The 121,896-nt window shown below is 36.6% G+C and overlaps 11 protein-coding genes across 18 annotated transcripts; 8 read left to right on the forward strand and 3 right to left on the reverse strand.

Annotated features, from left to right (window-relative positions):
- Positions 1-18,085: 18,085 nt before the first annotated feature.
- LOC132862568 (neuropeptides B/W receptor type 2) lies at positions 18,086-19,072 on the forward strand. Its single transcript, XM_060894637.1, has one exon. The coding sequence runs from the start codon at positions 18,086-18,088 to the stop codon at positions 19,070-19,072; it is 987 nt and encodes a 328-aa protein (XP_060750620.1).
- A 7,240-nt stretch (positions 19,073-26,312) lies between these two features.
- LOC132862494 (delta-type opioid receptor) lies at positions 26,313-30,453 on the forward strand. Its single transcript, XM_060894536.1, has 3 exons — positions 26,313-26,521; positions 29,172-29,527; positions 29,906-30,453. The coding sequence occupies exons 1-3, from the start codon at positions 26,313-26,315 to the stop codon at positions 30,451-30,453; spliced, it is 1,113 nt and encodes a 370-aa protein (XP_060750519.1).
- Positions 30,454-37,698: 7,245 nt separating this feature from the next.
- xkr7a (XK related 7a) lies at positions 37,699-54,826 on the forward strand. The gene is made up of 3 exons (XM_060894060.1): positions 37,699-38,156; positions 48,133-48,332; positions 51,380-54,826. The coding sequence occupies exons 1-3, from the start codon at positions 37,699-37,701 to the stop codon at positions 52,342-52,344; spliced, it is 1,623 nt and encodes a 540-aa protein (XP_060750043.1). The 3' UTR covers positions 52,345-54,826.
- A 1,382-nt stretch (positions 54,827-56,208) lies between these two features.
- cables2a (Cdk5 and Abl enzyme substrate 2a) lies at positions 56,209-67,412 on the forward strand. Of its 3 annotated transcripts, none has more exons than XM_060893481.1 (9): positions 56,210-56,738; positions 58,413-58,505; positions 61,716-61,793; positions 62,382-62,472; positions 63,308-63,476; positions 63,578-63,675; positions 63,995-64,101; positions 64,719-64,923; positions 65,644-67,412. In XM_060893481.1, the coding sequence occupies exons 1-9, from the start codon at positions 56,248-56,250 to the stop codon at positions 65,782-65,784; spliced, it is 1,473 nt and encodes a 490-aa protein (XP_060749464.1). In that variant the 5' UTR covers positions 56,210-56,247; the 3' UTR covers positions 65,785-67,412. The 3 variants fall into 3 exon arrangements, with proteins under 3 accessions (XP_060749465.1, XP_060749464.1, XP_060749462.1); XM_060893479.1 differs by having other exon boundaries at positions 56,212-56,738; positions 63,575-63,675; XM_060893482.1 differs by lacking the exon at positions 61,716-61,793 and having other exon boundaries at positions 56,209-56,738; positions 63,575-63,675.
- A 60-nt stretch (positions 67,413-67,472) lies between these two features.
- Positions 67,473-72,454, reverse strand: LOC132861864 (proteasomal ubiquitin receptor ADRM1-like). 2 transcript variants are annotated; one of them, XM_060893484.1, is made up of 10 exons: positions 72,334-72,454; positions 70,888-71,097; positions 70,481-70,597; positions 70,268-70,388; positions 69,933-70,019; positions 69,702-69,780; positions 68,605-68,852; positions 68,168-68,325; positions 67,846-67,948; positions 67,473-67,741 (listed from the first exon to the last, which is right to left on the reverse strand). In XM_060893484.1, exons 2-10 carry the CDS (start codon positions 71,095-71,097, stop codon positions 67,638-67,640), a joined length of 1,227 nt encoding a protein of 408 aa, XP_060749467.1. In that variant the 5' UTR covers positions 72,334-72,454; the 3' UTR covers positions 67,473-67,637. The 2 variants fall into 2 exon arrangements, with proteins under 2 accessions (XP_060749467.1, XP_060749466.1); XM_060893483.1 differs by having other exon boundaries at positions 69,702-69,783.
- Positions 72,455-72,953: 499 nt separating this feature from the next.
- osbpl2a (oxysterol binding protein-like 2a) lies at positions 72,954-81,836 on the reverse strand. Of its 4 annotated transcripts, none has more exons than XM_060893860.1 (14): positions 81,749-81,836; positions 79,648-79,754; positions 79,444-79,555; positions 79,285-79,360; positions 79,025-79,159; positions 78,847-78,944; positions 78,565-78,747; positions 78,343-78,450; positions 78,077-78,166; positions 77,295-77,418; positions 75,938-76,063; positions 75,497-75,620; positions 75,303-75,393; positions 72,954-75,214 (listed from the first exon to the last, which is right to left on the reverse strand). In XM_060893860.1, the coding sequence occupies exons 2-14, from the start codon at positions 79,682-79,684 to the stop codon at positions 75,112-75,114; spliced, it is 1,407 nt and encodes a 468-aa protein (XP_060749843.1). In that variant the 5' UTR covers positions 79,685-79,754; positions 81,749-81,836; the 3' UTR covers positions 72,954-75,111. The 4 variants fall into 4 exon arrangements, with proteins under 4 accessions (XP_060749843.1, XP_060749844.1, XP_060749846.1 ...); XM_060893861.1 differs by having other exon boundaries at positions 81,737-81,834; XM_060893863.1 differs by having other exon boundaries at positions 81,742-81,822.
- A 1,082-nt stretch (positions 81,837-82,918) lies between these two features.
- si:ch211-197l9.2 (protein SOGA1) lies at positions 82,919-93,039 on the forward strand. The gene is made up of 10 exons (XM_060894974.1): positions 82,919-83,586; positions 84,509-84,733; positions 86,265-86,423; positions 88,440-88,517; positions 88,619-89,710; positions 89,954-90,064; positions 90,205-90,357; positions 90,570-90,797; positions 91,111-92,466; positions 92,701-93,039. The coding sequence occupies exons 1-10, from the start codon at positions 83,044-83,046 to the stop codon at positions 92,851-92,853; spliced, it is 4,098 nt and encodes a 1,365-aa protein (XP_060750957.1). The 5' UTR covers positions 82,919-83,043; the 3' UTR covers positions 92,854-93,039.
- A 1,179-nt stretch (positions 93,040-94,218) lies between these two features.
- On the forward strand, positions 94,219-97,455 carry sike1 (suppressor of IKBKE 1). The gene is made up of 5 exons (XM_060894595.1): positions 94,219-94,673; positions 95,087-95,192; positions 95,323-95,465; positions 95,750-95,863; positions 96,155-97,455. The coding sequence occupies exons 1-5, from the start codon at positions 94,515-94,517 to the stop codon at positions 96,272-96,274; spliced, it is 642 nt and encodes a 213-aa protein (XP_060750578.1). The 5' UTR covers positions 94,219-94,514; the 3' UTR covers positions 96,275-97,455.
- Positions 97,456-99,333: 1,878 nt separating this feature from the next.
- On the forward strand, positions 99,334-102,648 carry micos10 (mitochondrial contact site and cristae organizing system subunit 10). The gene is made up of 4 exons (XM_060894941.1): positions 99,334-99,490; positions 99,794-99,841; positions 99,921-100,030; positions 102,425-102,648. Exons 1-4 carry the CDS (start codon positions 99,427-99,429, stop codon positions 102,431-102,433), a joined length of 231 nt encoding a protein of 76 aa, XP_060750924.1. The 5' UTR covers positions 99,334-99,426; the 3' UTR covers positions 102,434-102,648.
- A 1,228-nt stretch (positions 102,649-103,876) lies between these two features.
- Positions 103,877-106,242, forward strand: htr6 (5-hydroxytryptamine (serotonin) receptor 6). The gene is made up of 3 exons (XM_060894537.1): positions 103,877-104,785; positions 105,205-105,339; positions 105,886-106,242. The coding sequence occupies exons 1-3, from the start codon at positions 103,877-103,879 to the stop codon at positions 106,240-106,242; spliced, it is 1,401 nt and encodes a 466-aa protein (XP_060750520.1).
- Positions 106,243-106,583: 341 nt separating this feature from the next.
- tmco4 (transmembrane and coiled-coil domains 4) lies at positions 106,584-116,354 on the reverse strand. 2 transcript variants are annotated; one of them, XM_060894101.1, is made up of 15 exons: positions 116,048-116,354; positions 114,938-115,082; positions 114,660-114,834; positions 114,529-114,556; positions 114,324-114,453; positions 113,368-113,465; positions 112,338-112,481; positions 112,073-112,192; positions 111,734-111,898; positions 110,626-110,762; positions 110,402-110,486; positions 110,164-110,281; positions 109,964-110,081; positions 107,622-107,762; positions 106,584-107,588 (listed from the first exon to the last, which is right to left on the reverse strand). In XM_060894101.1, exons 1-15 carry the CDS (start codon positions 116,085-116,087, stop codon positions 107,124-107,126), a joined length of 2,109 nt encoding a protein of 702 aa, XP_060750084.1. In that variant the 5' UTR covers positions 116,088-116,354; the 3' UTR covers positions 106,584-107,123. The 2 variants fall into 2 exon arrangements, with proteins under 2 accessions (XP_060750084.1, XP_060750083.1); XM_060894100.1 differs by having other exon boundaries at positions 106,584-107,762.
- Positions 116,355-121,896: the final 5,542 nt, after the last annotated feature.

Raw genomic sequence — 121,896 nt, forward strand, 5'->3', positions numbered from 1 at the left:
ACATATTATATACAGACACAGTATAAACTGGGGTCATAAAAATGATTTTATAAAAGTATAAAATTATGCAAATATTTTCAGATTATACACTTAATTTAATAGTATACATATTTATTCATATTACTTTTTTATTGTCATTCTGACAAAAGTGGTGTCCTTTTGCAGGTCTAGAAGTTGAGGTCCAAACCAGTAACACCACTTCACTCTTTTTTTGCTGCCTCTCTCTCTCTCTCTCTCTCTCTCTCTCTCTCTCTCTCACACACACACACACACACACACACACACACACACACACACACACACACACACACACACACACACAGGGCACAGAGTTTAGAAATTTGGTCTATCACTACTCTGGACAATCTTTTTAAAGAGACTATGTATACTCACTTGATATCACACACACGCACACATGCACGCACACACACACACACACACACACACACACACACACACACACACACACACACACACACACACACACACACACACACACACACAGAGAGCCACCATTAAAATAACAAAGGATGTCCACACTTTTGGGTGGGGCTAAGAGGCCGATTTTCAGGCTGCTGAGCTAGAGGCTCCTTTAATAAGCTTTGAGTGTGTGTGTGTGTGTATGTGTGTGTGTGTGGGTGTGTGTGTTTGTGTGTGAAAAAGCACTACTTGGCACAGCTGTGACCCTGGAGGGTGATATCAAGTAAGTACACCTAGTCTCTTTAAAAAGATAACTGTGAAAAATAGTGGAGGAGGAAGTCTCTAAGTTTAACTTATTGAAAATTAAACTTCTTGCATATTGTTGATCGATATTAAATGCAAAAGAAAAAATATAAACAACATGAAAAACATCATTTTAATTTATGCAGGGCATAGCACTTTTTTATTAAAAACATTTGCAATAAATAAAGATTTAAAGTTGCAATGTTTTATTAAAAATACACAATAGTAGCTTGTGGATGTACAATAAAATTTTACCATGAGCAAAAATAACAGATGTCTTATTTATTATTCAACTTACCAACTTGACACTAATGAGGACAGGGACAATTTCCATTGCCTCCAAAACCTCCATGTAAAACTTACAGAGTTTGAAAAAAAAGTTCTCAACTACAGCCATGCCAAGATGATGATTTTGTGCTAAGCCCTTTGAGCTGCTAAGCTCTGGGAAAATCAGCCTAGCAGATGTCGTAAAGTATAGGTTTTCTTGTCCCAGGGAGAGAATAAGACAAAAGTGTCTGAAGAAGCAGGGGACAAGCTCCTTTCAGGCTTCTCAGCCCCTCCTGCTTGCTCTCTTTGCACAAGACAATCTCCCTTCATCTTCTGCCTCTCCTCCACCTGCTCCTGCACCCCCAGTCCTCTCCACTAATTAAACACACTCACTTTCTGGACACAAGTCAAAGCTTGATTAGTCAATTTACCCCCCCAGAATGATGAATAACTTCACCCCCACAACATGCATGCTTTTCAACACTTGCCCCATCTGCAGTAAGTCTCAGCTATGCAATTACATAATCCTGCATCGCCAGCCCCGTTAAATTTAATGATCCCAAAAGTGCTAATAGCATTTTGAGAGGGAGAGGGCAATCAATGAAACACTCAAATGCTCCCCCAACATATCTCTCTCTCTCTCTACCTCTCTCTCTCTCTCTTGCTCTCTCTCTGAAATATCCATGGTAATCAAGGTGGCACCTGTGCCTTTCTGATGATGAGAAGGTCATCATGACTCTAAGAACCAATAGCTACAAATGATGGGCTAGTCAGCAAGTCTCTTGCATTGGCCCATGGGTAGGTCTGTGCTGCCCTTCCCCCACCTCTTTCAGCTCTATAGTAAAATTGTCTGGGCATCTGTATGCAAATAGTCCTAGTGGTATAGAAACTATACATTGAACTGTGTAAGGTTTCAACTCACATCTGCCACAAAAAGTAAATATGTTGCAACCATCAGAAGCTGACTTGTCGCTGTGAAAATTCCCATTCACACTTAATACCATCTGCAAGTTTTGCATGAGTGGTTATTCCTAAGGAAAAAAAAAACAATTAATAGCACTCACACCCTTTCATGGCTCATGAGAGACACACGACATTAAAAAGCATTCATAAGAATGAAAATTACAATTCTTACATTTCTTTCATTTCTACATTCATTAATTACATTTTAATGGAACAAGTCTGTCATTTCAAATACCAGCCTTTGCTGGAATCTAACTGTATACTTATTAATGCTGAGTAATTATATTTCACATTGACAAAGACATCAGAGTGACAACAAGGGTCACACTGGGGCTTGATACTCCCTGTCAGCATGTGATCTTTTTTTCCAGGTCCTGTTATAACAGAGCACAGGAAGGCAGCATCACTCTGGGACAGCCCAAATCCACTGGTCACTGCTTGACCTCTGACTTCAGAAGGTGTATGGTACACACAGGACATGACCCCATGACCTCCTTCTTCTTCTTCTATAGGAGCAGGTGCTGGCAAGGAGATGACCGCTGAGGGAAATAAGAACATTTGGTGTCAGTCAGAAGCATTTGGATTCAGCACACGTGCCATTTCCCCCCGAGACTAAAGTTTCAGTCAGTTGACATTAAAAATATGATGTCATTGGTTTAATTTAAAGATGGACATCTTAAATAAAATTATACATGAGGGCTTTAAGCTTTAGACCTATTAGAACTTGTCTTATGGAGATGCATATTGTCCATACTTATTAACCCAGGCTTTAATGGTCATTGAATGGTATGATATCCAGAGAGATATCTAGCTCAAAACTGCTGTCTATTTAGTTTACATGTAGTACAACATATTTCATTTTTATTTAGTACTACATGTTTCATCTTTATTAGTGGACCTGTGAGTGTCTATGCACAAATTTGCATTCACTCACAAATGTTCGTTTAGTCACGTTTACTGGACGCCAGAGATAAGACCGCGGCAGCTGAAATCTGTCTCTGCACAGTACTGCTGGGCCTGAGAGTCAGAGGTGGCAATCTGTAGGAGAGACCACCCGAGGTTAACTCATTAAGAACCCAATAAAAACCTTCTGTTACGATGACAGGACTCTTAGAGATACTCTACGGAAAAAGCACACAACAACGTGAGCGGCCAAAGGAGATACCGACAAACAAAAGAGCCCTCTAATTAGTAGAGCACACCCCTGTCACATATGCTCTTGAAACAGAGAATGAGGGACAGGGAAGAAAGAGAAAGATGAGGAAGAGAAGTGAAACAGCCCTGGGCATATAGACAGCAGGGCCACTGAATGACTCCGGTACCATAAAGTCAAAACAATAGGACCTGGAAGCATATCAGTTTGACCAAAGGACTTATATAAGGTTGTATGCTGTGTCAGGCCATTCAACTATTTTCTCCTTAGTGTAACAAACTATGGTAACATTACAAAACTAACATTCAGTCTCCATTTATTTATTTTTTATTTATTCATTCAGCTCACCAGTGTACATGTGAGCAGTAAATACAACTGTTCATGACAACACTGTCATTTCAGTACTTGATTGCATGGGTCACTGTAATGCTAGTTTTTTTGAGTAGATTCTTACTTGAGTTTTTTTTTAATTAAACTGCTACAATAAATGAACTAGATTAGTCAGAAATTGAATAAAAATATAGTATGAAAGCTCTGTATAAAATTTAAGATTTTATATTTAAGATCAGTTTGATGTTACTCAGTGTTGTCTATGGTTTTAAATATATCTGTCTTTCTATATCCTAATAAGTAACACTCAGCGTAATGTGTAAGGATATACATACTTGCTAAATATCTAACAATGTATCTAGAAACATATATGAATTAGCATGTGCTTGCTAGCTAATAAAAATGGCAAAATACCGAAACTCCTACAGCCTTTATCTAAGATAGCTATCCAGCTGAAATTAACCTTAGTTAATACAATGCAGCATACCTGACCTGCTGTGTTATGGTAAAGCAAGAATAGACAATTGTTGGATATATTGTGTCAGTAGACATAAAATATATATGTAAAGTGATTACTCAAGTAGCTTTTCATCAGATAATCTGTTTATTCTTCTATCTAAGTCTTTCTATATCCTAATAAGTAACACTCAGCTTAATGTGTAAGGACATACTTGCTAGATAGCTAACAATGTACTGTATCTAGAAACATGTATGAATTAGCATGTGTTTGCTAGCTAATGAAAATTGCAAACAACTGAAACTCCAACAGCCTTTATCTAAGATAGCTATCCAGCCAAAATTAACTTTAGTTAATACAATGCAGCATACCTGACCTGCTGTGTTATGGTGAAGCTAGAATAGACAATTTTTGCATATATTGTGTCAATAAACATAAAATATATATGTAAAGTGACTATTCAAGTAGCTTTTCATCAGATTATAGTTTACTCTTCTTTGAGTAATTTCCTTGATTGCTACTTTGTCTTAAGTAAATTATTAATTTAGTTAATAATTTGTCCCTTAATTTAAATATTTATAATATATATAGGCATTTATAACAATATGTTTTTATAATTTGAGAAATGTTGTAAACTTAATTCTCTGCTAGACTTTTATTTTGTTATGTTTATTTTACAGTGAGTATCTTGTTCAGTAATTCAAGTTAAAAGTTTGGAGATTAGATTTAATATTCTTTTTGAAAATATTTCGATAGCTTTGTGGTTTAACCCGTTTCTAAAAACAAATGTAAATAGTGAAGTTAATGCCTATGTATGTATATGCATTTATTTATTTAATCAAAATGTATTTTAATAAATGTTATGTACACAAACAATTTGTGAAGCAGTGGTGAATTTGGTTGATTCAGGCATCCTGAGAGAACCTCCATTATGAAGCTGATATATATATATATATATATATATATATATATATATATATATATATATATATATATATATATATATATATATATATATATAGGAGTAAATAACACTAGTACTCCAGGGCTAAATAGCATTGCTCATGGTGTTCAGCATTGGCATGTATGTAAACCATAAATAAAAGTTTTATGACAAGCTAGAGTATCATGAATGGGGAAAATATTCCGGGGATTTTATTTAACATTACATAACATGCAATATAATGCATGCTGTCAAATATAAGTGAAATTCCACCTTGCCAGTCACTGTTCACCTGTAAAGTACAGCTTAATGTCTCACACTTATAAAATAATAAACAATTGGAAGAAACAGAGATGATGAACTGTTATCATACCATATTTTATAAAGTATATCCTGTATACCATCAAATGCCAAGGATAAAAAGAAAACAGTTTCTTTCCCTTATATCAGTTCTACATGCTGTAACCTATAAAGAGAACCAATCATTACATCCATCTGGCTGGATGACATCCTTGCACATTTTTCAAAAAGATATAATCAAAATGATGTGTTCCACACAGGTTCCTCAGTTTATTTGATATTTTTTCTGTTGAAATTTAAACTCAGCCTTGTCAGCCTTCCTCAAACCTCCCCTTACATATCTTCAGCTGTATATGACACTTTGTATTATTGTACTATAATATTAAGCCACTTTTCACACACTATTGATAACATCTGTATTTTCCCTGACCGATTTAGAACCCAAATTTCAGCATACACTGATTGAAAGCCTATTTAGTTGTAGATGTGCAGTCTTATCTGCAAAAAAACAGTGTAGCTGCAGGTTGTCATTTTAACCAAACACTGATTCATCTTCTTTAATCAGTTGGTTTTGGTCTTTAAATGACTAATGAGTTGTATGCAATCAGCTTGGTTGGAATGTAAAGCTAAATCCATTCTGGCTCTTTGTAGATAAGACTGGACATCGTTCCTTTCAACCAACACTAAGTCCCCAGCAACCACATTATGCTTTAGCCACACCCATTGAACAAAACCATCAGGCTGAGCGTTCTGACTTTTTATGGTTTTTCTCTAACAGAAAAATCCCAGCGAACACATCAGATGAGTTATTAACACCCGTGCGTCCCCAATCTGAGTTTGTAGTTTATTAGTTACTGTACATGTGTGCACTTTTAATTGTTTGTGTATTAGACATTGCCTTTTAGTAATGAATATGGTGTATGTGTGTCTCAGCAGTACTTTGTCTGACAGAATATAAGCTTTATTTCAGCTTGTTTCTCAGTCTTTATTTGTGAGAGACCCTGCAGTTTAATAATAAAGTTTATTCATTCTCTCTGCTCTAGTCCAGCTTAGTTTTTGCCTTTAACCCCTTAATCATCCATCAGAAAGTCCAAATGTATATTCCTCTCTTTTTAATTACTTATTAATTACTTTTTTTTATTATTATTTTACAGTTACTGTACCATTCATAGTATTTACAGAATTGTATGCATTAGTTAAAATAATAATTTAATAATAATACAGGAGATTAACTGTAAATATTTTAGGATTGAGCAATAAATACACTAAAGTTTGAGATCCATAATCGTGAAGTTTAGAAGAATAAGAATATATTTAATGTTACTCTCTATATATAATGTTACTAGATTACTCTCTCATCCAATAATAATACACTTTGTTCCACAAATATTTAAAAATATACCTCTAATTGGATTTTGTATAAATATTCGAAGTATTTTATACACAATTTTTCCTGGGTAATCTAAATCTATTCCTTTTATAAAAACAAAAAACAAAAACGCAATATAAGATGAAGGGTCAAAGTTCATAAAGACAAATAAATTTAAAGCAATTGATCTGAAGACTAACACCCTAGACTTTTTATGGCTATTGGAAATCTATAGCCTGCATTGGAGTGTGCAAGACACACACACACACACACTCTCACCCACACATACACAAAAACATATGCACACGCACACACTCACACACACATGCACACACACACACACACGCACACACACACACTCTCACCCACACATACACAAAAACATATGCACACGCACACACACACGCACACACATATGCACACGCACACACTCACACACACACACACACACACACACACATATCCACACACACGCACTCACACAAAGACACACACACTCACAAACGCACACACATGCATACAAAGACACACACACGCACACACACATACACATGCACACACTCACACACACACACACAAAAACATATGCACACGCACACACACACACAAAAACATATGCACATGCACACACTCACACATGCACAAACACAAACACACACGTACACAAAGACACACACGCACACACACAAACACACACAAACACACACGCACACATGCACATGCACAAACACACACACACGCACGCTTGCATTTCCAAATTTACATACCAGCCAAGGATAATAATGCAGCTTAACACATTCATTCATTCATTCATTTTCTACCGCTTATCCAAACTACCTCGGGTCACGGGTAGCCTGTACCTATCTCAGGCGTCATCGGGCGCGAGCAACCAGTGCAAGACAGGAGACAGTGCAAGACAAAGGGTGCAATGCACTACAATACAGTAGCATAGTATTTCCATTAGCAAGGACTACCAAGAAATTACTTGTAAGTTCACCAAAACATTCAACTGTTTGAAATATATAATATTAAATTAAATATTAATTATGAAATATATATATATATATATATATATATATATATATATATATATATATATATATATATATATATATATATATCATTATGATGATATATAAGGATGTGAAGAACATTGGGGTGTATCTATAAAATAAAAGTCATAAATATAACAAATAAACATTCCAAAAAGTTTCCAAATTGCTATTTCTATATTCTATATTCACTTGTTCTGAGACAATAGATTAAACTATAATTTAAAAATATCAACAACATTTTTTACATAATGTGCCACAATTTGTACAGGTATGAAATGTAATATTATTTTACCTGGCATTAGCATTTATTCATATACAACATGAGTGCAACTTACAAGTGCGGCAAACTGCAATCTGAGTGTTCAGCCTTGCTCCAAATCAATTTTCTGTCAGCTTTCAATCAAAGCTGCTTTCTGTCAGCAAATCAATCAGATGTCAAGCTTTGTTATGCATTGTGCCTTTCACATTTCTAAATATTGGAGCATGAGAGCAGTTTCGAAAGCAATTAATATTATCCCTGACCTGGTGTTTATGATTATACAAACCTGCCATCAAAAAGCTGGTTAGAGATCCAGGCTAAAATTTGTTTGTGTGTGAGTGTGTGTGTGTGTGTGTGTGTGTGTGTGTGTGTGTGTGTGTGTGTGTGTGTGTGTGTGTGTGTGTGTGTGTGTGCACCCTTGTGAGATGAAAATGACAACAGGGAAATGCCTGCAGCTCTACTTATTTTGAGAAAAATTAGAACATAAAAATACAATTCACTTCCTTTTTATTACTGTAACAATTCCACAATGATTGTTTTATGATAAAACTCTATGTGGGGTCTCTGTTGGGCATGAATCATTGTGACATATGTACATGTAAATCACTGTATTGTGCAAAGAGTCTTATTTCATTTAGTGTGTGTGTGTGTGTGTGTGTGTGTGTGTGTGTGTGTGTGTGTGTGTGTGTGTGTGTAAATTAGTTATGCGGTGGTGTTCATTGCTACAACAAAGCAAATCTGAATGAACAAGACAAAAATTAACATATCCACATAGGTTTTCTTTAAAAGCCCTGCAAGACTATTTACGCACCTGTGGATGCTTCTAACGTTTTTCTCCATATAAAACAAACCTAATTGAAAGGAACCTTCCTATTGGTAGAACACTCAATGAATGATCAAGACAATGAATAAGACCTCTAGCCTGGGGATGTTTCCTTCAGCTCCACCTGTTGGAGAGAAAGGACTTTCAAACTTTCAGTGTGTGGAGAGAGAGAGAGAGAGAGAGAGAGAGAGAGAGAGAGAGAGAGAGAGAGAGAGAGAGAGAGAGAGAGAGATTTAGTAAGTGGATGTCACAGCAGTACACTTTTGGAGATATTCATGTAAGAGTTCTAATAATAAAGTCTATTCTATCTTGACATTGCACTTTTCATGTAGCTGGAAATTATTCTTTCAGAGAACACAGCACACAAATTACACAGAGGAGCAGCAGGGGGCAGCAGCAGTCTGAACACTGAGAAGGAAAATGCATGTTGCCATCAGTCCTGAAAAGACTAATTACACTAATAATGTTGATGCCAAGCCTGAAGGCCAAAGTGGTCAGAGATTGAACATACTGTCAGTATTTCTATTATCCTTATTTCTGTTTCCCGTGGCAACAAGCCAAATGTTTGTTCATCACTTCTAGATGGGAGCATTTACTAAAGCTGAGGGAGAGCAATTTTGCTCCTAAAGACCCTTCGTTTCAGATATACACTGCAACAGTTTCTTTTATTCTGACAGTTTATTATTAGACAAATTGGTGTAATTTGAAACAGTTGAAAAAGGAGAGAGAAGAATGCTTCAAAATCAGATCCATGCTCTATTGGCCAAGTTCACTGGTGTATACTAAGGATTTAATTGAGTTCCTGGTCCCTTGGTGTACTTTTGGTGTTACACTGCAGTGAGATTACAGAGAAAAACACGCTGATATTCATGTTAACACAATACTTTTTTGCTTTGAACAGAACTGGAGTAAAAATGAAGAATATTGCATGGTTGAAGAGCTGGATGCAGCATCTATTGTGATGCTAGATTAATACTATTGAACAATCATCAAAACTAGCAAACACAAGCTGATTCCAGCTGAAGTCAGGAGTTTGCAGTAGTTGTTTCTATTTAGCCCAGTTTTTATCATTTAAAATGAAAATTTAAATGCACTTTTTGAACATGAAGAAATGAGGCAGAACGTTATCAGAGTTATCATTTATATACCAAATTTATTTTCAATTAACATTTCTATTCTTTTCTGCTTTAGCTCAATTTGTGTTTAAAGTTGTTAAAAATCATATAACCGAAGGTTTCCCTATTGAGTTGTGGAAGTACAACTTAATTTCTCAGTCAATAAGCACAACGCCAAAATTATTGTAGATGCACTATGCAAATTAACTCATATTTCCAGACTGTTTGAACAACACCAGAGATAATCTGTAGAATTGGAGCAAAAAATAAATTTCTGTTTGCCGACAGCATTTTGAGCAAATGTTTATTATCTTTTGTGAGATTTGACTAATTGCAATTTCAGCTTGATAGTCCTGGTAGTTCACCAAATTTACTTACTACAAATAAGGACCAGAGTATGAACCTGAAAAAAAGCTAATCACACCGTTCTTTTAAACATTCATAAATCTTTATTAAACCACATACTATACATAATAAACCAAGTTAATTTAGCTGTAGAATTTGTTGGTATTTATGTCAAATATTTTACACATAATATGTATGACATTTATATTAAAGTCAAAGAACTTGATTTAACATTGCATTGAAAAAGAAAATCATCAGTTCAATTTAACTCTTCAAAGCAGGATCTGTATTTTATCTGTATTAAAAAAAGACCTCAGTGTGCTTTTTCCTCTCACTGGCTATCTGAGAGGCTGCAGTGAATAAAGGCACACTAAATTCTTAAATCTTATAAACAAACAAATAATATATTCATTTTAAAGAACAGCTTGTTTTTTGCAATGTTGTTGAGCAGCATAACCACACTGTTCACTGTTCTATTACAGTACTTTTTACCCACAGAAGTACTGTACGTCTCTCACAGACCATCACCTCTACATTACATAAAGCATGTTTACACTTTTATGCATCAACTTTCATGGAGTGAAATAATCGAGAGCTCTTTGGAAAGCATTTTTTGAAACCTGGAAAAGGAAAAGTGTTTCAAAGAGAGGTATTTAAGATAATTGTTGTTGCTTGATGGATGTGGCAGTAATTTGCTGTTAGCTGCTGTGACACTTTAACAGTGTCAAGGCACATTAATGTACAAAGAACGGAGTTTTAAAATCCTGCAACTGGTTTGTTTAAGATTTAGCTGGAACTGGGTTAAATAAATATCTGGTAGGTGCTTTGCTTCTATAGTATATTTATGTTATTGATGATGATGATGATGATGATAAAGTCTTCATGGGAAATGTGTGTGTCTATTGTCACAAGGAAGGATTAGATTGCTCACAAATTCTTTTTTCAGTCAATCAATATGAAACAAACATAAACTCTGCTCTTAAACATAATAAGGTTTGTAACTTCTTACAAACTTTGCTAGAATTTGTTAGTGTGAAATAATTCTGATCTTTATTAATGAAGCATAGCATGTGTCAATGCAATTTATTTGATTTTCTTTTATTATATTTTGTTTTTATTTATATTTGTAATAGGATGGAAAATAAAAGAAGTGAAGAAACTAGGGAATAATGACACACTAAATGACATTTAAACAAATTTCATGGAAAATTTCAACAACAAAAAAGAAGCATGTGTTTCTTCCTTGAATTACACAACAAATTTCTTTCAACCTGTTTTGCATCAAAAGGTAATTCCTTACTTTTTGCACATTTTAAGACAGCCAAGTTCACAGCTTCCACTAGAATGTGATTTCCTTTCTGACTGAGCAGAACTGTGACAGAGCTGAATCATTAGTCCATTAATACAGTATACCGCACACACACACACACGCACACACAAACACTAAATGAAATAAGACTCTTTGAACAATACAGTGATTTACATATACATATGCCACAATGATTCCCAACAGAGACCCCACATAGAGTTTTACCATAAAACAAATCACACAGCGAAGCCATGCAACCATTATGGAATTGTTACAATAATAAAAAGGAATGTATTTTTACATTCTAATTGTTCTCAAAAGAAGCAGAGCTGCAGGCATTTCCCTGTTGTCATTTTCATCTCACAAGGGTGCAAACACGCACATGGTTTCATTAACCTGGGAACATTTTTCAGGCAATGTTAAAACTCATAACAACATAAAATTGCTTCCTGCAATAACAGCTTAGCGTGGGTGCAATAATTGAAATGAAAGAACTTAGTTTGCACCTACAGTGAACTAAACAAAAATGTTAACATGATTTTAGCCCAGTTTAATCTCTACAAGGTACAAGTGGCAGATATGTGTGTGCTGAAGTGGCAACAGTTTCGAGCCTCTCTGCACAGTGAGTGTTCGTGAGTGTTTAAAATAGTACATGCCTCTAGCAGGGACCTGTTTGTTTTTCTTGAATTTCAAACAGCACTGCTGCCACAGGTAAAGCTGCAAGAGCTTTAGTATAATGTACCGTATACATGTGCATGCGCATGAATACATGTGCACACATACTGTGACATACTAGTAATATTTCCCAAACATACTTGTAGTATGTTTGGGAAAATACAGGCATGCATACACATTACACAAGTCTCTGTGTAAAATTGTAGGATGATTGAACCTTTATAAATGTAAATACCTTCTTTCTGGTATGTCAAGTGCATTTAACAATAGCATAAAATTTGACTGGCAAGATATTGCCAGTCAAGTATAGAATGGCAAGATATTGTTCAACACTTATATTGCTTTAATACCTACTCATGAATTATTTCATGAAAATAATGAATGAATAATGAAATATTTCCAGAAAAAGTATTTTTATGATTGACAACAGTGGCCATGAAGAACCAGGACCCAAACCCAGAGGGCTCAGTGCACAAGACAGGGTACACCAGAGGGCACATTGCACAGCAAATAACCATTCACTCATTACAGGCAATTTAAAGATACCAATCAGGCTACAACATATTTCTTTAGACTGGGCAGGAACCCATGGTACCTAGAGGAGATGCACGGAAGAACCTGCCGAAGCATGAATATGCAAACACTGGGCACACAGGCCAAGTGGCTAGAATCTTACCCCAACTCTGAAATGAGTTCAGTTGTAAGTCTCAGCTGAATGTTGGTCTTTAAGGAATGAATGAATGCATTCATTCATCTTCAGTAACTGCTTATATTGGACAGGGTAACAGTGGAGCAGGTGGGATGTGGTAGCTCAGTGGTTAAGGTGTTGGGCTACTGATCGGACCCCAGGTCCACCAAGTTGCCACTGCTGGGCCCCTGAGCAAGGCCCTTAACCCTCAGTTGCTCAATTGTAAGTCACTCTGGATAAGGGTGTCTGCTAAATGCTGTAAATGTAAATGTGTCTATTCCAGAAACTTGAGGCAGGAATACATGCTTGATCTAAATGATAAATTAGACTTAAATTTCACTAACATTAACTCTGGGAATTTATTGCATGGATATTTTCACTTTCCTAAAGAGAATCTAGTGTCCTGTATAAAGGTTGTGAGTTTAAATCCCAGCAATGCGACAGACAGTAGCTTGAAGGAGCCAGTGGAGTAAAATGGTTTGTGTTCTGATTTTTACAGTCTCTTTCGTGTCAATCACAGTTGCAATAATTTCCTGACTTCGTGTGACTCAGAGAAAACATGTGTTAGCCTTCACCCTCAGTGGTTGGTAGCTGTCATGTGATAAGAGAGAGCTGGCTTGTGGGTGTGTTTTTTGAGTGTGGCTTCTATGCTGATGAACACAGGTAATTATTGCAGACACTGTAAAGTGAGATGAATGTGATGCTAACCTGGACAATTCTGATCTTTATTCTCATAGTCATATCCTGGCAGATCATTATCAGTGCAATATTGCACCACATGCACATGTGGTCCAGACTTGACAGGAAATTAGGACGTAATAAAGATAATATACCAATCTTATGGATTCCATCAAGTAAGGAACAAAAGCAAATTGGATATGAACCTTGCACATTTTCAGCTTTGAATATACTCAGTTTGCAGAGTAGCCAAGTGAAAAATCGTGAATGTTTATTTCCCTTGAGTTTCTGAGAATAACACTAATGATACTATTTCACTGGGCTCATACTTCAGCACTTAACACTGGATAAAAGCTATAAAGTTCTCCTGCTATCACATAAAGAATGATACTTGGCAATATTACCTTTTTCATTTTCTAATATTAATCCTTTAATCACAGATTTTCATTTGCAATCTGTGCAACATAAAATGCACATCCAGAGCGCAAGAATGCATCCATAGCTCAGACTAAGTAGTATATCACAGCAGCAGTTCTATGGAAAATGAGCCTTAAAATGCCTTCTTTGTCTTGCACTTGGTATTAAATATTGATTAAAAAGAACCCACATGAAAGAAGTTTACATTTTATGGCTAAAAAGTCATAGGTTAAATGATTCATTTTCACATAGATACATTCTCTCCTCTCCTCATGCTCCAGATCTATACTCCGTAATTTACCTAGTTTAAAATATGCTTGGATATTCACTATGAAGATGTGTCTGTTTGAATTATGTATGGAGGTGTTTGTCTCATTGCTTCCTCCACTATGCTTCCTTTGAATGATAAATTGTTGTTATGCATCTCTCTCTGAAGGTTTTCTTGATTAATTATCACACTGCTGTGCATTAAAAGCAACAACCATTGTTCAGGAAGTGAGTTTTAGTAGGCTTACACAGGAGTAATACAAATAAATAACTAAATTAATTTAAATAAAAGTTTTTTGACATTTCATTAGAATTCTCTGCTTACAATTCATGGATTCCTGAGTTATAATAGGGACTTGCCACTTAATCCTTCAGGGAAAATCAGTTATTAAGACTTAAAACAGGATGCCATAGAACTTATTTCAGGTTTCTATAATCACCAGTGATCAATTAAAGTCAATATAATTTGTCAGATTATATACATTAATCTACTCTTTCTCACATATGTAAAGGGAATATTAATTATTACCATTTTCATGGGTTTCACAGTATAGGATTTTGAGAGGAAGGATAGTGAATGCACTGAGTTATTAATCTAAGCTACTTTCTTGTCAATTGACAGGTTAATAAAGAAGGTCACCACACTCAGTTTGTGTCCTATACTTCAGGAGACTGAAGAGAAAATAATGCAAGCCACTCTTTTAAAACGTATGGGATATGAGAAGAAAGTGTATTTTTTATAATTTGTAAGCCAAAAGAGACTCTAAAAAACAAACATACATTAAATAAACCCTAAAATAGTACATTTCTAAAAGATAAAAATGTATTGTTTCATAACAGTAATAAAATGTTCATCATAGGCTTTCATTTGAAATTTTAAACTGGGAAAATACAAGAAATTTTCCATAAATTTTCATGGAAATAATCAAGACCTCAGATGTTGCCCAATGCATTGGTGGTCCTGTGTTTGATTTCTTCAGCACATTATTTTTCAGTGCTATTTTTCTGTTCCAAAAGTCTTAGTGTAGAATAGGACTCATCACTCACAGCAGGAAAGTAATATCCATTCCTGCTACTGCCTTGCAGACCTGTATATATCACACTCACACTCTACAATTGTGTGAAAGATACGTCTTCCTCATATAGAGCATGTCATCCGGTAGCAAGCAAGAAGCAAAGGTGACTTTCTGACCTTGCCTGGTACTGCGTTATTAACACCCACATTGGCTTTCAGTTCCACCCATTCCTTACTGAATCTCCAGTCTCCTGTCTTTCCACTTTTCTTCCCTTTTCTTTTTTTTATACTTGCTATTATTTAACAATTTCAGTACATCTGTTCTGGTGAGTTAAACTAAACCAATTTCCATTCTTGAGCTTCTACTCAATATTTAAATCAGTATGAAATGTAATGTTCAAGTACTTCATGTATAATAAAAGGACTGAGCTAATTTCCTGTTATTAATCGCATCTTTTTTGTGACATATTATGAAATAAACCTCTGACACAAATGTCATAATGATGAAGGCTGTAGAAAATCTGATACTAATATTTAAACAATAAAGTGTCCCCTAAATGTCCAGCCCACTTGTAATGTGAAAACCAATCCTTTTTCCAAATGCTGAAATATGGCCATGAACAAAGTGGCACTTTTGTTCCACTATCAATCACTCCTTTTGTTACCTTTGCCATCAAGTGCATTTCCACTGAAAGAGCTCTTTGTGCTTACACCCAATTTTAATCTTCATATTTCTCATCTGCACAGCCATGACACACCCCTTAAGTGCCTGTCAGTCAAAAACTGCTCATCACACATCAGCTCAGTGGGTCATGTTTCACTGTATGTGATAATTCATAAGCACACTTCTTTGACCTTACAGTATATAAAGGGGCTGCATGTTTTGAGAAATTTACATTAAAACACAAAACTTAATGAAGTATCACATCACAAACATCCTTAAATCTCTGGATCAACCATTGCACTACTAGAAACTACTATTAAATAACTAAATTTCTAAATGAGATGAATTAATCTGATCGTTTTAGACAAAACGTCAGATTATTGTTTAGTAAATGGTAACTGACACATAATTTATGCCATCAGTTTCAGTGTGATGCAAAAGCAACATGAGCGCTGATATTTTACATCATAGGGTTGCAGTTTACTCCACTTTTTAGCTCTATTATAGGAAATTCCAGCAAGCAGTAATTTAATAAAAGTAACTTGTGCATATACTTTTTTCATGAATGTCCTCTGATGTAGGGTGTATTTGAGATTAAAACAACATAGCAACCCAGAATAAAAAATATTAAGAATAAATATAACCACAGTCTCTGTTTCTATAAATGTATTTTATGTCTGTTGTACTTGTGTATGTTTAGATTAATGGAGATTAGGAATTCAAGAGTCATAAGATCACATATGAAGCGATGGATGAATATATATAAAATACTGAATATGAAGGTTTTATTATTAGTAGTAGTAGTAATAATAATAATAATAATAATAATAATAATAATAATAATGGGGGCACGGTGGCTTAGTGGTTAGCACGTTTGACTCACACCTCCAGGGTCGGGGTTCGATTCCCGCCTCCACCTTGTGTGTGTGGAGTTTGCATGTTCTCCCCGTGCCTCGGGGGTTTCCTCCGGGTACTCCGGTTTCCTCCCCCGGTCCAAAGACATGCATGGTAGGTTGATTGGCATCTCTGGAAAATTGTCCCTAGTGTGTGATTGAGTGAATGAGTGTGTGTGTGCCCTGCGATGGGTTGGCACTCCGTCCAGGGTGTATCCTGCCTTGATGCCCGATGACGCCTGAGATAGGCACAGGCTCCCCGTGACCCGAGGTAGTTCGGATAAGCGGTAGAAGATGAATGAATGAATGAATGAATAATAATAATAATGTGTAGCCTTTGATATTAACCATTTCCAGCACCTTTTATACTTTTATGTTCTTTATTATGTTGTATTTTTTATAAACATAATAAACATATTTTATTTACTTAAATGATGGATTCTATGGTTTATGAGTTTCTAGGATATCAAGTTTATTATTTATGCGCGCAAAATGACAGTAAAAAATTGTACATTAAGATGATTTTTGAGATGCTCAGATATACTACAAATGAGCAATGCAAAAAATATCAGAAGATAAAGCGGAAATTAGGAAACAGGGGACAAACTGTAGACTTCTCAAGAGGTTTGACATTTTCGTTCGCTGAAATAGCACAAAAACATGTGGATTGCTGAAATCGATTATTTCCACTGAGCCTGGAGGATATTGCGTTCAACGGTGCTGCTCGACTTTAATAGAAGCACAGCAGCGCTATCGCGTAGACTAATCTTTTATAATGCGGCGGTATGAACACGCATCGCTCCTGCAGCTTACATCACGCTCTTTCCCTCCCACCATGATTAAAACTGCTTTTCATACTTAACACCTCTTCCACACTGTTAATCCACCAAAGCTGCTGTGACTTGCATGTATGAACATCTACAGGTAAGCTTATTTTCCGACTATACTACTGAGTCAAGTGCGCAAAAAAGGAGAGTCTTAATTACCCATTGTGCGTAATTTGAGTATTTTGTTCGAGTTTCATTTTTCTTGATACACCATATAGAGTAAGCAGATTTGAATGTTACGTGAATCTTTCTTTCTTTCTTTCTTTCTTTCTTTCTTTCTTTCTTTCTTTCTTTCTTTCTTTCTTTCTTTCTTACAGTGCAGTTGAAGTTTCCTTTGCATTTACAGCATTTACATTCCTTTGAATAGTTGAGGAATATTCATTACCACAGTTTCAGTTATGGGGTTTTTTGGCTCATTTGTGACTTTTTCTAAAATTGGGATGATCCAAAAGACGTTTTTGAAATCAAACTAATTCGTTTGGGGGAAAAGAAAAAACTCTAAAAAGCTGGATATCTGTTGTGGGTTTTACTCTTCCCTGAAGAAAAGAAAATGGATAACGTATCAATTTCTGGGAGTAATCAATCTCCATGTAACTCAAGTAACTATTCACAACCTAACTGCGGCATGTCTCCACCGTGGATATTATACCCAGATTTCTACATCTGGCTGCCAGTGGTTTACTCAGTCATCTGTGCTGTAGGACTCACTGGCAACACTGCTGTCATCTATGTCATTCTGAAAGCCCCGAAAATGAAGACCGTCACCAACTTTTTTATCCTGAACTTGGCTATTGCTGATGACCTTTTCACACTGGTATTACCTATCAATATTGCAGAGCACCTGCTGAATTATTGGCCCTTTGGTGAGCTTCTTTGCAAAGTGATCCTCTCAATAGACCACTACAACATCTTCTCCAGCATCTTTTTTCTTACAGTGATGAGCGCCGACCGCTACCTGGTAGTGATTTCCACACTGCAGTCCAAGCGGATGCCCCATCGCACATACAGGTTTGCAAAAATTGTCAGTGTGTGTGTGTGGGCACTTGTTGTCCTCATTGTGGCACCATTTACCTACTTTGCTGGCATTTACGTGAGTCCAGATGATGCTGAGAGCAGGAAGAGCTGTGTGTTAAGCTTCCCTAGCCCTGAGAGCGTCTGGTTCAAAGCCAGCCGGATCTACACCCTGGTCTTCAGCTTTATCTTTCCTGTGTCAACAATTTGTGTCTTATATAGTCTAATGCTCTACAAGTTGAGGCATACACATCTAATTTCCAATGGCAAGGCATTGGATAAAGCCAAGAAGAAGGTGACAGTTATGGTCTTTGTGGTGCTTGCGGTGTGTCTGTTCTGTTGGACACCATTTCACTTAAGCACGGTGGTGGCCCTGACCACAGACCTGCCAACAACTCCACTGGTTATTGGAATCTCCTACTTCATCACAGGCTTAAGCTATGCTAACTCCTGCCTTAACCCATTTCTTTATGCCTTCCTGGATGACAGTTTCAGAAAAGCCTTTAAGAAAATGCTGGAGTGTTGATCTGTGCAAAGGACCAAGAATCTAAGCGCATAAGGTCAATTTCAAGAGCAAAGCTGGATCAAAATAAAGGTAGCCCTATCATAAGGAACAACATTTTGAGATAGCAATAGGCCAGGTCAAGTGGGGTTTTATTCCATCCTCCGTCATTTTTTTTCAGGACTATGGTGTGACACATAACAATACAGCAGAACGGCACACAGGACTACCTGAAGTGCAAATACACAACAATGTGTCTGTAAAAGTGTCCCAAAGCAACAGCTATACACACTATGTCCTTTAAAAGTACATTGAAAATGTTTAGTAACTGTTCTGATGAGTGTATGCTTGTAATATATGTTGCATAGCCAATTTTCCGGAAATGTTAAAATAAGTGACTAATTATGCTAAAACTCAGAGACGATTCAAAGGATGTTTCCATCTGTTGTTATGAGATAACTCTCAATCTTACAATCTGTTTGTATAGTATTGAGATTGCAGCTGCTGTGGGTCTTTATTACAAAAATACTTTACGTATTTCAGTAAGTCTATACTGTCTGAATAACACTGTTCTTACAGATGTATTATAACCTATAGAGTATAGGTACTGTAGATATTGCCAAACATGAATCTTTGTTCCTTTTTCTTAATAATAGCATTTAATATAGCACATGTACTGTTGCTTATTCTGCTGAAATGAACTGTATTCTACTGTATTTCTTCTTCCCTACTCATTTAGTAATGAATGTAGGTTTATGTTATAATGTTTTTTGTTCTTTGGCCAAAGACCTCAGCAGAAATTATACAATTTAATATAATATAAACACATATTTTAGAAATCCAACCTCAACTGACTTACCAAAAATATATCCACAGACCTAAACATAATAGAATTGACAGTATAAATACAACTTATACAATTAGATGCTTAGAATGTTAGATTGAAAACTAACTATAATGCTATAATATCACAGATTAACTTTCTGCACTTGGCTAGGTTTCAGCTAGATAATTTTAGTAAACATAAAGACACAATAGTAGCCTAGCTAGAACAAAAATTATGAGTGACCATGCTAAAAGTAGCAAGCATTGTGGTTCGCTAGTAAAAAGATAATTTATCCAAATGCCACAGGTAAGAACCCTTACAGAAACATGTAATGCATGTGAACTCAAATGTGAACTCAATAGAATGTGTGACATGTTAAAATCATAAAGGATGAAATTATTTGTCTATGAAAACCACATAAGAAAAGTGAAATCACATGCCAGAAAGTAAATGAATTGTTAAAAATATCAGATCTGAAATGAATTTGAAAACAGAATCATATTTGGATATAAAAACTCACATAGCATGTGAAAATGTGTGAATCTAAAAAAATACATGTATAAATTTGTCATGTAAACCATGTAATTATTCACACAAGAATTGTGTGATTATTTTTCGTAAGGTTAGCATAATATGTTTAATGGTAGTTTACTCAGTCCATAATTTACCTCAGGGTCCTTGGGTTTGTCTGCTTGGAAGAATTTTCTATGTAGAACCCTAAAACAGAGGAATTCCTTTAAAAAAATTTATTATAATGTGTTTAGTAAAAGAAAACCTCATCCATCCATCCAAAAAAAAAAAAAAAAATGAAACACTTAGTCAAACCTGAAGCAACAGTGAGAACTGATATAACCCATTGTAGGGGTGTTTAATAGTGTATTTCTGGGACTATGTAGAAAAGTTTTTATGCTTTGATAACAAACTTGTTATCCTTCCCCCCAAACGTTTTTGTACTTCTTTGTTAAGGGTTAAAGTCTTTATTATAATTTTTTATCAGACTTCACCAACTAAGCTAAATTATTCTGATGCTTCCTGTAATGTATTTACATTGAATACTACAACTGAGAGTTCCTATTTCAGAAATGATGAATTTCAGTTCATTTAAATCATATTTATGTACCTGTTCACCTGCTACGTGATTGGCTGACTGGATAATTGATTGAGTGGGTGTACAGTGTACAGGTGGGCTTTATTCCTAATAAAGTGGACACTCAGTGTACTGCAACGTAAAACAAAGGGAACATAATGTATAATAATGTCTGTGATTATATATGTTTATATTAATTAAAACCGTCATTCCTAAATATTATTGTTTCATTGTTTTCATTGTTTCATAATTCATTTTTAATTTTAAACCAAAATTATAATGACTTTCTCCGAGACACAACTTAGTTTGGACAGAATTAAAAATACTGATTGCTCATATGGATTTTTCCGAACATTAATTGATCGTAAATTTGTGTTACCTGTAATTATCAAATGTGATATTTTAATTGCTTTAATAATCGTAGTGTAATGTGTTACATCGCCAGCAGATGGCAGTAGTGCACCGTACTCTGTATTCCTTTCTCCCACCCCTTCTTTTTCTTTCACTATCAATTTTAAGAGCATTGTTCCAGTTGGATATTACCTTCATTAAGACATAATTTTCTTGTCTGATGGTGTTGCTAATTATTGCTTGAAGCCTAGAAAAGGCAATTTCTCCCAAAAAATATAACCATTTGCATGTTCTTGAATTATTGACAGTTATTAAGACTCAAATTGTACCCCTGGGACACAGTACATAATTTATATTTTTAATTCACTCATTTTGTATGCAAAATTTACTCATCAGTTCTTGTGCAGTATAAGTGAATTGTGTAATTACACACAAATGTATAATTGAAATAAAATAGTTACACTAAAATAACAATACCACTGTATATATTTAATTTCAGACTATTAGACTGAAGATAAAGCTTACACTCATATTGCACCAATAAATGTTTTGTTGTTGATTTTGTAGTTTTTAATCTTTTTTCCTGGTGTATGTAAAGAAAAGTCCTATCAACTCAAACACTGCAGGACTACAGGAAATTGGTTTCTTGCACACGATGCCTGCATTTTTTGCCCAGCCACTCAGCAAGGATGGGTGAAACCTGTGCTGAAATAGTGCCCTACTCCCTATCCCTTTTCCTTACACCTTACAAATTATTATATTATTGTACCTCTATCTATTACAGGGCATAGTGGGATTTATTGAATGCCCTGGATATTTCATTTTATTACTACAAAATAGCAAATTTCTCCACATAAGGAAAAAGCATGAGTGCATAATGCATTTTAACTATTGAATAAGTGTTATTGTGGACTCGTGACTGTTCCTGTCTATAATCTTCTAAACATTGACTCTCTTGCAGTAATTGGCTTTTATATGTGAATAATGCATATCTTTAGTGAATTTATAATATGTTTATTCATACCCTAACAGAAGTATATACACTTAAAAATGTATATGTTTCTCCTCTATAGTCTTTTAAATGAGTGTCTTCCTATTTGAAATCAGTGCTCCTTTGTTACTCCTTCTCCCTTGTTTGCTGCCATAGGCTCCATTTTCAGGTTCCAATCTCATTTCCAGTCCCCCACTTCAGCACATTGGCTCATTTTTTCTCTGGCTTTGACCCAAGTGCTTGCAGGAGGAGATTGATTGCTTCACATTTTACTGAGTGTTCCTTACCAGGACACAAAATCTTACCCATTTATCTCCTCTCTGAGCCACAGCATCTCAGATGTGTGTGCTGCTTTATAAACACCCAAACGCCTGTGCTGCATAGCACAGCTATAAATATTCCCATCTTGTTCCTTTTCCCTGTCTCCCTTTATTGCCGGGCAGCAACCAGTAAGTGAATAAAGTCATTCAAAGATGCATGACATAGGCAAAGGTAACAACCATTTTCTGTCAAGGATAAATTTAACCTCCCTCTGGACTAAATGTGCTTTCAGTGACAAAGAAGAATGAAAGGACAAATGGTATGCGTGGATGATGGATGTTCTGCCTTTCTCAGCGCTCACTTATTTTTTTTTTTTTTTACTGTTGGCACAATTATATTCTTTCAGAGTGTTCTGTTTTTTTGATCTAACAGTAAAAATGACTCTATGTACTCAGCATAATTACCATCACATGTATCCCTTGTGTCCTTGTTTACTTTTAGTTCTTTTCTATTTCAGGCTTCCTCATCAGTTAGATTACTACTGCTCTTTTTAAAACTATTCATAAATAATTTATTTACAAGAAAATGTTGAAATTACATTTTTTAATAAGAACATACATAATAGACTACAGTACAGTGAATGGTTGAAGTCAACAAAATTTCCACTAGCTCTTTATGACATAGCTGCTAATAAGATTTTATTAACTCTCTATTCATTCATTTTAACTAGATTGAAATGTATTTTAAGAAGCACCCAAATCTTATATCGCAACATACTGTACATTCTAAAATATACAAATTTCTGCTTCTTTGCAGCTGGACTGGGATAATATGCATCCATGGTATCAGCTTGTACTTCACTGTCCCAATTAGGATGATCAGAATTCGTTGAAAGTTAAAAACTCCAACATTCTATGATCAACGGCAAAATTATGATTATTGATAATTTGCCAGTAGGTCTCAAAATCAGCTGCCTTAATTTCCACAAGAAAGAAAAAAATTAACCTTGAATATCTTGAATATCTATTTTATTTTTAGGGCAAAAATACAATATTAAAAAGAAATGGGAAACATTTAGTACACTACATACATAACATTTTAATTCCTTTCTCATTTTTTATGCACAAAAATGTTGCTGCATTATTTTCTTGATAAAGTGATAAAAGTGACAAAAACTGCATTACATTTTTGAAATTAGTAAGAAATAAAAAACATGGGGGGGGCACGGTGGCTTAGTGGTTAGCACGTTCGCCTCACACCTCCAGGGTCGGGGTTCGATTCCCGCCTCCACCTTGTGTGTGTGGAGTTTGCATGTTCTCCCCGTGCCTCGGGGGTTTCCTCCGGGTACTCCGGTTTCCTCCCCCAGTCCAAAGACATGCATGGTAGGTTGATTGGCATCTCTGGAAAATTGTCCCTAGTATGTGATTGCGTGAGTGAATGACAGTGTGTGTGTGCCCTGCGATGGGTTGGCACTCCGTCCAGGGTGTATCCTGCCTTGATGCCCAATGACGCCTGAGATAGGCACAGGCTCCCCGTGACCCGAGGTAGTTCGGATAAGCGGTAGAAAATGAATGAATAAAAAACATGGTGCATAAAAAAACACAAAGTACAATGTCTGGAGTTTCAATTTGACGTCTGACAGATCGTCAAAGCTCTGACACTGGAGATTCCTTCCAAAAATTTTAAAATAAATGTCTATTTATTCCATTAATGGTTCATGTGACATCAATGACATCAATGTACATGTGATTTACCTATTACATATTAGAATGAACACACAAACACAACATAAGCCCATGAGCACATGAACATAATACATGAACATAAGCTGCTCACAGAGCTACTGTTATAGAAGATTATGGAAGACAAATTAATTGAACAGGGCTGTGGTTTGCTGTTTATTTAAAGCTTCACTTCTATGCCTGTAATCATATATTGTTTTGCATGTCATGTCATTACCAGGTAGTGCATTTTGCCAGTTTCTTCATTTGAGGTTTCTGCTGACATTAGATCTGTCTCCAGCTGAAATGGAAGTGCTCAGCGACACCTCCTTTTCTATAAAAGGAATCTAATGAGTTTCAACAGTGGATGTGTGGTCGCCTCTTGAGAAGTGGAAAGCACATGAGTGTTTTCATTGCAATTAAAATTCACCTTGCAGACAGCAGAGGGCTCTAAAACTATAGACCATTCCTTTAATTGCTACTTGTCTCTTTTTCTTTTCTTTTTTTTTTTTTGATGTCATGAACTAAAGTTCATTACACTGATCTTTATGGGAAAGAGATAAAGATGGTAAAAATATAAAGATTCCAATTGCCAAAATCCAAAATACCTTTAAACTCAACCAAATCCAGTGTTAAAAAGATAAAAATGTTAAAAGATTTCTTCTGAATTTTTATATTCTGGAAAGTTGATTTGTGACAATGTCTCTATTAAAATTTAAAAATCTGTCTATCTATCTAGCTATCTATCAATCTTTCGCAAGGCAGTCCAAGCACAATTATATGGAGCAATATTAAATAGACAGACAGACAGACAGACAGACAGACAGACAGATAGATAGATAGATAGATAGATAGATAGATAGATAGATAGATAGATAGATAGATAGATAGATAGATAGATAGATAGATAGGGTTAATTATTTATTCTTTTTTAAAATAAATTATTTATATTTAATAACAATTACTTCTACCCATCAAGTGCATGATTATTTCTTGTGCAGTACTATAACAATCATCAGTGATTGGATTGCCAAGGCAAGTTGACCATGAAACCACTTTAAAAAAAAGTGCTACAAGCTGTTTTTTTAACACCAACACAAAAATTACACTCACTATAGGATCTGTTTGTGACTCATCACACCTGATGCTTCACTGCAGGAGTTGTTCAACAGACCAATCAACTGAACATTGGGTTAAGCAAAACAACAATTTGACTAATCATTTGTCAAGCACGTTTAAACTATTATAACCTTAATGACATCTTTGTTAGCACTGCTAGTTGTCAGCGATCATTGCTATGGCAACAATGACCTGTTGCCATAGCAGTTCATCACTTTCAGAACTTTAAAACACTGGAGAATAAATTAGCTTTTAGACACTAATATGTACTGGTCTGGAGAAGAATGTTAAAATGTTGGGGCTGCCATAAACAACAGTGAAATCCATAATTTAGACCATAGGACATGAAAGAAACGACCAATGCATGACCAAAAAAATAAAAAATAGAAAAAAATGCCAGGGAGATACATATTACTATCTGATTTAATTTTTACTATCTGTATTACTGTAGCAATGACTGTATTAATAAATATGTCAGTAGAAGGGTCCTTACAAAGATATTAAGACAAATGTGTGTGTGTGTGTGTGTGTGTGTGTGTGTGTGTGTGTGTGTGTGTGTGTGTGTGTGTGTGGGAAAGAGAGACAGAGAGAGAGAGAGAGAGAGAGAGAGAGAGAGAGAGAGAGAGAGAGAGAGAGAGAGAGAGAGATTGTATATGCATCTCTCTCTCTCTCTCTCTCTCTCTCTCTTAGAGAGGTCTCTTTCTGTTGCGGCGATTAAAAGGTTTGAGCAGACCTACCTCCCGCTTGGACACAGAATGCACTATATAAGAGGTAGAGGAGGTGGAAGACATGGTTCAATAAGCGGTGCGCATGGCGTGCGTAAGACGCAACTTGGGATTTGTTTGCGCGTCTTGAGTTAGTGCTTAATGACTTGTTAATTGGTAGTTTAAGTGCTGTAGCTTTTCATCATGGAGTTATCCGACAGCTTGGAGAGTGTTGGAGATAAGATAGCGCTTCATCTGCTCAATGACTCCATTTTGAGTGGAAATATGAGCGCTTTGGACGAAGAGGATGGCCTTCTGCCGACCGGAGTTAAGGTCACAGTGGTCGCGCTGTACTGCATCGTGTGTGTAGTGGGACTTGTGGGGAATTGCCTGGTCATGTATGTCATCATCAGGTAAGCATGTCCTGGTGTTCTGAAGTTTAACCATCTAAGTGGGATGAATGTGCAAGTGAGTGTGAATTCTGGATGTGTAATCTGATGTGTGTGGATTTTTTAAAGCATTAAATGTTATTTTTTAAAGAAGAAAATAAAGATCATATGATTATTATGTGCTGCACAGTGGGTCAAGAGCATGTGTATCATAATGATTCATATCAGTGTAAAGTTGTCCTAAAGGTAATAGATTTGGCTGCGGAGATGGAAAGACCACAAGGTCCTAGGAAATCAATACTTTGAAATTATCCTGCTGTCCATCACTGGATACAGTAGGGTATAGGGGCCGATGTACAAGAAGATAAAAAAAGTCATACATTTTACCATTGTATGAGTGAGTTAATGATGGGGAAGCGAATGCTAATGTAAAATAATTTAAAAAAAAAAAGATAAACACTTGTCCTCTATGTCCACCAGCCATACTCTAAAGGTTAAACACCGGTTCTCACAGGATGCCATCTTGCATGCTGATGTTTGTAGAGTAAGCGCATGATGATTTAATGGCAAGGGTTTCCCTGCAGATCACAGATCAGTGGGTGTGTCTCTATGATTTTACTCAATTGGTTCTGAAAGACTTAAGACTCATGTCCAAGCAGAAGTCCTAACAATCTAGCTAGTTTTACAAACAAATATTATTGTATATTACAATATTTTAATTACAGAGCTAGTAATAAACTCTACCTTTCTTTGCGGTGCCCTTTTCTTTTACCTTCAATATGTATCTTTCACCTATAAATGTGGATATAGTTTACATTTACATTTACGGCATTTGGCAGATGCCCTTATTCAGAGCGACGTACAAAAATGAACAATAATTTATGGTACATAACTGGACCGCAATTAGTTTAAGAGCCCTTTTTAGTTAAAAGATACAATGGAATAGAAGATGTACTTGAGGGCTAGTACACTAAGTGTGGAAAAGATTAAGAACATTTATGAATATTACCATAGCTCACAATAGTAATTTCTGTTTTTGTAAGAATTATGAACATTCACAAAAATGATTTAAAAATACTTTAAATCCTATATGAATCTCTGTGAATATGCCTGAATCCTGTTTGTGATTCCTGTTGCTGGTTAGCTAACCAGATCTCGAAAAAACATGTGTCTTCCCACTTGAATGCTTTAAAATAAGGATGTACATTTTGTATATATGGTCGTAAGGACAGATCCATTTACAGTGTTCTCATTTTTTACATACAGATTAAACAATTTATTTGTTAAATTACTTGTTATACTATATGACTTACATTCATCTTTCTTTTATCTGTTATATACCATAATGTGGCCTGAGAGTCCTTTAGTACTGTCTTACATTTCTACTCAACTTATTTTCATTAAACATGTAATTAAGAATGAATCCCATGCCTGACAAATGCCCCCACATAATTGCTTCATAATTACAAATCAGAAAATAGAAATAACACAAGCTGTAGTGTAGTCTAGCATAAAAAGAGACTGTACTGATTGTCACTATATATATTCACAAAGTTATACAGGAGGTTGTTGTTGCTGAAAGCCCTGAAAGAGAAATAGTCACTGAAGTGAGCATATTTTAATGTTCCTTTTGCTATGCTTGTTACTAAGCATATTTGATTCAGTGTTGCCTGTTGACCCTTCCATGAAATTAAATATTTCAAGGAATATTTAATAAAATATAATTTTAATTATTTAATAAAAATAAGATCTAATTTTTAAACATGTTTAGAACTTATTTAAGTACAAAGAAAATAATGTGGCTTTTTGCTGTCACAAGATATGACGTGTTGTGATTTCCAAGATGCTTTTGTACCATAAAGAAAGTACTTACAGTATTAGTGTTTCTGTAGACTTCCTCTAAGCTCACCTTTTGTTTTATTGTTGTTGTTTTTTTGGCACCATGCTGTGTAATCTCTGAAGACTGGGTGAAAATCCCAGAAAATCTTTATTTTCTGAAATACTCAAACCAACAAGTCTGGTAAAAACAACCGTACCAAATAGGACACATTTTCACTATTTTTTGTCTTTTGTTTGTAGCTACTGCACTGACATCTTCCTGACTGTTTTAAACAGCGCATATGAGATAACATTTATATCCCTATCATGAAGTGTCCTGTGAATAATAACTAAAGCTCTTGATGTCATTTCATGTACTGCACTTCTGCTTTATGATTTGATATGCGTAAATGAGCAGTACAGGTATTCCTATTAAATTGTATGCTGAGTGTATGTATGTATGTATGTATGTATGTATGTATGTATGTATGTATGTATGTATGTGTGTGTGTATGTATGTGTGTATGTATGTATGTATGTATGTATGTATGTATGTGTGTATGTATGTATGTATGTATGTATGTATGTATGTGTGTGTGTATGTATGTGTGTATGTATGTATGTATGTATGTATGTATGTATGTATGTATGTATGTATGTATGTATGCATGTATAGATAAATAAATTATTAAATCAATAATCATTTATTAAAAATGTGCCAGTTAATTTTGTTCCAATATTTAATAGATTCTTTCTATGATATAACATTTTAATACACATATGTAGAACGTGATCATAATCAAAGGTAGATATCAGTTGAATTGTAAGTTTTGTTGTCTTTTAATTATACGTCTAGGTATACAAAGATGAAGACGGCCACCAACATCTATATCTTTAACCTGGCGTTGGCTGATGCCCTTGTTCTGGCTACTCTACCTTTCCAAGGCACAGATGTGCTACTAGGCTTCTGGCCTTTTGGCTTGACTCTCTGCAAGATGGTGGTGGCCATTGACTATTACAACATGTTTACCAGCATCTTCACTTTGACCGTTATGAGTGTGAATCGTTACATTGCTGTGTGCCACCCAGTGTGCTCACTGGCAGTGCGTACACCCAACAGAGCCAAGCTGGTCAATGTTGCAGTGTGGGTACTGGCTTCTGCTATAGGAGTACCTGTTATGATCATGGGACAAGTGGAAGCGGAATCCAATGGTAGTCATCACCAAACAATATCTTTCTCCTTCATTCAGCCTCATCTTTCCATGGTGAAGTCCACCAAGCATTCAATCATTGTGTTCATCCATCTCATATAACCTTTAGAATTGTACTGGACATTTTAATTAATTTTATTAATGTTTTGAATCTTAGGTTTTGGACTTATTATTTGTCTATATTTGGGGTAATTTCGGGGAAGGAAAATTTCTTTTAGGATAAAATACAACTTTTTACTCATTCTTTGTACAGGTTCATGTTTCTCAACAGTTCCAGTCTTTAAAGTAATGGTGACTGTAATGCAATGTGCTTTGATGCTTCATTCAGGTTATTCAAGGCTAATTTTCAGTAATGTTTTAAATTGTTGCTTTTTTCCAGGTATTGAATGCATGGTGGTGCTTCCTGATCCTCAAAGCTACTCTGAGCCTGTATTTGGCATCTGTGTGTTCCTTTTCTCTTTTTTGATTCCAGTGGCTATCATTAGCATTTGTTACGGCTTGATGGTGCGACGCCTGCGTAGTGTTCGTCTCCTCTCTGGCTCCCGCAGCAAGGACCGGAACTTGCGAAGAATCTCACAGCTGGTGTTGGCTGTGGTGGCTGCATTTGTACTCTGCTGGATGCCTGTTCAGGTCCTCGCTCTGGTTCAGGCTTTGGGGAAGGTAGACCTTGGAGGCAGCCAGACCTCTGTAGCAGCAATGCACTTCTGCATTGCACTGGGTTATGCTAATAGCAGTCTCAACCCTGTGCTCTATGCCTTCCTGGATGAAAATTTTAAACGCTGCTTCCGTGTGTTCTGTGTACAAACCAACACAGATGTGGAACTGGAGCCACAGCAGAGGAAATCAGTGAGGAAGGTGGAACAAGAGTTCATACAAGGAAACGGAGTGGTTAATGAAGCTGTTGCCATTCCCAGGTGTGAAGTTTAGAACTGCAATCTGGACAATAAATGTGCTCACATCCATAAACCATTGTATGTGCTGTAAATTTTGCTTATCTGTAAATTACGTTGCAATTTGACTATCTTTTTTAATGTGTTGTTTAGCTGTGGGACTAAATACAAGTAAATTGCCTCTTGGCTTGGGACAAAGGGCTTATTCTTTATCTTTTTATACCGCAATCACTTAAAACTACCTTGTACCTAGACCCACTGAAGAGTAGGTAGGTATACAATTACTCATCTTTTGCTATGCACAATTTGTCAATCCCCATAAAGGGGATAATTGATGCAATTTAAGTGTGTACAAGACATCTATAGTTAAATAAAATCTAGACAGAAGGGTGCTACAAAAGCTGGTATTTGTACATTTACAACATACATATACGGTATATGTAACTGAATAAATGGCAGATTAACACAGACACATTGAATATGTACCTAATATACAGGTAACTATTGTAATATGAACCTCTTTACCGTGTTTTTTTAACCAGCATGGATTTTCATTGGAATATTGATTCTGAATATGTAAACAATCAACAATAAATAATGAATTTAACATATAACTACTAACACATCTTATATGTGTCCAGAAACATAGCATATTACTGTATATGTTTGTCATTATTAAATGTCTGCATATAACACAGGACATGCTGCGTATTTTTTTATGATCTGCAAAAAAAAAGAGAAAAAAGGTCACTTTTACATTTTTTCTGGAGCAGCGAAAATGAACGAGAGAGAGAAATTATGGAATAATGGTTCTAATTTTATCTGCCTGAGCTCCAGGAGAAACATTTGTTCCTTGATCACCTACAGTATACCAGCCATTTGGGTGGATATGTTGGCAAATCCAAATGCAAATAATCATTATATTAGTTGATTTTCTCCTCCAGTTATTTTGGAACACTTATATGGTTTTTCAGATATGAACAAAAAAATCTTATTTTTTTAGATTTAGATAGACTTTCTAGTTTATATAACAACCCTATTTATCTCCTATACTCACCTATATATTTAAATACCCTATTTAAGTTGAATGGAAATGAGTGCAGATTTGAGCTTATGAAACGAATGAACAGACATGTGACACATACTAAAATGCATATAGGACAAAAGTGAGTGCAGATCAGCTTCGGCTGTTTAAATGTAAGCCCCCTTCCATAAATTCCTTATTTCTATATGCATTCAAAATTCTGTTTAAAACAAACAGGTGAAGATGCCAGTGCAGAAGCTACAAACAAAAGACTACTGTGGAAATGTGTCCTGTTTTGTATAAAGTCACAACTGAGTAGAAGACTGAATCATGTCTTTTCATGATTTTGTATTAAAGAGTTATTAAAATGGTTAGATAAGTAATCAGAGATTTCTTAATATTTTATGTCTCAGCTATTTAACACATGTACCTGCAGTAAATTATGTAATTCATCACATGATGAATTAAACACTCATTCATGTTTATACCCAAGCCCGCTCTCTTCTGTGCCATTTCCTATAAGTTAGAATAACACCAGTGTCCATGATAACATTAAAAAACAGCAGGTGGACCTGTAGAAATATTTACTGCCATCTACCCACCTGAAAAAATCTATGGAAACTAGAGACACAGACTGAAGTGAAAGTGCTCTACTCTATTCCTAGCCTGCTTTGTAGCAGCTCAGACACAATGTATGCTTGGGGTTTGGCTGACTCCCAGTTGTGAGTCAAAAAATAGTCCTAGCTGTTATATTCACAATCTTTTGGCAAGTTAAAGCCAAGAATCCATTTCAGAATCCATATGGTCCATATATATATATATATATGTATATATATATATATATATATATATATATATATATATATATATATATATATATATATATATATATAAAATGTCAAGCTCAACTATATTAAAAAAACACTGTTTTTCCATTTGATGATGGTGGTATAGTGTATTGTATAACATATCACTCCAAAAGTGGTCAGCTGGATTGAAATGTGATCACAGTAAAGGCCAATGCATATGATTCACATCATTTACATCCATGTTAAACTATTTAGTGGCCCCTCCTACACTGTGGATGAGGAGGAAACCACTGCCATCAGGATAGCACAGGATAATTGTGATCAGTCAGAAGACATTTGTATTGATTTGCTGTAATAAATACTTGTTAGGGGAAAAGTGCACTCAAATCATACCAGTAAAATGCATAAATATTCTCACAGAACATAAGAGTTATTTTCTTTAATTTGACACTTGACTGTAAAGACTAGTAAAATTGTCAGTGTATGAACAGAGACATCTAGTGGCTACTTATAAAACAAGAACGGGATGTGTTGGCTATTGTTATTTTAAATAATAATTAATAATAATAATATGAATTAAAAAAACTCTAACTTGCTGGGCCATTGTGCACCAAAATTGTACTCCAGCTACTAACAAACCAAAATACGGGGTATAAAATAAAAATAAAAACAGCAATCAGATATCACACAGCCTTTATTAAATAACATACTGCTTGGGCTTCCATCAAAGGCAGTAATAGGCCTACTCAAAAAAAACTTTTTGCAGGTAGTGAAATACATTCCATGGGGCCATTTACTAAAGGGTTATTTTAAAATATAATCCAACTATTCAAAAAAGACAGCCCTATTTATGCTATTTATCGGAGTTTATAGTTCAAGTAGATTTTTAGTTATTGAGTTTCAGATTAAATGTAAGTTTTATATTAAATTAGCTAACAACTATAAAAACTCAATAATAAATCGACTCCTAGAGATATAGTTAGCATTCACTCTTATAACCACTGAACTATCTATCTATCTATCTATCTATCTATCTATCTATCTATCTATCTATCTATCCTTTTCATCCTCTACCACTAATACAATTTGCCACCGTACAGTCTTAAATGAATGTATTCTCTTCCTGTATGTCACCAGCAGGTGTCAGCTTTGTTCCACTGATTTTGACATTCATCTTCATATTCAGTCTGTGCTTCCAAAACTTTCATATTAAAAACAAGACCTTAGCAAATGCTTTAACTTTAGTTACATAAAGGCACATACAACAATTTGCAAATTTAACTTTGTCAGTGTATGAACAGAGACATCTAGTGGCTTCTTATGAAACAAGAACGGAATGTGTTAGCTATTTTAATTAAAAATAATAATTAATAATAATATTTATTAAAAAAAAAAATCTTACTAAGGGTTACAATGCACAATGACAACATATGAGTCTCTCTGAATGAGACACCATAATGCCTTCCCATCGAAAGGCTTTTTGGAATATTGACAGAAAAGCCACAGCTGTTACAACTTGCTGACAGTGGGGACTCCTTCCACAGATAATAAATACATGCCTCTGCACAGAAGCTTTACAATATCACACATTTTTAATTATCTTGTTTAATTGAAGCAGCTGCCACATATGTCCATTTATAAGATTTATAACGGTAGAACAATAATGTAAACTTGCAGGAGGAAATTTACCCATTCCACATATTAAAGAAATAAAATGAGATGATGCAGGGAGAGAACAAACTTTTTTTTTTGTCAAATTAAACTTTAACTACATGTTCACAGTCACACCCAGTCAAGCTCTGATTCCTCTGCAACAAAAGGCTTGCTGGCAAACTTAAGCGCCTCATTAACCCCAATGTCCCTGCTGGCAGTAAACAGCATGAATTGTTCATCATTCACATGATGGAGTCTAGGCTTAATGTTCGCTTTCTTTCTCAAAAGGTTTAGGTGCCTTACGAAAAGCTTTGGGTGGCAAACACACTGATTTTCATGTGCATCAATGCAAATTGTCCTGTACAAAAATAAAACCTGTCTGTCTTTCTTTAGTTGGTGAATAAATAAGGACACCTTTATTGTCTGTTCTAAGATGGCAATCATTAGTAATCGCTTTTCATTACTTCTTCATGCCTTTAGTTTCAATTGTGGTGACAACTATTCTGTAAGTTGAGCACAGTGCTCTGTAAAATTGTATTTCTTTAACTAGATTTGTAAAGTTCGTTGTGACAAACTTTGATGTTGGATTTGACAAAGCAAGTATTCGCAAAGGCCGGTGTTTTTTGGAGGCGAGTGGACATAAGGATCAGTGTTACATTTGGAGGCAAGTGGACAGAAAGCTAGGGTGCCAAAATATTTGAAGGCAACTGGAGACAAGCATGTGAGGTTATCCAAATACTTTTGAAGAAGTTCCCCACATTGGGCTGAGTGTTTTGATATATGACATGTCAATTCTTTTGATTTTGCATATTTTGGGGGCGGGGCTGCAGGACAACCGAAAGGCCAGTCGGTACACCAATTTAAAAATGTATTCAGAGTGTCACCCTGAAGGAGCTGGCCGAGTTGGGTGTAGATAGTTCGAAAGCTTGCCTAGTTATAAACATCCAAAGTTTATAATGGGAGTCTATGGGAAAAAAGGCCACTTTGAGACCCAGTACCGGACGTACCAGAACTCGGAACTCGGAAAATTAATAGCAACAAACTTCAGACAAGGATCTACAACATATCCAAATTTGGTGCATGTAGCTCGAAAGCCCTAGGAGGAGTTACTCTTGATATATTTTTGTCTAAGCTTAAATAGGAAAACAGAATGTTGGCTTCTACAAAGCCAACATAATTATCCTTCCAAAGTGTATATATTGCAGTGGCATTCTCTTATCTTACCTAAACCCTGTTGGACATTAAGCTGTTGTTGTTCAACCCAGCACTGGTTGTAGCAGTATTACTCAGTACCACCTTATTCCTGCTCTCAGTGTTTGGGCTTTCACCATACAGAGTTTCTGGAAATGACTTGACAAGCAAGCCATAGGCTGCCTTTTTATCTGTTTTGGCACATGACTGTTCAGATGGGCAGCCTGCCCATAAACCTTCTCTGCTAGTGAAAATAACAAAGATCATTTGACAAGTGTATGGGGACACACACATTGTAGAATCTGCAGTGAGAGAGGAAATTAAAAAACTGACATGGGGATACAAACTCACATCTTATTGTGTACTTGCTCAGAATAACCATAAAAGCTTTTGCAGCAGCTTGCAGCACATTTTCCACCACATTTCTATATCAGGAGGGCTCTTGTACTAGTATTCTTCTGCTGTGCACAGGGTAGACTAGGACCAAAGTCTTTTCAGCAACTGTTTGTTGTCTTGTTGTCAAAATGTTGTCTTTACAGCTTTTGTATCAGATGGCTGGATGGAAGATTATGATTACAGTTAGCACTGTGCATAGCTTTTGTTTTCATTTTTATTTATTTTTTTATTGTCTTGCCTAGCATCACCCTTTGTTATGCTAGTTTTTTGGTTCCATCCCAGTCTTTGTGTTTTTTTTTTGTTATTCTTCGTAAAAGATTATCTGCATTTTCATCTGTCTCTGCCCTCACTTCATTACAGAATGCTCCATCAAATAATGGATGCAGCAGAACAGGTAGCGCTAGAGCAAGAGATGGCAGAGCAGGACCTTGTCCTCAAGCAAAATCAACTCCTACTTGTGTAGATGCTCAGTAACTGGGCCAAGTGTTAAAGATGGGCTATAAGTATCTGGGTATTCACACTGATCACAAATGGTCATTTAAAACTCACTTGTTCCCTTAGATCTTTATTCGATTCTGTTAAAATCTCTACTAGATCCTTTCTTTCTTTACTAGTGTCTACTGAAATAGGTTTCAGTTTGCTGTTCTCAATGTCAGGCCAAACTGCGCAAAACAAGGATTTAAGTATACTGTCGTTTCAGCTTTGAACACTGTACAATAGGATCTTAATCAAGCTGAACCGTTTAACTGAGAGAACTGAAATGTGTTTTAAAGGACACGGAAGCTGTCTTGATGTTAACATGTTTGCCTTGCACCTATATGCTAACTATATTGAATCGTTGCTTTATCTACTTGCATGCTGAATTTTTATGTTGCCCTCCTGCTCAGGTCTCTATTAAAAAGACATTTTTAACCTCAACAAGATTTTTTAACATAAAATAAAGGTTAACAGCACACAAACAAATAAAAAAGTGAAAAAACAACAACAGCAACAGCAACAACAAAACCGACAAAATAAATAAATAAACAAATAAATAAACAAATAAATAACTAAATAATAATAATAATAATAATAATAATAATAATACATTTAGATTTTCACATTCATTTGTTTTCACATGATTTTCACAGGATATATTTGTTTTCCACACGTGACTAGATTTATGTTTCATGTGATTTTTAACACATATTTAACACATAAAAACAAATATTGTTCACGTGATATCACGTGTTTATACACGAATTCATATGTGCAATTTCAGTTTCAATTTCGGCTGAAATGCAACTTTTCGTTTGTGTCCTAGAATGTGTTCATTTTCCCAGCCTGTAGAATCGGGTCAAATGTTCATAATCAGCTATTAAAGTGTTAATGCGTTTATGAACACAATGCACAACCTTCATGTGTGCGACTTTTTAATTCTTGATTGCTTACATGGAGGAACTGACCTTGACACAACTGTAACAGAGGAGGAGAGAAGTGTAAGAGAAAATGGGTGGCCGATCGATGGTCTGTGGACCGCTGCACAAGGAACATTAGGTTATAATACGAGTCAGCTTTAACAATAACTAGGGGGCGCCTTAAAAAACAATGGGGCAGAAACATTTATACTTGCGCCATTTGGTTGGGGACCTTATCCAAAGCACTAAATCAACAAAAGTATAGTTTTGTATAGCTGCTTTTGCCTCCTACGTGCAGGTTCATTTAACTAACATGGGTTGGTTTATAATCAAAGGAAAATAAGTACATAATAATAATAATTTTGTCTAAGTCCATCATGTATCGGAAGTAGTTCACAACTGTATAACTCCCAGTGTTAAATTACTGTTGTTTTCGTCTAAACGCAGCTGGGAACAACCGGACGATTTAATTAAACACTGTGAATATTGCTGTCTATAGACCTCTACCAATACCTTAAATTCTATGGTTTATTTTCATGTTACAGTATCCAGACCATATTTAACTTGGAGACAGATCGATCCCATAAGAAAACTGACGAAAGTCAGATACTCGGAAAGAAATAAAACAATCCCCACAGAGTCACAACCCTTTTACTCCCTCCCAAGTCCCTCCCACGCATGCACACACTGACATACGACCCCCCACCCCCAACCTCTCTACTCCTCCCTCCATTACTACATTCCTGCCTCTCTCCCTCCCTCTCTCAATCGCTCCCACCTCACTCCTTTCTACTCTCTTTTCTACAACAAACATGGCCGCGAAGTCGGACGGCACGGCTGTGCCGTTACAGAATGACATCCAGCCTTTGTGTGCGCACACTCCCGTGCTGAGCTCGCCACGCGGCCGTTACACTCTGCTGGACTGCTGCTGGACGCTCGGTGCTCTCCTCGTGTTTTTCTCGGACGGGGCCTCCGACCTGTGGCTGGCCGCCGACTACTACCTGCGACGGGACTACCGCTGGTTCGTTCTCACCCTTGTCTTCGTGGTCGTGCCGTCTGTGGTGGTCCAGGTGCTGAGCTTCCGCTGGTTCGCTTATGACTACTCGGAGTCGAGCAGCGCCGGTTCCGCTGCGGCAGCCGTGGTGGCGGCATCCGGAGCTCAGAGGCGCTTCAGCACCACGGAGAGCGGCGCCCGGACCCAATGCTGCAGAGCCTGCGCCTGGCTCTTCCATAGCATCGTGCACATCCTTCAGCTAGCTCAGGTCTGGAGGTAAGAAACAAATAAGTACATAACCAATACATAACATATCTTTTTCTTAAATTATGCATGCTCGTGTGATTAAAAGCGCTCGTGGCATGATAGCACGCTGAGTAGAAACTAGTTCATCATGTGTAGTAGGCGAAGTGTGAGCTCACTCTGTCGGATAATCCATCAAATGTGAAAGGCAATTGAATCTTCAGTGTATTGCATTTCCTTTTTTTTCATTTTCTCTTCAGACAGCTTTTGCTCTCATCAAAAGCAACACACACCCACTTGAAAGCACGGACCGCTACACATTACTCAGTGAACGTTAATGGCTTTAAGGGATGACTGGTAGTGCTGACAGTGGGCTGTTTTAAATTAAATCTAGCATGCTTTGTTTAACATTTCAGCTCACACAGCAAACTCCCTAATCTTTAAATGAACTCGTAAAGGATTCATTGCATTTACCCTAACAATATATTTTGGGGATTTATCTACAATGAAATATAATGTATGACATACAAATTTGGATGCATCCCTGTAGTAGCCAACAATCAAGGGGTTATCCCAAGCTGAGATTGAGTTATGGAGATTGTTGTGATGAAACATCCTCTCCATTATCGCTGTCCAGCATTTCCTGTTGTCTCGTGCCAGTTCATCATCTCCTAGCCATGGAGGTTCCGGGCCCCTCCTCCTTCTTCTCTTCCTCTCCTGAGCTTCTGGGTCAATAATCTCCCAGAGAGAATCGTCTACTCATCTGCTTATTCAGGCTGTCAGGCAGAAATCGCCTTAAGCACACTAAAATCCCTTTGTCTTTTAAACATCACAGAAGACAGACTCAGAGTGATAGGGAAGTTTTTTCTTACCTGAAACAATTGTTCAACAATTGTAGAATACTGCTGAAGACTACAAATCTGTATTTCTTATATGTATGTTTTTTCAAGGAATAAAAAAATGAAACAGTTAACATAGCTTCAATGACACACCCATTTATGTACTCATAAGCGTATTATATCTGTTACAGCCAAGGCAGTGGTTAAACATTCGTCATTCTCTTAATTTTGTTTTGAATGAAGAAATTGCATATAACTGATCATACAGGTGCACTTTTGTAGGTATACAATTACTGAGCATGTCTGTTGCTATGCACAGTTTGTCAGTTGTCCTGTAACCTGATATGGTAGTCTGTGGAACAGATATGGGTGGAATAAGTACAGTAGCAAGGTTGGTGTAACAACTCACTTTGTTAACTCAAACCTTGTTGGTCACATTGTAGTGGTGCAGTTATAGACAATATTCTTTCATCTCTTGTCAGTTTTGTGCCACTGATACTATATTTACTTGCTGCATAGAGATCAAGTCAGTAGCATTCACACAAGTGTGCTTAAGAATCCAACCAACACTAACATGTCATTGTTAATGTAATACTAATGATAATCCATTCAATTAATCTGTCAGTGGTCAGTGTTTTTTCTGAGGCCCCTTTCCATTAAGTGATATGATAGACATGTGGCATATAAATATTTGCATACAAAGTGCACCTGTATGGTTAGTACAGCAAAAAAAATGGCCTATAAATATAGATGCAAGGCAGGAATATCTAATTAACTGGCAAATGGCAGTGTGTATATCACAATATTATTTATTATTTAAAAAACGTAAGTATATTTCACTACAATTATGTGGAAATACTTTTATTGAATTTTTAATCTTGCTTTTGCTATCTTCCTGCTTTTTGCATGTTGTGTAATGAGCAAATCTAAGAAAAGTTGTGGTAAAAAAAAACTCAGCCTGCCTAAAGCTATTGCTAGAATACAATGGGTTCCTCACACAGAGAATGTCACCATTTGATCAAGTTGTTTATAACAAGCGCCATAGCAAAAATCTATTCAGTTAAGTCAGTTCAGAGTTTTAGGGGTTTTTTTCCATGCTGGTATTCTTGATAGGATGATATAGTAACACATATTATGATAAATTCTACTTTTGGCCCATAATGTTGTTTGATCTTAAAAACAGAACTGTTCTTTCTTTCCTAACATGTCAGAAATATTTCAGGTTTTGTCACTTTTTTAATATAAATGTTGTTTTCCTCTGTTTTACCATATGACAAATCCCAGTGAAAACACATCTGTATTTATTGCTGGATGAACTACTCTACTATGTGTACAGCTGTGATGTGTGCAGCCAACATAAATTTTACATCGTATAGATCATAAACCTAACGTTTCTTGTCACAGTAATAAATAGTTTCTGAAAGGGCATAACTGAGACACAGTGTAGTTTGTATTCTAATTGCTGTAGGTAAGAGAGACATAAAGTAACAGTGAATGTGATCTTAAGTTGGATTTAAACTAATGTAAACCAGTGGCACAATCTTTACAATGTCAGCCTCTCCATGCACTGACTGATTGACATAGAGCTGAGCTGTTATGTGACCAGACACTAATGCTGGCTGACCTGCAGTGTGGAGAATGTTTAATTATGCTCACTAGTGGTGGCACTGTAGGCCTGCCAGCCAAGTCAGCCAAATTCAGTTGCCCTTTTGTCCTATCACTCATACCATTTCCTAAACGGCTGTCTCTGTTTTACAGTTTGTCTTTAATTCACAATGCTATTCAACAAATCTATTTTGTTTTATTCTACTGATATTCATTCAGTAGTATTTCTCAGCTTTCAACCGTTATGCTCTCTTTGGGTCTCATTCTTTTAATATGTTTCTAAAACATTGTGTATCAAGAACAAAAGGGAAAAATTATTTAATTAAAAAATCACACACTTATACGGAAAATTTAAGGGCAGAAGTTTAAGCTTGGCAGTAAACGTTTAAATATGTGACTAAATGACATGAGCGAAAAAATAAGGTTGCACTCTAAGTATTAAAATGTTAAGATGAGGTAGCTATGAGGAGAATGTATTGTATGTATAAAACTGTTCTTATGGAAATGTACTGTATATAACAAACACAAAAATAAAAAACAGGAGGTATGGGTATGTTTTTGTTCTTTGAGAAAATAGTCCAACCTCTGAAAGGCTAAATCATACAGATTTAGAAGCTTAATTTACAAATACATTTGATCAATGAAATTATGAACATATAGCCATGCTACACAAAAATACATGAATGACACAAACATTACACACCTTTTATAAGTGAGCTTTGAGTACACAAAAATCTCTGTAATTTTCTCAGACCTGAGATTTTAGTGTCTGTCACGTTTCTTTCATCTCTTATTTAAACATTCATCTGTGCACACACCAGACCTTTGCCAAGCAAATGCAGCGGGTTTGTATGTCTACTCTGATAAATAATTAGATTTTTTTTTCTACATAATCTAAAGAAACATGTAAGTTTTGAAATGTTGTGTGTACAATTTTCTTTGCTCACACAATGCCAAGGAGTGATTATGAATTAAAAGCAAAGACACTTCAAGTTTATTACTAAGTTCTAAAATGTTTCTCTTTCTCTCTCACACATTCACAGATGGCTTAAAGTTTACACCTCAGTTGTGTGGTTAGAAACTCAGTCTCACTTTCTTTTGTATCACGTGATAAAGCTGAATGATCAGAAATCCTGCTGCTGCCGCTCTCCTCAGTGGTTCTCAGAATGAGACTTTGCTATAAAACTAGCACACAGACTGGAATTACTCCTAATGCTATTAAAGCTCACACTGGGACTGGGCTCCTCACAGGCCTGTGTTAAAGAGATTACTGATGTAGGTTTTATCTGTAGCACAAAAGTGTGAGTGCTATACAAATGCTACATATTTGAAAAGGTACTGTATTTCTTTAGGAAATGGAACTGGCTATAACATGATATTGATGGAAGCTCTACACTGTCAGTCCTTTAAGATGGAAAGGAAAGTGATTAAAAACACTAAGCTTGCTTCCAGAGAGAGAAAAAAAATACATTTTTAAAAAAGTATGTCATTTATTAATAAACAAAGATTTGAATGGTTGCAAAGGGAATAAAGCATTTAAGGTGGATATAGCCATTTGCTTCATGCTTTACAGAATATGACATTATCTGACACCAATATATATATATATATATATATATATATATACGTATATATATATATATATATATATATATATATATATATATATATATATATACGTATATATATATATATATATATATATATATATATATATATATATATATATATTGGTGTCAGATAATGTCATATTCTGTAAAGCATGAATATATATATATATATATATATATATATATATATATATATATATATATATATATATATATATATATATATATATATATATATATATATTAACTTTAGTTTAAGTGTAGCTGCTCTGAAAATCACATTAATAGAATCAGAATCAGAGTCCAAATCAGAAAGATCTTTAATGGCATGACAACACATGAGTACATACATAATATAGACAGTTGTATGTACAGTGGAAAAAATGTGCAAATTGAAATATAAATGTGCAAATTTAAATATAGTTGAAGTAGTATACTGCAGTGTCAGTGTCATACAATTGAATTAGTCAATGAAGAGAAGGCGACTAGAGGGACTGCAACTGGTGTTAAATCAAGATGAATATTTTGAACTTTGCCTAGTCATTTTAAATGAAGACCCTTGTACACAAATTTTATAGTTTGCCCCAAACCAGTGTGGAGTGTATACCCAGATTTCTCTTTAAAATAGGACTATAAATAGATACATCTCTCAGAATGTGTTCCTTTTAAACTGGGCTGTGATTCAAATGGACACCGAGTAGTGCGTGTGTGCACGTGTGTGTGTATGTGTGAGGAGTATTAGTGTGAGTGTATAAGCACAAGGACAACACACCCTCACACCTCTCATCTGCTATGGTGCGATAATTTTAAATCAGTAAAAGTTCCAAGCTAACCTCCCCGATGGGTGAAGTGTGGAAGTGATGTTCATCATGTCTGCATCAGCTGGGAGCTTAAATCCTGCTTAAGACACATTTCAGGATTTAAGAATAAAACCATTAAATCACAAGCCCAAACATTAGCTGTGACAGGAAAATGAATTTAATGGGTGTGAATTAGGCAGGGGTGGGCTACAGGCTATGTGTGAGGTGCTGAGTTTTTGTTTAGACTGTGCATGTGTGTGTAGATAAATGAGGTTATGCTTAAATGGTCATTAGTGACTGTTGAAACAATATGACTCAAAGCAAGTGCTTCACATGCTGTCTTTTTTTTTTTTAAGCTAAACATAGTGTTCTCCTCAAGTATTAAAATATCATTTGTGAAACATTTGAGAAGCTTAATGGTTTTGTCTAAAATATCATGATTTGTGAGACTTAGTACCATATTAGTACCAAACACTTAGTACCAAATACCCAAGTTATTTTATACCACAACAAGGGTGAATTCTAATCAGAAGGTGTAGATTATTTTTTAACAGCAAAGCTCTGATACAAGTTCTGTCAACAATGATATTTTTGTATAAAATTCTATTATAAAAATCATTCAAAATAATAGGTAATTGTTCCTAACAGCTTATTCACAGGGACTTGTTTGGTGGATTTTCCACAACCGTTAAAACGTTAAAATAAACTGTGTTGTTCAACAAGGAAGGTTTTTTACATCAATAGGGTATTATCTGCACTTGCAGCTTTCCATTTATTTCCCTTTTTAAAATGACCATATTACAACACTGTCCAATCTCCTTCATTATTATTCCTTCATAAAATTATTCATTCATTAATTTATTTGGTCTTTCTTTTTAGATGAAATTTTGATCAGTGATTGATATAAAATACCAATATTAAATCTGAACCCTTCCACACCCTCCACTATACTGCTCAAATGTTCTTTTCCCCAGTTCATGAACTGCTCACTACTGGTCACTAAGCACTTTAGCAAAAGCTTGATTGCTGTTTTAAATTCAGTAATCCCCCAAATACAGATGATTACCAAGCAGCACAACAGTAAATGTGGAAAACAACAGTGCAAGAAAATTACCAATTCACATTTTATTAGCATTTCTGTTTAATGAGTGTTACATTTCATCCTTGGCTGGGTTTGTTCAGGAAAGAAGCTGCCAACTGCTGTCAAAGAAACATTGCATGCTGTATTTAATGAGTTGACACAAAGATGTTAATCAGTAAAGAAAATCACAGTGTAAGACTGCAGTAAATAGATTTAGATACAATGCCAGCAGTTTTAATTTAATCAGTCTAGCATAGTAAAGCATACGTGGATGAAAACATGAGAAAAAAAGAAGCTGTTAGGTTTTGGTCTATGAAAATTAATCGACAGATGAACAACACTTTAGTGGTGGTTGCTTCATTATTGAGCAAACAGAGTCAGAGAGAGTTAAAAAGTTACTCTGAGTGTGTAGCTGTACCATTACCATGTATTTATTTCCACCTGATCTTGATTTAATCAGATGTTCAGAGAGCGCAGTGGGCTGGGCATCAGCTGTCATCTGTTGACTGGGTGCTAAATCCATCAGCAGATTGTTTGACCATCACCAGCCTGATTGCTGACATTTTGGTCTTAGTGTGCTTGTTCTTCACAAATCAGAACTTAGCAAACAGCAAACAGAATGAGCTGGCAAGTTAACCTCTTCTGAAAAAATCACCAGAAACCATTATAAGGTGTTGATGTGTTCCTGGTAGTCAATAACAGTAGTTTAATGGAATACATTGTTTCTAATGGCTCCTGGTGGATTAAATATTATTCTTATGGTAATCATCTACCCAAGGAAAAGGCACTATTAGGCTTTGATGGTATTTAATAGTACAGAACAGAAAACTTGGTATAAGAGGCAGAGTACAGCAAACAGAAATAATCCATTCCCAGAAATGAAAACACAGTCAAGAAAAATAAACAGAACAAAAAGGAAACAGGAAAACATGCTACAGAATTTAAGTGATATGAATACAAGCGAAAGGTTTGCAATGAGATATTAGAAGAGAAGGGAAGAAGGCAAACTAATCAAGGGCTGAAATGCACACAGTAGGGAACAGACCAATGACAGGTCATGGATGGAGAGAGGACAAATGTACTCGTCAAATTAAAATACATGACATGAAAACCAACCAAACCAAGCAAGACCTGTGCTTGTCATGCAGGGAAATGTGCTGCGAAGACCATAGAGAGGTGGATTTCAGGAAAAGAGATCCCTACAGGTATCTGATGGGAACTACCAAGCCAGTTCCCACTACAGGTCCAATTACAAGATGGTTTCAATCTCCTTTTATAAGAAAAAGATTACAATCGCTAAGCATGCCTTGTGTGCAGAGTTGCTGTTTTTCTTCCTATGTGGATTCATAGATCCCTATTTAAAAAAAAAACACTAGTTAAGTAGTAATTTAAGAGGCAAAAGAGACTGATGATTATATATTGACCAGACATTTTATGCTGAAGAAATTGAGCCAGTTGATATTGAATGCCAATTGACCAGCCGTGTTCTCTCAGTAATGGAGTAGGTTAATTGGTCTCTCTGATGATTGGGGAGAAGCGATGATGTCCAGTGCCTCCTGCTACCCAAAGATGAACTGCAAAGCAATTGGGTTAGTGAACCTGCTTCGACTGCTCAACAACACGAGGAACAGAAATCAATAATCCCTGACAAACAGTGGAGTTGCCCTTGTTTAGAGAGGCTGAGCGGAAAAAAAGCCTCTGCATAGAAGCCATGTGCAATCTCTATAAGAAATTGAGTGCTGTCACAAGATTTTCTCAGAATGTTTTTTGTTAAGTAAAGTAATAACAGCCTAAGCACGCCAGCCAGAATGGCTGGCAGGTGTTACAAAATCAAAAATGGAAAAAACTCAACCATCCTTAAATGAAATCTATATTTCATTGTGGCCTTGGCTGAAACTGTGGTATGTCTGTGTGCCATGTGGTAGCTTATATTAAGTCTTACCATATAAGTGTTTGCATCATTAAATTTACATTTGAATTTATGCCATTTGGCAGACACATGGCTTAAGTGCAGAGAAAAAAATTAACAAACTTTAATTTAACTATAAAGATATTTATATTATCATTTGCATTAGACAGATGACCAAACAAAAACCGTTTAGCTAGATATCCAAGAATAGCGATGGGTGTTTAGCCAACCATAGCTATTTGTTCGAGCACAGGTTGCAAAATTCCTTACAATATGTGTATTGACACAACCCAATAGCTGCATTTTTAATAAGTATAAATACAGCCTGTGTAAAATGAACAGAAAATTCCTACATTTCTGATCCCTGATTTTTACCAGAGATTTTTTTTTTGGTGGTTTGTGTCTAAATATTTGTTAATAAGAAGCTGTCCTTCTCTTTATTGGTTTTCATGCCCCAGCTAGATATTTTTTCATTAATAAGAGAATGGCATGTGCTTGATTTTGTCTGATAACAACCTCACTCCCAGAGAGTCTGAAAAAAATGCTCTCAAAGGAAAGAGGTTTTAGGCAATCTACTAGTTCACCAAGAACATTCTTGAGCTTCAAACAAAAGGTGAAATTAGCGTCACTTGTCAAATGTGAGCCATTCATGCTGTCAGCACTGGCACAGTGGATGTGTGGTGCTTGATTGTCTTTTGAATAGCTGTCTTTTCACTCACGTTCATCATGGAGGGAGCCAAGAGGAGGTTGTAAAGCAATTTTATGTAAATCATCATCCGGAGGTGAATCATCACGCCAATCTCCTGGCTTCCTGCCAGCACTCTTATTACATTTATTTTCTTTGTGAGAAAATTACACATTTTGTCTCTTTCCTGTCAAGAAATGCAAATCTATCACAAATGAATGAATGTTGAAAATGTTTAGAACAGTTAGGTCAATTTATGAACTGTTTATCCTAGTTTGTAGACAGTATAATAACTCTTCCAAAATTTGTCCACATTTGTTTGCTTTACTTGTTTAAAATGACTACATGTCTGTTTTTCAGAAAGCTCAATAAGCCTAGCATTAAGCAGTTATATAAGGAAAAGGGATAAATGATCATTAGAAGTGTTGAAATTGGTTTGTCTATTCCTCCATTGCCTTGTATTGATGCATTAACACCGACTAGACATCAATGCATGCACTTGAAGCTTTGGAGATGAACTCACTTAAAAATTCATGGGCATTCTGCACATACAAGGGCTAGGGAGGTTTTCATGTGATTGCAGTTATTCAAAGCTCTTGCCAGATGATCTAATGAAAAACTATACAGCATCTAGAAGTAGGTACTTGAAAAGTAAAAATCAATGTTGATTTGGAATTTCCACTCCACTGCCATTTATAATCAGAAAATAAGATGACATAAGCCAAAAAACTGAGCTATGTTTTTATAAATTACATTGAAAGAGAAGAAATGGCTGTTTTTACATATGAAAATTGCCAAAATGGAATTCTTATGCTTTAGGGTGCATAATTTTCATATACATAAAGTTGCACTTTCCCTCACTGTAATAATTAACTAAAATAAAGTTGCAGTTTTGCTGAGTTCTGCCTGACTTTGTTAATGCCAGCAAAATTGCATGTTCCTCTTTGCTTATTAGGGCACCCGTTTCTGCATCCTAAGCCTGTCTGAGAAGTGTTTTATTTTTGCAAACATAATCGGTTATGAATTTGTCAGTGTTTTGTTTTTCTAAATACTGATGCATTTTTTGTCTTATTACTGAGCGGTTTTGGAGCTCTCTTATAAACAGTCTTGGATTAATAGATATTAGGCTATTTTTGCATGCTATGAATGTGTATTCTCTGTAGACATACTGTAACATACCCAACCCCTACTAAAACGTTTGTGCATAATGTTGGTACTCATGGGAGTGGTGTTGATTCAAGGCTTGCAGGGTCCACAGAATCTCAAAACTCTGTTGTGCATTCTGTAGGTCAGCAATTGAGAGAATGTTTCCAGATTTTAAAATATATTTAAAAAATGTAATCAATGACAATATGAATGTTAAATATATAATGATAAAAGCCTGACTCATCTTCTCTTCCACCCAATCATTCAAACCTTTTTCTTTCCCTTCTATCCACATCTCTGTATTTGTTTTCCTGTATCTTGGGGTTTTCCTTAGGTACATCCATGCCCTGTATCTGGGAGTGCAGAGCCGATGGCGTGGGGACAGCGGACATAGACACTTTTACTGGCGCATGATGTTCGAGAATGCGGACATCAGCATGCTACGGCTGCTGGAGACCTTCCTAAAGAGCGCTCCTCAACTCGTCCTGCAGCTCAGCATCATGGTTCAGGCCATGCAGGTCCTCCCTTTACAAGGTGACTTTACATTACATTACATGGGTCTGTGAAAAAGTGAAACTCTATACTCAGGTGAATTGCTTTACAAGCTACTTTTAGGTTTGGACTGCAAACCACCTAAAGTGATGCACATGATCAGAAGATATATATTTTCAATGATTCTATATCTTCCATTTTATTACCCTTGAGCCTTTGAAAGTTTAGTCAGTAGTTATTAACCAAATCTCTGTGTGCTAATCAGTATTGCAAGCTGCAGTGACTGATTTTCATCATTAGATTGTATCTGCTTAGTATTCATTGCCACGTTGGGACTAATTTAGAAACTTAGACTCGTTTAACATTCATTAATGAATATATCCACCAGATTTGTGTTACACTGCATGGCACTACACTGCAGTTTGTTTTCAGTCAATCTCCATATTAGCTGGAGAAAGGTTTCTGCTGCTTATAGAGCATAACATAATTGTGTTGTTTTAATTGGTGTAATAAGCATGAAAGGCATACATAACACTAACCCTGTTGATGTATATGGAAATGTCTTGACTAATGCTTTTATCAAGTGTTTAATTATCTGGAACAGCTCCCTTATAATTGCTATAATAGAATATTAAAGATAAATTTGCTTCTTAGGATAGATTCTGTATGATTGTACTCTATATTACTGTGCTATATGACAGGAATACATAAGAAATATGGGAATGCACAATAGTACCAAACCTCAGAATACATGAATTTCGGCACAGGCAAGAACATACTAACCAATTAAACAAATTAAACAAATTACATAAATCATGATGTACTCTATGTGCAAGCAGCAGAAGAGATAAGTAACTCACCTAGAAAAAAGGTCTCTGAACCATGAACTGTATATGAAATGGAGATATATATATATATGAATTAAATATAGATTAATCCACTTAAAAGACTTTCATATTTTAAGCTGATTCTGATATTTAACATAATATCTAGGTTCATTACCAATTCATGGTAATGACATGACCCAAGCCAACTAGAAGGTGAGTTTTTATTCTAAGGATAAAGAAGTTTGCTGTATTTGTATTGCTCCGTGAAAATAAGCTTTTGCATGACAGTTTAAAATATACACACTTGGAGGTATTTTACACGAATGTTAAACGAGAATTTCTGACACGTGAATAACCTGAGGAGCAATCTCTTTCAACAGACTATTGTTACATCTGATGGCTTTCTGTCTTTATGTGCAAAGCATTATGTTTACCAGTGTTGTAATGTAACGGAGTAAAAATGCTTCGTTACTGTACTTAAGTAGAAATGTCACGTATCTGTACTTTATTTACTTCGCTATTTAAATTTATGTCAACTTAGTGGTTAGCACGTTCGCCTCACACCTCCAGGGTCGGGGTTCGATTCCTGCCTCCGCCTTGTGTGTGTGGAGTTTGCATGTTCTCCCCGTGCCTCGGGGGTTTCCTCCGGGTACTCCGGTTTCCTCCCCCGGTCCAAAGACATGCATGGTAGGTTGATTGGCATCTCTGGAAAAATTGTCCGTAGTGTGAGTGAATGAGAGTGTGTGTGTGTGCCCTTTGATGGGTTGGCACTCCGTCCAGGGTGTATCCTGCCTTGATGCCCAATGACGCCTGAGATAGGCACAGGCTCCCCGTGACCCGAGGTAGTTCGGATAAGCGGTAGAAGATGAATGAATGAATGAATGCTCCTAGATTGCATTACGCAGCTCCGCACGCTTTACGGAGAAGCACAGGCACGCGCAGCGTGCACGCGCAGTCAGAGCTGGAGGCGTTTATCTATAACGTTAATCGGCGGAAAGCCGCAAAGACGGTGTAATTTCACTATTCTTATGACCAGAGTTGATAGCACAAACAAAATATTAATGCAAACAATCCATTCAATACTAAATAAAAATAACATTTATTGATTTGATCTTTGTCTTGTGAATATTTTTTTATTAATGACTGCATTCATTGGACACACTGTTTGTAAAGAATGCACACATACATGAACTGATCTGATTCAAGACTGGCATCATTACCATTTAATAATACCATAACTTTTGGCTTACTATGTAGTCATATAATATATAATATAAAACTCTTCTTGTTTTAAATTCTCACTGATGGCTAAAACCCCCTAAAGATGAAACCCTAGAACCGCCCCTGCTCTTATGCCTACCGAAAATCACTGAAATTTTACTTTTTACTTTTACTTTAAATACTTAAGTACATTAAATATCAGAAAATGACTTTTGATACTTAAGTACAGTAAATATCAGATACTTTAAGACTTTTACTTGAGTAATATTCTAAAAGGTAACGTTCACTTCTACCAAAGTCTTTTTCTAGTACGATACTTGTACTTTTACTCAAGTATTGCTTTCTAGTACTTTATACAACACTGGTGTTTACATGGCATGAATCAGCATCCATTTACCTAGTTCATACAGACATGTGTCTGTAGCTAGCTTTATAGAAATGTAATATATAATTTTAGCCATCACACAGTTTTAAACTTTTTGTCAGCAGTACAGTTCTGACATTTCTTGTTCTGTGATGATTACTTTGTGCCATGTGTTTCCACTTCAGAACATACAAGAACAAGAGTCATTTGATCTTCTGGCTAATTAAAGAATTTCAAAGAGCGGTGGAATTGCCTGGGCTTGTGTCTATGACATTCATTAGCAAAACTCTCCCAGTTCTGTTTTTCTCATGGCCAAATGAAGAACTGCCAGTGTTCTTCATTTGCCAGTGTTCAAATATTTATGAAATCACTTCACAGCACTCAAACACAGCCACTTGTATTTTTCTACGGTGCATGTGTTTTATGTTTGATATTGATTTTTTTCCTTTCCTAAGTGCAGGTCATTATTGACACTAAGCAGTAGTGACAAAAAACACATCTATATTGCACTACCCCATACATTAATTTTCATTCCTGACATTGCCTTGTATTTCTCTGATATAAAACCTATTACTGATGTTACCTCAATATCAGTTATCACTAATGGTGCTACATCATATTAAATTATTATAAAGCATCATAAAAATTTTGCTTACTTCCTCACCTCTCTCTTTTAGGCCTGTCTGCTTCTGCTTCTCTGGTGTCTCTTGCCTGGATGATGGCATTCTACCAAAAGGCTCTGCGGGACTCCCGTGATGACAAGCTGCCCATGTCTTACAAAGCAGCAGTTGTGCAGATGCTTTGGCATTTGTTCATGGTTGGAGCACGTGCTATGGCATTTGCACTGTTCGCCTCAATATTCCAACTCTACTTTGGGATCTTCATCGTGGCCCACTGGTGTGCCATGACCTTTTGGATCATCCAAGGTGAGACTGACTTCTGCATGTCCAAGTGGGAGGAAATCATTTACAACATGATGGTGGGCATTGTGTACGTGTTTTGCTGGTTCAGTGTGCGAGAGGGACCTACACGTTGCCGCCTGCTTCTCTACAGCCTTATAGTATTAGCCGAAAATGTGGCTCTCACTGCTGCATGGTACTTGTACCGTGGCCCACACATCTCTGACTTCTATGCTGTGGTGGTGGTGTGTGTGGTGGCCTGTAGCTATGCCCTGGGTACCTTCTTCATGTTTGTGTATTACTGCCTGCTACACCCAGATGGTCCAGTGACTGTTGCCCATCTAGGATGTGGCACAGTGGATGTGGGTGCTGTGTCAGAGGCTTGTCTCTCAACAGCCACCTCTGCTCCTCCTCCAGATGTGGTGAGTAGCCCACCCAGGACGTTGCAAAGGACTAAAGGAGGAGAGCAGGAAAATTCAGTTGAAGGGGCAGATGTCTTTCAGGTGCGCCCCCCTGCTGGTTTAAGGACTCCTGCACCTCGCTCCACCCCAAAGACAGAAGGGCCGGTTATTCGAATTGACCTGCCCAGGAAGCAGTACCCTGCCTGGGATGCTCACTTCATTGACCGCAGGCTGCGCAAGACCATCTTGGTCCTAGAGGGTGCAGCACCAGGCACACCCAGGATCCAGTACCGCTGTTTGGGCACACCAAAGGAGGTCATGGAGTATGAAACAACAGTGTGAATGCCATACATTCTTCTAAGAGAGCACTCCAGCTCTTGACGTATAAGCCTGCAGTCAGATTACCCTGGTGAAAATGTCATTACAACAGGCAGAAGAAAAAGAGATAGAGAAAGAGGAGTGTACAGACAGTACCTGCCAGGTCTCCACATTATATGAATTCTTTTTTGTCTTTGACATCTGTAGAAAAATGCATTATAAGCAGTGGGATCTGAGTGGTTAAGGCTTCTTGCTAGTAACAAGATGTTGGGTTCAGATTCTAGGGTTGTCAGAGAGCCATTCTTGGCCTTTTTAAACAAAATCCCTGATTGCTGTGCTAAATGCACAGGTTGTTTTCTAGTATCTTTGGGTAAAAGCATCCATAAAAATACATAATACTCCAGCTTATTTCAAACTAATCTTTATCTAACCTTTTATTAACCAGGGCATCTGTTCTGAAGCTTTAATTTCTAAGTTAAATTAAACATCACAGTTATAATAGAGACTTTTTTCAGACCCAAAGAAGAACAAATAAACATCTCAATGTCCCAAAGACCAAACAAATAATAACGTGTAAAAACCGGACTAGCATTAATGTATTTTATACATTTCATATGGGACTGAAATAGTCATCTTGTTTAAACCTGAAGTGCCAAACAATAGATGTCTTTTTGCTTGATTCTTCACGGTACAAGTTCTGCTTCACTTCAGTTATCTCTGTTTTTGTTTTTCCCCAAACTAAGGCTAACAGCAATCATCTATTGAGTTTAATAGCTAATAATAGCATTTTTGGATGCCTACATGAATAATGGGTTCTTTACTCTGTGGTCTTACTCTAATGATGTCACCTTGCAGTTACTGCCTGTAGCTTATTTGTTTGTGAATTTAAATAGACAGCCATAGGACTCCCAATCAGGAATTATTTTACTGCTGAACCATTCCAGCACTAGTAGAACTTGTATGAGTAAACCATTTTGAGCAATGGTCCTGGGGTTTTGAACACTGTCTATGTTTACACTAGAGATTAGGCATAATAGGCACAAATGTTAATCCTTCTCTAGTCCTTTGTTGTTGTCAGTTTCTGATCATATCACTGCATTTGCCTGGATAATTTTGATTGATGGGTATTTTTAAAACCCTCAAGTAAAACTAAGGTTACATTTAAAAAGAATAGTGTGAATGCGCCCACTGACAAGAACTGTATTTCTAGAAAGTGAACATTTATAATCGACCTGATAAAATGTGTCATTTTCAGTGTAGTTTATGTACATCATATTCACATATTTTACATTTTACCTGCTACAGAAGAAGTGGATAGATACAGAATAGATTGAAAAGGCTGGAGTATTACTTTAATGAACATAAATGTGTTAAAGTATGCTATTTTTGGTGGTCCAATTTTATAGCATGTGTGCTACAGAAACCCAGAGAGAGAGGATAGGATGCAAAGATACCAGAGACTACAAAGTATACATCAGGTTGTGTTCAAGTAGAGTGATGATATTCTTCATATATTCTTAAAATATCTTCATAAAAATGGTCTGGTTTCAAACCACAACTAAAAGATTTGCCTGATTGTTAACTTTTATTCGTTATTTATTTATAGAGACTGAGGTATTGTAGCTTTTAGGTGAGGTAAAATTTATGAACAAATATATTTATTCATCAGTGTTCAGCCCATGTCAAAAACTATAATATAGCAGATTAAAAAACAACAGAACAAAAACAATCCAAATTTAGAATTTGAGGATCCTTTCAGACAAAAAATACAAGACATTCCCCATAAATACGTTTTTTAATACTTCTGCAGTATTTGACAGATGATGTCTAAAAGCTAACAGGGCTCAGCTCTTTCAGGTTCAACTAGACTATAAGATGTTTGCAATGAATCAAACTGTAGTGTATGTTTACATGTTTAAAGTCATACTCTTTTTTAGAATTAATTAAGATTAGCATTGTGGTTACATGGCCATGAAGATTGGATCAACATGAGCAATAAATTCAGACGTTCCTGCATTATAAAAATTGTAATTAGAAGGATTTTCCACCAATATATCTGTAAATTGTTGGTGAATCATTAACTTCATTTTGATCAAAGCATCTATTCATCATATGTGATACATAGCATGATGTTTACATACATTAGTTTCTAAATAGGTTGTCTCCCATCAAAACTATGTGTGTGACATAAACACACATAAGCTACTATTTGGACCAGAACTTGTATGTCTCGACTTGTTTTCTATTTTTAGAATGTAAATGTATGGTATTTAAGCTTTCTGTGATAAAGAAACAGACTCAATGAATATTCTACCAAAATAATTAAAAGAGGTACATAATTCAAAAGACAGAATTCCATTTGAACTTAGCAAGGATGATTAGCTATCTGTTAGAAAGGCTTAATAAGAAGAAATTATTGTTTCAGTGTAGTATATTGTAATAGCATGGAATTGTGGTGCTGGTAAGCAAGACGGTGCATCCAAAAATACAGAAACATAACGTTTCATACAGCATTATCTTTACCTGCACTGTCTCAATACTGTTACCATGTTGGTGCTATCGGTAACACCTCAGCACAGCCTTCTGTATGCCATATTAAATCTATAAAGACCATATTACATACACTGGTTTATGCTGGATTGAACTTGAGACACATTAGCTAGATGTAAAGCCTTACACTGCTCATGTCAATCTGTGATTGCTGTACAAAAAACATGATGGACTTAAGCCATGTGTTTGTGTGTGTGTGTGTGTGTGTGTGCGCGTGCGTGTGTGTGTGCGTGTGTGTGTGTGTGTGTGTGTGTGTGTGTGTGTGTGAGAGAGAGGGAGAGAGAGAAAGAGAGTGAGAGAGAGAGAGAGAGAGAGAGAGAGAGAGAGAGAGTGAGTATATTATTTAAATGATAATTAAAAAAACAATGTGTTTACTGACTTGGCCAACGCTTTATTACAGAGAGTGTCTTCTGTTTGCTGGTAATGGAAATTTATTCCTTAATAATGAATTGAAAATGCACATGCAACATAGCTGTACAAATTTAAAAATGTAAACCAGGTGATTTTGTTCTCAGTTTATATCTCTATTTGCTCTGCGAATTCAGCAGGTGCTAACACTGCACTCATGTGGAAATATACTGAATAGCGTCTAAAACAGTAGACCATTCAAGATTCAAGATTCTTTTATTGTCACTATCCAGAGCTAAATTAAAGCAGTCTTTACAGTGCAATTCACATATAATTCAGGATAGATTATGAGTTGTCAACATTGTAATGTGCTTTTGTTAAGGTGCTTTTTGATAGATAGATAGATAGATAGATAGATAGATAGATAGATAGATAGATAGATAGATAGATAGACAGACAGACAGACAGACAGACAGACAGACAGACAGATAGATAGATAGATAGATAGATAGATAGATAGATAGATAGATAGATAGATAGATAGACCTCTTGTGCTTTCTGTCTATTTAAATATATATTTTTAAAGCAATATAAGAAGCAGTAATAAATAGTTCATAATAAATAAATATTCATTTGAACAATAAATAATAGATAAACAATAATAATAGTGAAGCACTAGAAATGACATCAGTTTAGACCAAACCCTGTACCACATTCTAAAGTGCAGCCATGTGACTGTAGTGAAATGTTCCAGACACAATAAATATAGGTGTACTGTGGAACCTATTTTACAGTTGAAGGAACCCATTGCTAGGGAGTTACTTTGGTTCTTATAAATAATCATAGTACTGCTGCAAATTCAAGAACAAGCATCTCGCAGCCGATTGGTTAGTAGTCGGTAATTTAACGCGCATGTAGCGAGATAGACCAATTAGATGTCAGTAGGCGGAGCTTAAGGGTCTTCCTGAGTTAAAAAAAAAAAGGCTTGTGTATGGATGTGCGCATGCGCCACAGCCAGCGTTCTGTAGAATGGCGGCGGCTGCTGGCGGTGCTCACGGTGGTACCACGGCAAAGCCACACAAAGAACATCAGCGAAAAAGTAAAGATTCCCGCCGCAGACAAGCGGCCCTGTTGTTTCTGAATAACATCTCTCTAGACGGACGGCCTGTCTTCACTCTCGATAATGGCGTCAGAGAAACTTGGAGCCAAACCGCTGAAGTCGGAACACCGGCGGTTTCTGTCACCGTGTCGACGGCGAACAGCTGCGGGAATTTCAGCCAGCTGTCACCGTTCAGTGGCACCGCTTTAGGGCGGAATAACACCTGTCCCCAGGGTCCTCTCTCCATGACCGCGGTAACAGGGTTCAGTCTGGGGGGAAACAGCAGTGAGGTGTCTTTGGAGAGCGGAAGAATGGACCCGTCTGTAGCGTTCTCCGGAGCTCAAAACACGCATCCGATCATCGCTAAATCTCCGGCCGGGGTGTCAGGCGCTAACTCCGGACCGCCGGATCTCCGGCAGCGGTGAGTGTTTACCTTCATCACGGCGGGCAGGTCTATAAGTGTAACGGCGGCATGTTTCTAACGTCACACGTTACAACACACACAGGTGTTTTACATAAACATTGTGTTTATGCCTGAAAATCGTCCACATCAGAGTCACCAAACACAACCTATAAAGCATGAAAAATTAAGGCTATATTAGATTAGCTACCTAAATAGATGAGAGTATATTATTTAATAGTATGTAACATATTTAAAGCAAACAAAACTTACTTCCTATGATTTAGAAAAATGTGTCTAACGCTGAAAAAATATCAACTTCCGGGATTCATAATAGTTTCATTTTCAATTTGGAAAATCAAAATTATTATTATTATTATTATTATTATTATTATTATTATTATTAAAGCAACAGATAAGTAGCTCAGGCATTAATTAATTAAGTTTTAACTTCTATGGAATAAGACTGTTATGATAAAATACTGGCAACACATAAAATTTCCCTTAACTTGTTTTATCCGTTAATTAGAAATTTACAGGTAAAATTTTTACTTTATGTATCATACCAATACTTCCCTGAAACACTGGACTGGTATTCAATTTATTTCATCCAACCAACTTATGGGAAACAAAATCAAAATTCCAGCTCCAAGGGTTTTAGCTTGACTTCATTCTTTGATTTTGACCTAATTGTACTAACAGGAAGTCTTGTGTATCTTGCTCAGGATTAGGGCATCTTTCTAATACCATGAATGAAAAATGTAAATATGCACCAATTATGCCATGAATGTGAAGTTAAGTGTCAACACACATTTCAGACATTCGCGACTTAAAGCACACCCCATCATACCACTGGTGTTTTGCATAACTTAGCAGGAAATGAACTCTGTGTAAACTCGCACTTACTATGAGGCTTTAAGCATTAGAGCTTTATCAGATATTGATTTATGCTCAGAGTAACAATATGCATGTCTAAACATAGAAATGTGGGATTGGGATCCAGTGATATTTAGTTAGAAGATAGGATAATGCAGTAAAGCTGTTCGATTTATGCCCCAGAGTCACCTTATCAGCTCTGAAACTATAGCACATGAATCATATTGTGGTTTAAAGAGATGCAATAAATCAATCTTCTCTAAATTTTAGCCTGAGGTCCTGATTTCTGCTGAGAGTTCAGCCAAATTGTTCTGTTGCTTTGAGGCAGTCACTTTTTATGTAACATTTAGTATAATACCTCACGAGCATATCAGTGTAAGATCAGTGCTCTCGGTTCACGGGGTCCATGCTCACATTATGGTGATGCAAGTTCACATATTTTTGAATACAAGCTGTGTTCTTTAACCTTTAAAGGTTTCTCATGCCCCGTGAGAGCAAACATTCAGTGGTGTTTGTCCCGCAGGTATCTTCTGACAGTTTGTATTAACAATACGTACGACAGTGTTTTAATTTAACATATTTCTCATGATCATATAGGTGGTAGAACTTTATAGAATGATTTAGTAAATTTACTAAAATTTTAGTTATTTGTTTAATAATAGTAACTGTTAAGAACCCAGATGACGACAAGTAAAAGTTATTTGTATGCTTGCTTACATTTACCAAATTAAAATTGCTAGCAGTGAACTTTTCTTATGATAGTAATTGGAATTCATTAGTGTGTTTATAAATCGAGTTATCTTTGATGCTTCGTTGCAGAACACGTAATCAGTCGGGGTCTCCTGGGCCTGTGGTGTATAAGAAAGTGCACTTCATCAAAAACATGCGGCAGTATGACACTCGAGGCAGCAGGTGAGTCACATGGTGTGAGAAAGCACAGAAGAGTGAACTATATTAAGAATAAGCAAGTCTGCAGTCAAATTGGATCTTTTTAAAGATAATCTAATAAAGGGGATTCAACTAGAATCAAGATATTTGCACTTGATTAGATAAGGTGTTTTGCAGTATATGAACCAAGCCTCATTTGCTGTTTAACACACTTGTGCTTTGTATACTTGAGAAACTCTATAAGAGTAGTTTTCATTGCTGCCCACAACATGTAAATATGATGAACAGTTCTTAGATCACTACAAACCCTGTATTTATCTGTCTAATCCTATCTCATACTAATTCATAGTCAGCATTTCTCATTTTCCAAAACTGGAAATTTCCAAATCTTTACTATCTCTCTGCTGGTGTTTCTCAAATTCTTCTCTATCAAACCTTTTTCACCGATTCCCATAAATGTTTTTATTACTAATATTTTCCAATCAGGTCTGATACTGATATAGTTTTAGTTCTTTCGTTCTGATATAGTTTGTGCAAAAGTGACATGCAGATTGCACAATATAGTCTCACAGCTTTGTCATTGTCATTCATCTCTTTAGCCAAACATTGCCTGAGTCTAATGTGTCCTTCATCTTCACCCAGCTCACTCTGTCACAAACTGCTGACATGCTGCTTTGCTATTGTTCAAGCCACTTAGCAACAAACAAGACCTTTTGCTAACTACATAGTCTGTGCCGGGAATTTGTGAGATATCTTGCAAGATTTTTGCCATTGTGAAGTTTTATAGAACTACTGTAGTTTTCATTTCTTTTAAACCACAGTAATTTGATAACAATTTTGATTTTTAATTTAATAATAAATGACATGATATATTTTATCATTTTACACTGACATTCATTGTTGTGGAACATCTACAAATCTAGTTAGAAACAGTCTGCTTTTCACCAGGTTGCCTCTTGTTGTATACCGAAGTCAATGAGACAAAAAAACACAAAAAAAAACCCAACTTGTCCTGTTCTGGAGAAACCAGAAAGTCCTGAGTACTTTTTACTTACTGATTTTACAAAGCATTGACACTCGAGACTCCTTACATACATGTTAAATAAGTCTCTCTTTAGATTCACTATCAATTATTACACATTTTTATTTGTTAAATAGCAACACATTTTAAAAATCTGTGTTTTATGTACGTTATAGTGTCCGTTCTCATACAAGTCCCGGTGAATAAGCTTATAGTATAGATACAAAATAAAAAGATCACCTTCTGATCAGCCAAATTTAAGAATTCAGTGCTGTGGGATTTACAATTTTAGATGTATAATTATGATATCAAAACTGTGGTTTGTGATATTGCCATGTAATGTATTTAAGAATTAGCAGTATTATCAAACTTATTTTCAAGGTTTGTTTAAATAAAATTTGAAATTAGATTTTTTTTTTAAACATTTAATTAGCAGCTTTTACAGAAATTCAGATATAGAGTTCAATATACCCCTAATGAGCATGTTAGTGCTGATTGTGGCAAGGATAAATTCCCTGAGGTATCATGAGGAAGAAACTTGGAGAGGAAGCAGACTCAAAAAGGGAACCTATCCTCTTTCAGGTAACAACGAATAGTGCTAATATGAGTCTGTACTTTTCCAGCTGTATACTATAGAGTCAATGATGGCACTTGTATAGAAATGTCTTCAAAAATTATATACTTATGTCCATCCTTTCTCACTTGCAAGGGTTTTTGAAATCTTAGACGTTTGGTTGAGATGACAGGTTGAGCCTGGTTTTTTAAAATGACATTGCTCCATGGACTTATTGATATACAGTGACTGGCTTCCCACATAAGGCAGCAGGTGAGTCAGCAAATGTTAGCGAGTGGGCCGTAGGGCAGAATTGACCAAACAAGGACTGCATGAGTCCCTATTGTACTGCAAATTAGTTTTGTTTTGTTTTTTTAATTTATTCTCACAACAAGTAGGCACACACATACAATGCTAATGATAAGTACTACACAGTTGTGGATGAATCATACATTTATTTACAAGCCTAACATGCAGGCAGGTGTCCAAGTCCCGTGTTCTTGTTGCCTGGAAATTAAATTTGCTTGGTCTTAAATTTAATAAATGAGAGAAAACTACCAGTTAAATCCATTAATAAAGTCTGGACTGTGTTTTAACATGATTTACCTTACTAATGAAAAGTTCGTACCTGTGCATAGAAAATGGGGCATTCCACCAGGACGAAACTGAAGCACATTGTGTTCAAATGTTGATATCCAATTAACAACGTTATTTAGCAGTAGTTAAAACCTAAAATATCGCATTGGCTCTGAATTCTTTATTCTGATTGGTCAAATCAGTACATTTTTGACAGTAGTGCTGGCATCAAGGCAGACAGGTTTATACTGATGGACTTATTCTAATATATTAAAATTAATTTGAAAGAACAATTTTTTTATATTGCTCTGTATAGAATATAATTTCCATGATTTAAGATATCTGTTTACAGTTTTCTATACAATGTTTTTGTTTGAATGTTTAGTCATTTGTGAATTCATTTGTTTATTTATTCATTTCATTTCATTTTATTCATATAATTTATTTATTTAGAACCTGGCTCCTGCATTTAAAATGAAACACTGTGTTTCTGTTAGCTAATACCGGGACATACTGTATATAGTGGATGCGTTATGTACAAAGTATACAAATAATCCACATAAATAGACTAAAAAGGTCTGCAGGAGCTGATATGTTGAAGTTTTTGGAAGGAGTCTCCAGAATGAGCGCTAATAGTTTAGGCATAATAATTTTAATTTAATTTTAATTTAGTTTATATGTAAAGTTTACAATAAAAGTAAATCTAAATGATTAAGGTAATATATAAGAATAAGAAGAATTTACTTTAATAACTAAAAATGTGTTGGAAAATGGTCTTAAAATGGGCTAATAATTTGCCCATTCCTGGAACAAGTAGTGTAGTGTATTGTTAAATGTAATTTTAATTAGCCAAAATTTTTTCTAGTCCTCTTTTCCCCTTTGTCCATGTTTGGGTTGTCACTGTGTATTTGAGTGACATTTTCAATGATCATGTAAAGCCTGCCTCAATAAACAGACACAGAAACACATCATAAACAAGATCTTAAGATCAGTTTAAGTCTATATTAAACCGTAGAGATTTTGGGCAGCTGATGCTGCATTAAAAACACTAGCACTGATTGTGTGTTCTGTGTGTATCTTACAGGATTGTTGTGATCTGTGCCAAAAGATCTCTGTGTGCTGCTTTCTCTGTACTGCCCTATGGGGAGAGCTTTCACATCAGGTACTGAACTGCACACAGAACACTTTTTTAATTATAGGCTCTGACAAATCAGTTGTCCCACAGGCTAGGTTTATCTCCCATAAATAAATAAACTATTTTAAGCTTTTTAATGGAACATATCACATAATCAGTTGTTTCATAAAGCAATCTCCAGCTGGGAATAGCAGATATTGATCCTGACAACTAGGATTTTTCTGGATTCTGTTACAACCCCAGTGGGATTATCAGTGCGGGTATAAAATGATCCCTGGAAGTATTTGGTTATATTTAGCACTGTTATTTTTCTTTTTCTTTCTGTGTGAACTTACTTCCCCACAGTTTTATTTATTTTTTTTAACTTTACAATTAATTTTATGTATCATTTCATACGTTATCCATTCTCATCATGTACATATATATGGATGCCTTCGGAGCAGGTTGTCTGCATGGTACAAGCCCCAGCAGTGAATTGTATTTCAGACGAAAAGCAAAGTTCCTTATTTAGTAACTCTCACAGTGTCTGCTCTGTACTGAACACCATGCAATATGGTGGTGATTTTGAGTATAGATGACAAACATAAATAAAAAATAAATATCTGTCTAATGCAGTGAAGAGGCCCAGAGACAGAGGAACCCATCAGGTGGAGCAGCTGATACAGTTCCTGCGTTGGAGGGTGTGGAACTGGGGGCTTTGGGGAAGGTAAGAAGATATTTTATTTATGATCCCAGTATTTTATTCAAAACAAACCATGATTATATTTAAATAGGTCATCTTGCATGCATGTTTTGGCAGCTGTTTATTTATTTTTTATTTTTATACAATTTGCTTTGTATGTGGTTTAGTTATGAGAATTGTACACTTCATAAATCATTTTGTGACAATTACCATACTTTCAAAACATTCTGATAGTTGACCTGCATTAACCATAAAAGACTTTAATTTGAAATATTATTTACATTATTTCTTCACAAAATATTTCTTCAATATTTCTAATCTATAAACTAATAGATTAGTTTATTTAATAAGACCGTCATTAATATAATTATGACTTGGATCAATATCAGCAATCAGTTGCACCAGTGGAACAGGTTCGATCATAGCCCAGTGCAAATGCAAAGCGGTTTTAGGTTTCAGTCTGCAAATTATATTAAAGATGTCACTATTTAAGAAAAGTGTCAATATACCTTTGATGGATATAGTTTAGTGCTAATAGTTTACTGCGAGTTTGCTGTTAAATTTATTGCACCAGAACCTCAGATGGCAGATTAAACAATCACAAATCAAGTAAAAATTCTTTTAGTAACTCAGTCTACTGTAAAGTGTGATCAATTAGGATTACAATTGTTACAGATGAAGCAGACTGCATTACAAAACAAACAAAATTCACACTTTCAATGAGAGTCTAACATGACCTAGGATGTACAGGTGCAGATGACTGCAGGTCATTTTAGAAGTCCAAGTGCTGACGTTCAATAGTTCTGAAGTGTTTACAGATGGTTTCTTGTGTGTTTGTGTCTGTTTGTCTGTGTTGCAGACAGTATCTTATGCTCAGTTTCTACTTCCTACCAATGCTCTGGTCAGGCAGAAAAGCAACCTGCCTCTGGATACCACCACTGTGCAGACACCGATGTCCCGAAACTGGGTAAACAGCCAGAAAAACTTCTGTCATCAGCGTATCTGCAGCAACATTGTACAAGAAACTGGTGTGTTACTAAGACACTGAAAAATATAACAACCCTCCCACTAGTGATATGCAAATACCTGTCAAATAAAACTCTGCTTTTCATGTCTGTCACTTCAGCAGTTGTGGATGAGTTGTCAGATTATGACCCCAATCTGCTAAGCGATCCTCAGTGGCCATGTGGGAAGCACAAGAGGGTCTTAATCTTTGGCTCTTATGTGGTGAGCTTTTTTTATTTTGGGGCACCAGCATATCATTAATGTCTTAAAAGCATTGTACCTGATTATAAGCATGTATAATTGAGTACAGAGGGCACAGTTCATTTCTTAGATGCCCATGTAACTTTATCAGCGTGTCATGTGATGAGGAAAGTGCTACAAGGCTTAGCTAGAATCAGTGCACTGACTTACACTCATGATCAATGTAAACACCATAAACCAAGTTATCTATTGACAATAAACTGCTTGTATTTTAGTCAATCATTGATCATGACATCTATATGATTCAAATCTTAAACAAACATGCGTTTGTCTCTTTCAGACAACTATTATTGAATATGTAAAACCATCTGATCTGAAGAAGGACATGAACGAAACATTCAAGGAAAAGTTTCCCCATATTAAACTGACATTGAGCAAGATTAGAAGGTAAGCTGCAGAGAGTATGTTGTATAACAGTGACATAAATGTAGCCATTATTAAATCTATAAAGAATAATATTCAACTTCAGAATTATTGGCACTCTCTAAGATAACGTGCAGAAAAATGAATGTACCAATGAGTACATCTACTTACTTAGCTTTTCATTCATTCATCTTCAGTATGCACGTTATCCTGGTCATGGTTGTGTAAATCTATCCCAGGAACATTGGGTGTCCATCACATTTTTACACTAGGATCAATTTTAAGTTATCAGTCCAGCTACTAGCAAGTGTTTTGGGAGGTGGGAGGAAACCAGCCAGTAGCCCTGTGAGGAAGGCCATTGTGCTGCTTTTACTTTATTTATTTTATCTATAATAATATTAATAATAAAAATAATTATTATAAGCGTCTCCTTTTTAAGTAGAAGAAAATTATAATAAAGTGGACAAAATACTAAAATACAGTGAGTGATAGCATGCAGATTGTGCTGGTTATTGATCAACTTATTCTAGTACTAGTAAAATCAATCTGGATACAAAAAGTCTTACCTGAAGTAAGAGGTTTGTTTTGAAGCTATTTGTGTAACTCTTCTAATACCTCTGTGACTGTTTCCTGACACTCAGCTTGAAAAGAGACATGCGTGCAGTGAGCGAAGAGTGTGGGCTACAGCCGGTAACCATAGCGATGGCTTATGTGTACTTTGAGAAGTTGGTTCTTCAGGGTCGGCTGAACAAGCCCAACAGAAAACTCGTATCTGCTGTCTGTGTGCTGCTGGCAGCCAAGATCAGCAGTGACCTCAAGAAACTGGAGGTCAAACAGCTGATAGATGTAAGTGCCATTTGGTCCAGATCCAAATCTTATGACGGTTGGATACTGGCTCTTTCTCTTAAATATTAATGCTTGTTATTTTGATTTACTCGTATTTCGTTGTAAACAAGTTACACCTGCATGTTCACCTTCCTCTGTTTATTTCCATGACCCCTATTTACATGTTCCTGCAACAGGATCACTTAAGTATGTTCACAGGCACAACTGTATCACAGACTGATAAGCCAATTAAGTAGACCGTAATTTAAGCAATAATTATGACCGTGAACATACAGATAGAATGACAGCAGGCTGTAAAAGATTTGTTTTTTTTGGAAAGATTTACTTGAGTTGTAACAGATAGTCAAAGATAGAAAGTTGAATTAAATATTTAAACCTTTGTGAGTTTGCCTTTCCAACCCTAGATGTTAGAAATGTAAACTTTAGAAAAGTATTCCTTCCTTAATTAATATTAATAATATAATTAATGATTACATTTTTTTTCTGTGAACACCTGTTATCTAGGTTTTATCTAAAAATAATAATACTAATAATAAATCTGCCATCAGATGCAATATTAGTGAATTATGAATTTCAATACTGTTTATTAACTGTATAGAAAAGGGACTGTATATTAAAATAATTTATAGAATATATTTGTAGTTTATAGAAATATTATATAGTGTATTTTTAGTAATCAGCTATTTTGTTTGCTTTTTCTTCATCTCTAATGGCGAGCAGAAGTTGGAAGAACGTTTTCGGATAAGTCGTCGGGAGCTCATTCCCTTGGAGTTCCCTGTCCTGGTTGCACTGGAAATGGCTCTCTACCTCCCGGACAGTAAGGTCATGCCACACTATCGCAGGCTGGTACAGCAGGTGTAGAATCGGAGAAACACTCTTCAGCTTCTGAGCCCTAAACAAATTCAGTTAAACACAGGACCCTACTGACCTTTGTTTATTTACTCATGTGATGGTGTTGAATTTCAGTCTTCCATGTAGTACAACCCTCATGGTTGGTGTGCTGGTTAGTTTTGGAGCTGGACATTTATCAACTTTATATATTTTTTTTTCCCCCAAAATGTTTTTACTTATGACTCTTTTTATGTGACACTTTTTTTTCAATATTTATCAATACAATTAATACAACTGTATATTTATAGATTTTGTCATTAGGAGACGTTTGGAGACTGACTGTATTTTTCCTAACTTAAGGTAGTTAATATATGTGCCGTGTATTTTGTGTGTATCCTGTGTGCGTTACTCAAACATATCCGGAAAATCACTCTATGTTAGAGACGACGTTTTCTAGGCACTTTTTTTGTGCCGTCCTTATCAAATGTTTTTTGCTTTTTATATGATGTCTCTTTCTCCTTATGTAGATTGAGTGTACAGTGAAATGTCATCAGCAGTGTACAGTATGTGAGTTTTAAGGTTGAAATGTTCTGTAGCTTTAGATACATGAGTGCCAATTTAATCAGACCATCCTGTAATTGTTTGGACAAGATTAAATATTGTTTCATATTATTCTATTGCACAAAGGAGCCTAAAATGAAAAATATTAAATGTGTAGTTTTTGGAACGGTACAAAACGCATGAAGAAAAGCTTCAGTGTGGACGTGTCTGTACTCTGCGTGTATATAATCATCACTGACTAATAGGGGTTTGGTGTTTAGTCCAAACACTATATGGAAATCTGTGGTCTGTTGAGTAACATGTAAAATCATCAGCAAGCCTGTGATCTCTTTGTGTTGTACTGTGATGTACTGCATTTGGTGCAATGTGCGAGTGTATTTTATGCTGTACATACTGTAGTCTTATTTTATTTGAAGGTTGTAGCCTAACAGTCCACAGTAGATGAGGCTGCAGCACTGTGAATATTATGCTATAATTTATTTTCCTTTGAACTTACAAGTTTATTTGTATTTCGTGGTACGCTATTGTCAAGAATTGACTGTGATGGCTGTTGTCTTACACAATTTCTCTCAGGGAGGGTTTCTGATATTGTGAACACTCTTTGCGAACTGTATGTCTTATGAATTTTGCATCTTGTGCATGTGAGATTTTTTTAACAAGAGAATTTTAAACTCTTGTTATGAATCATTTAGAAACAGCTATTTATTTTTAACAGATTTTATTGCAGTTTGAAGTGCCTTGTTTTACACTGATCACTTTGCTGCCATGCTCATAAGTGTTCTGCGCATAAACATTTGTGACTCCACAATATTTTTTTCACCAGCTTTGAAAACAGTAAAACACCTCAGACAGTCTTAACATTCTAGGAGTGTTGGATGTCACATGGTCTGATACTGTATAATACACTGTGAGATGTTGCACGAAGAGAATAACTCTTAATACACAAAATACACACGTGCTCAATCTTTTTCCAAAACACATTTTTAAATAGGAAATGAAGTGGTAGATTAGTTTCTGTATGATGCCAAAATGTTTTGTGCTGTATGGATGTAATGTTCAACTTGTGTGGGCAAATTATTAAATATAATGAACTATCAGGCATTATTCTCTCGTCTCTTCAACAATAGTAAATGCCAAACCAGAACACATCACTCTCATTGCTTTCACCTGCCTTTAATTATGTATTTCATCCCAGCATTGAATACATGTAAAGAGAATGACTAAATTAACTTGGACAAAGAGATGTCTTCATTTGGGAGCTATATATAAGAAAGGAAATGAGGTTGAAAGGAAGTAATATATCCACACAAATCAAGGTTCAACTAATCGAGGCTCATGTCTTCCTCATCGTCTTTCTTGTCTTTAGGTTTTCCTTCTTGCTCGGTTTTAGCTTCACCTTCCATAGCCTTGGCAAATGCTTCTACATCTGTAAAACATTACAACAATGTAAATGTCTACACAATACTTTATATATATATATATGGCTTTAGTCAGGTACATCTGTGCTGGATATAAACAATTCCTACTTGCCTCCTTTGTTGGCTGCATCTACAGCTTCTGAGGGCAACCCGAACTGATTCATCAGGGGTCCTAACTGTCCTGATGCTAAAGCACTGCTAAACAAACTCATAGCCTGTATATTTTTAAAAAATAGACAATTCAGGGAAGAAAAACATTTGTTCAGACTGTATTAATCAACTGTGTGAAAAAAACAGGAAACTAAACTGCAAGCTTATTTTAGCTCAACCTTTGTTATAATAACTATATAACTACACACACATACACCTGCTGCACTTCAAAAATACTGATTTATCACTATCACAGAAATATATGACCCATGTAATAGTCTGACCTGCTGAAATTGTGGTGAGGTGAGCGTGTTATGGAGTTCATCGGTGCTTTGAGGAAGAGATTCTCCAGATGGAAGGAAGGGAAGCAGCCTCTGCTGAATCTCTGCATTTGCCAAGATCGGTGCCATGACCTCTGGTGTTACTACACTGGCAAGATCAACTATTTAAATACAAGAGGGATACAACAATAAGACAAAGTGTGAAGTACACTGTGATGCGAGGCTCATTTGGAATTTCCTAGCCCAGAAATGTCTTTTGCCCCCAGATGACCCAGAAGTGGGGATCACAGCTCTGTCCTTTTCTTTGAAAGGTAGCTCAGAAGGCATACAATGGTTTAAAAGGTGATTTTTCTGCATTTGTCATTCTCTTCATGGACAGCAGAGGGCTCCAAAACAAAGTACCTGTTCCTTTAAACACTGAATTTCATATGCAACCTTACCTCCTTGCCCAGTTGCAGGAACATTCATGGTTGCCAGGATATTCTGCAAGTCACTGAGCTGGATAGGCTGGGTGGGGCTAGCAGCCCCAGCAGACGGAGCAGGGGCTGCAGGAGTGGTAGGTGTGGTCACAGGTGAGGCTCCAGTGGTAGCTGAAGGGGTAGTGGGAGTGGTTGGAGCTTGAGAGGAGTTGATGCGGGTAGCTGCTGATGTGGAAGAAGGGGTGACAGCCGTGGACTGACTGCGCGAGCTTGTCAAAAGAATGAAATTTCATTTGAATTCATTTAAATGTTCATGAAGCAGGGAACACATCTTACTTAAGTATCCAAGTTTTCCTAAAAACAATAAAGCATGACTAGTCAAGCTAGAGAAACGTCCTTCATAGTTCTACTAAGATATCTGAAATTCTGATAATTAATAAACAAAAGCCTCTAGTTTTTAGGTTAAGTGCTACATCCACATAAATCCTGAACAACTGTGTTCTCCCTTGACAGATTTTTCCATGTCTCTTGGGCCATGAGACAGTCAGAGTGCATTAGATGATGCGTCTTGTCCATTCTAATGTCAAGGCAATAATTAAATAAAGAAACTGTATGGGGTACTGATTAGAGGAATTATTATGAAAGGAACTCCCTTAAGATCCAAAAGTCTAGGGGATAGAGTCGGACCTGATTCAGCTCCACATACCTGTGAGGAGTTAACCAAAAAGTCCATAGAGTGGAGACAAATAAGTTTACAAGCTGGATACGTGTATCTTTTGTACAGCACGCAACAGTGTCTCAGAGATTTGGTTTAGGGGTTAAGAGTCGGATTAGGCCCAGCTCTGCCCCTTGGTATGTATTTAGCCCTTAAGTACATGTTTAGGTCCATCCTCAATTATCCCTGCAATTCCTTTACCTTTTAATGCTCAAGTGGTCGTTTTGCCTGCAATTCATTAACCCTTCTGAACCCTCAGGGATCACATTCCTCACCCTTCTGGAAATCTTTATTATTAGTTTCATTGTAGCTACTGAATGATTTATATTAACTACTAAACAGTCTGCTTTGTGATGAATAACTTACTAATACACATAAGGCATTAATTATCTCCAAGTTTTACCTGGAAGATGAACTGCTGGTTGCTGGAACACTGCCTCCCAGCAGGCTGGCAAGTCCTGGTCCAGCTAAAGCCCCAAGTCCTCCTTGCACAAGAAACAAAAAAAGACACAGTCACGAGGGCCCACCTGTCTGTACCGTATTATGCTGGATTTTTAAAATGTCTAACCTTTCTAACAAGAAATGTTCATATCAGGCCTCTATGAATATTTTTAAAAGTTGTACAGTAACTCACCAAGTCCACCAAGTCCAGTTGGTCCTATCAGCTGCATCAATTGATTATGACTCACATTACCCAGAAGACTCTGCAGGCCACCTTCACCTTTTTGAAAGAAGAAGTGATTCAGTTTACACAATCTTTAAACAAAGGCTCAATCTCACCGTGGGGGCCGGATTACAAAAACAGCTGCAGCATGATGCATGAAAATACTGCATCAAACATACAAATATATTTCCCTACTCCAATGACAACATACATTATCAAATACAATATCACAAATTTAATAGCCATATTCATGAGGAAAATCACCCATTGCATTTAAATAACCAAAAATGTTTTTGCATAAATACCTCCTAAAGCTGAAAGCTCATGACTGCTGCCTCCACCACCAAGGGAACCAGGTATGGGTGGGTTATTCAAGTACTCATTTACTTTCCTGCAGTACTCATCATCTTTATCCGTTTTAGGTTCCTATAAAAACAGAATTGTGCTCTTTTATTTTTAGCTTTTTTAATCTCCTCAGTAGTACAAACAAAAAGCCATATAAAAACCAGATCACCCACCTGCATCCAAAAGAAGAGCCGCTTGGAGCCTGCTTTAAACTTCAGCACAAAGACACGGCCTGTTGTGCACTGACTGACTTTCTTGAACTCGCAGTCATCCGGAAAAATAATTAAATCCTTTAAAATATAAATAGAACATAGGTCTCAACTGGATGAATTTTAGAGTTTGTTAACATTTGCACTAATGATAAGTCCTAAGTTTCAATTTTAATCAGTTGTGACAAGCAATGATTGAATACTTCATGCACTCACTGTATTATCAGTTGAGTTCACAGTATGATAAACCAATGTATACCCTAACTATCTGTTTAAAATAAATATGAACTAATAATTAAATATACACATCATTTACTAGCATATAGCTCTTAGCATTATTCAAAAACTGCAATACAGAGCTCAGTACGAACATCTTCCACATTCCCAGATGTCCTGTCCTTCCAGCAGAAGTGAATAAGTGAGTCGTCAGTCTGCTGAATGTAGACTTGACCTTTGCGTTTGTCAGGGGTCACAATGCTTCCTTTTAAGCTCATTTTCCCAGCACGGAACTCCACCAGGTATTTGCTGGATGAACCACGTGACCCAGACACCAAACTTGGAAATAAGGCCCCCGAAGACATCTGTAGTGACAGCAGAAAGGTTACTAAACACCATTGTATAAAAACAGAATTGAACTTAAAAAGCTGAATGAACTCTGCAAGTCCAATCAGACCAAAAAATAAGCAAAATGATCAGTGCAGTATGAACTTTATTGCAAGCATACATTTTCTCCAGGTTCTAACAAAGCTACCTTTCCCCCCAGTGCTGTTAATGTGGTATTTATTTTCAAACATTTCCATTTAGTCCTAAGGTCTGGTCTAGGTTGTTGTCCTAAATTCTTGATAGATTCCAGGTATACGTAAATGTGATTTTATAAACTCCAGATAATCACCAGCATTCATTATCATTCTGAACGAGTGATAATCCAGTGGCAGGAAAATGTCTAAGTGACAGCTGCATGCACTGTGAATACTGTTAAACATCACTTACTGATTTTGTGAAACACTCTCAGCACACAGTCTTATCAAATTACTGCCTGCACAGGAACACAGTTTCTTTCCCGAGTCCCCTTATCACCCTGATTAACAACTCACCATAATTATATTCCCTCTTTCATATCTATAAGTACTGCATTATCAGAACTGTCAGTCATCACATCATCTGTATGTTACACACACTACTGCTGGTGTATATTACACAATACTGTTATTTGCACTACCGTGCACTTCTCACACTTTATGTACATTACTGATCAGTCATATATTCTGTATTCATATTTAATACTCATACTGTCTATAATTGTATCACATCGTCTGAATGGTCTTGTATAATCTGTATTATCTTGTCTTGGATAGTATAGTGTTATTAATGTCTGTACTTTTGAGAGTCACAAACAACTGGAACCAAATTCTTTGTGTCTCTACACTTGGCTAATAAACCGGTTTTTGATTCGGATTCTGATAAGGATTTTGTACAGAAAATAGCATTTGCTAGTTAACCAACTGCTACAAGCTTTTTTTTTTTTTTTTTTTTATAAAAGCGACTTCTTAGTAAATATAACGATCGTGTGGTTTTACTAAACCTGACTACTTAGTAAATATAAAGAATTAATTTGCTGGGTAGTAGCTGACTAGCTAAAAAAAATAATGCTAACACTAGCTAGCCTAACTGTTACTATTACTGCTATACTCTCACGTATGCTTCCGAATTGCTATTTTCGCACAAACCTCTCGAATTTTATTCCGATAAATCACGTATCACACACGAAACAGTTGGTACTGCATATAATAGAGCTTCAATGGATAAAAACAACTTACTTTTTATGACTCGAACGCTAACACAATTACTCGAACGGAAAAGACGACAAACCTTACAAGACCTTGGTGTGTCTTGTGTCTACATGATTGGACAACCAACGACTGGGTCGGGACTCTGGTTGGCTATTGTGCATGTCATTCAAACTTTATACAAGGGCGGTTGGCCAAACGTGCACGGTCATGATGTCTGAGTACATAGTGTATAAATACCACGTGTACAAAAGTTCACTTCCCCTATTTCTGGGGATTTTTTTAAAAATTTGTTTTATAATTTTAAATGTGATATTCTGTATAAGATTATACATTTTTCCTAGTTTTCTGATTTACACAGTTCCTTATTAGATTTATATTAATGAATTAATTATATTGATAATTATTAATTAATTATCCTTCATAATTATTTACCATATTTGTCTTATGTTCAATCTATTTTTTCTTCACTTGTGCTGCTTTTTCTTTGTAATTATCTTGAGTTGCCTTCGTACAGCAATATATTGTTATCCTGCATTAAAGTTTTATTCTGATCCTCTCTGCTAATGTTAATGTTTGCACTTAACAGTAGAGAGAAAGAGTTTAGAAACTTCACTATGCTATAAATAAAGCAAAGGTACACACAATAATAGTATTCACTGAAATTTATTGAATTGCATTAGCTATTTTACATTTAATATTGCTAAGTTATGACAGACCAGACTCACGATGTTAGACAACCTAAGTGTTGCAATTGGCAATTAATATGATCTATATAAAATATATAAGAAAAGTAATATTAATTGCAACTATATAAAACCTACATAGGTCATTTGGCGTATTCTGTTTGTGATGCAGTGGAACCCACATATGATTTCAATCTATAAAACAACACCATCACATAGTGTTGTTTGTTAATAACATGCTTCCATCTGCTTCACTTACCATATGGAAAATGTTTGCCTTATGTAGTTGCACAGTGTGACCTGGCACATGTTCACTGTAACATTAACCTTATTAATTTCACATTATATCAGTGGCCTTTATGACTGTTACTTTAAGGCTGATGATTAACAATATTCTAGAATTATATTTATATAATACAATGATTTAACCATCACTTATTACAGAAAAGTACAATATATGATTGATTACAAATTGTTCATTTTGGAACCTGCAATAATATACTGAATGGCCTACTTCTACCATGTAGGCTCAGGTAATGGACATTGCAATAACATGGAACATGTATAGGTGGGTTACAAAAATGGTTTACAAATCTAAGCAAACACTCAGTAAATTTCAATCTTTACAAGTGGCCAGTGTGGGATAAAAAAAAAGGTTTCTCAAGCTATAAAGTGACAATGTGTGACATAAGCTGGGTAGAACCAAGACTGTGAGTATACAGTCATTCAGATGGGACAAAAACACCAGCCCTTTGTTTGCAAAGCTGGACTCCAGTGGAATATACCAATCGTTCTCAGTAGAGTTGCAAGAGGATGTCATATCCACATCTTTAGAAGATATAATTTACATTCTGGTGAATGTTTGCATAGATTAGTTCATCTCTCATTATTTCATGTGTTTGTGTGTAAGAGAGTAGGAAAGGGAGAGATGCACAGTATGAGATAAAACCCTCGTTGTAGTACACCATTCCCGTTTACCTTTTTTTTTTTCTTTTCTTTCAGGAGCACACATACATGCTAGTGATAAAACATGTTTTGTTCAGGCTCTACCAAGCAGCAGTTAAGTACTTTGTACATTTTGATTATATGTTAAGGAAAAACATTTTTAGTAACTAGTGCTGAAAACATATATAGCACCCATTTCTTTTAAATGAAGCCTGTGCATAAGTGTGTGTAAGACTGTCTAAACACACACAAGCAGTCCTGATGAGTTTTATGGCTTTAATTTCCACAAAATTAGAGTCACTTTGGCAACCATAATCAACTGAAAATCCTCATGGTAGAAATACACCAGACTTATCTGCTGTTGAAACGTGTTAACTAGTTTCCATACCATAAAAACTCTTAATTTATAAAGTAAACATGGTCGATAAGCAGCTTTTATACTTGACTAGTCATAAAGCATGCGTGTGAGGAATGAACATGCAACTTTTAATAAACTCCTGTGTATCAGTAGAGACAAACAGAAGTTCTGCCTGAAAGATCCTAATGGGACTTATTACTTCTGGATATATTAATCACTCATCTAGTGAATCTATTAAATGAATTCTAAATGCAGTAATCGTTTTACTGGAAATCCAAAGTGTTGCTAACACTTACAGAAGACAAGACATTTGCTATCATAGTAATAATATAGTTGCATTAGCCTGATCATAAATAGCTAAAAGTCTCAGAAATCTCCATTGCTGTTAATGCAGTACTGCCATCAGTAATACTATGTACCCATTAAACACCTGAGTATAACAAGCATGAAATAAGGTGGGCAAAAATTTGTGCATTATTAACTATAAATGTACTTAGCCTTACCCATTGTTTTACTATAAAAGTAAATGCCATGGGAGAAGAACATACTGCATTTCTTACATTTCAAAAAATTAAATAAATTCAGTCATATTGAGTTCCGGGTTTCAGGTTTCCAGTATAAAGATTTGGCTGTAATGTAGGAAGAAGAAGCTTTGTTACTCAGTTCAGTAAACCATTCATCTATGTCTCACATTTTGATAGTTGAAAAAAATAAAATAAAATATAAAAAATAAAGGCTTTTTGCGAGTAGATAAATGATAAGGACCAGGTGATGGTGAGATCAGAGGTATACCAAACCCCTTGTTTTTTTCCCAGCCATTCAGTAGATATCAGGTAGGTCAGAGTACTTTCTGTCAAAGTAACCACCGGTGTAGATCCAGTCTGAGGTTCCTGTATAAGGATTTGTGCTCTGCTGAAACCATCTAGAAAAGGAAAGGTCTGTATATAAAACATGTTCAATTCAAGTAGCACAAAGTGTCTATAGGTTCTAATAGTGGGATTAGACTTTACCTCGTGGACCACTCCTCCTCATCTTTAGCACGTTCTCTACGTGCAGCTCTCTGCTTCTCCTCCAGCCTTTCCTTCTCTTGACTTGCAGTGTCTGAATCATAAGAATGGTTAAAAAAAAAAGGGATAAAATAACCATAGCAATGGCCTGATTAGTAAATAAATTTAAGAAAAGCAGAACTCAGAACAGTATTTACCTATGTCTCCATTTTCCATTGCTCTTATGTCTGGTCGAAGGCGGCAGTCTGTAGGTGCTATGACTCCCTCCATGCTAGGAGCCAGTTCATTTAGCATCATGGCAAAGCTGGTGAAATTATACATCTAAATGGGAATGCAGGGGACAGAAACATAGGCAAAAGTAAATAAGACCCTTTTCTACATGTGTCCAGAGATACGGTATGAAAGTTTAATCTCTTGCAATTAATTTTAACAAATGTTTTCATATATACCAGACTCAGTATTTAAACATACATATAATGAAGTCACGTTTAAGCAGAAATCCTGTTAGATATAATGTATATTAAGGCAAAATTTTAAAGTCTACATAAATGTGTGTGTATATACAGTACATGCCCTCCAAAAATAATAAAAGCTGAACATCTCTGCAATGGGAGAAGAAAAGACAGAACTGAAGTTACCTGAGTTGAGTGTGCAGGTCGTGGAGTTATTCTCCAAAGTAATGTACTGCCAGGTATCATAGTGACCGTCTCCTGAACCTCGGGCATTTCATCAGCATCATCAGCACCACTACCGGTATTCAGTTCCTTAAAGCAAACACACACTGTCTAATACGCTGTCCATTTGAAACTATATACATCCTCTCACTCTGGAGTTATGCAAGCACTAAAAATCCCAGAGTATATAGTGCACAATATTATAGAAATGTGTTTTACTAAACTAAATATAAAAGAAAATTTCTCAAAGGTAACTGAATTTGCTTAAAAATGAAGAATTGTACATTAGTCAAGTAGAACTGCACACAGATCCAGAATCAAGACTTCATCATTAAAAAAACCTATACAAGTTGTGATGAACAAGACACTTGCTTTAAACTGATAATGACTGCACTATTTACAAAGACATAAAAATCAGACTATTTTTACTCTCACTTTTTAACTAATGTTCAAACATCAGTTCAAACATGACATGAAAAATTCATATTCAAAGAATAATCTGCCCATTAAGTGCATCAGACAGCTTTTAATTTTGTTGTTTAGCAACTGATCCTGCAGTGGGTGCCCTAAAAGTTTTAAATGCCCTCTTTACCAATCAGTAACTTAAGCAAGTAGCGGAGCTGCCTTTTGCAGACAATTACAACCCCATAGAAGTATTTTGGGCTGTTTGACTTTGTAAAAACATCTTACATTTCACCTATCGACTTGCCAGCCCAACGAGGCAGCAGAAAGTCAGACAGAGCACAGACAACTGGAGCAGCAACAAGCACAAAATCTCGCATTATTGTAAATAAAAAGAGAGCCTAGCTTGATCCTGTTTAAAATGATAGGTTGTTTTTTTTAGCATACAATATCAGAAATTAAGTTGGACTGCTATTCTGTTTTTTGGTTCAGATGAGGCTATGGAAGATGAAGACTGCGGCTGCTGTAGAAGGCAGTGTTCACATTTTGAATTCAGGAAGACGTTTTCATCATAGGGCTACTGTGCAAACATACCAGACTTTGGTACTTTCACTGAATAAAATTTGCAGCATTTTACAGTTGTTAAAACAACAATGAATTGTAAGTCACATGTATTTTTGAGTGTGACATTGTATGGGTTGTTAAAATACTGAAAAGAATGTTTTTAAGAAGTGGGTATACAAATACTTTTAAATAAATTGTGTGACAATTCATTTAAACTTGAAAAAAAAAAGTGACAGCCTACGGACAATAATAATAATAATAATAATAATAATAATAATAATAACAACTGACATACATCATCATATATTTTTTAAACATGTGCATCATTATTCAGTGCATAAAATACTGTCTTTACCTGCTTGTGTTTCTTAGAATCTCCACTCTTCTTTTCTGTCTTCTTGTTTGCTTCATAGACTTTTGGATCTATGGCATACAGGCATTCTGTCCACTTTCCATAGATAATGTGCCGCTTCTTCTTACTGTGTCATAATAAATAAAAATTAATTTGATTAATAATTATAGACTTATTCTGAAACATTAGTAAATGGATGATGTCTTGAAAAAGAATAACAGAACACTTTTAGTTTACATTGATGGCCCAAAACATTGCTGCCCACATTCCCTCCACCTGCATGGCTTCTTCCCATAGTCCATCCAATTCCAGTTACACATGTGCACAATGTAAGCATATTTTGATGGTGGACATGAGCACACTGACTGGTCTGCAGCAGAATTACTGTATATTGTGTGTTGCAACACATTCCTTCAATAACCTCATTAAAATTGTCTCTGATTGTTTGTGCCACATTAGCCCTTATAGTTGTTTGGACCAGACACAATAGCCTCTGTTGCCCTCAGGCATCGATGAGCCTTGAACACTCAACACCCTGCCATTAGTTCATGATTTGCCCATTTTCCCAATGTCTCCTACGAGAACCAACTGTTCACTTGTTCTTCTAAAATATATATACCACCAATAAGTGGTCATAATGTTTGGGCTCATTAGTGTATGTAATACAGATTTAAATGTAAAAGTGACATAAAAATGTAGAAAATCATATTACCAGTGTGATGGTAAAAAAAAAAAAAAACTCTGTGAACTGCATGGCCTGACATTTCATAGTAGTGTCATCTCACCTCTTGTCCTGGATATGGCCTTCTACCCGGTGCAGTTCTTTGCCAAACATACCGCAAGGCTTAAAATTGAGTACACATTTGTCCCCAGTGCTTCAGCCATAAAGAGACAGAACAATAGAATATTTATCTACATACAGAATAGTCAAAAGGACACAACCAATCCTGTTTGGTAATCTAAAGCAAAACATAATTCAATGAAATTACTGCTTTTCAAATAGGGCAAATTACAATTTGGCCAGTCTCTGAGGGACAGACAGACACATTACCTGTGGTTGATGATTTCTACTGTTCCATATTGTTCAATCCACAATTTGCCTATGATGACATTGTGCACACAGCACATAGGGTTTGTCCAAGTGTATGCCTCTTTGTGCCTATGAACAAAACATGCATGCCAAAAATGTTGTATTATTAAATAATGTAAAACATCAGAAATACTGCATTATATATTATATAAGGGCTGTTAATTACACATATAGGCTACTTACTTGGACAGCTCTAGTGTCATAGTTCCTTTGGGTTCCGCCTCTACGCTTTTGCCCCAAAATTTCAGTTTGGGATAAATCGAGCCATGAAAGTGAAAGTCCTGGCTGAGTGATTCACTGTGAAAAGCACTGATTGGAGGATGGTGGCTAACCTGTTCCGAGATTAACCGATATCCATCATCTTCCCTAAAACCACAAATCAGCAGAAAGTTGACATTAAGTCTGAGTTAGACTTTTAAATAGAAGCTAAGCTGTGGTAGATAAACATAACTGAGATTGGCTTACCTTGTGAGCTCATAGGTCTCTCCCAGTAAAGGGTTAAAAGGTTTTCCAGTTCTGTCCCACTGTGAGGCCACAGCAGACACAGCAAATGCAGCAACAAGCTAACAAACAAAAGCCAAGAGCTCAGTACCAACATTATAATTCATCTGAAAATAATTTATAGTACTATAACAACGCTTACCTGCATACGATCTATAGAATCAGATAATGTGCAAGCTTTTTGAATGAGGTAAGTGTGTTCCATGTATTCTGTAAGTCTCTGAAGAAAGCTCAGTGGCTCATTAAAAACCACCGGCATAGTTATTTTGGACAGCTCCTGCACAGCCAAAAAAAGTTATAAATCATCACCTTTGTGATTAATTCCTTTTATTCGTATTAACCTTAGTGCTACAGACTAAAAAAAACATGATCTACATTATTCAAAATGTTTATTCTTCATACCATGCCAATGCATTTCTTCAAGAAGCCCCAAATACTAAAGTCATGTCTGGAGAACATAGGGGCAGGGAGGGTTGTCCTGCATAGGACACAGAAAGACACATATGTAATAGAAATACATCCCCTTTTTGCACGTTGACTTCCTAAGAATTTGCAACATACCTTTGTTTCCACACTCCATTCTCTGATCGCAAACAGCCATTAGATGCCTGTTTGCTCTCAAATCCAGAAGCATCTTTAAAGCTGACTTCACAGGAGTCATCTGATTCCAAACCTATGAGAGTGGTAGAAGAGGATGAAAAGGATTACAAGAGAAGAAATATAGTGACTGTAACTAAAGTATTCACTACAATCCACCATTCCCACCTGTCTCTGCATCATAAAACTCCTCTTCGCTGTTCATGACGGACAGTTAGTTATGGTGTCGTCAGTGAGAGAGCATCGTTCCTTCAAAGCTGCAGTCTGAATGAGCCCTAAAAAAAATACAGCATGGAGAAATGAGGAGTTGCTCATGTAGGAACTGTGCTGGCATATTCAAAGAGAAATGCTGCATACACAGCGATCACATGGAAATGCTAATTGCTATGAGTTATAATGCTGAGGAAAGAAATAATTGAGGCATTCGGTGCGTGATTATGTACAAAAGGCTAATGATGGGACACAGTAACCAAAGTGTTTTTAACATTTATTTATTTGGTAAAGGCTTTTATCCAAAGTAGCTTACAAATAATGTGTGAACGATGCATGTGATCAATGCCTTTTGTATTGCCAGTGCTAGTCCCTGTGCCTGAAAGTCATGTGTCAATTATAAACTGGCTTGTGAAGGTTAATGTTTTAGCTCGAGTCAAACCGTGGCTCTTTGACCGTTCTAAGATTTTGAAATCATTTATTTACTGTCCTTTGTCTTTACTTACAATTTAATAGCTCTGAAAAGCATGTTTAATATGGTAACAGGTTTTAGTGGTTTTACTAATTAACACACACACACACACACACACACACACACACACACACACACACGGACCACCATGGGTTTAAGATCTTTTTTATCTGCGTATTTGTTGGAATTACAGCCTTACATTTTATTAAAATAAATAAAACAAATAGACAACACAAAATCTCATTCTTAATATGGCTGATATTCAGGTAAATAAACTTTAAACAATGGCTTGCATCAAAACATCATAAGGTTTAATAACAATATGCAGGCACAGAAAGTCTGTGCAACAGTATATCAATCATTTACCGGGGAAAAAAGGCAGTTCTCCAAAAGTATGCGGCTAATCTAAGCTACATCCAACTGGTTTTCATAACCATACTCACATACATAACAGTGGTTCAGATGAGAAACAGGTCATCACTATGGGCAAACAAACTTGTCCTCTCAGTATTTAGTGACAACAATGGCACCTTATAAACTGTGTGTGTCTGTGTGTGTTTGTGTTAGATAACAGGATGACAGTGAGAATCAGGTCATGAAATACTATCCAAAAATCAAAAGGTCCTTTCCTTGGAAACAGCTGACACAAACATTAAAATTATACATATATGTATGCATATATACATACATGCATTTAATGTTGCATTCTTTCTGAAACAGTGTATATACAGTGTATATCAAATGTATGTTTAGGGTATATGACATGCATTTCACATTACATTACAAAACAATAAAAAGAGAAACAGGTCCATGTACAGACTGATAGCTGATGTGCTGTGTAAGGTGGCTACGACCATATGAATCAGTATACAGTATGTAGGCTACTCTGACCTCAAATCAGACTCATGCAAGATCTATTAGGTTTTTATTAAATCATATCTGGCTCATGTCGATTTAAATCAACGTGTAATATTAGTAGTATTAATAGTAGTATTAGTGTGCTCATGTCTAACTTTTTGCCTCCACCATATCTAACCTGAACACACCTCAAACTTTTCTGCAACTCACCCAGTTGCTTCACACATCTTTGTGAAGAACACATTTTTATGAATTGGATGCACACGTTTAATAACAACTCAACATTTTAACGTAGCTATATAGGATCAGTCTATCTCTGTGACATAACTAAGTGTTGACTTACACCACAGGCTGCATAACAACCGTCAATAACACCGCAGGCTAACATGCTACCTAGTGTCAGGTTTGTCATAATTTGGAGATATAATGAATGCTTTTAGTTGACAAACAGAGCCTACTTGGCATATCGGAATAGCTCGGTATCGAGACTATAATTTTGTACCGTTAAAAGGCAGCTAATTAGGCTAGTCAGCTAGCTGAGTAACGTTGACGTTGCTGTCTTAGCTAACGGTAGCTAAGCTAACCACCTACGTACACACAGCCTGATAGGACAGGTTACCGAACACTAACACGCTAGAATAGACATATTTACGTTCTTGACAGGACGTTTACACGTTGGATCTACGAGTAAAACATATACATACAAAAATACCTTACATCACCTAATACCTTGTTTTCATTCCATCAGTACAAAGAGAACGAGCGTCCAGTTTGGAAGACTAACATAAAGGCGGGCATTATTGCGCAAGGACAAGATGATTGACAGGTGACGGAGCCTATAGGCTTGCGGAAAGGGGCGGATTTATTAATGATTGACAGTCACGTCCAAATAGGAAGAATTTTGACGCAACATAAACGGGAGGTACTAAAAAGGTATGGATGTGTTATTTATATGCACTGTAGTCTCACGTAGCCAGACCTTCAAACTAATGGCAGAAGGTCTGGACTCCATAGCAGCTTTTATTATCCAAGTGCAGCCCAAGAGGGCGTTGGACTGACAAGTAAAGTAACCAATGGTCTCTTCCACTTACGGCCACCTACTGTATAATAACTCTTAGTATAGCCTATAGTCTAAATATAAGTACATGTTTAATAGGCTTAGGCTGTGTGAAATGTTCAAACCAAAACATTGGACAGGCTACAAAATAGGATTTAACAGCCCAATAATTATGGACAAATGTGCTGCAGTAAAACATATTTCCAAAATTGTGTGTGTGTGTGTGTGTGTGTGTGTGTGTGTGTGTGTGTGTGTGTGTGTGAGTGTGTGTGTGTGTGAGTGTGTGTGTGAGTGTGAGTGCGTGTGTGTGTGTGGTGCCCTGCGATGGACTGCTACGATGGTCCAGTCTCCACCTCATGTCCAAAATTCTAGTGTAAGTATCTGTATTCAGGATACTCAAAGAAAATTAAGCTCCATCTGGCCCATTTAGCTTCTGCACAATTAGAAAAAAAAAGTATGAAATTTAAAATGTAAAATTATACATTCATCAAACTGACAAAATGTGAACGTGAAAGAAATAAAATAGATCGTGTTTTTCCATAGACCATAAAATGCCAAGTTGGGCGTTTGAGAGAGACAGAGAGAGAGAGAGAGAGAGAGAGAGAGAGAGAGAGAGAGAGAGAGAGAATAATCCCAAAGGAGGCGGGTAGATCTACATTCAAAACTGCTCACTGCTCAACACAACACACACACACACACACACACACACACACACACACACACACACACACACACACACACACACACACACACACACACACTTGAAAAGGACCTGGTTAGAGTTATTTCGCCTGCAAAAATGGGTGTGCTGAACTTGGTGTAACCGCGCGTCTAGTTCTTTGCGCGCATAGTCACCATTCGGTTTTATGCGCCTCTGTTTAAAAATATAGACAGAGAATCAATTGCTTAACTTTTTTTTAATTTGTCAAGCTATTACTGCTTCTTTGATTTTCACAGTGTGTCTCGTATGACGAAAACAAAAGTCGAGGCAATTTTAGCAGAAGCGTTCAAGATGAACCCAAGCAAACCTATAGACGCGCATTCAAAACCAAAGCGGGACCCGAGCAGCAGCCGAAAGGAAATGAAACGCTATGAGAAAGCCAGGCGATTGGCTCCAGGCTCAGTGAAGAGTCGAAACAAACTCAGGACAGTTTCAGAGGCTTCCAGCGCAGGTGATGGTTTGAGTAAAGACTCCCAGGGAAAGTCGGATAGCAGCTCAGAGACGTCCGATTGCACTTCCGAGGAAAACAGAGCAGACAAACAGACCAACAACTGTGAAATAGACAACGTAGGTGCAGATGCAGAGAGAACAGAGTGTTGGGGAGGGAAAGTAGCCGATATGATCGAATGTGACTTTCCTAAAGGCACCCTGACACCAGCACATGGTGTAAAAGTGAGAAACAGAGACTACTTCACCTCTGTGTACTGTTTAGAGCTCAGAGGGGACAGAACGCATGATGACCTGCTGAGGGAGATCGACGACTTACGATCAGAAAATGATTATTTAAAGGTACGATTAGGAAAAGCTTGGTATGTTATATATGTTATAAACTAAGTTTCTTATTCAATTAAAATGGTAAATAGTCTTCTTACTAAACTGTACAATTATTTGAGACATGGACGGTAACTTTAATGGTGATGATCTTATACCTTCAATATCTTTGACATGTGAGTGAAAGGACTGTGGTCTTTAAGGTTCTTACATTTATTACTGTTAAAGATGCACTACATTCAATCTCCTAGTGAAAGACATATTTACAAACCATCAATTTATGGTTTGAGACAAGCATGTATGCAAGCATGATGAGTGTCTTTTAAGTTTAAGGTTATATAGATGGAACCATTGCTAAATAATGGGAGCAAATTGCATGTGACATGTTCAGAAGGATTTAGGATTTACTCTCTCTTTAAAAGAACCTTTAATACTGTTTAACTGTCCCATCATCTCTTACTGCCCCTGACATGAAGCACAAGGACAAGGTCAAACAGGAGGTGATGTGATTACTGTGATTAGCTTTTAAAGGACGCTAGCAGCTCTAAAGAATTTTTCAAGCTGAAAAGGTCTGTCATGGAATGCTCATTTCTGATTTGCCCTATTTGCATATTTGCTGATTTGCATATGCCCTAGTCCATAAGCGCCCTGTTGCACCTAATGCACCATGAGACCTTAAATCTGCATCCCTATATGACTAAGTTAAATGTAACTGCTATATAGTATTTTTTTTGCTCTATTTGCATGTGAAGATGTCTGTTAAAAGAGCAGACAATTCACATACAAAAAATTTTTTGCCTTCTTTCTTATTGTTAATGATATAACAGGATTCTTATAATTAGAAAAGTATATAATATAAACAGTATGAGTTACATTGTTAAAATTTAGATAGTTAATGAAGCCATAGTGTGTGTAGTATCAAGATTTACTTTTCATTCAGGACGAGTTGGACGAGCTACGCTCGGAGATGCTGGAGATGAGGGACCTCTATATGGAGGAGGATATGTACCAGCTACATGAGTTCAAACAGCAGCTGGAACAGGCCAACAAGACGTGTCGCATCTTGCAGTATCGCCTTCGCAAGGCCGAGAGACGTAGCCTGCGTGTTGCCCAGACCGGCCAGGTGGACAGCGAGCTTATCCGCACTCTGGAGCATGATGTCCAGGTTAGTATTCTTAGCACAGACTGTTAGGAGGTAAAGTAAATGTGTGAAGGTCCTAACATCTTGGATCTTCAGCATGCATCTCATGATGCATCATAATGTTTCTGGGAAGATCAAGCATTCCTTTTATTGTATCATATATTTTCAATGTGTAATTTAGTCAGTCCATTTAGTCATAGACTTTCCTCACATTAACTTGTGATTTAACGAGTAACTTCCTTTCACAGAAAAAACAATATGAAGGATGCCAGTCCACACCACTCATCAGTTCAGGGCATGTGCTAAGTTTATACAATGATAGACAATCTAAGTGTTTCTCTGTGGGCCTTCGCAAATGAATCAGGGCTTTGTGATTCAGTATGGTCTCGTTTAATTTTTTTTTCTCAACAGGACAGGCCCACAGTACTAAAAGCTTTACTAAAGATTTTGGCAATGATACTATTTCAGTGCAAGGATATTCAGGTTTATACAGACATGCCTGATATTTCATTATAGAGTGTGTAGTGGGAGGCTTTCCTTTTTGGATGTGGTTCAAATATGTTTTACGGTAAAACAGAGGGAAAAATCCTGTGTGTTCTGCTTGCCAGCTGCTGTTTTGTGGCAGACCACTCACAACACAAGCATTTTTTGGTTTAAACTCATCAGCCAATCAGGAGAAGAGAGTAGTGCAGGAACATTAAAAGCTAATCAACACAGCAGGGGTAGTCCACATCAGTATGCACTTTCCTTGAAGATTGTCCCATACTGTGAAAGAATTTTGGTTTTAAACTCTTTATTCTTTGTAGGCATACAATCTTTGATCTTTAAAAACTCAACAAGCTTCTAACATCTCCTCAGTAACCAATTTGTTTATAAAAAAAATTAGATTTTTATGCGTCTGGGACCTGAGAGAATAGAATAAAAGACACACAAAAAGTCAAAAAGAGAGGATATATATCAAGGCCAGCAGCATCAGTGGAGGAAATCTATTGGCAGCTGTCTGTGTTCACACTGGGCATGTCCATGAGCAATCTATTTTAGAGACATGTATGAGAAATAGATACCCCAGTATGTTTTGTGCAGTCTGGAACAGTTGGATGTATGTGTCTTTCACGTTAGCTTTCACATTAGAGCTGTCTCAATGGGGTTCTCTCTTAAAGTGCATCACTTGTGATTTCTGGCCACAGACACTAACCATACTCTATAAACAGTGAAAAGCAATACAGTGCTGTTCTTTGGTTGCAGTACATTACTGATCTTTAAACCAGCAATCACCAGCACAGAGCAAAACCCCATACTGAATATCATGGTGTAGTCACATGAAACTTTTAGCCTTGGTATTGCCATTGGAGAGGTTTCACATGTTATTTTCATAACACTAACCTCTTAAATTAACTGTAGTACATCAGGTCATTGAAACCTTGTGTTGAATAGAGTACATTCATATTTTTGCTCAAGGGAGTTGAGCAACATGAGGAGCATTTTTCCATGAAGGAGGTTTGTGTTGGTTTGTGTTGTCTATTGCACTAATTTAATATAATTTGTCCTCTTTCAGGTAGCAAAAAGTGTGTCCCTGCGCTTGCACACTGAGCTTGAGGCAGTGCAAAAGAAAAACTTGCAGCTGGAGTGGGAAAACGAAGAGCTGCGGGAGCAGGTCCAGAATCTGGAGGTGGCAAAGCAGGTCCTGCAGGCAGAAATGAACAAATCTAGAGAGGTACAGAAACAGAAAATTCTTTGTACCTGTTTCTTTGCATGAATAGATAGTGTATTTTTGAAATATTTTCTATGTAGTACAAAAATGGATTAGAACAAGTGTTTTAAATGTTCCCCTTAAAGTTTGTACACCCATCCTCCTCCTCTCTCAGAAGGTTAGGGTGTCAGTCCGGCCTTGACCTCGACTATGTGTATGAAGGGTGTGACGAACAGCTGACTCTCTGGGCAAGGCAGAGCACTATGAGAACTGAGGGATAGGATTCAAAGCACAGCTGTCATTCTCACTTGTGGGTGCAGGGAAAGAAAAAGAGAGGTGGAAGTATAGAAAAGATGTTAAAATGGAGAAGGTAATTTTCTAGACATTAATCTGCAAGGAAGAGAAGGAAGTCCTTGTCTGCTACCACAGAGAGCAGGGGATTAATGTGCACCTTAACTTTCAGTTACCCATTTCAAGTTAAGTCAAGTCACTGATGCAGTACATAGTGAAATGCGACAATGTTTCTCCAGGACCATGGTGCTACGTAGAACAAAAAAGATGTGCTATCTAAAATAGTCATCCCTGTGTCTTTTATTGAAAATGATCTATATTCAAAATAACAATTTGATCCAGAGGCTGGGGATTGATTGTAGCAGCACTGATTCAAAGTTTAATCCAGGATTCAGTGCTTAGAAGTGGATAGCGGCAGCTAGGATCAGGTCGCTCATCTCAAACAGCTGCTGTCCTTCTCTGATCCTCATGAGCTGAGCAAATCAGTCACAAACAGATTATCCAGCTCTCAAGTCAACTCAGCAGCAATCAATAAAAATCACAAAAAATTATGATGCCTCTGTTTAATCTGTTTATGTTTAATGCAAATAAATATTGATTTATGGTTGCGGACAGTTGTTTCTACTGCAACAGCTATCTTCTATTACACTAAACACATGCTTTTGTTAAAGCCAGTTTTGAGGGAATCATCAAAAGGAAGGAAGATTTTCATGGATTTTGTAAAGAAATATATATATTTTTATTTGTTTACTTTTGGGTCAATGGTTTTATTTATGTATTTAAGTATGCTATAATATCCACTGGGAATGTAGACACAACTGAGGCTATTTGTACTTCTAGGTGTTTTGCTTTAGCATGCAGTAATTACCTAAACACTAGCGAAACAGTCAGACAGAGCAGGAGACAAAGAGACTAATGATAAGATTCTTGTCATACCCAGAGCAGCATGCATGCATAGCTTGCTGTAATGAATCCAGGCCTTTATTCTGGACTTCATGAAAACTCAATATTGTACCTAGAGTCAAAACTTTGAAACTAACTACCCCTTTGAATGGCCTACAGTAAAAAAAGATTGTGTTTTCAATAGTGTATTAGTGTACAACATTGCCAGTGCATGTCTTCCCAAGACCATAAGAAGCAAATTTACATTCTGTTCATTATTTTATTAGCAAGCTAAGATACCTTGAATTAACTGTCTTAAATTAACAAAATACCTCTGGTTAGACTTAATAACTGACACTGTTGTACAAAACAGAAGTTCTTTATGTAGTTAAGATCAGGTTTAGACACACATGCACCTACTTAGGGGGTGTTTATGTATAAGTGCATGCTTTTCATTAGCAATGCAGTAGTGTGTGCAGCAGTGCACTAAAGTTCAAACTTTCCAAAATGGCAAAAGCACACACTGTGTATCTATGAAAAGATTTGTGGATGTTCTTTACCTTCATATATGTACAAGTTGTTTTTCTTTCATTTATTCAGAATTAGAATCAACTTTATTTCCACGTACTTTGGGTTTTACACGTACAAGGAGCATTTGCCTGGGTGCATTGGTGCAAAAAGAAATATTAACTGTGAAAGTGCATTATAATATTGTACCAGTGCAAACATTGAATTACAAATGCTTCATTCAGTGCTGATGGAAACATTAACTGTACATTAATTATACCTTAGTGGACCAGTGCAAGGCTTGATTTACGATACATAAATACATAATAAATGAATAAACATTGCTAAATTCCCCTATAGATGTTATCACAAAATTCTCTAAAGAGGAGAAGTTTGAGATCTACTGGGAGCAAGTGTGATAAGAAGATTTCTCCACAGGTGAATTCAGTGTTTTACATTCCAATGATAATGTATGCTGTAAAACAGAATTGCTATACTAAACATATTATATTGAAATTAAACATTTCTTTGTTTAATAGGATGACAGTGCTGATTTGAAATGCCAGCTCCATTTTGCCAAAGAGGAATCAGCACTTATGTGCAAGAAGCTCACTAAGATGGCTGCAGAATGTGAGGTCATGCGAGAAGAATTATGCAAGTACAGGCTGCTTTATGGTGATGTTGATGTATCTCAGGCTGTAGAAGGGACCATTAACTCTGCCCACACACGTGAAGCAGAGGTCAAAGTTCATCTTCGTCTGGTGGAAGAAGAAGCTACGCTGCTGAGCCGACGGATTGTAGAACTGGAGGTGGAGAACCGAGGGCTGAGGGCAGAGATGAATGAAATGCGAGAAAGAGCTGGATGGGGCCAGGAAGAGGAAGAAGAGGTTATAGAAGGCAGAGAGAAATGTCTAGCTTTGTCTCTAGGGAAAGAGGCCAATAGTTTTACACATAAAAGGATTCCAGAGGCTGAAGACAATGTACAGTCAATGGGTGTAGCAGAAGTAGAGAACTGTCTATTAAGTCACATCTTAAGGGAGGAGCCAGTGGACGTTGAAACAAACCATCCTCAAGATCAAATTGAAAGCGCTGAGAATGCAGAAAAAGAGCAGAGTTGTACTGCTAGCAGGAAGGACCTAGAAGCCCTGTTTGCAGTCCGTGACCAGGCTATGTTAGTTAGATCAATTATCCAGTTCCTAATCCAACCAGCAAAAAATGGTGTCTTACCAATGTCTAACCAAAAATCTAGCCACCCCATCCTCAGCAAAATTGAGGTTGATTCTCATTGCCTGAATAATCCATGGGTTTTGGATCCCATGATGAATCCCCTGACCAGTGAACTGGAGGTGCTACTGGAGGTGCTACAGACCTTTGTTTCGAAGATAGATGTTCTGAAAAATTCTGTGCCTGGAGAAACTGGTCAATATACAAATCCAGAAAAGGTGCTGGAAACAGTTCAACAAGCATCACAGCCAGGTCATGCTGAGAAAAAGCTCTGCTATTCCAGCAGCAATGAGAAGCAGACCAGTAACCAGCCTAGTCTTGAGCTTCTCACAGTACAACTCCGCTGGTTCCTCCAGAAATGGCGCCAAGGGGAGAGACCATCTAAAGAAGACAAGAACCTGTTTAAGGTAATGCTATATTTACTGAGAATATTTTTTGTGGCAGTGTGAACGTTGGAGCTTTTAATTATGTAATTGACGACTATGGAAATCAGAAGAATAATACCATATTTGTGTCTTTGGTAAAAGTGAGTCCTGTGTCCCTTGAGAGTAATAGTGTTTCTTTGTCTAAGGATCCAGAAACAGTATGCTAAGATGATTATTTGCTCAATTTGTTAATATACTAATTGTTTAACCACATTTCATGTTAAGATGGACTTTCAGAAGGATCTTTATCCTCAAATCAAAGCTGAATTATTGGGATCAAAGAAAACTTGCAACACATCTGAAGAAGCAAAACCTCCTGAAAAGTGCCACAAGCAGGTATTTTAGCAGAAAACGTTTTAGAAGAACAGCATTTGTGTAAGCATGGTGATTTGATATGTTGAAAATGCATGTTTTGCATGTATTGAGTATGATTGATACAGCAGGCATTTATTATTCTAGTCAAATAATCTCCCCAGGTGAGCAGTGCACTTCTCTCAGATCTGAAGGCAGCATTGCAGGACCTATGTTGTGAGCTGCAGGAGGAATACCGCACTGGCCAGCACATTGCACAACAGTTTGCAGAAGCTAAAGAAGCGTGGACAGTCGAGTGTACACAGCTCAGGAGCCTTGTAAGTAGGGAAAGAGATAAGAATACTTCCAAACTCGCATATCTTGTGTCTTGTTTTTTCTGATTGTAAAAAAAATTGACTGTTTTCTTATCCGGAAGAAATTTGAACCGATTCCATTGCTTTGTACCAGGCTACATTTAAATGAGGTTAAATGAGTTTAAATGTATTTGAAGTGCACAGTTAATGTTTTGTGTGTTTTCTAATACACACAGCTGGAGGATACAACTGACACAAAGGATTCCCCAGAACCAAAGATGGAACTGCAGAAGGATTATTTTGAAGAACTGCAGAACCTTTTAGACGAGTCCCACGCTGCAGTTATTGATGTGACTAGACAACTGAAAATATGTGAGCGCAACTGGAACTGCAAACCTCGGGATCTCCTAACATACCTAAGTGAAGCTCATCTGGACTGGGGCAAGCAAAACACGGACACTGAGGTAAATTCATGTTTGCTATTATAAATATAATTTTCTGTTTTTGTGCATGAAACCATCTTGCACTGTATGCAGTTTTTCCACGTACATATCTAACACCAATGATTATTATATCTAATATGTGCTGTAAAGTGTAAAACACCATGTTACTCACTCTCTGGCCTTGTAGACCTTGTAAGACAGTTACAGTAGACAGCTAGGATGGTGTTTTAGTGACTTATGGTAGTGTTTTCTTCATGCAAAACTTAATTTACATTGCTCATGTGTTTACAATGAAGAAAATTAATTTGACTGAAGATGTATAATTAACTTTCAGTCTCATGTAATCAAGAGTACCAAGAAAAATTGGATATACCTCAGCCAAGATGCAGCTTTGGTAGACAGAGAAGATCCATGGAAGACCTGGGACTATCCCATCATGCCTCCCAGTTTCTCCGGTCTGAATCTAAAGCAGACAACAGCAAAAAAGAGCCACACTGCCCCAGAGAAAACAGACATCCGTATATACTATAGTCCCCCATCAACTCGCAGGATTCTTCTAAGTGCTGTGCCATTCAAAGATGAAGATATATGTGAAATGAAACAGGAGAATAAGGCACCACACTGCCACCACTCTAAACGTATAAATGAAATGAATGTCTGTGATACCTGGCAGGGTAGCTTACCTATTCAGTGCCAGACCACAATAGACCAGAGTCCATTTGCTGTTATTAGATCGAATTCATCTTCTGATTTCCAGTCTCCTGGTGTTTCATCTTCACCCTGCTTACCCTTCAGTGGATGGGAAGTCTCAGAAAATCTGAGTGATGACATGAAAGAAATGACAGCTAGTGCGCTTGAACAGAGAAGAAAGAGTATCTCAGGTAGCCTCACTGTTGGAGTAAACAGTATAGGAACCCAGACTCATACTCAGTCACAAGTGAATAGTGTTGGACTTCAGACTGATATCTATCTAAGTGTGTCGGCAAGCAGACCCCGGTCACCCAGGGTCACATCATTTGTGTCTGCCCACTCACACAATATTTCATCTTCTCCAGAGAGGATGCCTGGGCCATTCGAAAAGTCTCTATCTTGCTCAACTTCACCTAAACAACAACGAAGACACTCATCCCCTTTTTCCTCCAGCTCTTCTTCCTCCAACACCACAAATTCCTCTTATTCTTTTAAGTCAGCTTCCTTGTCCTCATCATCATCTCTGACCAGTTCCTCGAGGTTGGAGCCCCCTAAAGAACATAGAATATGGGGCCTTCCTCATTGCAGTTCTAGCAACAAGAAACCCAATTCAACATTTAGGGGTAACAGTGAGAAGCCTGCTGGCCGTAGGACTGCAGGGATCCACAAGTATGGTCTGGTTCAAGAATTTTTCCGCAATGTGTGTGGTCGTGGAGAGAAACCAAATCCACCAAATCAAGGAGGGGAAAAAGTACAGGATATACGCAGGGATCATGCAAATTCAGCAAGATTAAAGAAAACTGAAGCTCCTCCTTCTCGGATTCCCACAGTTCCACTGGGCAGGAATGACAGTGTCACTAGAATTGTTAATCATAGATTTATGAAACAGGGTAGAAAGGATGTGCCACAAACAACCCAGACACAAACACAGGGTCAGTGTCCAAACCAGACCAAGACACCGATGAGTAAGCACAAGGGTTTTGGACCTGCTGCTTTGGAGGTAGGTAACATTAACTATATAAGGAGTACTAAATATAAAATACCAGGGAATTTTAAAGTATGTATTTTTATGAATTGTAATTATTAAACTTTGTGTCTAGTTCTGCATTTCTGATCCCTCATCAGCAGTTTTTTACTTTTTAACACGGTGCTGCCAAAAGAATTTAGATGTGTGTACTTAACGTTAAATGTTTTTCTATCATTTATTTTTGTCACAAAATCTTTTCCCTACAAGGATGCCCCCTGTGGATGTAGCTCTCGATCTCTAGCTTCCTGCTTCGCTCGAGTGTCTCGTACCAACCTTCGTCACACCCACAACCACTGTAAGCTCCGGCCCACAACAGCTGGTGGGAAAGGGAATCTGGGGTGGCATCACCATGCACACTGATACCAATAAACAGCTGAAAGGATACTGAAGAAGTGGACCAGCTAACATTTAAATGTGTCAATTGGATGTTTTCAGACCATATACAATTATTCTGAAGACTTATATTAATACTAACCAGATTACTGCTGGTGTATCAACAGCTTTTAATGCAGTATATATACAGGTTTGTTTTCTTTTTTCTATGTATTACAGCCAGGATGTAAAAAAGTGTTTATGTCTTTGAATTTTTATACACCTTAATATATACTCTCTGCTGAAATTGACTGTTAAAAGCATTAACAGTAAACAGTTTTACAGTGTCTATATATAAATTCTGCAAATAAATATCTCTCATATATCACTGGCTTTTTCTTCTTATGGGGTGCTTATTACAAGGGGATATCAAATGTATACAAAGGGGATATTACATGTATTTATTTAATTATTAATTAACTAGATAAGTATGGCACATGACAACCAAGTGTTGGTTTATATTGTTGTATATACTGTAGATAACTTAATATTACAAGACATTACAGAGGGTTGATGACACAAAGCCTAAAAATGTCCACAGTCTCTAGTATTGTCTCATATGTGCACGGTGCCATGTCTGTGAGTGTGTGTGAGTGTGTGTGTGTACATAGTGCCATGTGTGTGAGTGTGTGCGAGTGTGTGTGCATGATGCCATGTCTGTGAGTGTGTGTGCCCGGTGCCATGTGTGTGAACGGTGCAATGTCTGTGAGTGTGTGCGTGTGTGCACGGTGCCATGTCTGTGAGTGTGTGTGCACGGTGCCATGTCTGTTAGTGTGTGTGTGTGCATGGTGCCATGTGTGTGAGTGTGTGTGCACGGTGCCATGTCTGTGAGTGTGTGTGCGCACGGTGTCATGTGTGTGACTGTGTTTGTGTGCATGGTGCCATGTCTGTGAGTGTGTGTGCACGCTGCCATGTGTGGGACTGGTGTCCCTTCCAGAGTGTATTTCCACCTCACACACAGCACTCATGGGACTGGCTCCATTTAACCTTTGACTCTGATCTGGATAAGTTTAGTTATTTAATAAACTATTCATTTCTACATGCCATATTGTGTAAAAATCTAGTTAATCTTATAGCAATAAATCATTTGCTTCTGTTTCACCCCTTGAGTTCAGAGTATGTTCTTGTCTGTATTGGCTTAAAAAAGGCACAGAAGTTTATTCAGAAGGTATGAAATTATGTTATCAAACCTTTATGAGCATAATTTAAACCTAAATTAAAAACTAATGAGCATATTTTTTAATTCCTAACTACTTTTTTCTGTGACGACGAATAAACATTTATATTACTTGAGCTTATACACTGAAGCTCAAAAACCTGGGCAACAGGAAACCGGAAATACGTCAGAAATGCGCGCCCATCTTTAGCTTAAGATCAAGTTAAAAGTCTGGTTTGTTGCTGTTTTTATGGGGGTTGTTTGCTATTATATCGGCAGTCGGTCAACTCAATAAAATGTATATTTCAGTCTAAGACCGAAGGCAGAGAATACGATGTAGCTAACATCTCTAGACAATTCAATATTTTAGTTACTTGCTAGCTAGCTAGTCATCAGTGTTTACAACAACTAGCTAGATACGTGTTCCAGACATCGGTTTACACAATTTATGGGTATAAGTACGGCTTAATTTGTACTTCAGATAAGTATAGCGATGTCCTGTACCCTGGAAAAGGTGTTGTCTGATGCTCGGACTTTGCTGGAACGATTAAAAGATCACGACACAGCAGCCGAAAGTCTTATCGAGCAGTCCAGTGTTCTCAGCCAGAGAATACATTGCATGAAGGAAGTCGGAAATGCTCTTCCTGACAAGGTAATCCTCTTTTTTTTTTAACACACACAATCAGGGGGCTGATTTTGATGCTAGTGTAAGCATACAGGTGTCACATGAGCTGAATTCACTGGTTATGTTTCTGTCCCAGTCAAAGTTGAGTTGTTCAGCATCTTAAGTACATCATCCGTCTTCATTGGCTATGTTCTTACGCTTAGATTGTATCTCACTTGGAAGTCATAAAATAGTGATATGAATAATATTTTGGACAAAATAGACTTTAAAATGGCTTAGAATTGCTTAATTTCTCTTTAAAATGTGTTAAATGGGAAAGGCTGTTAAACTCTATTCCCTGTGACTGGAATTAAACACTGCCTGGCTTCAATAAGCTATAAGAAATAATACTCAATAAGCTATAATTCATTTCCGTAACAGCTTAACATTTTTTTTCTCAGTACATGGAAACAATTCCAGGATATCAGGAGCTGTCTAAATCCAAACCACACATTCTCTTGACACAAGAGAACACCCAAATCAAGGAACTTCAGCAAGAGAACAAAGGCACAGTACCGAATTCCCTTATATCTAATCGACATTTCTGATAACGTGCTTTCAGATGCCTGGTACATTTTACATTTTGGACACTAGTTTTAAACATTTGCTTAGTGTGATTTATTCATGTATTCCACAGAGCTTTGGCTTTCTTTGGAAGAGCACCAGTATGCTCTGGAGTTGATTATGGGCCGATATCGGAAACAAATGCTGCAGCTGATGATGGAAAAGAAGGAGATGGATACCAAACCTGTGCTCAGCCTTCATGAGGATCATGCCAAGGTACATTTTTCTGCTCAAAAAATGATGCATCTGATACAAAGAACTGTTTTATTTCATTTTTCAGTTTTTTCCCCAGTTACTTATTATCCATATGGTAATTAATACTACTACTAATAATATATAAACTCTAAAACACAATTATAATTATTGTCTACATCTTTTGTTATATAAGTGCACATTTTTTATGGTTTAGAAATGAACTGGTTTACAACATGGTTTTTAATAATTAGACTTTTGTACCATCCTGCGAACACTTACTGAACTCGTTCTTGTGATTTGCCTAGGAGATGCAGAGCAAGCTGGAGCGGATTTGTGAGATGGGCCAGGTAATGCGCAGAGCTGTACAAGTGGATGACCAGCACTACTGTTCTGTGAAAGAGAGACTGGCTCAGCTGGAGGTGCAGAACCATGTCTGATTCCTCTATGCAGCTTTGCACTTATATTGCGCTAATGTTAGGTCAGGAAACTGGTTCTGAACCGGACCCTTACAGTTCGCAAATTCTTGGTTTGTATTTCCTGCAGAGAAGTATTGCAGGGTTACAAAGGCAGGTGCGATTTGATCATGCTTTGAGCCTTTTTTTTTTGCCTGTTACCATGACTACAGTTCCCTCCTTCTTAGTTTTCAGTACTGTCCTGCCAGCTGCTGTTTGTTCTTATGAAACTTCTTCCATTTTTTTTTCTTTCTTCAGATCGAAAACAAGGAGCTGCATGACCTCTTGGCTATCAGTAAGACTGTGTTAAAACCACAGCAAGAAGAGGCAAGCAAACCAGAGACCGAGCCCAAACCCAAAGTTATTGATAAGGAGTGATGATGTCTGAAGACATGAAACGTTGCTCTGCTTTATGCCTACAGTTCAGTGCAATGTATGTTGAACGCTCTCAGGTCACCTGTTGATGTACATGTGTGTTGTGGCTTTTTGGTCTTACTGACTGGTCTCAGTGTAACCTGGAATTTTCTTACCCACTGAATAGAGTTTTAGAGGGAATGTTGTTTTCTGTCTCAGGAAAGACGCTCAGCCTCCATCTGTTTAAAAAGAAGACAAATCTATAACAAATTGAAATCCTCATGCAACCTGAAATTGACCTCAACATAGAGTGCCTTGCAAAAGTATTCAATCCCACTGCACATTGATTCTTAGGCTGAATCATTACTGAATTATCTTTCTGTCTAGTGCACTTTTGACAATCCTCTTGGCATTTTAACTAAAAAATCTTCATTATTCCTCCCACACTGTGTTTATTCATATTTAGGAAAAGAGGTGAAAGGAGCCAATACAAATTTTTGAGGACACTATTAGTGAGATTAGTGACCTACGATGACGATTAACAAGCCACTACCTGAAACAATTATCCGAAAGATCCCTAAAAGTGCAGAGTTTAATAAAAGATTCTGAGGCATCCAGTCAGCGTATTAGAGCTGAATATGTTTGCAGGTGTATTGTTCATTTTACAAAAATTATCTCTCACTTCTATTACCTGATTTTAGCCTGAAAATATATTTTCACCAAAAAAAGTCTCTGGATAGTAACCAAGTAAAATACTTTTGCAAGACACTTATTCGCTTTTTTGTATATGTGTTTCTGAATGGCCTGCAGTGTTTATTCAAATAAATGTATTTCCTCTATTTCATTTATAAGTCTGGTAAAATGTTTGGCCATGCAATTCCACAGACGTCTTGGTTCTGCACAATTATATATATATATATATATATATATATATATTTTTGCTTCAACAAACACAATCCCTCCTTTTTTATTTTTTTTTATAAATTATTATATTAATTTACACTTTAATAATCCAAAACAGATTGAGGGTGAAAATGGTGCTGGGTTGTCCAGACACTGATTTATATATAATGTTGAGTAAAGATCAAGATTTAAGCATTGGGTGCTGTGAATGTCCAAATATTAGGTTGTTGCATTATATATTTTTTTTATTTAAATAAAAATGTCAAACATAATTAAAAAAATAAAGTGTGGTAACTTGATAACCATTCCAAAAGCATTCTGAAGTTTATTGAAATCCAAAATGCTTCTTGTCTTGATAAATGTTTCACAAATTTGCAGGACACCACTTTAAAGATTATGTTCTTCTAGCAGAATGCTTAAAAAAAGGCCAAATGTCTGCTATTCAGCAGAAAGTCCTGTATGGCTGATTCCCTCAGTGAACATGGCAAAGAGTTGCAAGTTACACCCCCCTCCCCCCCTTTTTTTTTTTAGAGATGTGAAAAATAAGTATGTGTTTTTGAAAAATGTTTTCAAAATGTGTATGCATACTAAAAATTAGTATGTAATATAAGTATTCAGTCAATACTAAATCATTAAACTGTATGGAAAAAAAAGGCTTTAAAAAGGCTCATTAAGCATTTTGAGTGCTTCTCTCTCAGTACTGTTTTAACATCAGTAAGATCAATAAATACATTTAATCAGCATAAAAAAATATTTTTATAATAACATGCAGAAAAAAATCTACCAACTCAGACATGTCAATGGTTATTATGCCAATTAATTATGCATACATAAAACTAGTATGCACATTAAGTATGTATACTTAAAATATTAGTATGCATATTACTTCTAAAAGCTGCCTTTCTCAGTACATATAAAAAGATTTATAGCTTTGTAGTTAAGTACTGGAGTCTCATTTTACACTAAAGAGTCATCACACTTTTGGTTGCAAAGCATTGATGAGTGGACAATATATCACCAAGAGTGCATTTGTAAAGCAGCGGGAAGACAATATTCCTTACTTCAGAATGAATGACTTCTCTATACACTTTCAGGATTCTAAACTTTACTATTCCATATAATCTACATGTAAAGCTTTATTCTAAAAAGCAATTATTGTCCAAATAAAATCTTACATGTACAATAAAAATGTCTTCATTTTTCTTTCCAGGTGAATAATACATGTACAAAACTTTTTAACACCCAGGTGACTTTTAATACTTTTTTCCCTGAGTGTAGACCTCTGTGTAGATCTGTCATACTCTGATAACCTGTAATATTAAAACACTTGGCTAATACAATGTAGGTCCTCCTTGTGCCACCAAAACAGCTCTAATCAGTCAGGTCACAAAGATGCAATGTGTGCTATCATCTAGCTAAAGTTCTCCATGCACATTATTACATGACCCTGTTCATTTACATTTCTGGCATTTAGCAGACTCCCTTATCCAGAGTGACTTACATTATTTATTTTATACAACTGAGCATTAAGGGATTTGCTCAGGACCCAACACTGGCAGCTTGATGGACGTGGGATTCAAACTCATAACTTTCCAATCAGTAATCTGACGCCTTAACCACTAGGCTACCACATCCCACTGATCGTCCTTCTGTTTTAGATATGCTCTAATCTAGCCATCACAATTTGGCCCTTGTCAAAGTAAAGTGTCAGAGCCCAACACATCAACTTTGACAACTGACTGTCCACTTGCTGCCAATCCATTGACAGGTGTCACTGTAATAAACGTACACAAATAATATACTGTAATATGTACACACAGGGTGTAGTTCCCATTTTGGGTTACTTATCAAGACAAATGCCAGAATAATCATCATATAAAACACACCATCAATGTGCCTATAAGGCACAGGACTACAGATCGGAAGGTCATGAGTTCAAATCCCAGGTGCCACTATTTTAGGGCCCCTGAGCAAGGCCCTTAACACTCAATTGTATAAATGGAAATAAATTGTAAGTCACTCTGGATAAGGTGCTAAATGACAGAAATGTAAATGTTAATGGGATAAAATATGGATGAAATTACCTTAAGGACAATTTAATTAATGACTACAGCAGAGTGTGGTTTATTATAAGCGCCTTTCCTTCGCCTGTCCAGAAGGTGGCAGTAGTGCTTTAATGAATATGTGACCTCACACTTCGGGAGAAAACATGACAGCTTAGCCTTCTGATTTAAGTCACTTCGACTCCATTTGATACTATTAGCACATTCAACATGTCTGAGAAAGAACTGGGGCAGAAATGGGACCGCTGCCTTGCAGACTGCGCTGTTAAAGTTGGTAAGAGTGTCCTATAGTCATTATAAACTAGTACACATCACTACATGATAGTTACCTTCAGTCAGGGTTATGCTAGCTGATTAGCTGCTAGCTTTCATGCTAAGTGCTCCTGCTCGAGGTTGCATTCATACTTAGCAATTTTAGCTACAGGCTTCCTGAGCTGTAACCTTCGATATTGATACCAGAACTAAAGCTATTCTGTAAATAATATTGGCTTATATGTACCGTCCCAGTGATAAATAAATAAATAAATAATACATAAATTAAACTGCGTAAGGTAATGATGTATTTTTTCTCCTGTAGGTGCTGGTCTTGGTTTAGGTATCGTCTTTTCTGTGGTCTTCTTCAAACGTGAGTGTTTTTGTGTGATAATGAACCTGCTTTAGTTATAATGATGAACACTGTGACAGCATTTCACCTATGATTACAGGTAGGACGATGCCAATCGCATTTGGCACAGGAGCAGGACTGGGCATGGCTTATTCCAACTGCCAGAATGACCTGAGGACCCCATATCTCCTGCACAGGAATGCTACAAAGGTCAGTATATTGGTGGAAAATATCACATTGAAATGACTAAGTATGAAGACATGCAGGGGAAAAAAACCCTCTATTCCTACTCCATTAAAATAAAACATTAATACATGAATTATGCGAGATATTTCTGCTTACCTGAAATTCTCTAACTGTAATAAAAAGTCACAGTCACTGGTGTTGATGTTAAACATGGTTTTTGTCCATATCTGTACACCAAATGAGATGTCAAAAGTTATTATGCAACGACTTAAGGAACAAAACAAATGCATACTAAAAAAAAAACAAACCTAGTATGAATATTACTTCTAAAAGCTGCCTTTCACATTTAATCAGCATAAAAAATATTTTTATGAGGACATGCAGAAAATTTTTTTTACCAACTCAGACAATGGTTATTATGCCAATTAAGTAGTTGTTAAATAATACCAAACTAGTATGCATACTTAATACTAGTATGCAAATTAAGTAAGTATGCATACTTAAAATTAGTATGCAAATTAAGTATGCATACTAAAAATACTAGTATGCATATTACTCCTAAAAGCTGCCTTTCTCTGCACATGTGAAAAGTTTTATAGCTTTGTAGTTAAGTAGCTAAATACTGGAGTCTCATCACACTTTTGATTGCAAAACAGAAATAAGTGGACAATATATCACCAAGAGTGCATTTTTAAAGCATGGTTAAATAACCTGTCCGTTTTTTATAGTATACATCAAATACACATTTGTGAGATATTGGTGTGAAAACCAAGTAATAACTATATATAGTGAAGCAGGCAGCAGTGTTAAAAACAATGCTCAGACGTTAGGTATGCATACTTAAAAATAAATATGAAAACAATGTGTAAAACTTTCTAAAATTCCAGTAAAAAGAGGTACTCAGGGAATGTTAGCATGAATAAAATACTAGTTGGAGTGAGAGTTATTTGTTGGTACTGATCACTCTGAACCATTTAGCTTGATGGTTGATGGCAACTTTTGTTTTTTTTCTCTCTTGCAAGAAGGTAATGATAATATTTGGATAAGTTTTACTTAGATTCTAGCATCTTCAACAAAATGTAATCATGTTGACTTCAAGCTCAGACTAATGGAGTTTTGTCTACTGGCCTGTCAGTTATTCAGCTTTTTTCACTAACTCCTTGAACATGGTGTGTGTGTGTGTGTTTTTTTTGAGTGAACATTTAAAGGAGTTATGTATTTATTTGGGTTTTGGGAGTTTTTTCAAATCAAACTCCTTGCTTGTGTTGTACCTCCTGTCTGACACGCTCATCTTGTTAATAACCTGTTCCATTTTCAGTTTGATTTCAGGTAGCTTTCACACCTATAAAATCATTTCCCTTGTGAAATCAGTACTTTTTCCTCATTTCCCATTTGACCTGGAAAATAGCCTCCATCCATACAACTTCTATATGAAACATTTTTTATCTATATTTTATAACTTATATTGTCTTAATCAATCAACCAAATAATTAATTAGTTAATGTGATGTAATAGCAGTGTCCCCCTGTGACATTTGTGTGACACACATCTGCTAGTTCATAGGAATAAGAAAAATACAGCAACAATCAAGAAGTTTGCACCAGAATCACTAAACCCATTACATATAACAAATGTGAAATTTCTTTATTCTGTACAGACTTTAAAATAATGGAGTCATTTAGTGTGCTTTTTGTGCTATCAGGTTTATCAAACTTTCTTAGAACTGTGCTTGATTGATATTTTTTTTTGCACCAAGAATGGTAGTAAATCTGCCCCATTTGTGCAGCTTCATATTTCTCCTCTTGGCTAACAGGAGTGTAAGCGGATGTGGGCTTGAGCTCTTGTAGTCCATCCACCTCAAGGTTCAGTGTGTTATGTGTTCTGAGATGCTTTTCTGTTCACCACAGTTGTAAAGAGTTCCCTGTCTGGCCATTCTCCTCTGTCCTCCCTCGTCAACATGGTGTTTCTACCATGATGTATAAACTGTGTGTGAGAAAATTCCTGTTTCTGAAGTTCTCAAACCCTTTTCAAACTTTTCGTTTGACGTGAACGTTAACTGAAGCTCCTGACGTGAATCTGCATGATTTAATTTATTTTAAATTAAATTATCACTGTTGCAGCGTCATGCCTGATTGGATAATTGCATGAAAGTTTATAAAATGAACCATGAATGTAGACCCTGTAAGTAATAACATAAAGCTGTGATTACTGTCATTTGAAATTGTTACTGATTCGATATTTCTGAACATCCCTATGGGTGAATCAAATAAATGATTCTCTCATTCTGGAAGAATAGAATAAATACAATGAGTCATGTTGTGCAGGCCAAGCAGCTGATATTTTTGGAATAAATAAGAAGCACTGTAATTTTGCTCCCATTTGGAAATGAAAAGAACATGTTTTTCTGTTTTGTTGCAGGAGCAGTAGCATCGGTCCAGTGCAGTATTTCACTTGTTTTTGTTGCTTATCTGAGAGTCGACTGACTGATATCTTTCTGCAGATTTCTCTTCATCGTCCAGCATCCCTGTGCCGGACAGTCCGTCTCCATCACGTTGTTTATAATGATATTGTTGGATAATGTAGATTTGAGAATGATGTACCCTGGCACTTGTGCACTTATAAAACACTATTTTATGACATGATCTCTGTGTCCTCTTCGATGTTTTTGTATACACCACACAATAGTCAAACAATGCATGCTCTGAGCATTCTACACAATTTTTAATTGTCATAAGATCTGAAGCAAATGAATAATTTACTTTGAATTGTAAATCTCTTCACTATAACATACCAGTGATACAGATTTTTTTTACTTGAAGGAAACATACAAATTTACTCAGAATTTTCTAAATCAAACTTTTTTGAGACAAAACTGTCTGGATTTATTTTCTTTTTCAGAGTTCTTTTCTTTCATTACCTTACAACTAATTGCTTACTCTTTCCCATGCCACAGATTTACTCCACGAAAAAAACACAGCTATTCAAATATAAAATAGTGTATGAAAAAAATGCATCATCATGTAACTATAAAAAAAGTCTCAACATGAAATGATCTGCTTAAATGTTTCTAAATTATTCTTTAGTGTACATAAAAAGGCCCCTCTTCATTAATTTGTAATTAACTCTGACTGTGAAAGTGCCTAAGCATGCATTAAGAGTGCAACGCTCAGACACGTTCTGTTCTCGGTGCCAGCATGCTCAGATAGGAGACACGCTGAAGTGGAAGACACAGGGATTAAGAGCAAGAAGGCGAAAAAAAAAGCAGTGTACAAATACACAAACCTGTAGTACACCTGTAGACAGTTCCAGATACAACACTACACAAATGCATATGCAACACACACTAACATGGATCTTATAATCTTGTATACCATTATTCTTTTAATTACATAAGTCCTACATGTATAAACCACCGGATTCTTGTGCTCTTGCAGCACCGAGTCTCTCTCCTTTTCTCTCTCTCTTCCACACACTCACAATGAAGCCCACCTCTTGCTTGCCCTCCCCCAATGTGTGTCATCATGACACACTGCTTTGAAACATACTTGACAAGCACGGGATTACTCACATTGGTGCTAAGCTTGGAAGAAGCCAGACATAGACAAGGCAATGTGCAATTTTACCACTCAGCTTTTCTCTGAACTGAATTCTTCCGCTTCTGAACGCAATATCAGGAAGCTGTTCTAAGCATGCTAGAAAGAGACTGGAGGGGATTTTCACAAATACAGGATGCTATCTCTGCTCACCTGTGAGGCATGTGACCTGTAGACTTTCTGAACCAGGTGAACTGGAGATATCTGTATTGGCACTTTGTCTCCATGTGGCTGAAAGACAACAGATGAGACCAGACAACACAAGTGGGATTGTACGATGAGCGGCTCCAGGTTTTCATTAGCAGAAGCTGTGGATCATAACCTTAACAAGAGCAACATTCATACCAATGATGTGTGGAGCATCAGTGGAAGTGGTCCATGGCTCCTGGCAGTCATTATGTCCCTCATTATTCTGGTGACAGCTTGTGGGAACATCCTGTTAATAGCACTGGTGCTTGCCCACCGGTCATTACGCTGCACGTCAAACTGCTTTCTTGTGTCCCTCTTTCTATCTGACTTGATGGTAGCACTGGTGGTTATGCCTCCTGCCATGTTGAACGTACTCTGTGGGACATGGGTACTCTCTCCCGGGTTCTGCCCAGTCTGGCTTTGCTTTGACGTCATGTGCTGCAGCGCCTCCATCCTGAACTTGTGTGTGATCAGCCTGGACCGCTACCTCCTTATTATCTCTCCATTACGCTATAAGCAGCGCATGACCCCTCCCCGGGCTTTGCTGCTTGTGGGTGGTGCCTGGGGTTTGGCAGCACTAACGTCCTTCCTGCCAATTGAGATGGACTGGCACAGTCTGGGCCGTATGCAGGACCATTCCGGGCATGACATAATCAACACCACTGACCCATGGTTAAGCTCCTACTACCCAACTTCATACTTCCAGATCTCCAACTCTGGCATGCTGTCTTTGCAATGCCGCCTGCGAGTCACGTTGCCTTTTGCCTTGGTTGCCACTTTCCTCACTTTTTTCCTTCCATCGACAGCCATTTGTTTCACTTACTGCCGCATCCTACTGGCCGCAAGGAGGCAGGCACGTCAAGTAGAAGCTCTTACATATCCTCCATACCCACAACATTCACCTGGAGAACCGTCCCGTCCTCCATCACTTGGACATGCTGCTCAAGAAATAGATGACTACAGCCAACAGGATCCTCCAGTGATGCACCAGGCTCCGGTGAGAACATTAGCTAGGCAATTAAGAAAGTGAGTGCAAGGATGCTTTTCATGAAAAGACGTGAACTATGGCAAAAATATTAAATAAAAAAGGTAAAATGTTCACTAATGTTCCCTTTGCAACTGAATTATGAAAGCATATGCCCTGCTTTAGCCTTGTTATTTTTTTCAGCTAATTCTTTTTTCCAGTGCATAATAGGAGATAAATTGCTGATGTCCTTCATGTAATCAAATAAAAACTGTGCAGGAAAACCTTGAAAGAAAAAAAATGTTCAAAAGAGTGTATTCATAATGCTCACGAAAATTAATAAAATTTCTTTCATTAATTTCTGAGAAACGGGGACATAAACAATCAACCATAAATTTAGAGAACATGCCATACTGAAGGAAAATGAATGCCTCTGTCCTTCCTTCTCACAGCTGTCAGTAAACAGCGAACGGCGTCTGGCTCACAGACAGGGAAAGAAGGCGCTGAAGGCTAGTTTAACACTTGGAGTGCTGTTGGGGCTGTTCTTCAGTGCATGGCTGCCCTTCTTCATCACCAATATGGCACAGGTAGGCGTCTCCAACTCCTCAGTCATTGAAAGTGATCTTGACATTCGTTCGGTTTGATTTCTGACATTTTATAGTTGCTTGAAAGGCACATAGTTTTCTAATTATATGTAATTACACACTTCAATGGCGACTCATAAACAATGCTTAATAGTCTGATGTTTGAAAGACACAAACTCCCCTATTTATATCTGTAATTAGACCCATTTTGCATTCACTAATCCACCAGCTCACACCCCCCATCTGCACTGACACTCTTCGCCCACAGAAAACAGCACCAGCATAGAGCGTTTTTGGGCCCAGTCTGTCTGTTTTTCTTCTTCACACTCAATATGGTGTGTGAATATCTTTTCATCTCTCTCTCTCTTTCTCTCTCTCTCACACACACAAACACACACTTTCCTACCCTTTTCATCTTCCCTCAAGCCTCCCCTTCACCTTTTCTCTGCACATGCTAGACATCAGTGACCTTTTCTGTTCTTCTAACCTGCTCTGCATATTGACCCCCTTCTTGCTCCTCAGGGTGACCTTTGTGTGTTGTTTGTTTAGGCTGTTTGCGAGTGCGTGCCTCCTTCACTATTTGATGCCATTACTTGGCTCGGTTACTGTAACAGCACCATGAACCCGATTATCTACCCGCTGTTCATGAGGGATTTTAAGAGAGCATTAGGGCGATTGTTGCCCTGCTGCTGTTCCTCTCACATCCGTAGAAGGCCATCTCCTCCGCTCTCCCTTTCTCTGCGCAATTCAGGAGAGCCTCAGTTACAGATAGAGCCACCATCGACTGCCTCAGACCCGCCACAGCCACCCGCTACAGCCACAGACGCCGTAAACCTGCTTGACGCAGAACACGCCGAGATTCACCTGCCTTTACTTCTGCCCAACCAGGTAGATACGCTGGACTGAAAGTGCCCCTGCTGAAAAACACATGGTGGACATATGAATGCATATAGCTTACACATAAAATGAACTAAGACAGAATGAAAACATGGCAGTAAGTGTTAACATTCTATTAAGGCCGTTTGTTGAAATCGTCACCCTTGCCGAAACCGTGTGGGGGTGGTGTTAAGACAACCAAACCAAGACAGCATTACAATGTGAGGATGAGCATGCACATAGTCTGGCATTTAAAACAGAATTAAACAGCCAGCAATGAATCCATTGCTACTAGCATTGCCATACCAACCACAACAGCAGATGGAAGACAAGATGAGAGCAAAAGAAATGAACTAATAGCCACCATAATGTCAAGCGGTTGCTGGATAAGCCAGAACAAGTTTTTTAATGAAGTCTTTATGCTGCTTTTCAGGAAAGGATTTAGACAATTTAGACTAAATGATAAAGTATAATATGTAAATTGATGACCACAAAGAAAACATGTCTGAATGTTCACAGGACGCAATAAAAATGATAGGTAATGATGATAATTTTTTTATATTTCAGGTTTAAATACCACTGTTGTTATATGATTAACAAATAAAACATGGTGCAGACCTAATTTCCAGAATTGAGTTTGTACAAGACGTACTTCACAGTGTGAGCAGAAATTAACACCAAAATGATTTTAAATGAATTGTAATTTTAAGCTTATTTAAAAGTCCAGTTTGTTTTATTTCAGTTTGCCCCACTGCTTCATTTGCTTTAATGTTTTTATTGCTATAGAACACTTGAATCGACTCTTGAAAGCCTTTATAATTAGCAGTCAAGGTGCATCAGGTGTTAAACAGCAAAACAGCACTAAACAGCAGCATATTGGTACTTCAGTACAAGGACCAGGAGGCACTGATTTAACCTTTAATCTCATCTGAATCCATGTGCGCTGTCGATGTGTGTTCTGTGACTGAGCTATGAAGTGAGTGCGTAGGCAGTGTTGCAGAAAAAGGCTGTTGGCTTTTGGCTACTTGATCCTGAATGGGACATTCAGTTCTTTTAGGGTGGTGTATGGTCGCATGTTCAGTAGTCCAGTGTTTGGTATCCCACTCCCAGGAAATGCACTCACTCTCTGTGTCACTTTGACCATCCTGTATGTGCTGATGGTCTGAGCCTTCAATGCCCTCAGTACAAGTAAAAAAATTACTGTCTATTTGTTCAGACCCAGAGACACTTATTGAGTCTAGCAAGTCAGATATGTCTGGAATATCCGACCCGTTCTCCTGCACTCTTTCAGCACTGTGCTCTTCTCCTTCAGTCTCTGTGAATTCATTCCTCACATTAGTCTCCCCAATTTTGTTTGAAGCCTCTAGAAGGTTTTCCTCATGTTGTCCATTCTCTTTGATGGGTTGAGCCTCTGGAGGATCCAGTTTCCCCTCACTTAACATCACTGAGTGAAAATGGCCTGTTGTAGTTCCAGCTCCCTCCTTGGTAGGAACACCAACTGCTACGAGGATAGTGTCCATCTGATGCATGTAGTCCAAGTGACCTTTGACCTGGTAAAGATAAAACTCTTTATTAAACTCTTTATTAAAGATAAAACTCTTTATTGTTTAGGGAAGGGAGCAGATTTGTAATTTGTAATTACACCTGTCTAGATGTAAATATCCAGGAATAAAAGCTGAAATTCTGATCTATTATCTTATTCGTATTCATCTCTTGCTCTCAAAAAACCCAAATGATTGTAATGTGTAGCAAAAACATTAGAACCAGCCTTGCTCTTCCAGTACTTATACTGAAGGCACTGTATGTTCCTTACCATTGTATTTCTTGCACATTCATTTAAAAAGAGTAATGTCTGTGGACTCATGTCTGTTTAATGACTGTGTGCTGTACGTTATGTTGGGAAAAACCCATTGAATTGTTGGTGGGACTAAAACAGCTTTGTTAAAAAAAATAAAATGTCATTTGATGACTCAAATTTGCAAGTTTTACAAATTTACAAGTCTCAAGTTTTGTAAACTTGTCTGGGCTTTCCACAAAAACTATGTTAATAATTATCATATGTACCAAACACTGCTGCAAAACAACAATAATCTATGAATAAAAATGGGAAAATAGACCCAATTTTCTTGGTCACATTAATATATTTTTTTATATAATTAATTATTACATGTCAAAATAAATGCAAACGAAATGATAAATTGTCAATCAGTGTTGAATTTTTATTTATATTGTTTCACACCTGAACCTGTCTTTAAGATATATCTATAATTTAAATGACAGGTTTATTTGAATGTACTAAGTCTCTAGGATTAGTGCATTGTAATAATAAGACTTTGCATTTCCATTTTTTGGTAACAATCTAGTTTTTTATTGTCAATTTTTATGTTTATGTAAAGCTGGTTTGAGACAATGTCAATTGTTAAAAGTGCTATAGAAATAAATCTGAATTTGAATCTTTGAATTTGAGAGTGAAAGAAGTGTGGCTGTTGAGGTGATGACCTCAACATTTATAACTGCTCTAACAAAAGTGATAACAGGAACGTGTGTTGTGGACAATCCACATTATTAAATATAGTTATAAAGGCTTAAATGTAAAGTTTAATTATTAATAAATTAAATTAATTAAAAAAATAATTCTGGGTCATCATACCACCCTTTTGTTAGAAATGTACCCATAACAGCTCAACCTATTATGGTTTATGGTCCCTATGTAAATTTACTTGTGACTGAGATATGTACAAAGGAGAAAGATAATTTAGTTCAAAAGAACATATTAAAAGATTTCACCATTTCACCGTGAAGGATTTTTCCAGATCATATTGCAAGTTTACTGCTATACAGTATGTTGTATCTGTGGTGTTTTTATTTTAGCTGCAATAATTTGACTAACTATTTGACCAGAAAAAAAAATGCAATATTTTGCATTAGAAATTTAACAATATCCAATATTGCAAAAACAACTCATGCCATACCATGGAGGAGTGGAGCTCCTATGCAAAAAACATCACTAATATTATTGATGCCTGTAAGTTTCAGGCTTCAAAATAAAGCTCTCTGCTGTGTTGCTGATAGTATGTGCCCTTTAGGCTGCAGCGATTGCCATCTTGCTATAGATTACTTCTCCTCTGCTGATTGACCAAGGTTCTGCTGCATCTTTTAATCAATGACCAATGAATGGGTTTTGTTATCACATAATCTATTTACTTTCAGTCACACTGACCCTTGTTTCATGGGCTAGTCAATAATGCAGGCAGAATGACCTCCCACTGCACTCCGACAGAAAGAGGGTGAAACAAAGTAAAATACATACTTCCTGTTTTGTGTCATTTAGTATTGTGTCGTTTTGTATTCAAATAGTCTTTAATATAAATGTGTTTTCTTATAAATGCATTTGTTGCATCATTAACCATCATTCTTACATATCATTCTTACTCATATGAGAGAAAGACCAGTATTTTATATGAGTGTAATTAATTGTGCTTGGCTTTACTTTGTGCCAGGTTTAGTGTACTTATGTAAATTTCCCACAGATCCCAAAACACCTGTAAATAATTTAGTACAGCTGTACAGATTTTGATCCCATGATTAAATTGGGGATATAGAATGTAATCCCATAACATTCTAATGATAGATGCTGAATGTGTTTATATAGCTCCATCCCATGTTCATTAGCATATTCATGAGGCAGAATGGGCTTCTCCATCCTCCTCTGAACCTGGTGTATTGTACAGTATGTAGTCCATTTACTCACCACAGAAGACAGATCAACGTTAATTATGCGGCGATTCTTTGAGTTGATTGGCTGTAGCCCTGCCACAGACAGCTGAACAGATGAACCTCTATACACAAATCCAAGAAGCCAATCTCCTCTAAAAGGAAAAAACAAAACATCAATTCTACTATATTCCTAAAATATTATAAAAATATACTATATATGCAACTTCTCCTAACCTGCAATAACCATTGACAATCTTCCCAGCAACAACCTTCGAGAGCCGCGCCCACGTTGTTTCTGAGCCGTCAACAGGCGCTCCGAGCAGAATGACATCCTCTATGACACCTTCACTACCTGGCCAGCGATGAAACATGACATGTCTTTCAATGTGCAGGGGGAGATAAGCTCACACATTGCAAATTGATATTTTTGACCTTTCCATCATACATGAAAAACAATTAAAAAAAAAAGTACCTTGATCATTGGCAAGTTCTTCCAAACAGAAATAGATCACTCTGGCACCAAGGCTAAATCCAATCAGGCTGACAGGTCGCTTTCCCTTTGTTAAGACAGAGATAGCAGAAAAGAGAACGCTAAGGATAACATCCTAATTAGAGCTTCTGTACAATCTGATTAGCTGCACTGAGCACTCAGTAAAAGTAAAGTGAAAAAAATTTCTATCTAACACCTTTACGAACCTGATGCCTGCTCCGGAGCACTTGGGCCAGATGCTTTCCCACCTCTGCTGAGCGGCTTAGACACACTCCCCATGGGTTATCAATCACGCTCGCCACAGCCAGAAGAGATGCTGGCCAGGTGAGAGCAGTAACGATGCCTGTGGAGGAAGAAAACCAGAAATGCTTCTAGCTCAAATATGCATTCTAGAAAGGTACAGTTGTTTTCTTAGGCAGTAATATACAATCACATATAAATCATGATACAGAATGACTAAATGATCTTCGTGCCAAAATGTAAAAAAAAGAAAAAAATCATATTAGTTCTACACAAGTAATTGAATAGCTAATTCTATGTTTATAGTTTTCAGTAAGAAAGTGGAATAAGTGGAAAACTATCTAATTATATCACACAAGCAACAGAGTAGCATTCACAATAAGCAGCAGACCTACATGTAGGGAAATTTTGACATTGTTCACTATATATAGCTCTGAAGATGACAGGCTTGTTTAAAATGAGAAGACTTTATTTAAAGAATCCATTATGACTACAGCACAGGTGCATTATGGGTATTTTGACAGACAGATGATATCTGGTTATAAACTAAACAGATTAGACATTGTACAAACAAACCAACAACATGGATTAAGGCCTGGCTTTCTGTGTGAGGAAGCCCTATTTTGACCAAACCCAGGCATCTAACTGAAGATTACAGCCAGATTATGGATCATTTACTGATAAATACTCTAAATTTGGAGTTTATAAATGTTGCAAATTTCACATCATTATTTATTCCATCAAGACATCTATATTTCGGATCAGATTTCTCTTTGTCTTCATGTACAGATCAAAGAAAAAAAAGAATAATATCTGTATAACATTATTAATAGCATAAACTGAATTCAGGTAAAATGCAAACAGGAAGTTTAGAATCTTAAGCTTAAAATCTTTATTTATGTAACATAAAAATCAGAAAATTGCAATATAGCGTGTTTGTCCATGTGACCATACTGCATTTGACATGAATACTTGAATTGCCAATATTCAGTATGTATTGCAGTTAGTGATTTCAATGCATTAATATAATGTCAAAATAGCACAAATCTCAACGACACTTTTTGAACAACTCACCTGAAAGCACTGTGTATTTGAGAGCCTCCTGGGCCACAATGCTGACAAGCCCATCCCACAGTGTGTTCAGGACAGAGCCCAGATCCAGTAGGTATCGGGACTCCCATTTCAGACAGTACAGCTCTCCGCATGCATCCAGACTTGCCCATGGAGCCTGAAAGCAACCTGTGATAGTCCAACAAAACAAGTACAAAATGTCTTTTTATGTCACTCCTGCACATTTCCAATGATTCTTGCACAGTTCCCAAAAGTTTAAAATACAAAAATGAAAGGGCGGCCTAAAATATTGTGGAAAAATACGATCTCTAACGGGTTAATGAAGTAGGAATGAGTACTGACTGTATTTGCCACTGCACAGCCATCCAGTTACAGCCACAGTCACATGAAGGTGCTTCCCTGAGTTCAACGGAAGGAACTCAAATTCCTTGATTGCGCCCACTCGTTTGTTCATCTTATAGCCTAGTGATTGAAAAAAAAAATCATGATAGGAACCATTTCCTATGTTCTACTTTCCGATTTAAACTGTAAGCTGCTTTGGCTAAAGTATTCAAAGTATTCAAAGTAAATAATTCAAAGTATTCAAATGAAAGGTACATCAACTGACCTGTTAATCCAGCTCCTGCAGCACCAAACAGGGAGGCCATGATAGCAATACCCGTGGCTGAACCCAGAACAGCAGCTCCACCTGCACCCAACACTGCACCTGCTCCTGCAGCCACTAAAGGTGCAGCCAGACCTCCCGTCACACCTAACACACAAGAAAGCACATATTTATTCCTATTAAGTATCACTTCACTATAAGGCTCTACAGGAACGTTTGGTACATGCCATGTTGCTGACTGTCTATTACTTGCCAAAAGTACTGTCATATTTAAGACAATCTTTTACATTTAGAACTGTACTAAATTTATGTTCTTGAACATTACAGATGCCCTGCATTATCAGGACTTTCGGTCATCAAATCATCTGTATATTACACACACTACTGCTGCTGTATATTGTACAAAAAGCATAATATTGCACAATATTGTTATTTGCACTCCCACACTTTATGTACATGACTGATCATTCATATTTTATATTCATATTTAGTACTCATTCTGTCTATATTGTATCTCATCATTGTATAGTTTGTATAGTATAGTGTTATTTATGTCTGTACTTTTGAGAGTCACAAACAGCTGGAACCAAATTCCTTGTGTGTGTCAACATACTTGGCCAATAAATCTGATTCTGATTCTGATGTATGTTAGGGAATCGTGATACCAATAACTATATCTTTGAGCCAAGGGTACAGAATTATATGACTTCTGAAAAATAAATAAATAAATAAATAAATAATGTAAAAAAATAAATAAAATAAAATCATATTCTGGAAAAATAATTGCCATTGGCAAATAACATTTTGCACTATATATAGTTCTGTATATAAACTATATATTTGGTTTAATCCCAAAAGGGAACAATTAGATTAGTAAATTTAACATGTATAACAAATTATTATGCTTAGTTATGCAATGCAATGTTCAACAAGCACATATAAACGTGATGGTCACATGTTTACAAACATTTGGCCGAAAAGTGTACATGCATTATGCAGTCTTGCCAGCATTCAAACAAATGTTTATACACACCCAGTATTGTTCCCCCACCAACAGTGGCAAGGCCTATCAGCAAGTAACGCCGCAGTGCACGCCCTCTTTCTTTCTTTCGTCTTCTTGATGATTCTTCTCTGTGCACAAATTCAGAGCAGAGAACGTCAACAGACAATGCACTAAACTGAAATGAAATACTTGTTGTTATGAGATTGGAATTATAACAAGTGTGAAGTTACATGGATAAAGACTGCATTTTATTTAAGATATTATGTGTGCTTGCTAGATTTCATGAATGCCATGATTCATAAAAACACCTACAGAGACTCTCTAAAATAGAACAGACTAAAGACTTAAGAATAAAATTTTAATTTTAATAAGTAACAGCAAACAACTTTAGACGTGAAACTTAAACCCTTTAGTATTCCCCAAACTGAAGAGTTAAAGAAAAAGTGGACAGTAATAATAATATAGGGTCATGTGTAAAGCAGATAAAAACCAAACCTTCTACTTACTCTCATAGTAAATCCAGTATGAAAGCAACATTACAAAAAATACAACAAACAGTCATTTAATTGTTATTCATTAAAACTGCTCATGGAACTGAAAGATTCATTAGACAGAAAGACATGGTTACTACACAGTGAATAACAAGCCAATGAATAATTCTGACTTTGATTACAAACAGGCATGAGTTTAGAAATAATTTCATTTTGGACTAGAGTATCTTAAACAACAAAAAAAAAGGTAAGCAATTATCCCCTTATATCATTTTGTACTGGAGCTAAGAGAGTAATGTAGATAACAAGTAAGTCTGTCACCCATAATCTGTATTATGCAAATAGCTCTGGTGATTTACATTTGAAGAAAAATGACTGAATTATTCCCACAAAACAATGTCCTTCAAAAACATTATGTGAGAAAAAAACTATTTAGTCTTGTTTGATATTTTAACCACTAGAATAAATATAATAGTAAGCAAGCTTATATCTTACTCGCTCTCCTCTCCTCCCTGTCTCAACTGTTCTCCAAGTGTCTCCTCAAAATCTTCAAGCTGCTGTGGACAGACACGCAGTAGGCAGCTGACATGTCGGATCAGGACGCGAGCCCTGGCATCATACTCACCTGAAGCAGGAGAATAGAAGTGTGATCAAAACACAGTTAACAATAGTCATCATAAGAGGAAGTCAAGACACTCACCATCTTTGACCGAGAAGGAAACAAGATCCTGAGAGAGAACAAAACAGAGCAGAGCAGGTGGTTACAATGCCAGCAGTGTTGTGATTACACAAGCACTACTGAGGGCTGATAAAGTGTGTGCATTTACACACCTGTGTAATAGGAAAAGCACCAGTGCTGAGTAGTGGCTCTGCCTGAAGAATAGAAACAAAGGTGTCACTGCCTTCAGAACCAAGTCCAGCCAGGAAGGCGTGCATCACCGACATGACAGACTCATCAAGACCCAGCCATTGTACTAAACCTTTCAGATACTGCTCCCGAAATGACCTGTCGGGAAGAAATTGTTTGTGTTGTGCAAAGATGTTCTTTACATTTCAAACCAATCATGCACAATTAAACATATCAGATTTAACTATGTTTGATCTGCTACCTTTGTTCTGTTCCCGGGAAAAGATAGCCAAGTGAAACACCACACAATGCAGCGCAAGCAAATCGGCTTGGTTCACCGAGCTGTCTTGCGATCGTCACTGTTGACGGAAGTGTGCCATTTAACTTGAATTCTTTTCCTTCTGGTTCTGTTAAGAGAATAAAACAGACATAGCATAACTAAAAATGTAGTATGTAGTAGCGTACATGTCCAAGTAATGAAAAATCTAAATGTAACGTGACTTAAAGCGAACTCTGGTAATAGCAAATAGCTTCTAGGAATTCCATATAACACAAAAGGTATTATTTAGTAACAGCAAACTTTTAGCCAAATTTATACATAAGGATAGGACAGATGACATTGCACTTATTATGGTTACTTGTCATATATATTTACATTTTTCTTTTTTTGCCTTAACATTAAGAGATATTGAGGAAACAACTCATGAAAACAGGAACTTACACAACATTAAATGTAACTATAAACATCACAAGTATGATGTCTCAAAAGTTATTTACAGTGATATATAAGGAACAAAACACGCAATTACAGGAAAAAAGAAAAATTATGTTGGTCATCAAATTATGTTTTTGATTACTTTCCTATAACAACACAACCAGTTGTCTTTAATTCTTAAGAATGTAAATGGTTTAATTATCATGTAAATGATTTACAACATCCACATTATTCATAAACTAAGCTTCAGTTCAACACGTTTAGACCTTTCTCCATTTCTATTAAAGACTAATTCTATTAAATAAGGGATAAGACGATCATTATGTAAAATGTCAGGAGTCGGAATTCCATGTTATTGACAATCAGGCCTGCTTTTACTGTTCCAGCTCTCAGTTACACTATGTTTAAAACTCTTCTACAAAACAACATAAACAAACCCCTGCAGGCTAAAAAAAAGCAGTTTTATAACACTTTACAATGACAACAAAGTTTTATATACAATGTCAATTTTCAGAGCAAACACGGTCGTGTATATGGTTAGCTACCTTATCTAATCCTTCAACATTTCATCATTCCTTTAGTAGGCTAAGAGTGTTAAACTAATCAGGTTGCTAAGGAAGATTTCACGTTGCTAACAAAGCTAAAATGTTTACTTACCTAAAGCTACATCCGTATTTTGTCCATCTGGTGAGTCCATGCTCTCAAAACCTGGGTCTTTAGCCCTGATGTTTTACTTTATAACATGATGTCCATCCATGTACTTACAAGTCAAATCAAAGTTCAGTTTTTACCCATTAACGTTACCTCTCACACACATATACAAGTGCAGCCCAAACCCTCTCAGCTACAATCTGATTTAACCTACTTTAAAGTTCACATACTACACTGCAGACTTTAAGTTCTTATAAAAACAAAAAAACGACATTGCAGTAGTGCATGTCGTAGATAATGGTTGTCATATGTAATGGACGTGGCGGAAATGAACCCAACAAAAATAAAAAGTGTAATACTGGTATTTTGGCGGAAGGGGGCAGCACTGACTAAAATATTTTATTTGGGGTATCTTTAAAAAGGTTTTTTTTTGTCTCCACAAAAAAAAACGCAAATCTGGTTCAAAGCGATTATGAAAGATTAAATGTGCAATTTAACAAGAAGTAAACCAGTTTGATGCAAAAAAGAAAAATTGTTTTTTTTTCATTCACCCATGTTGAGGTTTGAGCTTCTTTGAGACATTGTCAACTGTAGAAAGCGCTATACAAACAACTTTGAAATGAATTGAATTTCATTAAAATTGAATTGATGTAACCACTTTATCCCTGGCACAGTGAAGTTGGAACCGATCCCGGGAACACTGTGAATACAGTGTGGATGTGTTCACAAACATCCACACAACTCACACCTAGGGGCAACTTAGTGTTGCCAATCCATGTCCTGGTGTAACTTTGGAAGGTTAGACATTGGAAAAACTCCACACAGAAAGTAACCTGAGCTCAGGATCGGACAATGGACAACGGGTGTATTGGACAGCAACACAGCCTGCTGCATTGTAAAATGTCACGTTTAATTTTAAATGTTTAATTTATTTGTGTGTTATGGCAAAACTTAAGGCTTTGTTTTCTATTGAAAATGTTTTCTGTGAAAATGTGTGACATGTCAAAATGAATGCTACCTTAAAGCATGAAAAACAAACACACTTCAGATCCAGTATTTGAATAGAACGATGCAACAGATTCTTTAATATCTTGTATGGCACTTAAATCAGACAGCATCAAGCGACTGTTTTATCTGGCCCACATACCCTCTAGGAATTGATGGTGAATACTTTATCTGAATCTAGCAGCCAGAACACATCCACAATTCAAACCATTTCTGAGGCCAGAATATACTAAAGTACTGCATGGGTATTAAATATGGTTGGCTGCATTTAGGACATTCTGGCCCAGAATCCAAATGTTGTGGCAACATTAAATGTCCTGGCTTACACTCAGGCCCCTTTTGGCCCACAATTCATTTGTCATTGCACTTTGGCATGCACTACATAGAATAACTGGATTTGACAAAGCATGTTTATCCCCTTAGAGCCAATTTTCATCTTGCAGATCAGGGGAATTACTTTTACAAATGTGAACATGAATTTAACCACAAAGTAAGTGAAACAAGAAAGGCTGTTCAGGCAGATGACTCATGACATACAGTATGTGGATAAAATTGTAACCATGTAAGCACATTACATCAAGTAGGACACGTCCTGCTTGACCACCCTCCCTTCCTTTTCCCACTCCCCAACTTCATTCGTCCTGTTCCTGCCTGGTACCATACATCAATAACCATACATCAGTATCTGTGTGAAGGAATGTACAGTATGTAGGATAACCTTAACTGAGGTTAAAAAACAAGCCAGTCATATGGTTTAGTTTTGATTTTTTTCAAGCTTGCAATATCTTACCACTGCCATTCAGTGACTCACAGATTGTGTTCACAAGTTGTTTTTTTTTTTACAAATACCGTTCCCAAATATTCCATAAAGCAGTTAATATTATGGTCATATTAATATTCACCTAATTAACACTATTTATGATTTGTTCATGTAAACTAATAAGTGACATTGATTGACATAATGGTGTATATTATTTTATCTGTTGTATATCTACTGTATATGAGATTATCTTTAACATAAGTTCTTTTGCTATGCTCTCTTTTGTACATGCTGCAACAGGAATGTAAAGACAGTTCACCATCAATGCTTGTCATAATTTCCACTGATGCGCTGTGAACTACGTGGCCTTGTAAACAGCTTCCTACATCACTCATCATAATAAAAATGTTTAGTCTGAAGAGCTGGTTATGTGCCCATATACATCTGGAACATGATAAAGGATTTATTGTATAATGTTCCTTATTTTCAAGCGGCAGTCACTGCAAGCGACTTTAAGACTGAATGTATTAAAAGAACTTCGGGCTGAAAGTCAAAATGGCAAGCAATGTTCACGTTTTAATATTTGTTCCATAATCGCTTTTCATTTATTGATAATACATATCTGCCTCCTCAGCATTACTTAGTGGTACTCAAGGGAATGTGGAAATATTGTTGCTATTATGCCATCACACTGATAAAAAAATCTACATGCTCCACAGCTGTAATAAGCCTGACAAACTGCAACAAATTTTATAATCAGTGCCTGGGGAATTTAGACCACATTCCTGAAAAATATTCTTATTTTTTCTCCACGCTGAATTTTTACATTAGCTGGGTTTTCCCAGTATTAGTATTCATATATTGTGCATTAAGACCAAAACAGGAATAAATGTGTATCATGCACAAGTCTGTCATTATGTCATTAACATATTTGGATATAATTCAGTGAACCTCTTATAGAACAGTCAGTTGGCACTATGGCACATCAGTTATTATATAAAACCTATAATGCAGTCTAACAACTGCCTTTTTTGAGTCAGCAGCAGAAGTCTATTGACTCAGTGTGATGTGCAATGAGGACAATGCAAGCCAGGCAGGTACAGACTAGACACAAGGAAAGACAGCAAAGTGAAAAGATTAGTGTATATATAAGATAACACAATAAATGAGGAACTTGGAAACCAGACAAAACTAAGATAAGGAAGAATGTTGGGAGATTTATTGCTTAAAATCATATGCAAAGATAATGTACTATTCTGTTTATTATACTTCAATTACACAAATGCGATGTACTATAAGGGCCCAAGTGATGTAAATACAGAACAAACATTAAGGAAGGAAAGGTTTGTAGAAGATATAATGTAGCTACCAAATTCTGCAATTTGACTCCTGATTAAAATTGTATAGACTGTATATGTATGTAGAACAGCAGAAAAAAAAGCATTTTTTAAAAATTATATAGCTAACATTAAGTTGCACTAAATGCATCACAATAGTTTTTATCACATTATTTTAAACATTATTACATCAAAATATTAATTATCACCAAGTACAAAACATTTAATATTTAACTCAAAAGTTTAAATATGATACAAGAAACACCAGAATTTCTGGAAGAAACTTATAAGAGCAAAGAATGCAATCATGGTACAGGCATTTTTTTCTTTTCTTTGGCACTCAAATTCAATAATAACTTCAATAACCATCGCTATTTTTCTCATATTTATGCCAGGCGAGACGAAAGTCTGTGTTTTTGCAAGTGCATCCACGCAAGGATCTGTCAAGGCAGGTCCTCCTACAAGGGGCTATTCTCAGACAGTTTGGCATTTGATCAAAAGCAGAATATAATAAACACACCCTTCTGACATCCACCTATTCATTTAAAGTAAACACCTAAAAAACGCACACACAAACACACAGTTATTCAAATTCACAGTTATTCAAGATTTCATTTAGATTCTGACACCAACAAGGGGGGGACCGATCTCCGCAAAACTTTTCTCAACAATGAAGACACTTCCTCTTGTTCACATGGACTCACATGTGTATACTGTAGAGAAGAGTGGACACAGCATGTGTATGTATGTTATCATGAGAAAGACTCAGCTAAACATTTGGGGGAATCTTGTTGGTGGGAGGCAGAGAGAATAGGTCATGAGTCAACTGGGGAAGAAACTGAAGCGAGAGCAGCTGGATTAAATTCTTGCCAAGATAAACCAAGGACAGAAAAAAAGAGTGTGACAGACATTGACAAAAGGATTACCAAGAAGGAAATAGTATGAACAGAGCAGACTGAGTTTATCTTCTAGTTTACCTTTCTAGTTTAACACTCACCAAGACAGAGTGGAATGAACTGAAGAGCCGAATAAGGAGGCAATCAGATAATACAGTGACAACCTTATAAGGATTTACAAGGTGAGATGTAGCATTCCGTAATACATAACACTGTTTTTTTTATTTTTCTTTCTTGTAATGGAACACAAGAAAGCAGATTATCTAAAGGATAAATGCCAGAAGAGCAGAGCATTCAGAAACGGGGAGTTAAAGTCTCTTGCAGATCTGACGTCTGATATAAACACCTCCTGAACAAAATGAGTAGACGGGGAATTTTCTTCCTCTTTGAACTTAATTCAGCAGCATTTAGTTTTCCCCACATAGAATAATTACCTGTTACACTATTACGTCAGTGACCTTTAACTAAGCTTACTCATAAGCTAAACAGTTCATGATTACACCACTCCCTCTTGGCGATCTAAAGCAGTAGTTATAATCAAATACACAAAAGGAGGGATTTAGTCTGTTCACCCTTACCTTACATTTCATTATGCAGATACTTTAATTATAAATCACAGCAATTTAACTTCTTTAATAAACCATCCACCAAAATTTCTTCTTTATCACATTTTTTACTAGCCTAAAGTACATTTTAGGCTTTCATCTCATGCATGGAAACATGTCCCTTTCTTTTGGAATGCTATAAAAAACCTCAGCTGGTCATTCATAAAGAAAGAATTCCAGCTCTGCTTAAAATGGGACATGGTCACAATGGCTTTTTGAGGGAAAAGCAGAGATTTCACTTGCCAGAGACATCATGGAACATCTCTATGGGAAATATATAAAATGGGTGTTGGTCCCTGAAAACTGGAAACAAGGTCAAAGTAATTTTAAGGAAAGAAAAGATTTGCATGTACCTTTTGGAAGAAGGCAAACATGTATGTGACAGTAAAATGCAGTGTGTAGAATTTAGTTACTTCCAGATTTACCTGATCTTTTTCATTAGAAGTGTTAGGATATCCTGCTGTGTACAGCTGTTTTCATTCATAGGTTATTGTCTCAAGGCTGTGTGCTAATAACTGCTTCAGAGATTTGGATATAGCTGACCATTATTTACTGCTTCTTGGACTTCAGATAGTGGTTTTGAATTAAAGTGAAATAAAGAAACAATTAAAAGAAACATCTTAACCTAGTGAAATATATCACCAATAGCCAATGGAAACAACATTAACTGATAAATCAAAGCTTGCATACCAACAGATGGGGGCCAGAAAGGAATCCATTAAATATTCCTGGCAAAAGGAGTGGAGACCTTGAGATGAAAGAAGTGGAAGTCAGACAGAAAGGTTGGAGTGTGGGGAAATTATGGTGACGCAGGTATTGATAATCTATACTTAAGTCCAGGAAGACAACTGGCATTCAGACAATTCATAACAAACACAGGATACAAGGCTGAACATTCTGCTTGAGTTTCCAGAGTATTTTTGGTAAGAAGGATGTTAATTATTTACTTATTCTTTCCAATGCTCATTGAAACAGGTCACAAACGGCCTTAATACCCTAGTGTGTAATTGTGATTTTCTATTCCCATCCCTTGGAGTTCCTCTGTGCTACAAATTTAGCTGATTTTCCTTCTTTCATTATTTTAGTGTACTCATTAAAGCTTTCTTGATTTATTTAACCAATAAATACAATGCAAAATATACACATAAAATATAATGAAATATAAATACTTTTGGGGGGGCACGGTGGCTTAGTGGTTAGCACGTTCGCCTCACACCTCCAGGGTCGGGGTTCGATTCCCGCCTCCACCTCC

The sequence above is a fragment of the Tachysurus vachellii genome, chromosome 19, assembly GCF_030014155.1.
Source record: "Tachysurus vachellii isolate PV-2020 chromosome 19, HZAU_Pvac_v1, whole genome shotgun sequence".
In the NCBI taxonomy this organism is placed as follows: Eukaryota; Metazoa; Chordata; class Actinopteri; order Siluriformes; family Bagridae; genus Tachysurus; species Tachysurus vachellii.

Bases quoted from the DNA above. Each gene is read 5' to 3' on its own strand.
- LOC132862494 (XM_060894536.1), top strand. From the start codon at position 26,313: ATGGAGTTATCCGACAGCTTGGAGAGTGTTGGAGATAAGATAGCGCTT. The intron at 26,522-29,171 runs GTAAGCATGTCC...TTATACGTCTAG, and splicing joins GTCATGTATGTCATCATCAG to GTATACAAAGATGAAGACGG. The intron at 29,528-29,905 runs GTAGTCATCACC...GCTTTTTTCCAG, and splicing joins AGTGGAAGCGGAATCCAATG to GTATTGAATGCATGGTGGTG.
- xkr7a (XM_060894060.1), top strand. From the start codon at position 37,699: ATGGCCGCGAAGTCGGACGGCACGGCTGTGCCGTTACAGAATGACATC. The intron at 38,157-48,132 runs GTAAGAAACAAA...GGTTTTCCTTAG, and splicing joins CAGCTAGCTCAGGTCTGGAG to GTACATCCATGCCCTGTATC. The intron at 48,333-51,379 runs GTGACTTTACAT...TCTCTCTTTTAG, and splicing joins GCAGGTCCTCCCTTTACAAG to GCCTGTCTGCTTCTGCTTCT.
- tmco4 (XM_060894100.1), bottom strand. From the start codon at position 116,087: ATGGACTCACCAGATGGACAAAATACGGATGTAGCTTTAG. The intron at 110,763-111,733 runs GTGAGTTGTTCA...CTTCCTCCACAG, and splicing joins CAAATACACAGTGCTTTCAG to GCATCGTTACTGCTCTCACC. The intron at 107,763-109,963 runs GTGAGTAAATGG...TATCTTTACCAG, and splicing joins ACGTTGATCTGTCTTCTGTG to GTCAAAGGTCACTTGGACTA.
- micos10 (XM_060894941.1), top strand. From the start codon at position 99,427: ATGTCTGAGAAAGAACTGGGGCAGAAATGGGACCGCTGCCTTGCAGAC. The intron at 99,491-99,793 runs GTAAGAGTGTCC...TTTCTCCTGTAG, and splicing joins AGACTGCGCTGTTAAAGTTG to GTGCTGGTCTTGGTTTAGGT. The intron at 99,842-99,920 runs GTGAGTGTTTTT...CTATGATTACAG, and splicing joins TTCTGTGGTCTTCTTCAAAC to GTAGGACGATGCCAATCGCA.
- LOC132861864 (XM_060893483.1), bottom strand. From the start codon at position 71,097: ATGTCTTCGGGGGCCTTATTTCCAAGTTTGGTGTCTGGGTCACGTGGT. The intron at 69,784-69,932 runs GTGAGTTACTGT...TTCTTGTGCAAG, and splicing joins AACTGGACTTGGTGGACTTG to GAGGACTTGGGGCTTTAGCT. The intron at 68,853-69,701 runs GTAAAACTTGGA...TCTTTTGACAAG, and splicing joins ACCAGCAGTTCATCTTCCAG to CTCGCGCAGTCAGTCCACGG.
- si:ch211-197l9.2 (XM_060894974.1), top strand. From the start codon at position 83,044: ATGACGAAAACAAAAGTCGAGGCAATTTTAGCAGAAGCGTTCAAGATG. The intron at 84,734-86,264 runs GTTAGTATTCTT...GTCCTCTTTCAG, and splicing joins CTCTGGAGCATGATGTCCAG to GTAGCAAAAAGTGTGTCCCT. The intron at 90,358-90,569 runs GTAAGTAGGGAA...TAATACACACAG, and splicing joins GTACACAGCTCAGGAGCCTT to CTGGAGGATACAACTGACAC.
- osbpl2a (XM_060893860.1), bottom strand. From the start codon at position 79,684: ATGAACAGCGAAGAGGAGTTTTATGATGCAGAGACAG. The intron at 79,361-79,443 runs GTATGTTGCAAA...TGTCCTATGCAG, and splicing joins AATGGAGTGTGGAAACAAAG to GACAACCCTCCCTGCCCCTA. The intron at 78,945-79,024 runs GTAAGCGTTGTT...TTTGTTTGTTAG, and splicing joins ATTCTATAGATCGTATGCAG to CTTGTTGCTGCATTTGCTGT.
- sike1 (XM_060894595.1), top strand. From the start codon at position 94,515: ATGTCCTGTACCCTGGAAAAGGTGTTGTCTGATGCTCGGACTTTGCTG. The intron at 95,193-95,322 runs GCACAGTACCGA...TGTATTCCACAG, and splicing joins ACTTCAGCAAGAGAACAAAG to AGCTTTGGCTTTCTTTGGAA. The intron at 95,466-95,749 runs GTACATTTTTCT...TGATTTGCCTAG, and splicing joins TTCATGAGGATCATGCCAAG to GAGATGCAGAGCAAGCTGGA.
- htr6 (XM_060894537.1), top strand. From the start codon at position 103,877: ATGAGCGGCTCCAGGTTTTCATTAGCAGAAGCTGTGGATCATAACCTT. The intron at 104,786-105,204 runs GTGAGAACATTA...TCCTTCTCACAG, and splicing joins CAGTGATGCACCAGGCTCCG to CTGTCAGTAAACAGCGAACG. The intron at 105,340-105,885 runs GTAGGCGTCTCC...TTGTTTGTTTAG, and splicing joins TCATCACCAATATGGCACAG to GCTGTTTGCGAGTGCGTGCC.
- cables2a (XM_060893479.1), top strand. From the start codon at position 56,248: ATGGCGGCGGCTGCTGGCGGTGCTCACGGTGGTACCACGGCAAAGCCA. The intron at 63,477-63,574 runs GTGTGTTACTAA...CTGTCACTTCAG, and splicing joins CAACATTGTACAAGAAACTG to CAGTTGTGGATGAGTTGTCA. The intron at 64,102-64,718 runs GTAAGCTGCAGA...CCTGACACTCAG, and splicing joins ACATTGAGCAAGATTAGAAG to CTTGAAAAGAGACATGCGTG.
- LOC132862568 (XM_060894637.1), top strand. From the start codon at position 18,086: ATGGATAACGTATCAATTTCTGGGAGTAATCAATCTCCATGTAACTCA.